At 41.4% G+C, this 121,896-nt stretch overlaps 3 protein-coding genes across 3 annotated transcripts; 1 reads left to right on the top strand and 2 right to left on the bottom strand.

Annotated features, from left to right (window-relative positions):
• Positions 1–694: 694 nt before the first annotated feature.
• Positions 695–11,497, top strand: TLR2 (toll like receptor 2). The gene is given in 3 exon segments (XM_030312885.1): positions 695–976; positions 8,968–9,661; positions 9,664–11,497. Coding segments are annotated over 2 exon segments (2,352 nt in total). The 5' UTR covers positions 695–976; positions 8,968–8,988; the 3' UTR covers positions 11,343–11,497.
• A 4,093-nt stretch (positions 11,498–15,590) lies between these two features.
• RNF175 (ring finger protein 175) lies at positions 15,591–63,876 on the bottom strand. Its single transcript, XM_030312884.1, is given in 16 exon segments — positions 15,591–16,374; positions 18,513–18,546; positions 18,549–18,572; positions 18,575–18,611; positions 19,377–19,383; positions 21,819–21,849; positions 21,852–21,881; positions 21,884–21,935; positions 21,937–21,951; positions 27,335–27,455; positions 30,328–30,435; positions 32,429–32,434; positions 35,232–35,389; positions 50,871–51,012; positions 54,295–54,332; positions 63,735–63,876. Coding segments are annotated over 16 exon segments (999 nt in total). The 5' UTR covers positions 63,810–63,876; the 3' UTR covers positions 15,591–16,253.
• Positions 63,877–85,509: 21,633 nt separating this feature from the next.
• Positions 85,510–94,097, bottom strand: SFRP2 (secreted frizzled related protein 2). The gene is made up of 3 exons (XM_030312883.1): positions 93,219–94,097; positions 90,721–90,801; positions 85,510–86,666 (listed from the first exon to the last, which is right to left on the bottom strand). Exons 1-3 carry the CDS (start codon positions 93,715–93,717, stop codon positions 86,362–86,364), a joined length of 885 nt encoding a protein of 294 aa, XP_030168743.1. The 5' UTR covers positions 93,718–94,097; the 3' UTR covers positions 85,510–86,361.
• Between the last annotated feature and the right edge of the window lie 27,799 nt (positions 94,098–121,896).

Below are 121,896 nucleotides of genomic sequence, written 5' to 3'. Positions count from 1 at the left end.
TCTGCCCCTCCCCCGTTCATGCTCTGTCTCTCTCTGTCCCAAAAATAAATAAACGTTGAAAAAAAAATTAAAAAAAAATAAAATGTGCTCTATGAATATTATTAAGGCAGCTTAATTTTTAAAAGGTAATTTGTTTCCCTTATGAACATTCTTCACTAGTTTCTGCGGCAAGGAAAAAAACCTAAGTCTTTGTTTTTCAATTACTTTGAGAGGTGGTGATGGAACTGAGCATGGTTAGAATTTGGATTCAAAATCCTTTGGAGCCCCACATCTTTCATGAGAAGAGTAGGGACGGGAAATAGGTGCTACAGTCAGTGCACCACCAGGGGCTGCCCCAGGATTTAAAACAAAAAATGTCCTTATCTGCTCCTCAGGCAAAATTTCCTATGTTGATCTAGATAGTGACTGGTGAGAGCTATTTTACTATAAGAGAGTATAGACTTGCTGGTGGAAGTGGACCCTGGAGATACAAATTGTTGAGGGGGGGGGGATAGGCACGAATTGGGGCTCCCAAGGATGGACAGGAACGGAGAAGTGGAATTTAAAGACGGTGTGCTTCTGGGTAACGCGAGGCTCTGAATGCCAAAGCTTCTGGATGATACTACTTGGGTAACTGGCTACTGGGATTGCGAAATCTTCCTCTGTGCTTCGGGAATTCCCACGCGGGGGCCGCTACCAATCTCGGTTCTGTTTTCCCTCCCAGCGCCCTCATCGGACTCGGGCCGCCTCGGGTGGGCCGCAACCTCAGTCGAGGTCACCTGAAGCAGCCTGGGGACAAAGGCGGCCGCGACGGCGCGCGGACCCACGGCTTCTCCTCCGCTGCGCGGCGGTGTGCTCAGCGACAGAAGGTTCCCGCACCCGGCGAGAACGCGCGCTCGCCGCGCGCACGTTTCCTTTCGCTCCCGGCCTCGGCCCAGGCGCGTCGCATCCGGAGGCCGCCAGGAGACGCGGCCCGGGGGTCTCCGCCATCTCCCGGGTACGTCGGGCCTTTCTTGCCGCGCCCGAGAGCGCGCTCTGCTGGCGTCCTCGCTCCTCAGCCCTCCGCCGGGGTGCGCCGGGGATCCCTGCTTCCCTTTCGGTTGCACACGGGGCTCTAGGACGCCGACGCTCCCGCGGCCCCAGCCTGCGCGCCACCCTCCACTCCGAGCCCTGACGACGAGGGTCAGGTAAGGGCTTTCAGACGGCACGCGTGCTTCCCGCTGGTGGTTTGTCTGCGCTCCTGGGTTACTGCAGGGACCTAACTTCCAAAATTGGATTTCCATCACTGTGGCTGAGAAGTGGGAAAAGTTCAGGACTCAGGATTTGCCTGGGACTCTCGCTCACTAACCCCGAGCCCGGCTTCACGCGCCCTCCGTGTTCTAACATCCTTAAAAGATCTGAGTTATGTCTCTGATGAGAAAATAATTTAGAGCATTTAAGCTTAGACGAGTTCTTTAAAGAATGCCCTGAAGTTCTCCTTCTAAGCTCTCCAAATTCTGGAAATGAGAACTTGTGTTTAGAACTTAGCCGCAAGACAGGATAGTGTTTTTACTGTTTTTGTTTGTTTTTTAGGGAGGGAGGGGGAGAGAGAGAGAGAGAGAGAGAGAGGGAGAGAAATTGATTGATTGTTCAAGTATAAACAAACAGCTCAGCTGGCTGAGATGATACTAATCTTGCAGAAGAAGGTCCTGTTTGCAGTGTTACTAAGAACTTTACCAGAAAGCAAGTGATAGATAGGATGGCCTGACTTGAAAGTAAAGAGAAAAAAAAAAAAAAAAGGAAATGGCAATCATCCTATTTTGACTTGTTCACCATTATTTTAAGTTTCTTCCTCTTCTAAGCGGAGAACATTTGCATCTTTAAACTTTTTATGATGCTCTTATTTTACGAAAATTGTCACAAGTTTGCAGCATGTTTTATAAGTTTCTAAGCTATCGGTTAATTTTTTGTATCGTTTCCCTTAAGAATTTGGCTTGGTTGGTTAAATAGTAATTGAGCATGATTTTATGGTATAGGGCATTGTGGGTGTGACCTCCTTACAAAGATCTAGTAATAAATGTAAGTTGTATTTACTTCTTATAAATAAGAGGCTTGCTTGTTAAAATTGTTTTCCTCCACAATAGCATTTAAAATTTACATTCCTTTTTCCTCATACCAAAAGCCATGCTTGAGTTTTTGAATGCTATCTTCTTTCTTATCAATTATTAAATTTAAAAAAATGCAACCATAGTTTCTTGCTGCCTACTCTTAACGGGTTTATTTTCCATATTGCTGAAGAACATGTTTTTGGGTCCTTCTTTCAATGATGGAGTATAGATAAAGATTCTTTTTTGGTTTTTAGGTTTTGAATGTCTGAAAATGTGTATCTCACCTTTACTCTTAAATGATAATTTAAATGGGTACTGACAGGTAGATTGGCAGGTATGTCTTCTCTGCCCTTTGAGGATATTATTCCATTGTTTTCAGGCTGGGTGAGGAATTTATACTCTTTAAGAAAATGCTTAGGCTTTATTATTACTTAATATCATTATTTATTAATTCAATACACAACTTACTGATTTATTATTTTATTGTTATTCTTTATTATTTTTAATTATTCTTTATTATTTTAAATTTTTATTCTTTTTTTATTCTTTATTTTTTTTATTGGGGAATCAATATGCATTTCTAATTTGGGAACTTATTTTTTTTATTCAATTCCCCCAAATTTTTATTCTGTCTTTTAATATTTTGATCCACACCAGTGTATGTGGCAGGCCTGGAGTTCTGATTTTTTAGAGGAGGTTTCTAGAAGGCTGGCTTCATCCAGGGCCAGAGGGCAGAGATTTCTGAGATCCTTATTCACATAAGGTATAGCCTTTTCCCTGCCAGGGGCTTAATGGAGAGTGTGCTTTCAATTCTCAACTGAGCCTGGGGCCCTGGGGCCCTTCTCCACTCCTGCTTTACTCAGCCATTATAGCCCTCACCCTGAAGTGGGTATCTGGTTGTGGTTTCTCTGGGGACAACAGGGCTTCAACTTCCTCTCAATTCTGCTTCTGCAGATGTGAACAGCAGAAGTTGCCTGTAATGCCAGGCTTACTTGTCAGACTGCCATCTTTTCCTGGGTCTTGGGCCAGTGATTCCTCACCACTCTGTCCATTTTCTGAATTCTTTGTTTTTTTTTAAGCTTTTTTATTTATTTACTTATTTATTTAGAGAGTGGGGGAGAGGCAGAAAGAGAGAGGGAGAAGAATCCCAAGCAGGGATTCGCACTGCCAGCACAGAGCCTGATGTGGGGCTTGAACTCACGAACCCTGAGATTGTGACCTGAGCTGAAACTAAGAGACAGATGCTTAACTGACTGAGCCACCCAGGCGCCCCAATTTTCTGAATTCTTTAAGCAGATGATTTTATGCTTTATCCAGACCCACAACTCTCATTAGATATGACTCCACTCGGTCTAACTTTAGCCATTGCTTTTCCCTTTCTCCATGTCTTACTCTGAGGAGCTCTCTGCCCCATGCTGTAATGTATAGAGGAAATGAGAGGAATAGAAGTGACTGTGATCTTCAGTGTCAAGTTGTTAATGGTAGTTTTAGCATCATCAGTAATTATTATTTGTTGAGAACCCACCATACAATAGGTGCCATATAATACTTGTATGAAATAGCCCAAGATCTCAGCTCGTATGAATTTTACATTTTAGAGACAAAAGGCTAGGACAAATTTAGAATAGATGTATTTGACCTTTAAATCTTAGCCGAAAACTAGTATAGATTTCTTAAGATTTGTGCTATTTATTACAAAATGGAAAAAAATCAAGTAAATTTTCGTTGCCCAGTACAGTTATACTAAGATGATTTTTTTTTCAATAACTAATTAAGCAGAAAGACAATGGAATAAATACAGTACCAAACAGTAATCTCATCTCATCTTAACCACCATCAGTTTTAGAGGTGGGTACGATACTAGATCTTTATAGGTTAGTTTAGTCTTTATAGGCTAGCTTCCATTGCCGCTGTTTTTGCTCCTCTCATATTCATTATCTTGCTTCCTTTAGTACCTGCTTGTTTTTTATTGTGTACTGGACATTCAACTTGAAACACTGTTTGTAGAAAGAAACTTGAGGCCTAGGATAACGTTACTGTCTTCTGGAGAAAATTCTCCTTTGCTTGTGCAGGTACCTGTGAGCACTAGCTATTCCAGAAATCATCTTAATCCATTTTCAGAGACTAAGAATGTCTGAGCCATCCAGATAAATCAGAGCTGTGCTACAAGCTACGTGAGGGCTTGGTTTCCTCTACTTCAGCCTTACCTTTCCATCCATGATTGGCCTAGACCTTCACCTTTAACTCCCTGCCCTTCAAGCCTGTTAGAAGTGCTATGCAGCCTATCATATGCTTACCGTGTTCAAGGTGATGAAAGACAAGATTCAAAATTTTGGCAGAGAGCTGGAAACTACAAAAAATGACATAGCAGATGGGGAAAAGAATCTAACAGAAATTAAATAAATGAAAATAGCAATAACCAAACATTTAAAAGCAGTGGATGGATTTAACGGTAGATTAAACACAGCTGAAGAAAGAAGAATAAGCTAGAAAATAGACTAGAAGAAAATTTCAAGACTGAAACTTGAAGAGGCAAAATATGGAAAGAACAGCAGAGGAAAAACCATGGAAAATATAGCTAACATAGTGCTTAGATGAAAATTTATGGTCTTAAATGAATATATTAGAATGAAGAATGACTGAAAATTAATGAGTAAGCATCTACCTTAAGAAATTAGAGGGGCGCTGTAGCTCTGTCGGTTAAGCGTCCGACTTAGGCTCAGGTCATGAACTCACAGTTCGTGGGTTCCAGCCCCGCGTCAGGCTCTGTGCTGACAGCTCAGAGCCTGGAGCCTGCTTCGGATTCTGGTGTTTCCCTCTCTCTCTCTGCCCCTCCCTGGCTCGCACTCTGTCTCTCTCTGTCTCTCAAAAATGAATAAACATTAAAAAAAAAAAAAGAAATTAGAATAAGAAGAATAAAATAAAATCTAGAGAAAGCAGAAGGAAGGAAATAGTATTAGAAGAATAGAAATTAGTGAAATAGAAAAGAAATAGAGGATCTATAAACTGAGAAGCTGGTTTTTGAAAACGTTTGTAAAGAATGATAAACCCCAGACAGGACAATAAAAAAAGCTGGCACCAATTACTCATCTAAGGAATGAAATAGGGAACCTCACTATAGGTCTTACAAACATTAAAATAGTAAGAGGATGATATAAGTAGCTGTGTCCATATATTTGCATAATTAAACGAAAACAACAAATTCCTTGAAAAACACAACTTATCAAAGCTGAAAGATGAATAAAAAGAAAATCTGGATAGTTCTGTAGCTGTTAAGCATATTTAATATATTTCACAAAAACAAGAAAAATGTACAAATAATAACAAAAACTGCAGTCTTAGAAGCTGGCATTGGTGAAAGGAGAGGAAAGGAAATGTGTAGGGTGATTTTACTTCTGAATATACTTTCAAAAATTCTAAGGAAATATTAGTAAATAAATATATCCAGTAGAATATAAAAAGGGTAATATATCCAGACTAACTTGGATTTCTTCTAAAACTGCAACATTGTCTTAACACTAAATCAATTAATGTAATCACCAGTATTAACACAGTAAAGGAGGTAATTCATGTTATTATCTCAGTAGATACAGGAAGAGAAAAAAGAATTTGATAAGATTCAACATTCAGTAATCAAGAAAACAAGGTAAAGGTATACTGATTGGAAAAAAGAAAAAACATTATTATATCTGAGTGATGTGATTGTGTACATAGAAGATAAAAATCTACAAACTGGAATTACTAAATCAATTTAGCAGGGTTAATTAGTGCATGGTAAATACATAAAATTTAATTGAAATAAATATATACCACACATAAGTATGTATTATTGTTTTTAAAGCTTAGAAGATCTCAAATGCCTGGGAATAAATATCACAAAATATGCTCAAGACCTCTGTGCAGAAAACCGTAAGATATTATTATGATAAATTAAAGAAAAACCTAAATAAATGGAAAGATGTATCCTGCTCATGGATTGAAAGATTCATCATTGTAACAATGTCAGTAATTCCCAAATTGACCTACAGATTCATAGTATTGCCATTTAAAATAAACAAGTTTTGTTTTTGAAACGGATAAGATGATTCTGTAATTTATAAGAATATGCAAAATGCCAAGATTAACCAAGCCTCATTTGAAGAAAAACAATAAGCAGGAAGGGCTTGCGCCCCACCCCACCTCCCTCCAGGATATTAAGTTATGTTATACACTGAATGTAGTGATACCAGTACAAGGATAAGACAAACAGACATTGGATCAGAATAGAGAACACTGAAACACACTCACCCCTATGAGGACATGCGATTGTTGACAAAAGTAATATTGTTGACTGTCTCCCCAAAGTGATCTTTTTAAAAATGGTGCTGGGTCAATTGAATATCCATTTTGGAAATGAAATGGATCCTGTCTGCTACCTCAAATATTAATCCCATGTGGTTTATAGGCCTATGAAAGGCAAAGCAATAAAGATTTAGAAAATAATAAAGAGAATATCTTCATGATAATGTAAAAAATATTTTTTAAACAGGACACAAAAATTACTACAAAGAAACAGAACAGAAAATTTAAGAACATCTGTTTATCAGAAGATTCCACCACGCAAGAAGGAAAGCGGCAGAGTGGAAGAAGATACAGGCATACTTTGTTTTATTGCACTTGGCTTTGTTGCACTTTGCAGATAGTGTGTTTTTTACAAATGTGTCTTGTAACCCTGCATTGAGCAAGTCTGTCACTGCCATTTTTCCAACAGCATTTGCTCACTTTGTGTCTCTGTGGTACATTTTGGTAATTCTGGCAATATTATATTCAATATTGTTATTATATTCATTATGTTGATCTGTGCTCAGTGATTATGACTCACTGAAATCTCAGATGATGGTTAGCATTCTTCAGCAATGAGCATTTAAAAATTTGTTACTATTTTTTTATGCTTATTTATTTTTGAGAGAGAGAGAAACACAAACACAGTGCAAGTGGGGGAGGGCAGAGAGAGAGAGAGGGAGACACAGAATCCGTAGCAGGCTCCAGGCTCTGAACTGTCAGCATAGAGCCCTACGCAGGGTTCGAACACATGAACTGTGAGATCATGACCTGAGCCAAAGTCGAACACTTAATTGACTGAGCCACCCTGGTGCCCCTAGCAATAAGCATTTTTAAATGAGGTATGTACTTTTTTTTTTTTTTTTTAGACCTTGCATACTTAACAGACTACTGTGTAGTATGAACATAGCTTTTATATGCACTGGGAAACTAGAGAATTCACTTCAATGGCTGCATTGTGATAGTCACTTTATTATGGCAGAACTTCACCTGCAGTATCTCTGAGGAATGCTTGTATTTGTAACATATGTATCTTCCTTCCATTTCCAGAGTATATATCTTTATTTATATATAATTTAATATTTATAATAATTATTATAATAGTGACAATCCAATAGAAAACAGTAGGCCAAAAACTGAAACAGGCACATTACAAATGAGGATTCCAAATGATCATATGCAAAGGTGTTCAGGTTCATTATTAGTCCAGGAAATGAAATTTAGACTCGGATGAGATTACACCGCTTACCAGAATAGCTGAAGTTAAAAAGACTGGCAGTGCAAAGTGGTGGCAAGAGAGAGGGCAGTTGGAACTGTCATATGGTGCTGATGGGCATGCAAATTATGGGTTATCCATATTATGAAATGCTGTGATCCATTGGGAAAAAATCAGAAACGTCTGTATATATGGATGGAAAAAGATGTCAAGCCATATTGTAAGGTGAGAAGTGAAAATCCAGAATAAGTATGCACAGTATGGCCCCATTTATCTAAAAGAGACAGGAGGGGATGCCGAGCAGTTGCACTGGTGTGGCCGTAAAAAATCTGGCAGCAACAGCTATTAAATTTCCCAGCCAAGTGTGTATTAACATTATTTATATTTTAATTCTCTGTACCTATAAGTTATATAGGCCTAGGGCCTTCGTAATCTCTCAGATTCTGTGCATGTGGGAAATTAGTTTTACCCACAAAAAGTTTTCTTCTTGGGGTTAGATTTTTAAAATTGTTTTGTAGAGCTAATGTAGTGAGCAGAGGAGTACAGACAGCAGGAACGAGAGAGCCGAATAGAGCCAAAGAGGGATATAGGACCCAGGAGGTGGGCAGAAAGACAGTGCTGGATTCACGGTTGTAAACTAGCAGTGGGAGAGAGTGTGCAGACAGCTTTACTCCCCCCACATCCAGGCTGGAGCACTACTTTCTGCACTTACTTTTCTGCAAGGAAGAGAAGGTTCCGATGGTCTGATTGTCCCTCAGCCCAGCAAACCGCCTCGCTCTGCCTGGGGTCCCCAGCATCCCTCCTGTCTGCTAGGAGTAGGTGAAGCATGGGAGCACAGGACCTTTTTCTTTCGGTGAAAGACCATGCTACCCGCTGGAGCTGCAGTCAGTGAACCCTGTTCCAGTGAGAGCTGCAGGCGGGCTCTGTGAGATCCCTAACTCCCAGCGGGCATTGAGGCAGGGAAGAGGCATGCTTAAATACAAGAAGGCTTGAAGTGCGTGAGTAGGTGATTGTAAATCCATAGGGTTAATTAAGCTTCGCTCGTATTAAACCTGCTTGCTTGTTCATTCCTCCATTCATTCATTGACTCATTCTTTCAGCTCATGCATAGTGAGTCTTGCTCTGTACTCCCAGATGGTATTGGATCTTGAGGTCATGGCACAGTGGCAGAATGTCTGTGTTGGTGTTGCTGGATGTAGCAGCAACATATCCCCATTCATACATTCCATTTGCCGCTCTGTTATTTCCAGGTAGCTCTGTGTGTGCGTGCGCATGTGCCTTATACCTTACAAAACATTTCTCAAGAACTGGAATCATGATATACTGTCAAACACAGTCACTCATTTGAACCTCTTTTATTTGTAGGTTGAATTACTGGACTGGACAATGTCACGTGTTTTGTGGACAGTATGGGTCTTGGGGGCTGTAACCAGCCTCTCCAAGGAAGTGGCCCCTCATCAGACTTCTCTGTCCTGTGACTCCACGGGCGTCTGCGAGGGCCACTCCAGATCTTTAAACTCCATCCCTTCAGGACTCACGGCGGCTGTGAGAAGCCTTGACCTCTCCAACAATGAGATCACCTACATTGGCAACAGTGACCTGCAGGGCTGTGTGAACCTCAGGGCTCTGAGGCTGGAGTCTAATGAAATTAACACGATAGAGGAAGATTCTTTTTTTTCCCTGGGGAGTCTCGAACATTTGGACTTATCCTATAATCACATATCTAATTTATCATCCTTGTGGTTCAGGCCCCTTTCTTCCTTGAAGTTCTTAAACTTGCTGGGAAATCCTTACAAATCACTTGGGCAAACACCTCTTTTTTCTCAGCTCACAACTTTGCGAATTCTGAAAGTGGGAAATATTTACAGTTTCACTGCGATTCAGGAAAAGGATTTTGCTGGGCTGACTTTTCTTGAGGAACTTGAGATTGATGCTTCAAATCTCCAGAAGTATGAGCCAGAGAGTTTGAAGTCCATTCAGAACATCAGCCATCTGGCCCTTCGTATGAAACAGCCTGATTTGCTGCTGGAGATTTTTGTAGATCTTTTAAGTTCTGTGGAACATTGGAACTGAGAGATACTCATTTGAACACTTTACATTTTTCAAAAGCATCCATCAATGAAACAAATACGTCGATTAAAAAGTGGACGTTTAGAAACGTGAAAATCACTGATGGAAGTTTTAGCGAACTTGTAAAACTGTTGAATTATGTTTCTGGAGTGTTAGAAGTAGAGTTTGAGGACTGTACTCTCCATGGGCTTGGTGACTTTGACGTATCTGACATGGGCAAAATTGGAAGTGTAGATGGGATAGAGACATTAACAGTACGGAGGTTGGTCATTCCATACTTCTACTCGTTTCGTGATCTGAGTAGTGTGTATTCACTTACAGAAAGAGTTAAAAGAGTCACAGTAGAAAGCAGTAAGGTGTTTCTGGTTCCTTGTTTACTTTCACAACATTTAAAATCATTAGAATATTTGGATCTCAGTGACAATTTAATGGTTGAAGAATACTTGAGAAATGCAGCCTGTGAGCATGCCTGGCCCCTCCTACAAACCTTAATTTTAAGGCAAAATCGTTTGAAATCATTAGAAAAAACCGGAGAAACTTTGCTTACTCTGAAAAACTTGATTAACCTTGATATTAGTAAGAACAGTTATCTTTCTATGCCTGAAACTTGTCAGTGGCCAGAAAAGTTGAAATATTTGAACTTATCCAACACCAGAATATACAGCTTAACCCGATGCATCCCCTGGACACTGGAAATTTTAGATATTAGCAATAACAATCTCGATTCATTTTCTCTGACTTTGCCACAACTCAAAGAACTTTATATTTCCAGAAATAAGTTGAAGACTCTACCAGATGGCTCCTTCTTACCCACGTTACAGGTCATGAGAATCAGCAGAAATGCAATAAACACTTTCTCTAAGGAGCAACTTGATTCTTTTCAAAGACTGACGACTTTGGAAGCTGGCGGCAACAATTTCATTTGCTCCTGTGAATTCCTGTCTTTCACGCGGGAGCAGCAAGCACTGGCCCAGATCCTGACCGACTGGCCACACAATTACCTGTGTGACTCTCCATTCTATGTGCGGGGCCAGCGGGTTCAGGACACCCATCTCCCAGCTTCTGAATGCCACAGGGCAGCTCTGGTGTCTGCCGTGTGCTGTGTCCTTTTCTTGTTGATCCTGCTCACGGGGGTTCTGTGCCACCGTTTCCACGGGCTGTGGTACCTGAAAATGATGTGGGCTTGGCTCCAGGCCAAAAGGAAGCCCAGGAAAGCTCCCCAACGGGACCTCTGTTATGACGCCTTTGTGTCTTACAGCGAGCGGGATTCCCACTGGGTGGAGAACCTTATGGTCCAGGAGCTGGAGCACTTCGACCCTCCCTTCAAGTTGTGTCTTCACAAGCGGGACTTCATTCCCGGCAAATGGATTATCGACAACATCATCGACTCCATCGAGAAGAGCCACAAAACCATCTTTGTGCTTTCTGAAAACTTTGTGAAGAGTGAGTGGTGCAAGTACGAGCTGGACTTCTCCCACTTCCGTCTGTTTGATGAGAACAACGATGCTGTCATTCTCATTCTTCTGGAGCCCATTGAGAAAAAGGCCATCCCCCAGCGTTTCTGTAAGCTGCGGAAGATAATGAACACCAAGACCTACCTGGAGTGGCCCACAGACGAAGCTCAGCAGGAAGGGTTTTGGTTAAACTTGAGAACTGCAATAAAGTCCTAGGTTCCTTCATTAAAGGCCAGTCTTGGTCTGGTGGTGGTCTTTATATCACTAGTTGTAGCTCAGTCCATTCTGACAGTTATAGGTGGACCACATAAATGCACTGTCATTTGAAGGCTTGCTTACTAAAACCACTAAAACTGTTCATATTTTGTCTAGAGTGCTGGTTGTTTTAAATGTTTTATTATTATTTTGGGGGGGGTGGGGAGGGCTGGGAGAGAGGGAGAGAGGATCCCAAGCAGGCTCTGTGCTGTCAGCACAGAGCCCAATGTGGGGCTCAAACTCACAAACTGTGAGATCATGACCTGAGCTGAAATCAAGACTCGGACGCTTAACTGACTGAGCTGCCCAGGTGCCTCTAGAGTGCTGTTTTATAAAAACTACCAGATTAAAAATTAAATGTTCTTGGCTTTTTATTAATCCTATGAGATGATCATGATCTGAGTCCATTATCGACATCTGAATTATCTGTAGCAATTGGTTTAGTTCATTAGGAAATAGCACGAAGGAACAGATTTCCCATGAATGTGTTGGTCAGTTTTCTGCAAGGATACTCATGCATGTCTGCAGATGGCATTCTCTACCCCACCTAGCTGTTTCCTCACTGTGTGACTGCTCTCAAGAACAAGAAGGCAAAAGGTTGGTGCACTCAGCCAAACTTGTTGCTGTTCCTAGAAAGAAGTGCCTTGAGTCCGCATTAAACTTTACAGTATGCAAAGTACCTAGATGGTGTATTTTCACATGAACTGGGTCTGTCTTTCTGGGTGTTTGATAGGTTTCTCCAGTCATAGTTACTTGAGAAAGTGTATATAACACAATATACAGTAAATTGTGGCTTCCCATGAAAATGAAACTAATGAAGTACAGTTGACCTAGAACAAGGCAGGGCTTAGGGGCAGTGATGTACCCCCTCCCTCTGCACACTCAAACATCTGTGTGTGTAACTTTTGACTTCCCAAACCTTAACTACTAGTCGTCTACTGTTGACTGGAAGCCTTACTGATAACATAAGCAGCCAATTAACACACAGATTGTATGTTATATATATTATTGTATGTGGTATTCTTACACTAAAGTCAGCCAGAGAAAAGAACATCTTATTAAGAAAACCATACATCTGAGCATAAGTAGACCCATGCAGTTTTAACCTGTGTTGTTCAAGGGTCAAGTGTGAATGAAATACTTAGTTTAGAAGACCACGAAGGAAGCCTCCCACATCCCTGACTCTAATCTTCCTTCAGCCTTTACCTCTGGGTGAAGTTCTGAGTAGTGTCTAGTTACTCTGGCTCTCGGTCCCTGTCTTCTCATCCATTTCTCCTGCAGCATCTTGCTTTTTTCTTCTGAAAAAGTCTTGTTTCTGATTCTAAAAAAGGCTCTCTTTTCCTCTGAACATTTACAAAAGCACATGTGAAGTAAGTAGATCTTTAAACAAGTATATGCCTAGCAATTCCTCAGCGTGACTCAAAAAATATTTGATACACAATAATTTAAAAGATAGATACTACTTCCATATGTTAATTTTATAAGCTAGAGTTAATACTACATTGCATTTAATGCAATGAAATAAATTAAGCTAAGAACTATTTGCTGATTCGACACACATTTCTTAAGTTGAAACCACATGTGAAAGGAAGCTAACCTCCTCTGACCTGCTCAGTTCTTTTTTTTTTTTTTTTTTTTAATGTTTATTTATTTTGAGAGAAGGTGAGCACGGGAGGGGCAGAGAGAGAGGGCGAGAAAGAGAATCCCAAGCAGGCTCTGCACTGTCCGCACAGAGCCCCATGTGGGGCTCTGACTCACAAACTGTGAGATCATGACCCGAATAGAAATGACCGAGTAGAAATGACCTGACCTGCTTAGTTCTCAGCCAGGACTGGGTTCGTGTGCTTCATTGAGCTCTGGAGTCAGAAAACCTGGTCAGTAGATGCATATCTTTGGGCAAGTCACTTAACCTGTCTCCAAATATTCTCCTGCCCTTAGAATAGGACCAGTAATATCTACATCAAAGGGTATGATGTAGGTCTGAATGTACAGCAAGGTAAGTAAACCAATGAGTGCATGCCCCTTGGTTCCCACTCCCTCTGGAGGGGTGAGGGGGGCAAGAGGACCAAACCTCTGAGAACGGGAACCATGGATGTTTGCATGGGGTAATAGGGATGCTGGTAGTGGATGTTAGCTATTATTTTTTTCCCCAAGAAGTGACTCATCTTACAGATTATAGTTTATAAATGTGTATTTTTCTCTTATGGGTACTAGCAGTGATACAAGGGACCCTGTTTGTTTTTGTTTTGTTTTGTTTTGTTTTTGTAGAAAAATATCCCAGAGAAATAAATTCATGAAGTGCATAGCAGATTTTAGGCCTGGGGAAACTCACAGTGTTTCTTCTCTCTCATAACAACTCCTGGGAAGTATAAAGGAGGAAACAGTAGCTAGTCTAAGAAAAAAATGGACAAATTCAGGAGAAGGAAACTTGAGATGCTACAGAAACCAAAGGCAATTATGGACTATTTGCTTTACTTCTCTATGTCCTCCATTAAGTACAATGTTAATTATCATGAGAACCAGATAAATTTAACATGGACTTGGTCTGTAGATTTAATTTCAGTAATTTAAACAGCAATAGAAATAGCTCCATGGTTAATTGCTAGATTTGAAGTAATATAAAAATAATCTTTATTTTCCTCATCGCAAATGTTAAACATGTTCACTGTAGAAATTTTGGACACGAGGTAAAAGCATAGAAAGAATGAATCCACTCTTCCCCCTTCACCTTGGGATGACCACTGGTAACTGTGTAGTGTATAGCTCTCCATAATTTTTTCAACGTATATATACATATTCAAAAAATTGGGATTAGGTTTTCAATGCCTAAACTATGAAGGGAATGGCATCTTTATTGTTTTGTGTCAGATTGTTTAGTGATTATCCAACATTTCTGAACTCTGAGGGTCATTTAGAATTCTATGCAGACACATACGGTTTACTCTCCCTGAGTTGCAAAGGGTTCTAAAGGCTATCCTCCTGCAGCTGTTCATAAAAGATAAATGGGAAATGCATCAGAGGTCAATTTAAGGGCTCCTTTTATAGAAGAAAACACTTTAAGGTAGTGCTTTATCCAACAGTGACGTGTTTTTATTTGTCAATAGACTATAAGCTCAGGAATCTTGTTTTCTCTCCTTAATTGTTGCCCATGCCTGGTATGGAATAAGCATTGAATTAATGAAATATTTGCTGAATTGGGAAATAAATCAGAGTTCAATCTAATAATCTGGATGGTGAGTCAATCATAATACTGAAGCATTGGGAAGTTTCAAGAAGGAAAATTACCAACAGGTAGAAAAAATCTGAGTGTGAGTTTTTTCATTATGGTTGTGATAGAACTTTGAATAGCATTAAGAACATGGCCTATGTTTTTGACAGTAGGTGTGTTTCCTTCTACTTCATACAAGTATAATGTCTTCAAGTGTGCAGAGTAGATGTCTGATATGTGTGTGGTGGTCGCTGTTCAACAACTCACCAGCAATTTAAAACAAAATAATTTGGGGAGTCTATCGTTCTTGAGTTAATTCTTTTGGACAGTTCTTTCCTATTCCATTAATTTTACCCCCTCCTGCTGGATTAATTCATTCTTTCAGCAAATAATTACTGAGTGCCTATTATATCCAGCCAGTGCTCCAAGTGCTGGAGATACAACAGGGAACTAAATAGATAAAATTCTCTGCCTTCCTGGAAGGGGAGACAAACAATAACAAACAAATGTATGGTATGATTTCAGGTGTTGATAAGTGCTATGAAGAAAATAAAAGCAGAGTACAGCAACAGTGATGGTGTGTGCGCGTGTGTGTGTGCATGCGTGCATGTGAACAGAGTGGCACAAAAGAAGAGAGTGGTTTTCCTCCACTTTAATGCAACCCTTGGATGGGTCAAGTGCACTTGGCAGGCCCAGGAAACGCAGTGCAGCTCAGGCCCTTTGAATGGGCTGGGCTGTGGCACCTAGTGCTAGACATTTTGGGAATAATGCCCTCTACACAGAGGCCTTTATGGTGCCAAAGCTGCAGTAATCTCCTTGAACTGTAGATTACTTAACAACTCTGCCTACGTCCTTGAAGATGTTGAACTGGTTAGAAGATACCAGTTGTAACTAAATGTTGTATGTAAGAAGTACATTATCAGCCAAATTAGAGGTAGGATGTCCATGGCGGGTGCTAACAAATGGGCTGCATGCATCAATTAGAAAATGATCACAAGGGGAAAGATGCAAAGTGTGCTCTATTTGTTTATTCTGTTGTTCATGTTAAAACCAAACACAAACAGAGGCCAGACTTGAAAACTCCTTCAGTGGACAAAACCAGGTTAGTCATACAAGCAAAGCTTAATTTAGCTTACTTTGCAGGACAAGCAAAGCTAACTTGACCGAGATCACTTCTTGCTTACACCTCTGAAAATCATAAGCAAAACTTAAATTGTTCTCCCCAAATTGAGATGAGGTGATCACTAACCAATTCCCTTTCATTTAAGAAAATTCCCGTATTGTAACCAGTCACCATGAAGAATAAACAGTCACTGCCTCCACACTATATGAGCTGCTTTATAACATATAGCTCTGAGCCTCATTCTTTGTTTTGGTCTGAGTGCTCCTGGTTTGCAAACTATCTTTTAGATGTGTGCACAATAAATTTTACTAATTGCTACTTCACAGATTCATTGGTTTCACCTTTGGTTTTTTTCTGAACTTTTGACATTCAGCTTCTCTCTAAATTCTTTCCACATAGACTGCTTAGGTAAGGCTCAGTTCTCTAAACTCTTGGGATCACCTCTGAAATTAAAAAAAAGAACATCGATATTAAGTGTAGGATCAAGGATTTAAAAATATTTCAACATGCAACACATTGCTTCTGGAGTGAGTCTGCTGTACTATTCCAGCCCTAGTGAATAATTAATGCCTTGAACTATTCCAATCACCACAGGTTGCCAGGCCACCAAATAACGAAGCCAATCCAGGATTTGTCCATATAAAAAGTGTGTGCGCTCCCAGCTAAATCTCAGTTAAGGAGGTTGCTCTATATACAGTCAAGTAGCACAAATATTCATGAATATCATTTGCAAATGTAATCAACAATGCAATGAGTATTTCCTTTCCTCTTAATTCTGTATGCTCATTTAAAAGCCCCTTATGTGATTTTTATAGCATTTGATTATCATTGTTATTTACATTACACCAAATTTCCAACAATAAAACAGATTACAATAAAATCTCAAACTATAAAACAACAAAAGGCAAGGGTCATATACTAACAGAGAAAGGAAGAGGAAGATGACGACACTGGAAACCAAGGATCATGGAAACTTCCTTAAGTGAGCCAAAACAGCCTTCGGCACTGTATTGAAAAGAAAACCATCACAGATAAGATATGCTTTTTTCCGGTTTCTTTGATAATTGTGCTAAGGGGATGTAATTAACACATAATATCTCTAATAGCAATGTTACATACATAAAGGCAATATTCCCCAAGAAGCTTTTCCTTTTACTGACTCTCAATAAAAGGAGTACATGTAATATTCAAAAGCTTATTCTCTCAAGACTGTATGGAGTAACCGATGGTCCTTTGTTATTTAAATGAGCATTTAAGGTGACATTTATGATCATATTATCACCAACATTATAACAAAGCTGCATATATTTTAGTTTTATAAGTTGTTAACCAAAAGCAGTTTGGGACTTGGTTTCCTCCTATCAGAAGGGAACTTCAGAGACAGCGGATGCACTGGAAGGAGGGGGGAGCATCACACACCAGAGGGAGCTGGTGGCCACAGAGGTGCTCTCTTGCTGTGGCATGGCCCTGAGACAAAAAGATGCTCCCTCCTCTGCTGCCCTAATTGCAAATCTTTTCCTTGATTTGCAGTCATCAGAGAGGTGTGGGCATTGCCCCTGGCAGCATTGTTAAAACTCTACATTCAGGGTTGGTAAAGAGTAGGGGGAGAGGGGCAACAAGGGAGGTGTCTCCTTCAGCACTGTAAAATTTAGGTGACTGGTACACAGAAAGTCTGGAAAGGCTGTCTCGTATGAGGAGAGACAGTACTTGGCAGGTTGATGCCAACTCTCAATGTTTGCTGCTGAAGGTGGGGCTATGTTTCAATCCCACTTACCCCCTGGAAGAGATATACAGTAAAACCTTGGACTGTGAGTAGCTTGTTCTGTGAGTGTTCCGCAAGATGAGCAAACATTTCTAATAAGTTTTAGCTTGATAAACGAGCATGTCTTGCAATACAAGTAGTACGTGACACTGAACGTGACATGATCACAACTGAGCCAATGGTTCTTGAAATTCACTTTGATATACAAGTGGTTTGGATTAAAGCATGTTCCAGAATGAATTATGCTTGCAAACTAAGGTTTTACCGTATTATGGTCTGAGCCAGTGGGGTTGAGGACTAAGTCTTTGTGGTCAGCTCTGGATGGGGCCACTGAGGCTTCTGTGGCCTCAGTTGGAGAACCTTGGTGTCTATAAAATCCTAGCTGCTGCCATAAGCTGTCTGTAGTTCCTCATTTTCTTTCAATATTATTATCACTAGGGTTTACGCCTAAGACAAGATGAGGCATGGCAAGGAATTTAAAAGACCAAATCCAGGGGAAATAACCTTACTCATTCTGGAAATAATAAACTATAGTATATCTTAAAATACTTTTCTATATACTAGTTCACATTTGGGGATTTTAAAATTTCCTTTCCAGTCTATATATTTATATACCCACCCACTCATCCCATCCACCCATTACCTGTCATCCAACTATCTGCCTACCTATCCATCCATCCACCACCACCCACCCATCCATCCATCATCTATTTATATAGCTATCATCTATCTATCTAATCCTTCCATATATTTACCCATCTCTTTGCAATATCCCATCACATTCCCACTAAAGCCCTTATAGTAGAATACATGGACTATAAAGAGATAATGTATCTTTTTTGGCATTTAATTCCTAGCCAGAGTAGTAACATAGGCACAGGGGAGAAAAGAGACTAGTAAGTCATTTTGAAATAGACATGGGAAAACAAAGCTTTCAGCTAAAACTGTAATGAAGATAATGAATGTTTAGATTTAAGAATACATTACCAGAACATTTACATAATATCTCACACTTTTTTTTTTTTTTTTAAAGGATACGGGTTACTGATCATCCTCTTCAAATCAACCTTCTTTTGCAGTAAGGGCAAGTCTGCTTTTACCAACTATACACCAACCTCGGATGCAGAATCGTGAAAGCTTAAGCATCTCGTTAGGGAAGTTTCTAAATAGTAAGAGGCAAGGTCTGCTTCATGATGGCATAATGGAAATGATCCCATCTGCAGGATGAAGTAGAGGGTGAGAATGGAGGTGAGTCATGACTGACTGTGCACATCACTCTCAGGAAGATTCTGTAGGCCAATGGAACCCCAGGACTGTGAGCTTGCAGTCAGAGCTGTAACAGCTTTAGGAACTTGCGAGGTTTACATAGCTTCTTGGCCTTACCTGTTCTTCTTGCTGCACTAGATTCTCCCAAGAATTAAATTAGATAAAGAATATGAAAGTGCTTTTTTTACAGCAATATTTAACATCACACTGTATTAATACATCTCCTTGCCTCGCTAATTGTGTGTTTCTCATAGATTACCATAGTGTTTCCTTGTTCTATGTTTGTGCCTACTCATTACTACTACGTAATCACACTTGTCTTAGGCACCTAGACAAGCTTAAGTTACTTGTAGTCCTAAACCATAAGTTTATGGAGATTTCTATTGGCTTTATGAGTCTTAAGTTTTTTTTTTGTTACTGATAAGAAGGCATTATTTTTAATAGAATATAACCTAATAAAATCTGAAACACTAGGCATTTACAATTCATTTGTATATATTTCCCTGTCTGGAGAGTTTGGCCCTTTGCCCCAAAGTTGAGAGCAACCCTGTCTTTTTCCCACAATTGCTCCCATTAGATGCTCCTATCACACTGTAGCACGACATCTATGTATATCCATGTCTTCTCCTGGACCACATGAAACCTGTGGACAGGTCTCATTCTTCCCTGTCCTTAGCACCTGATGCAGTGCCTAAGTGCCTATTTATTAAATAAATATTGAGTGAATCACGCAAAACCAACTACTTTTGCAGATATATTTTCTCAGGTTCCACAACATTGCAGATTTGGGCAAAATGAGTAACAGTAATGAGATCCATTCCTATTATTTATTTATTTTTACAATTGTTGATCCCAAGTGTAGCTTTCTGAATCAAAATCAAACGATTTTCTGACTAGCCTGCCTACATGTCCATGTGAACAGCAATGATGTAGCAGTCTCCTCCCTAATAAATGGGAGTGTAGAGCAGTCAAGACCATGTGTATAATTCCTCAATATTAGATGTGTATGTAACTAAGAGTTTCCACTATTGTACGTTTTTGGAATTGGGTCATTTTTGCAAAGGCTTGGATTAACATTAAAGTGGTGTATTATAGCAAGATTTTAATAAAATTTTTTTTAATGTTTACTTTTGAGAGAGAGAGACAGCATGAGAAAGAAAGAGAGAGAGAGAGAGAGAGAGAGGGAGAGAGAGAGTGAATGAGTGGGAGAGGGGCAGAGAGAGGGAAGACACAGAATCCATAGCAGGCTCCAGGCTTCAAGCTGTCAGCACAGAGCCTGATGCAGGGACTTGAACCTATGAACCACAAGACCGTGACCTGAGCCAAAGTCGGAAGCTTAAACTGACTGAGCCACACCAGGTGCAACATTATAACAAGATTTTAAACCCAAACCCTTGCAGCCCTTTATTCAAAAGGGCTGGAGTATGGCTCATCTTCCAGATAGGTATAGAGTTCAGGAGTCATAGAGCCAATATTGAAATGTCCACGTCCTCTTAATATCCTGTCTCATCTTTAAATCTCGATCCTGAAAAGTCTCCAAGCTGGCAGAGTTGCTGGAGAGCAATACTCAGATTCCTTCCCCTGCCCCACCTTGTTAATATGACTCACGTTCACCCACTCCTTGCTAATATGATTCATGCTAAAATGGGCCATTAACAGTACTCCCTGCAAAGCAAATTTAAAAGTGACTACATTTTAGATACATATGCCCACATGCACAACAATCCTAAGGGGTTTTAAAGGTGGAGAGAGAAAATATTTCCACTTGCAAATGGCATAAGGGGCTCTGTTCCAACACTTGAAAAGTAAATCGTATTTAAAACTAGGACCAGACTTGGAAGGATAGTTTTTTGGGAAAGGTATCACACTGGAAAACCACCATAGAACTCCATATGGATATTTTGTGTTTCTTACCTTAAAATGGTAAGGCTTAAACGTCAGGAGTAAGGTCTCCTATTGCATTTCAGATGCATTTACTCCATTTTTTAACTCTCAGGATTGAATAAATGGAATCTGTCCAGATTAAACAGAACGAGTTCATAGGCACTGCACATCTAGAGTATTACTGAGTTAGGTGGGCCTTCAGAGGCAAAAGACAGATGGTTTAACCAGCTCATAATGCCAGAGGGTTGAACTGAGTACAGTTGGTATTGTACTATAAAATAAAGATAAATGATACCTTCTTTTCCCCTATATTTAGGAGAGAATTAAATACTGATTGTCGGCCAATTCAAACACAACTTTGGTATCCAGAGTTACATATTCCGGACTCTTGATCTAGATCTTTCCATATGTTGAGGTCTTCCTCAACGGTTATTGGAATTCCCAGAGAATGCTGGTTTCCAGGCCCAGGCTTGTCTGCATCCTAACACCTAAAGATCTATCAGCATTCAGGGCAGACCTCGCAGACAGGAGGAAGCCACATGGTTCAAAAACTAGATGCTCAAGTTTTTGGTCCCTCCTTTGTAGTCCGCGGTGTCCTGCTGCCTGTGGCGTTATCTTCTTTCCAAGACCAGAGCTGATAGCTGGTTGACCTGCTATCACTGTTGACACAAGTTCCTAGGATTATTTCTAGGCAAAGCATACTTTGTTGTTTTCAGTCCCTGTGAGATTCAGAGGCTCCACCTGGACAGTTCTGAGTTCCTCTGGAACCTGAAACTCCACTTTTTCTCACCCCCACACCTTTTTCTCCCATGTTCTTCTGGCTATCTGTTCACGTACGGCTTTGCCAACTTTCCCAGCCAGTATCTTGGGCAGATGCTACATACAGCCTTTCTCTCTGGGTAGCATGAAGATTCATTTTTACAAAGGAAATCACTGGCCAAAGAGGTTCACCCTCAGTTAGCGGTTCATTAGTTAGCAGAGATTATCAGAATGTCTCAGCAAGAGAGGAAGGTGGAGGACAAGGACCTGGGGTTTGGGGATGGGAGCTAAGCAAGGCAGAGGAGATGGGGCTAGGAGGAGGGGAGGAAGGTATGAGACAGTGCTCCCTGACTTGCCATGACCAACACAGATTATTTGAAAATTGCCTCCATCATTGGCTTGATGAAGCCCATATGGTTTCCCGTGAAAGGATACATATGATTGCATGAGAGCTGGTAGGTGTTTCAATGAGCCCTTCTTCATTGAGCTCCACAATGATTTCTGCCCACAGACGGCGCAGACATTGTCTGACAAGCTCCTTGTGGGCATCCCAACTGACGCTGTAGAACTGTTTTGGTGGGAAATGCACAGAGCACTGTTAGGAGAACGCATACCATTCATTCTCTGAGCACAGGACACCACTTCCAGGCTTTGGACATAGAGTTTTCACTGCTTCTTCATTGGTTAGAACTGAAACACCTTTTCCTCCTAGGAATGCTTCAGTGTAGTTAGGGTCTCCAGGCAAAACCCACTGAACTCCACCTGGACCAGAGTACACTGCTAATATAACCTCCAATTTAACCTCCCCATTGAGGAATCCTTCAAGAGGAAAGGTTTTTATCCAGGGCTTTAGTTCGAGCACCCGGAAGCTTTTTAAGCTTACCTATAGCCTAAACACCTTCTCTTATTCTGGGACTCTGATTCACAGATCCGGGAGTAAGCTCAGGCTCCTCTATCATTTTTACTTCCCATGTGATGAGAGGGAGCATAGACTAATCCATTGGAAAGCAATGTTTTTAGAATTCTAACCTGGGATACCTGCATCTTCTCCAAGATGAAGGTGGATGAAGAGGTGTTCCAATATTTGGCAGCACATAGAATCCCTAAGAAGCTGTTTTTTACAAAATAAATATTTATTTAAATATTGTTTTATACGTAAAGGAAAGCTATGAAGATAGTACCAGTTCCCATATACCATATACCCTATTTCCCTATTATTACCATCTTACCATTAGTAGGTATCTTTTTCACATCAATGAACCAACACTGACACTTATTATGAAATAAAGTACCTACTTTATCCAGATTAGATTTTTAAAAGTTTCTTATGTTTTATTGTATATTTGATGAGAGAGAGAGAGTGAGAGTGAGAGAGCGCACAAGAGGGGGAGGGGCAGAGAGAGATGGAGACACAGAATCCGAAGCAGACTCCAGGCTCTGGGCTGCAGCACAGAGCCTGACGTGGGGCTCGAACTCATGAGCAGTGAGATCATGACCTGAGCCAAGTTGGACGCTTAACCCACTGAGCCACCCAGGTGCCCCTATTCGGATTAGATTAAAAAAAAAAAAAAACGAATGTCTCATTCTGTTCCAGAATCCGATTCAGGATACCACTTCGTTGTTATGTTTCCTTGAGCGCCTGTTGGCTGTGGTGGTTTCTCAGACTTCACTTTTTTCTATGAGCTTTGACAACCTGGGGGAGGTATTTGCGGAATATCCCTCAATGGGAATTTAGCTGATGTTTTTCTCTTGATTACAGTGAGGTTATGAGTTTTAGGAATGAAGATAACTTCTTATCACAACCATAGCAAGGGTACGTGCTATCAGTCTATCACTGTGATTTTCACCTTGATCACCTGTGTGATGCAGTGTCTGTCAGGTTTCTCTACTATAAAGCTACTCTTTTTTTTTTTTTTATTCCTTTCTATTTTGTACTCTTTGGAAGGAAATCACGAAGAACAGCCCATTCATAAGGAGGGGGAAGAGTTAAGCTCTAGCCTCAATATCAGTGAGTCTTCTCCAGAGAAAAGGAACCTGATAGGGTGTGTATGTGTGTGTATCTAGATGGGTGTTTGATCAAAAACAATCGAGCACCACAGCCCTACCCAAGCTGACCCCAAAACTGTAACCAATAACCTTCTAAGGTGGGAGTATCTACATAAATTACGTGGACTTCTGCATGAGAGATTTGTCTATTCTCCTTCATTCATTCATTCATTCATTCATTTATATCAACATAGACTCATGATATTTATTTAACACTTTATCATTTTTGCGACAGAGATAGAGCATGAACAGGGGAGGGTCAGAGAGAGAGGGAAACACAGAATCGGAAGCAGGCTCCAGGCTCCAAGCTGTCAGCACACAGAGCCTGACGCGGGGCTTGAACTCACGGACCATGAGATCATGACCTGAGCCGAAGTTGGATGCTTAACCAACTGAGCCACCCAGGTGCCCCTAAAGCATCAACTTAAATTTTTTTTCAAGTTTATTTATTTTTGAGACAGGAGAGAGACAGCGCATGAGCAGGGGAGGGCAGAGAGAGGGAGACACAGAATCTGAAACAGGCTCCAGACTCTGAGCTATCAGCACAGAGACCAACACGGGGCTCGAACTCACGAACCGTGAGATCATGACCTGAGCCAAAGTCGGACGCTCAACCGAGCACCCAGGCGCCCCTCATGATATTATTTTATACTTTGGGTTATAACCCCAACTCTGCTGCTGCTACTATTGCTGCTACTCCTACTACTACCATTACTACTACTACTACTATATTACTACTACCACTACTACTATTACTACTACTGTTACTACTACTGTCACTACTACTACTACGATGACTACTACTATTGCTACTACTATACTACAGCACCATTACTACTACTACTGTTACTACTACTATGACTACAACTACGAACTACTACTATTATTACTACTATTTGGTTGCACAGATTATTCTAGCGTTTACCATTGGCAGCTTTTTCAGTTGGCTTCTGTGTCTCTGACTTATCCTCATAATTCTGGTGGGGCTTTTTGTTTGCTTGTTTTGAGCACTTCCTTAACTTCTGGCAGTACAAGGTACTCCGGGCTCATTTGTATATTCCCTGCCAAGACCTAGAATCAACCATTTCTCCAAGGAACCTTGGTTCCTTTTATTGTAGAATGGCATTAGAAAAGATATGGGCACTAGGTGTGCTCACTGCTACTAAGGTGTCATTGCTTCTGGGCTTCTTAGCTGATAGAGGAAGGAAATAGAGCTGTATATACTAACCCATGTGTATATCATAGCGATAGATGTTCCTATATGTATCCATCTATATTAAGACACATGTAATCTATATTATGCTAAACATGATCTCAGACTGATGTCTTAACTCTTATCCTTTACTATATGGATCATTCTAGCCTTCTCTCCTTGAGTGTTAATAACCTTCTGAGGGTGAGAAACATAGCTCCTACTATGGATCATCCATTTACTGAGTTATTCAGTTGCGGGATACATGGATAGCAGTATCAGAATTGTGAACCCATAGCCCCGAGGGAAAACACTTTACAAACTAGAGTACAGTACTTATGTTCAGTTCCTTGCTTTTAATCTTAGGTCTCTACTCATTCAAAGTTTACTTAGGTCAGACCTTTCTTCTCCTCCTTCAGTGTGGTTATTTCATGTATTTGTAATCCAGTTAGATTCTTCTGTCACAGTCTACATTCTGTCCTGGCATTCTCTCACATCCTAAATGATTGTTTTCGGATTTGTATACATTGTTTCACTCCTTCTGCCTACAAAGTACTATGACTTTTGACAAAGGCATAGTGTCATGTATTTATGATTACAGTGTCATACAGAATAATTTCACTGCCCTAAAAAATTCCCTGTACTTCATCTATTCATCCCTGCTCACTCCCCTAACCCCTGGCAACCCACTGATCTGTTTACCAATCTCCATAGTTGTTGCCCTTTCCAAAATGTCATATAAATGGAATCATATAACATGTACCCTTTTCTGACTGCCTTCTTTCAGTTAGCAACATGTATTTTACAGTTCATCCATGTTTTTGCATGGCTTAATCAGCTCATTCCTTTTCCTGAGGAGCTTTTAAAACAAAGCAGATGCACTGGCTCCACTCCCAGAGATTCTGACTTAATTAGTCTGGTGTGGGGCTTAGGCAGTGGTGTGAGAATGGAAATTGCTCCTCCTTTGCTTCCTCCTTACCTCTGTCTCACACACACACACACACACACACACCACACACACTCCCATCAGTTCAAGTCACTCGTGGCTGTGCCAATGGCTTGAAGCAGTGGGTTTTATATATTTGGTAGATGAAGTTAAGTTGACCGAGGATGACAAGAAGTGAAGCCTGGTGGGGTTGGGATCAGGTGAGAAGTCTCCAGAAAGTTGGCACTTAAAAACTTGTCTTGTGAGGTGAATCTCTTCTTCCTGGTCCACTGGAGAACAGAGGACACACCAACTCTTCTCTCTCTCTCCTGTCCATAAATAAGTACAAGAGGCTTTGGGAAATTTTTAAGAAGTATGACTTCTGGCTTTTGCTGGAGGAAACTAGGAGTGGAAATGCTCTCTCCTTTGCTCACCTTAAACATTATAAAAAGGCAGTTGTCCCATAGATGACACATGGCAGGGGACTTCCAACAGGTTAGCTTGTTCCGGCATTTCACCACAGAAGTCGGATTCCAGGCTATAGGAAAAGAGTAAGATAGAGCCTACGGAGATGGAGAAGGGCAGACTGGACAGGGATGAAGTCAAGGTCATGTCTACTTAGTCCTGCCCCATAAATGGACGAGAGAGAAGAACAGTCTGGAATTGCACTCCTCCCTTGCCATCCACAGTAGCTTTTCCATTTCGTATCTGCTGTGTACCAAGAGGCCAGCAGAGGACAGAGACATAGAATTCCTGAAACCACTAGGTCATCCCAAAGCCCTGGTTTGTGAGTTTTTACGAGATGCGATTGTGTCAGACATAGATGAGTGCTCCTAATACCTGAATATGAAATCCATCTAACCAGCAAGTATGTCCATTTGGAGTTTCAATCTTAAGAGAGTTAAGAAAAAAGCTATTAGGGGATACTTTCTAAGTCCCAGAGACAATATACCATTCAGAATATATTTAGCACAGTTTTGTATCTCCGACTTCTTCTAATGCTATCTAATGATAACTGATCATATGCGGAGTAAAGATTGATTCTCAAGTGCTTTATGTGCATGAAATATGACTTTCTGTATTAGGCACGACAGAATATAAAATTTAGTATCAAATATAAAATATAAAATTTTTGTTGTTATTTAATTTTTAGTAATCTTCAATGTGGGCAATTGGAGTATGCTAGAGATGGTTATCCCTTCCAAATAATAATATTTTTTTTTAATGTCCTATTTTATTCTATTTATTTATTTAGAGAGAGCATGCGTGCAAATGAGCGGGCAGAGGGGCAGAGAGAGGAGGAGAATTCCAAGCAAATTCCACGCTCAGTGCAGAGCTGGATGTGGGGCTTGATCTCATGATCTAGAGATCACGACTTGAGCCCATATCAAGAGTCAGTTGCTTAACCGACCGAGCCACACAGGTGCCCCCCAAATAATTATTTTATTTAAAAAGATGCCTCTGGGGGCACCTGGCTGGTTGTCAGTAGAGCATGCGACTCTTGATCTCAGGGTTGTGAGTTTGAGCCCCCACATTGGGCTAGAGATTACTTGAAAGTAAGTAAGTAAATAAATAAAGCCTTATTTCCCAACAAATTTCTATAAATAGGAAGTATATTTTCTAACCAACTAGTAAAGATAATTTTTGATGCAAGGAGAATTAGGGAGCAGTTGGTCTGGGAGAACCAAAAAAAGACTTCTCTGTTTCCGAAAACGGATGCAAATGTGTAAGATGAGACCATTTCTCCATGCACCATAAGTAGTTTCAGAGAATGAAAGCAACACTTACCCCTATAGTAGAAGCCATGTAATCCGAACAGATCTCTGCAAAATCTCTCCCCATTACGCCATAGTAGAGGCCATAGAACAAGGATACAATGCCAAAATCCATGGAATCTCTAGCCTTGATTCTATTGAAAATGACAGGGTAAGGAAATAAGAACGTGGTCTATGAGGGGCTCGAGAGGGTTGCAGCTTAGAAGAAATTCCTGCCGCAGTCTCTAACAGAAAGTTGGGAGTACTTTTTTTAACTGATTTTTTTAGACTTTAATTGATTTTTTAAAGCCTCTTAAAGTCTCTAAATTCTCTTCAAATTTACCACTCCATGGTAAGTGGGCGAAGTAATTCTTGAGAGGGTCTTTTAATGGTGGTTTTGAAGTGCGCTGTTCAAGAAAGAAAGGCCTGCGCAGCTTTGTAAACTCCTCATCTCCCCTCTGCACCCCAGGCCAATACATCAGACTCTCGGGGTGGGGCCTGTGCAGCAATATTTTGGAAGCTCTCCAGACTCCAGGTGATTCCAGTGGGCAGCCAGCATTAAGAACTTCTTTAATGAGTAGTGTTTCTCAGCCTTAAATATAGATTAGAATCACCTGGGGAGATTTAAGACTCTGCTGCTCTGGAGCTGTGATGTACGTGGCCTGGGGTGGGTCTGCCCAGCAGTGCTTTTTAGAAACTTCTCAGGTTGAGAATCCCTGCTATCAAGCTTAGATTTTACAGAATACTTTCAATACTTCACTTGCCTAACAAATATTTGAGGTAGATATGATTAGCTACCTCATTTGCATTTGAAAAAAATGGAGATTTAGAAAAAATGATTTGCTTAACATGACGATTGGTACAAACAAAACAGGGATCACACTTCAATTTGAGGCCCTTTGCTACTATGCCATAGTGACTACGTGTTAATCAGAAAACAATATTTTGCAAGTTGCATCATATTTCAAATATAATAGGATTCTCTGATACCCCCGCATCCCATTTTTAAGAGTAACACTTCTTTAAAAAGTAATTAGCCCCTAATTTAATTTCTGAATCTTAAGCATTGCACATATGGTTTGTTATATCTCTCAACAGCTTCAAATATTAGCCCTGGGCCTGGGTAGATCTGAGTGAGTCAGAAAGGGAGGGAGGAGTGGAGGGGAGCTGGTCGGTTGGTCCTGGAAACTTTTTCTAGTTGTTTTGTGCTCTGTGAATTTGAGGAGGAAATGGTAAAGGCAGAGAGTTTGTAGACTTAGAGGGTACAGCTCTTTTTGTGATGGGAACTGGGAATTCCAACACAAGTGGTGGCTTTATCCTTTCAAGATTTGCCTGGGTATATTTGAGAATTGAGATAGTGGGGAGGAATGAAGATGATCTTCTCCCCATGTTCAGGGGAGGACTAGTTCCTTCCCAGCCTAAAGGGTTAAGTTCTTGCTATGCCTCCTTGTAGGAGAGGTCATGGTTAAGGAACTTATATCTTATGGAAAGTAGTCTTGGGACAACTGTAGGCTCAGTGATTTCATAAAATTCCTTATGAATATTTTTACATTCACTAAAATAAAGTTATATGGACAATATGCTGAAAAACAAAAGAAATCAGTGTCTTTCTATACACAGAATAATATATTAATCATAGATCTGTACAGTTACTTTCTATCCCTTTCCTGCTAGAAAATGGTAAGAGCACCTGCTGTGAAAGTTTCATGAAATGCTTATAAAATCAGATTGCTACGTTGCGTAGGAAGAGTCCTTCCTTTCAGAGCTGACACTCCATCCAATTGCCTGACCTATTTTATGAGTTGCCAATGTTTGCCTTTTGATTCTGGTAAGGTCCCAGAGGAACTTCAATGTGAGAGATATTCTGGGGACTTTTATTTGAGCTGCTTTCCACAGCCTTGTGGTATGTCTTAAATTTCCTTTCCAGGCCACAGGTTGATACACAGCCTTGGCTCTGCCCATGAGAACCTCGTCCACAAGCACATCTCAGCAACCATTTTTTTCAAGGAGCTCAGTTCTGAGTTATAATTATCCTGATTTCCTTGATTTCTCACAAGACTTTCTTGTTCTGTTATTTCCTTACCTCTCATTCAAGTTCTAAGCACTTAATTTTGTCCTTTTCTGACTGTCCCCAGCAAAAGGGACTTCATAGGTACCAGAAACAAACTCTAGAGCAGTTGCTGTCCCCGGCAATATAGAAATACAGATTGAAAATTTCCTAGTAGTCACATTAAAAAAAACCATGAAATAATTTCACCAATACATCCCAAACACTGTATTTCAACATGTGGTCAATTATAAAAATTATTTTCTCTTTTTATTTTTTTAACAGTATTTTTCAAACTTTGAAATCCAGTTTGTATCTTATAGTTCTAGAACTTTTATTTCATAGTTTAGATGCTCATAGTGACATGACCTATTGTATACTGCACTGGACAGCATAGTTCCAGAGGTTTTGAAGGAAGAAGATATATACAAGGAAATGACACTTCAGAATTTTACGGAGGGGAAATTTGTAGTTCTGTAAGAATACTCTACCGCAAATGTAGGCCTGCTTTTAATGGTGATGTTCAAAATTTGCCTATCAAGTACAGATTTTTTTTTAAAGTTTTTGATGTTTTTATTTATTATTTTTTGAGACACAGAGAAAGCATGAGCTGGGGAGGGGCAGGACAGAGGGAGACAGGAACCAAGCTGGCTTGCACTGACAACAGAGACCCTGACGTGGGGCTCAAACCCACGAGCCTCGAGATCATGACCTGAATCAAAGTCAGACGCTTAGCCAACTGAGCCACCCAGGCGCCCCTCAAGTACAGATTTTCTTTAAAGCTTATAATTTTTTGAAACTTTTTATCTGTAGGGTTTCCTCTTATACTTTTCTAGTGGTTTCCACCAATGACATCTACTATAAACAATGTGTGTATGGAACATTGTAGGGCCAAATGATCCCTGATACAGAGAACTTGACCAGGTGAATATTGCAAGCAAGTGCTTGGAGATATTAATGTCTTAATTGGAGATACTTACTTGAAAAATAAATTGAATCCACACATTGTAAACATGATGGCCAAATAACCCACAACACCAAATGCATAGCTGAGTTTGTAGATTAGAAGAAACCATTTGTAGACCAATCTGTGGATTGTAAAATGGGGAGAAATACAGAACATGATATTTTATCTTTTTCAAACATTGTTATAAGTCGATTTTTAATTTCTAGAATTCTATTTATTATGTAATATAAAGAAATAAGTAGATTATATCAGCTCTAACTCAATAATAATCTATAGTTTTAATATAATACCAACAAAGTATATAAATAGTATGCACGTGCATATATATATATATTCATTGCAGTTTGTCTATGTTCCTCATGTTAGAGTGGCGTTCAGAGATGGTTTCTCCACCTGGAACCCTGCCCTCCCCTACCCCTCCTCCCCTGCCCTAGGGTTTAGCTTTAGAGTGGTTTTGGCAGGAGTAGCTTGGAGTAAGCAAAAGATGAGCAGAGAAGTCAAGGCTGTGGGCAGGGGGGAACCTCCTCCCCCAGGAGTGTTGCCTGCTACCGCTGCCCCTCCACCCCCCAGCCCAAGGACAGAGGTCCTCGTTATCAGGCTCAGACTCACCCCAACTCCTCTCCACTCACAGAGCCCCTCCCCTAGCCCTGGGATGGAATCACAAGTGTGCCACGGGCTGGTTTTCTCCTGCTATGTGGATGGGTTCTTTGTGTATCCCAGCACATACAGTGACCACTCTTAGCACCTTTCCTTCTTCCCACAGGGTCAGAGTAGAGAAATGGGAGATGGGGATTGAGGGCACAGGTGTAGATGATTTAGAAGGGACCTCCTTACCCTGCTTGTTTCCCTTATCCCTGGCAGTAAAAGCCCTTTGAAAACCTACAGAAAGGGCCACTGCTTCATGTCTGGGAGGATGTGGGAAGATGCATTCGTGGTGCCACAGGACAAGGTTCTGGCCGGTGGAACGAGAAGTGATGGGAGGAGAAGGAGCAGCTGGGGGACTGTCCTTGTGCCCAGAGAAAAGAAGGCGGTGGCTGGACTGTTGCTTCCAAGGGAGCTGGAGGGCAAGAGGCAGGCCGGCCTCTCAGCTCTCCCTCCACACTTTTCGGGAGCCAGGTTCCCGCCTTTATTGCACCAAATGCTTATTTTCTGTTTTTACTGATTTAATGTTTCAATGTTATTTTAAAAGATGCCCTGTTTCATTGAATTCCAGTCAGAAGGGTCCTGCTGAGGGGTGCCTGGGTGGGGCTCAGTCGGTTAAACATCGACTGGACTCTTGATCTCAGCTCAGGTCTTAATCCCAGGGTCTTGAATTCAAGCTGGCTTGAGCTCCGTGCTGGGCATGAAGAAAAAGAAAAGAGAGGAAAAAAAAAAAAAAAAAAAAGGAGGGAACCTTCTGAAAATGATGCTGTGAATGGGGTTTGTGGGCTGGCTTGAGAAATGAGTTGTCATACATCATTTTATGGTGGAAAGCTTCACCACTTCAGGGCACTTGGTACCAGGGTTTTGTGGGCCACGCCTCCTCCTGCAGGTGTAGTCCGCCCATGGGGGAGGGATCAGCAGTGGGGAGTTCGGAGGGTCCAGAAACTCCGCACGGACTGCACGAGGGGGTCAGGTCGCTCTGAGCCTAAGTCACCTCTAAAGGAGGGCAGGCGGGGCTTTGGGGATCTCTCTGCCACAGTGACTCGCGAGCCTGCCGGTTCTTCTCGGTTGCCAGTGCCCGGCAGGCAGTTAGGATCACTGCTCAGTGCAGCCAGATGGAGGCGGAAGTTTACGTTGCTCCAAGAGGTGAGCATGGGCGGGGGGCCCAAGAGGGCCTCCCCTTCTCCCCCACAGCCCCCGCCAGCACCAGAGTCGGGTTCAGGAACTCCACATGTCCTGGACTTCCCGTACCTGCTCTGCCCCTACAGGGTCCCCTCGCAAGGTTGTGCCAGCATCACAGGTGTTTCGATTTTTTAATTGCAGGCCTTCTGTGTGTCATTAAGGCAAAACCTGCTGTTGGGAGCCAGGCGGGGGAGGGGGGGGGTGCGGGGGGTGGTTCACACTCTGTGTGGTATTGGTATGATTCTGGGCTCCCCCTTCCCGTTACTGCCTGTGGGACTCTGGCACCCTACCTAGGACTTCCTCCTATGATTGCCTCATCATAGAGGGGGGGATAGCACTAGCTCCTAAGGTAGTTCTGAAGATTATGTGAGATCATGTATTAATGTTCAAAAGATCTGAACATAATGCTCAATATGCATATATATTATAGGTATGTTAGATTTTCCAAATCCCCCACCCCCAAATCCTCCTGCTACGGGGAGTACAAGTTTCTAGAGCACTGGAGTCCAGAACTGCCTGGTTACTTAGATTACACTGGAAGGCAGAGAAACCAGGTTAGGAATTGTGTTTGTGCTTCAGAGCAGCCTCCAAAGGAAAGCTTGGCCTGGAATTGATGTGACCAAGCCAGCTCTTTGTGGCGGTTTTTGAGCCTGAACCCTACTGCCATAGAGAGTTCTCTGTTACTCTGCCCCCTTCTGTTACTCCCCCCTTCTCTGTTACTCTGCCCCACAGCAAGGCTTGGTATACTCTGCGGGAGGAACAGCTGGTTTTTAAACTGCATTGGTAGAGGTGCCTGGGTGGCTTAGTTCAAGGTTGAGTGTCCAAATTCAGCTCAGGTCATGATCTCCCGGTCTGTGAGTTCAAGCCCTGAGGCAGGCTCTGTGCTGACAGCTCAGAGCCTGGAGCCTGTTTCAGATTCTGTGTCTCCCTCTCTCTCTGACCCTCCCCCATTCATGCTCTGTCTCTGTCTGTCTCAAAAAATAAATAAACGTTAAAAAAACAAAAAACAAAAAACTGCATTGGTGTGAGAGACCACTCCTCTTGGGTTTGCTTTTGCACCATGACCGTTAGATCTGACCAGCTTTCCTAGCCAGTAATGAAATCCTGTTTCCTAATGGAAAATAGCTAAGAAGTGACTTACCTATGATATGATCAAAGATCCATAAGGATCGTTAGGGCCTACTACCACTCATCAACAGGAGCTTCTTTATCCAGACTGCTTTTCTAGAAGAAATGGGGTCCTAATTAGCCTCTCCCATTGTTGTCTCTTCAAATGGTGGCTGTAGGTCTTTTTTTAAATGTTAGTGGAACGTGTTGTCTGTCAGGCTATGCTGGGGTCAGGGCTGTGCAGGCAGGAGAAGCTGAACTGTATGCCCTGCGGGCATGAGGAACAGAGGACAGGGGCCCCGCCATCTGAGACACATGAGCCATGGAGAGTAATGAGGGAGCATTGGCTATTTCTTGTCATGAAGTTCCTCTGCATTGAATGCGCTCATGTGCACAGAAATACTGCGGTTTAACTGGGGTAATTCATTCTACAGTGGAGAAGTGAACTGTTCTCTCTGAAATACAATATAGATATATCCAGGGAATGAAAGCAAGTGCATTTTGGCTCATCCAAAATTTGGATCACTTTCACAAGTTTTAAATAACTTCCAATATTTTTTAAGAAGGAGAAAAGGTACCATATATCCATGTACAGATGGGTAAACCAGGCCATACAAAGGTCTAAAGCCCCAAATTGGCCAGTTCAGGAGGTCTCCTACCACCACCTCAGAGCTCTTCCCAAATGGGATTAAATTAAAATATTAACCAGAATTCATGTATTTGAATATAAATTTTTAAATTTTATTTATTTATTTATTTATTTATTTATTTATTTATTTATTTATTTATAGTAAACTCTACACCCAATATGGGGCTTGAACTCATGGCCCTGAGATCACTAATTGCATGCTCTTCCAACTGAGCCAGCCAGGCTCCCCTTGAATATCAGTCTTTATCATTACATTGATTTATCTGACTTTTCTCATTGAATATTTTTTCTTCTCCAGAGTAGGAAAAGTTGATATCCGTCTCTCCCACTTTTTTTGAGGATTAAAAACAAACATCTGAATAGCTAAATAATCCTAAAAACATTTCACAGGAGCTTATGATTTGTTCTCCAACCAAGATCAAAATGTGACATTGTCTTATTGCCATGTAATGCCTTACACATTTTCTCTCTATCCCATTTCAGTTTTATCTAGATTTAGATTCAGATCTTATCTGCAGAACAAGGAGAGTGAAAGCAAATTTGTGGGCACATTATGAGATTATAAGCACTTTGGAATGATTTGTGGACAACATAATGGAATTATAGAAATGTCAAGAGGTTGGCAATGGTAGTTAAGATAAGCATTGGAATATTAAAGCCTCATTTGTTATGAGAGGAGTAAGTGGCCATTACTTATGATTTACCGAAATAAAATACATATATAGTTGTTAGAAATACAAACATCTAACTCTTGCTCTGTTATAAAATGTGTGTGACACAACTTATGATGGAATCATACAAAATGCTGAGCTAAAATAAATATGCAAATAGTGTTCTAGAAAGTTAAATTTTTTTTTTTAATGTATTTAGTTTCGAGGAAGAGAAAGAGAGACAGAGTGTGAGAGGGGAAGGGGCAGAGAGAGGGGGAGACACAGAATCCGAAGCAGGCTCCAGGCTCTGAACTATCAGCACCAGAGCCCCACATGGGTTTGAACTCACAGACTGACAGATCATGACCTGCGCCGAAGTTGGGACGCTTAAGTTGGATGCTTAACGGATGGAGTCACCCAGGAACCCCTTTGTTCTAGAAAGTTTAAACATAGTTTGACTTCTCTTTCTTCTGGCTGTCATTAGTATCTGAAGTAATAGATTTACAGGTATGTCCAAATCACCATTAAACAATGAGCATAAACAGTGGTATAGCTAATCTCCAAATAGTTTTGCTACTGAAGGGCAAAAAAAGTGTGATGCCCCTCCCCCATCCGGGAAAATGGAATTAAAGTATACTTCTTAATGTTTATAATAAAGAGGGTGTCAGGGAAGGAACGAGGGGATACGTACCTTGGTGTTCTCCTGAGAGGGGTTTTCGGGTAGCTCTGAAGAGGACGTAACTGGTAATAACTGAGAACATTCCCCACATAGACAGAAACCGCCACCAGTAAAGTTTTATCGTGAAATACAGAGGGACAACCCACATCTGCAACAGTGTCACCAGCTGTCAGAAAAAATGAACAGAAAGTCTCTTTCAATGATTGAGGGCCCAGAATGTCATGTCCACTATTAAATGATTCAGAAGCTACTCTGGGGGAAACCAGTGTCACCATCTCGTCTATAACATGCAACTGGGTCACCTTCCAGCTAGCTATAAGCTCTTCTATACATGCTAAGTTTTGGAAGGAATTAGTGTGGTGGTCTGAAAATTCAAATGGGAAATCATCCAAAACATTCATTTTTCTTTTACCTCTTTTCTCCGGGATAGTTCAGATGAAGGCAACTTTGGGCTTCAAAAGCTGTGTGGTTTTGGACAAGCGAGCCTCACTTTTGTTGTAAAATTAGGGATAACAATGCCTGCCCTTCTTGCCTGTGCTGAGGTGGGGATCAGACGAGACCACGGATGGGAAAGTGCTCTGGAAACAGTACTGTAATATATGGAGCCAAGGGGCTGTTGTTCCTATCATGTACATGTGTGCAAATAGATGGTGACATCAAAGGGAGGAAGTGGCATCACAGCAGCTTCTGGGACCTCTTCTGCCTGCTTCCCAGTGCACTCTGCAGGGTGAACCTTGGAGTCCCAACTGTGGGGCCCCCTCACCCTTGACTATTGGATTTGCAGCCCACCTTTTGCTTCTTGTCTTTCCTTTGCTTTTGTTTTGCCTTTTCCAGGCAAGCCAAGGTGGGGATCAAACTCTTCCCTATTCATCTGTGTGTAACTCCTTCGTGGCCTGTACCACTGACCTGAGTCCAAGTCACCTTCAGAGGGTTCTTTAAGTTGGCTGGCCCTACTCTCATGTGGCAGGAAGCAGGGTAGACTGAGCTGATGGGTTGTGAGTCAACAACTTGATATGGTTACCATAGTGATGCTCCCATTCTTTAGACCAGGCTTAATGCCAGCTATTACCTCTCTTGTGAAAAAACAGCCAGCAGTAACCTCTGGTCTTATGTTTTAGCACATGCAGACTAACCCCCTATTACTTGCTCAGCACCAAAGTAAGAGAGGGATGGCAAAGAGGTTTTGTCTCAGGTGTGGACTTGCATTGGCAGTGGCCCCTGGCAATGCTCTGTTGAGGAGGATTCTGAGCCTGGGTCCTGGGGTAGTGGAAAGAGCATCATGATTGCTTAGTTATGTCTGCCAGTGGTGTGGAAGCAGTTATTAGGGCATGTATTTCATGTATTTTTCATCTGAGTGTAACAAAGACTGATATTATTGATTTATCTTTTTCTTTCTTTCTTTCTTTCTTTCTTTCTTTCTTTCTTTCTTTCTTTCTTTCTTCTTTCTTTTTTTTTTTTCTTTCTTTCTCTTCCTTCCTTCCTTCCTTATCTTTCTTTCTTTCTCTTTTCTTTCTCTTCTTTCTTTCTTTTTCTTTCTATTCTTCTTTTCTCTTTCTTTCTTGTTTTCTTTCCTTCCTTCTCTTTCCTTCCTTCTCCTTCCTTTCCTTCCTTCCTTCCTTCCTTCCTTCCTTCCTTCCTTCCTTCCTTCTTTCTACTTCATCTTTGTGATAAAAGGAGGCAGCTGAGGAACAAAAGCCTATGGATATAATTTTGGGTCCTTTAATAAGGTCTTGGTCATAATAGCCTTAAGGTCATAACCAAAATTATTTGATAAGACTTCAAGATGTGCATGAAAAAGACAAGGCCATAGCCGTTCCTCTTTCCACATCAAATAAGAAGACATTTCCAAGGTTTTTCATTTTTTTTATTGCTTCATCCTCATAAATGAACTGATATGAAGTCTTCTGACAGTTGCTCTAAATCTTTGGGAGAACACTAGAGTTGTTATAAAACATGCATTTGAACAAAAATACACATGGAGCCAATCTAAGGTGATTATCTGGAGAGTGTGGGAGGAAAAATACCCTATAACCTCCCTTTTTTTGTTTTCAAATTACTGGCAGTACTTTCAGGGAATAGTATTTTTTTTTTAAGTTTATTTAATTTTGAGAAAGAGAGTGTGTGGGTGTGCAGTGGGGGAGGGGCAGAGAGATAGGGAGAGAGAATCCCAGGCAAGCTCCATGCTGTCAGCACAGAGTCAGGGAAGAGTATTCTTTACTCTTGCCTAAATTAGTCAGATACAAATGTGCCTTGATTCATTGAGCTTCGCAGATCCCATGTTTTTACAAATTGGACGTCTGTGGCAATCCTGTGTCCAGCGCATCCGTCACGCCATTTTTCCAACAGTATTTGCTCACTTTGTGTCTTTGCGTCATATTTTGGTAATCCTGGCAATATTTCAAGCCTTTTCATTATTATTGTATTTGCTACAGTGATCTGTGATCCGTGATTGCAATTCACTGAAAGCTCAGGTGATGGTTAGTATTTTTTTTTTAGCAATATTTTCTAATTAAGGTAAGTACATTGTTTTTTAGACATGAGGTGATTACACACTTAATAGACTACTGTATACTGTGAATGTAACTGTGATTTGCACTGGAACACCAAAAAGTTCATTCGACTCTCTTTACTGTGATACTTGCTTTATTGTGGTGGTCTGGAACTGAACCCACGTTATCTCAAGGGTATGCTTTTAATTGCTTTAATTTTCCATCCTACCTTGTGAGTGTGGTTATAGCTAATATGTGAGTTAGCACCTTTATTTATGAAATCAAGATAAATATATATCCAAACAGGGCAAACAGCTTTACTTAAGGAAGTAGAATACTGTTCCTGAGGACCAGAGACCACATAGTAGGTAGTTAAGACTCCATTTGTGTCTACTTTAGCACTCAGCATTAGCAACTCTGACCCTCTGCTATTGCTAATAAAGGTATACAGCCCCTTAAAAGAAAATCACACCAGAATTTTGGTCATTTATTTCCCATAGCTGATTTTGGAGATAGCAATCTATGATAAGTGATATGTTTTCTGACTTTTTTAGTTCATTATCTCTGATATTAAAAAAGGAAACAAAAAGGGCACCTGGGTGGCTCAGTCGGTTGAGCGCCTGACTCTTGAAATGGGCTCAGGTCATGATCTCACAGTTTGTGGGATCAAGCCCCACGTCAGGCTCTGTGTTGACATCATTGGGCCTGCTTCAGATCCTCTCTTTCCCTCTCTCTCTCTGCCCCTTCCCTGCTTGTGCACACACATGCTTTCTCTCAAAGTAAATAAATAAACATGAAAAAAAAAAAGGAAACAGACATGAACTTCATCTTGCAAAACCTGATCATCGATCTTTTGCATTTTTCATCTTTCTGTTTGAACAATTTGATTCATCTTTACATTTCCCCATAAAAATACTGAAATTTTTTGTAATAGTAAGAGTCAGTTCATTTTAATTGAGCAAAACTGCCATGCTCCTATTTTTATACTTTAGATCATAAGCTAAAATTGACAAGACTAATCCATTTCCTCAAATCCATGGAGTTATTACAATCTATAATATTTTGGAGCAATGATTGGATTATATTTTTATAATACTAGGTCTCATTGTGGATCTATAAAAGTACAACCCATTTCTAGATGATCCCAAATTTCTCTTACTTGATGCCTGGGTTTAATTAGCAGTGCATAGCAATGTCAAATGTACAGACATCCCACTTCTTAAAAATAGGCCTTAGAGGTCAGAAACAAAGGGAAAGCAAAAGAACATTATAACATGGGGCGCCTGGGTGGCGCAGTCGGTTAAGCGTCCGACTTCAGCCAGGTCACGATCTCGCGGTCCGTGAGTTCGAGCCCCGCATCAGGCTCTGGGCTGATGGCTCGGAGCCTGGAGCCTGTTTCCGATTCTGTGTCTCCCTCTCTCTCTGCCCCTCCCCCGTTCACGCTCTGTCTCTCTCTGTCCCAAAAATAAATAAACGTTGAAAAAAAAAATTAAAAAAAAAAAATTAAAAAAAAAAAAAAAAAAAGAACATTATAACATATCAGGTATGAAAATATTTGATTTCTTAACTAAGTGTATACCCAATGCCATATTTTCTCAACATGTAAGGGGAAAGGTCAGAAATTTGCATTATGAATTCAATTAATTCTATGAGGAGTCATTTTGAAATGAGGGCCACATTTCATATCAATTTAAAAGGTTATCAATTTCCAGAGCAGTTAAAACTTCTCATTTTTAATAGCAACTGCCACATATGAAATGTAGGAATTTGGTGCCTCATAAATAAACACATGAAATATGTGAAATCGAGGTGTATGCATGCGAGAGGAGGCCTGGCAGCTGGGACACATTAATAATGCCAGAGGGGTCACCATCTGGGCATGTGCATATAAAACACATCTGCATTGCTGGCGAAGGGCAGCCTGTGCATCTGTATCACATCACCAAACGTTCTCCCCACCCACACATCGTGGCAGAAGGAATTTCCTGACGAATCACATGCTGCCCAAAGGTACCATGTTTTTTTCTTGTATCTATGCACATAAGGAACCTGAAAAGAACAGCAAATCAAGTCAAAACAAAGGTATCTTTTTATTTGCCTAATTATACAGAATGATGAATGGATCACACAACATGAGAGAGGGAGAGAGAGAGGGAGCGAGAGAGGGAGAAGGAGGTGGGAGGGAGGGAGGAAGTTATGTGATGCTCATTTCCTTTGCACTGCAAATCCCAAAGTGTTTGCAGCCATTTGTACATGTGTCTGTGTGTGTTTGTATAGGTGGAGGTGGAGCAGGAGCAGGGAGATGCCAGAGGTCAGCAGGAAATTCCCATGTAAATAAAGGACTCCAGGAAGTACTGTTGCTATGATTAGCACACAGGCAGTGAAGGGAAGTATGGATATAAACAAGTAAACGTTGGGAACTTTGGCATGTGGAGGGCTATTAGAAATTCACTTGGTCCTTATTTCTAGTTCCAAATCAATTCAGACTGTTGATTTTGCTCTTTGAATTCTTAAAGGAGATTGTGCCATGCAGTGTTAGGTATGTATGTGACTATGCATGTATTTGTGTGTTGCCTCACTTAAAAAAGATTTGAGCGGGCCTAAGGCTTTACTGGTACAGTAATATGTTCTAGTGTTTCACGGCTATTAATAGGCAGGAAGTTGATTTAAATAGAGCAATGTTTCAATCTGTAGCAAATTATTTGCCTGTGTGTTGAGGCAAGTTAACAGTGTGCCTGAAACCCAAATTCTTTGTATGTAGTCATCAGGCCTTCTCTTGATTTGAAGGGAGGTAAAAGGAATCTTTTTTGGAACCTTCCCCCTATTTCCTTCAGATATGAGAAATAGGAATATATCAAAGAAGGTGGAGAGGCCGGTGTTGAATGAAATTTTATTTTTTTAATTAAATTCTGTTTAAAAATGCTGTTAAAAGCGTTTGGAAATAATTTCGTTTTGAAGCTCTGCCATGTCTACAACATATCAACAGCATCAGTTGAAAAGAGAAAAATTCAAATATCCAGATGCTCTGTCTATATTTTACTAACCATATGACTATTTGGGAACACCCAGGTATTTAGTAGTAGTCCGAACAAAATAAGAATTTTCCACTTTCTGTCTATTTTCTCTCTTCACTTTTTGATATCACCTTGGAGCAGGTGATGTTATATTTTCAGACTTTGTTTTCTAAATAACATGGCTCCTTTGCTTTAGGTATTTATAATAAGCCGCTCTGATGTCCACAGCTCCTACAGACCACGGAACAGAATCTAAGATTAAATGATCACTTCAGAATATAGACATATTAAAAGCTGTACTCTGAAAATACCTTGAGCTTTTGGATTAATTCCCTCACCTCTGAAGCACATGATCCAAATTATGCATGCAATAATGTGAAAATAGGGGCGCCTGGGTGGCTCAGCTGGTTAAGCATCCGACTTCGGCTCAGGCCATGATCTCAAGGTTCATGGAGGGTTGAGCCCCACATCAGGTTCTGCACTGACAGTATGGACCCTGCTTGTGATGCTCTCTGTCTCCCTTTCTCTCTGCCCCTCCCCTGTGCTCTCTCTCTTTCACCCTCTCAAAAATAAATAAAAACTTAAAAAAATGAAATAATGTGAAAATAATGCCATTTTACATATAATATATAATACCCTCAGGGTGTAAATATATAAGTAAACTGGCTCCCACCTTCTGCCATCTATGTACTTAATTGTTCCATCCCAGTAACATACAGAGCAATATCAGAATTGTTAACCTGCACTCCCATAGGACAGTTTTACCAACTAGGTACAGTGCTCATTTACAGTGTCTATTGCCTTAATCTTACAGATTCCTCTGATTTCCAAAGGTACGTAGCATCTGATTCTTCAGATGCTGATTTCATCAGTGAAACCATCTGGGCTTGGAGCTTTCTTTGGTAGAAAGATATTAATTATTGGCTGAATTAAAAAATAGATATAGGCCAGAGGCAGAATATATGGGGTGACTTAAATGGGTAAAGCTAGTCAAAGGGTACAAACTTCCAAACTTCTAGTTATAAGATAAAGAAGTCTTGGGGATGTAATATACATTATGGTGACTATAGTTAACAATAATGTGTTGTATATTTGAAAGTTGCGAAGACAGAAAATCTTGAAAGTTCTCATCACACACGCAAAATTATAACCATGTGTGGTGATGATGGATGTTAACTAAACTCACTGTGGTAATAATTTCACATCATATGCATAAATCAAATCATTATATTGTACACCTAAAATTAATGCAGTGTTATATATCAATTATATCTGAATAAAAAATAGAAATAGGCCTATTCAGGTTATTTATTTCTCCTTTTTTGAGTTTTGATATAGTTTGTGTCTTTCAAAGAATTAGTCTATTTCATTATGGTTATCCAGATTTGTGGACATAATATTCCATTATTTTCTTTTTATGTCCATAGGATCAATAATGATGTCCCCTCTTTCTTTTCTGATATAGTAATTTGTGTCCTCTTATTTTTTTGGTTAGCTGGCTAGAGCTTTATAAACTTTACTGATCTTTTTCAAAAAAGTTTCTCAGTTTTTGGTTTCACTGAGTTTCTCTATTGATGTACTGTTTTTTAATTTAATTGCTTTCTGCCCTAATTTTTAAAATTACTTTTCCTCTGATTGCTGTAAGTTTAAATTACTCCTTTCCCTAGTTTCCTAAAGTAGGTGCTTAATTTACTGATTTTAGATCTTTCTTCTTTTCTAATATATGCATTCAATGCTATAAATTTCCCTCTAAGCATTGCCTTTCCTGCATCCCACAAATTTTGATATGTTGTATTTTCATTTTCACTTAGTTCAACTAATTTTTTAGTTTCTCTTAAGTACTTCTCTTTGACTCATGTGCTATTTAATCTCTAAATATTTTGGGATTTTGTTCAACTATCTTTCTGTTATGGATTTCTAATTTAATTTTTGTGGTCTGAGAGCATACTTTGTATAATTTCAATTTTTTAAAAAAATTTTTGGTGTGTTTTAGGCCCTGAATGTGGTCTATCTTGGTGAATGTTCTATGTGAGCCTAAGAAGAATGTGCACTCTTCTGTTGTTAGATGTATTCTATAAACATCAATTAGTGCAGGTTGATGAATGGTGCTGTTCAGGTCAACTCTATCCTTACTAATATTCTGCTTTCTTGATCTATCAACTACTGAAGGAGGGTATTGAAATCTCTAACTAAACAATGGATTTGCCCATTTCTCCTTGTAGTTCAATCAATTTTTGCCTTGTATATGTTGATGCTTCTTGTTAGGCATATACATGTTAAGAATCGTTATGTCCTTTTAGGGGGGTCTCGGTGGCTCAGTCAGTTAGTATCAGAGTCCCAATTTTAGCTCAGGGCATGATCTCATGGTCATGAACTCATGCTTGTGAGATTGAGACCCACAATGAGCCCCAAGTCAGGCTCCACTATGGGTATGAAGCCTCCTTAAGATTCTCTTCTGCCCCTCCCCTACTTATACTCTCTCTCTCTTAAAAAAAAAAAAAAAAAAAAAAAAAAAAAAAAAAAAAAAAAAAAAAAAAGTTGTTATGTCCTTTTAAATAACTGAATCTTGGGGCACATGGGTGGCTCAGTTGGTTGAGCCTCCGACTTCGGCTCAGGTCATGATGTCCTTGTTTGTGAGTTCGAGCTCCATGTTGGGCTCTGTGCTCACAGCTCAGCGCCTAGAGCCTGCTTAAGATTCTGTCCCCCTCTCTCTGCCCCTCCTCCACTTGCACTCTCTACCTCTCTCTCAAAAATAAACATCAAAAAATTTTTAAATAACTGAATCTTTTATCATTATGTAATGCCTCTTTTTCTCCCTGATGATTACATCTTTATTCTTATAAGTGAGTTTTTTGTCAACAACATATAATTGTGTCTTGTTTTTTGTTTTGTTTTGTTTTTTATTCATGGTGACAATCTCTGTCTTTTAATTGGTGCATTTAGACCATTCACATTTGATTACTGATATAGTTGGATTAATATCTACCATATTTGTAACTTCTCTGTTGCATAGTGTTTGTTTCTTTCTTTTCCTCTCTGCCTTCTTCCTTTTTTAGACTCTTTGGCTTTAAGTGAGAATTTTATGATTCTATTTTTTCTACTCTATTAGTATATCAATTATATATTTTTTCATTTTTTTATGTTTTTGGTAAGGCTTCTGGTCAATAGTAGGCTATTAGTAGTTATGGTCTTGGAAAGTCAAAAGTTATATGCAGGTTTTCAACTGTGTGTGTGGGGGGGTGGGGGGGCAGCATCCCTAACCCTCCTGTTGTTCAAGGGTCAACTGTAGATTGTTACTATTACTGCTTTGAATGAAGAGTTATCTATTAGATTAAGAATAAGAAAGAAAAGAATTTATTTTATCTTCATTTACTCCTTCTCTGACACTCTTCCATTCTCTATGTAGACTTGAGTTTCTGACCTATACAATTTTCCTTCTTTCTGAAGAACTTCTTTTAACATTTCTTGTAGGTCAAGTCTCCTGGTGATGAATTCCCTAATCTTTTTGTTTGTCTGAGAGAGAAAGTATTTCACTTTCACTTTTGAAGGATAATTTGTCTGGATTTAGAATTCTAGATTGGTGGATTTTTCTTTGAATGCTTTAAATATTTCACTCTATCCTTTCTTGCATATATGGTTTAAGAAGAAGAATCTGATGAAATTCTTGTTCCTCAGTAGGTAGGGTGTTTTTCTCCCTCTGGCTGTTTTTGAATTTTCCCTTTGTCTTTCTGCAGTATGAATTTGATATGTCCAGGTATAGATTTCTTGGTATTTGTTCTGCTTCTTCTCTGAGTGTCTTAGGTCTGTGGTTTGGTGTCTGTCATTAATTAAACAAAAATTCTTGACCGTTAGCCCTTCAAATATTTCTTCAGCAGCTTTATTTCTTCATTTTGGTATTCCAATATGTGTATATTATGTTTTTTGAAATTGTTCTACGGTTCTTGAATATTCTTGTTTTTTAAAATTCTTTTTTTCTCTTTGCATTTCAATAATATTATTGAATTTTATTGAATATTGAATTATTGAATATTATTATTATATTCAATAATATTATCTTCAAGCTCACTGATTCTTTTCTCAACCACATGTACTTTATTGATAAGCCTACTGAAGGCATTTTTCATTTGTTTCAGTTTTCTTTTTACTTTAAGAATTTATTTTTTTCATGGACTTTCCACCTCTTTGCTTGCATCACTTATCTGTTCTTGCATGTTATCTACTTTTTCCATTAGAGCTCTTAGCATCTTTTTTTTTTTTTTAATTTTTTTTTTTTCAACGTTTATTTATTTTTGGGACAGAGAGAGACAGAGCATGAACGGGGGAGGGGCAGAGAGAGAGGGAGACACAGAATCGGAAGCAGGCTCCAGGCTCTGAGCCATCAGCCCAGAGCCCGACGCGGGGCTCGAACTCACAGACCGCGAGATCGTGACCTGGCTGAAGTCGGACGCTTAACCGACTGCGCCACCCAGGCGCCCCAGAGCTCTTAGCATCTTAACCATAGTTACTTTAAATTCCTAGTGTGATGATTCCCAAATCACTGCAATGTCTGGGTCCGGTTCTGATGCTTGCTTTGTCTCTTCAGACTGTTTCATTCTCCTTTTAGCATGACTTTTAAATTTTGGTTGAAAGGCAAACATAATGTGTGGGGTAAAAGAACTGAGATAAATAAATCTTTTGTGTTAATTTGCCTGGGGGTTGGGCTGTGATTAATGTTTGCTGTAGGTATCAGAGGCTTCGATTTCCACTAGTATACTTGTTTCTCTCTCTCTCTCTGTCTTTGAGCTTCCATCAAAACTCCTTCTTGTATAGCCTCTGAGGCTTGCAGCTCTTTCAGCTATAATCCACTGTTATACTGGGCACCTGCGATGTGGTGGTAAGGCAGGCGGACAGTGCAGGTATTCTATTCTGTGATTAAGTCTCAGTCCTTTTGTGGGCCTCTGTCTCTGTGCCATGATCTTTACAAGTGTCTTTAAACTTTTAGCTTTCCCTTTGGATGAGACAGGAAGGCTAGAGGGGGCTGGAGTGGGTAATTTCTCTTCCCCCGCGTTGGAGAAGGCTCTGATTTCCATTGCTGTGTCTCTGTGATGGAGAACACTCTGGGTCTAGTTCAGAATGATTACTTTTCCCCTCCCTCTGCCAGAAGCACAAAGGTTTTTGTTTGTTTGTTTGTTTGTTTGTTTGTTTGTTTGTTTTCCCCTTGGCTCTACACCATGGGAATCTGGTGGCGTTCCTGGAGCTGGAAACCTAAAATAATATGAGGAAGTCCCTAAGACTGTGGCCGCCAACAGTTTCCCTCTCACACTAGTCTAAACTCCACTTCCAGCAATTCTTTGAAGTTACTCCTTACATGTTTCTAACCATTGTGCGGCTCTTGGAGCTTCTGCTCCCAGTCAGGAGATCTCCGCTGTGATTCCCTGCATTCCCGTCTTTCCAGATTTTGGCTGGTGGTTTTCCCACTAACCTTAATTCTCTGATAGATCCGAGAAAACTTATTGACGTTCAGTCTGTCTAGGTTTTTCTTGTGGTAAGATGGGGGTGATGACTTTCAAGCTTTTTACCTGTCAGAGCTACAACCAAAACTCATTCCTATTTTTAAAAATTCCATCACTTGAAATATCAGGAAATGGAGGCTCACTGTGGTTAAATGCGTGGCTGAATTCTTGTAACTAACTCCTAAGCAGGTACTCTTCCCTTTACCATCCTGCCTCTGGTTGCTATTAACACACTCACAAAATCAGCCTGGGGAACAGTGTGTGGGCAAAGCATATGGCAGAGCAGAGGGTGTGGCAGGAGAAGCAGGTGCACTGCTTTGAAAAAAAACAATACATTGAGATCTTGTAACAGAGAGTGCACATTAACAGCTGAGTATTGGCTTTAGGTTTACAAAAGGGTTCAGAAAAGGATTCTTTTATTAATAAACTGCTTTCACTGTGTGTGATTGAAAATTTTAAACTATTATATATTATATCAATATCTTTTGAATGCATTCAGAGTTCAACTCATGGTACTAAACACTCACTACGTATCAGTCACCGTGCTAGAAGTTCTCACAGGGAAATGTTTTTGAATTCTAGTAACTTTGGAGATAGGTTCCCATCTTCAGTGTTTCCATTTTGCAGGTTAGGAAAGCATGGTGCAGAGATATTTAAGGAGCTTATCCTTGACATGAAAAAAAAACCCAAAAAACTAGTGAGGTTGGATTCTAGTCTCCACTCTGCAACTAGTTAGTTATATAACCCTGACTGAGTTTTTTAATCCCTCTGAACTGTAGTTCACAAAGGGGATAAAAAATAATTATCTTCTGGAGTAATTTAGATAATGTATAAAAAAACACTTATCACAACTTAATAATAACTAATTTATTTATTTATTTATTTTTTAATTTTTTTTTCAACGTTTTTATTTATTTTTGGGACAGACAGAGACAGAGCATGAACGGGGGAGGGGCAGAGAGAGAGGGAGACACAGAATCGGAAACAGGCTCCAGGCTCCGAGCCATCAGCCCAGAGCCTGACGCGGGGCTCGAACTCACAGACCGTGAGATCGTGACCTGGCTGAAGTTGGACGCTTAACCGACTGCGCCACCCAGGCGCCCCAATAATAACTAATTTATATGTAAATATTTATATATGGTAATTTATATACAAATCTGTTACTATAGGAATTATAATTAAAATGTTATAAATAATGTTACTAATAAATTGATAGAGATTATAAAATTGAGTAATAGAAATAAACTGTATTATATGGCCCCTTGTAGAAAAGAGCCAAGAACTTCATGAATCTTATAAATATGTTCAAAACTCTCTGTAGTTCTGCTAGATGTCACATGATCTTAGACGCCAAGAGAAACAATGTAAAAGTTAGGTTTTCCCTGGATGATAAGGCTGTTCAATTCAACATTGTGGAAACATGTCCTTATCAAATTCCATCCCAAAGATGGGGTGCCTGGATGACTCAGTCGGTTGAGTGTCCAACTCTTCTTGATTTCAGCTCACGTCATGATCTCATAGTTTCGTGAGTTGGAGCCCCACATCTGGCTCTGCACTGGCAGCTCAGAGGCCTGCCTGGGACTCTCCCTCTCTCTCTGCCCCTCCCCATTCTCTCTGTCTCTGTCAAAATAAATAAAAATAAACTTTCAAAACAAAAGATGTTAAATTGAAGAGTATGTCAGGTGCAGGGTTTTTTTGATACAGTTTATGCAGAGTACAATAAGAAAGCTGGAAACTAGTGCTGGAATCAGCTATTATTGCTCTGGAAACCATTTCCAAATTCAATGGTTACAGATTTCACCATGAGTTCCTGAAATGGCTGTGTTCTGATGACTGGCTCTGGCAGTGAACTCTTTAGAAGAAATGCAAAGTATGGGGCAAATCTGAGGCAGCAGTATGGGAAAGATTAGCCTCACATGCTGGCTCTCAACTTCAGTCAAAGATTGTCAACAGAGACATGCAGGGAAAAGGGGCTACTCCACCCATTCCTTTGGGACAATGCATAATATAGATTGACCAGTGGGCAAAGAAGTAGGAAATATTCTAGAGGGTAACCGTGATTATGAGCTAATCTAGCAGAGTCCCAATAGAGCTACCATGAGACCAAAATCTGTCCTTGACCACTGTGGGCTATCTTCATTTGGGTTCCCGGCTTTGTTAAAGTGCCAGGCAGGATCACTCTAACAGAAGCCACTGGGGTGCCTGAGTGGCTTAGTCGGTTAGGCATCTGACTTGGGCTCATGTCATGATCTCACAGTTCATGAATTTGATCGCTGTGTTGGGCTCTGTGCTGACAGCTCAGAGCCTGGAGCCTGCTTCGGATTCTGTGTCTCCCTCTCTCTCTGCCCCTCCCCCACTCACACTCTGTCTCTCTCTGTCTCTCAAAAAATGAATGTTAAAAAAAAATTAAAAAAAGAGAGGCCACTATCACAGTCATCTGGTCACCTCCAAGGGGATCCTTAGGACCACAGAACCCCTCTTGGTAGCCATAAAATAGAGGACCTGTGTGATAGAAGAACACAGAAACAGCAACTTTGGGGAGAAGTGGGGTGACTAAGGGAGTCCAGTTGTTGGTGAAGGATGGGGTGCAAGTGAAAGTAACAAGCCTGGAAGTTATTCCAGGCAGCACAGCTTATGTAGTGAGCAATAAGAAACAATTTGGGAAGAACCCTCCAGCTAACCAACAGTTGTTGAGCTCAAGGATGTCTGCCTGGGACCAGTGTAGCCTGATTCATTAAGGGCTAGAACCTCCAATGGCAACAAGTCCTTCAAATGGCCTCTGATCCATGGGCAGGTCTATCTGTGGCTAGGTAGAGCCATTGTGTGAGCTCCACATTGACTGATGTGGTGATACACATCTTCAGAGAGTTGACAAAGGGGCAATTTCTTCAAATACTAGACAAGGACATAGTCTTGGGATAAGCCGCCTCGAAAGTCATCAAATAAAAATGGTGTTGGAGTAGTGGGGTATAATGCAGGTCAGGTGGCTCATAAGGCATTTCCTTTCAAGGGCAGGGGTTTTCCATGCAAAATCTGTACTTATGTTGCCATGGAAACTGGACATGTTTTAAAATATCTAATCCAGATATAATTATCAGTTATAAAGGAATTATGGAACAGGGCTATGAATGGTTTCCTTAAGAATTCAGGTTTCTTCTTACTTAAGGACTCCAGAGATTCTGTATATTAGGTTATTTCCATTTTGCAGATAAGAAAACCATGGTTAACATATATTATGGAGGTTTTCTTTTGTATAAGTGAATAACTAATGAAATTTTATTCTAGTCTTTTTCTTTTAAAAACAATTTGTTCAAGTGCAATATAGAGGATGTTTATTAAAAATTTTTTTAAATGTTTATTTTTGAGCGAGAGAGGGGAGAGAAAGAGAGAGAATGAATGAGTGGGGAGGGACAGAGAGAGCGGGGACAGAGGATCTGAAGCAGGCTCTGCGCTGACAGCAGAGAGCCTGAGGAGGGGCTTGAACTCCTGAACCTCTAGATCATGACCTGAGCCAAAGTCGGACATTTAACTGACTGAAACACCCAGGCGCCCCAGGGGATGTTTATTTTAATTGACAAGACAGCACTGGCATGGCAGCAAATGTGTTTGCTTAAAAAAAAAAAAAAAAAAAAAAAAAGGATGTCCCTTTCTAAATAAAATGTTCAAATTGTCTGAACTTAAACAGTATGCAGAATTCAAAAGGGAATAATTTTTGTGATGGTTAAAAATGAAATACAATAAAATACTGGTCTAAGCCAGCATTTCATACGTCACAGATAAGTCTTCTTATACAATGACAAGTCCAAGACCCAGAACCATGTAGTGTTAATTGAGGACTTTCTTCCTGTGCAACATACTCAAATCTAAATGACTGGTTCTCAAATGTGGTCTCAGATCAGTAGCATCAGCACCACCGGAGAACTTGTTATTCATGCAAATTCTTGGGCCCCTATTCAATCCAGGACTTTGGGGGTGGGACCAGGAAATCTGATTAACAAACTGATTCACCTCTCCAGGTGATTCTGATGCACCTTAAAATTTGAGAACCACTGCTCTTAAACATTGCAGTAGGAAGGTCTCAGGTCCAACATGGCCTGAGCTACGATTCTGAGCCCATGAGATGGCAAAGTTCCAGGGGACTGCTCGAGTGGGATTGGTGTATGAAAATGGGATCAAACTCTACTGATGAGGTCAGTGCGATGTTGGCATCAACACATTTCCATAAATATGCAAATTATCAATGCCAAGAGAGTTTATTGCTCAAAGTTAGCCTCAATCTTCTGTTTCTGCTATTCCTAATCCTCCTTTTCCTAGGGCATTGGCAGAAGTTGCTATTGCTAAAGGAAAATTGGTTTACTTAAACCAGGGATTCTTGGTCTTGTTACTATTGACATTTTATCGCGAAGAGCTGTCCTGTGCACGTTTAGTGGCCTCCGTGGCCTCTACCCACTACAAGCCAGAAGTAATTCCCATCCTCCTCTCCCTTCCCACTAAGGCGTGACAATCAAAAATGTTTCCAGATGTTGCCAAGTATTGCCTGGAGGCAAAACTACACCTCGTTGAGAACCATTGACTGAAACCAAAGCATTTCCTTCAAGGGAGGGATGTGGCAGGAAGAACAGGATTCCAGAAGTCCCCCTGGGGCAACTCACATTGTAGGACCGGCCATGCCTCTGTCTCCACTGTACCAGCACTATCTGGGCGATGACCAGTGCGCAGAGGAAGATCAAGATCATCTCCACGTGCATGGACTCATGGCCCCGGTGCATCTTGTACATCCTTTCCTGCTGCAGGCTGGAACCAGCAAATGAGGTCATCTGAAAAAGGCCTCAACCCTTGCACAGTATATTTAGGAAAAAAAAAAAAAAGTTTGGGCTCATAGAAAGCAATTGGAGGTTTCAAATGTAGGGGGTTTTAAGCTTTGATTATAGTTTTCCTGGTTGTTTTTTTTAATTAAAAACAATTTTTTTTTTTAATTTTTCCTTTTCTCCCAGGCTTGAGGAGGGGGCAATGGAGAGGAGGAACCTGAGTTCATCAGGGATACCGATTCCTCTCAGCCCTTAGCTTGCCTTTGTGGTTTTGGCCTCAGCCTTGTCCTTTCAAGTTAAGGGATGGGGCTGAAAAAAATCACTGATGGGCTCTGGACAGACCTGCATACCAGTCCCATCGCCACACAGACTTGTGAAAGTGACTCATCCTCTCTGCAGCTCAGTTGCCTCCTTGCAAACTTAAAATAATGGCCCCTCGGTACTTCACAAGATTGTTCTCGAACTGCAAACCCCATGTTATTTTATTTGTTCTTAAATAAGGAATAATAATTATTATTAGATTATAATAAACTATGTAATATATTATATAACATATAATATATAGATTATTATATTAGATTAAATAATATGAAATTTCCATTTCCGAAAGTCAAAATAGTAAAATATGGTAATTTCAAGTAATTTTTAATATTTTGAAGTAAAAGGATATCCTGCAGATGGTGCTAATGGAGAGAATGTTATCCAAAGGCCTCCAGAAAACTCCTGAGTGAGCCGTATAAATTTTTTTTTTTTCATTATAAGGAGAAAGAGGAAGCCTAAGTATTATCTTAGGCAGGCATATTTAGATGATGGCTGAATGTTTCAGTTTTTAGTTGGACTCTTGGTTTTGCATAACGGTAGAGAAAACATTATAACAGTATGTCATCTGGTTTAACTTCCTATAGCAGAAGTGGCTTCAAAGAAAGCTTAGAGCAGTGGATCTTGATGTTGCTGTAAATTGGAAATCACTGGGAGTTTTAAAAGTCTCAATGTCCAAGCTGTGGCCAGATCAATTAAATGACCATTTCTGTGTGCTATGGGCTGAACTGTGGGCTTCCCCACATTCATATGTTAAAGTCCTACCCCCCCTTCCCCACCAGTTACCTTAGAAGGCGACTGTATTTGGAGATAGGAACTTTAAGGAATAAGGTTAAATGCTGTCACTGGGTGGGCCCTAATCCAATCTGACTGGTGTCCTTAGAAGGAGATCCGGTTATAAACTCACACAGAGGGAAAACCATATGAAGATGCAGTGAGAAGGCGGCCATCTGCAAGCCAAGGAGAAGTGTCAGGAGAACCCAAATGTGCTGACACCTTGATCTGGGACTTCTTGCCCCCAGAACTGTGAGGAAGTAAATTTCTGTTTAAACCACCTGGTCTGTGGTACTTGTTGTGGTAGTTCAAGTTCCCAATGTGATTTTAAGATGCAGCCAAGATTGAGAATCACTGGGCTAGAGGAAGAGAGAGCAGTCCAGGGTCAAGATTAGGGCAACAGGGAAAATTATGAATGTTGCCAATCAAGTACTTTATAAATAGTGGTTAGCATTATCTTTCATCCCCAGTGGGGCACCATGAGTCACAAAATCTCTTGAAGTTTCTTTCCACTTATGACTAGATATGGTGTGAATTTAGTGTGCACATCAGAAAACACTGCAGAGCTGTGTCTGGGTGGCTCCGTTAAGCATCTCTTGATTTCGGCTCAGGTCGTGATCTCACAGTTTTGTGAGTTTGAACCCCGAGTCAGGCTCTGTGCTGACAGTGTGGAGCCTGCTTGGGATTCTTTCTCTTTCTCTTCCCCCCCTCCCCCCCACCACACTCATGCTCTCTCAAAATAAATAAATAAACTTAAAGAAAACCCCACAAACACTGCAGGGTAATACTCTGTGCCATAAGATTGTAGCCTTTTAAAGGCACCCCTTGGGTATGTGGGTTGGGTTCTTCCCCCTTTACTAATAATTTATTTTTTTTAATTTTTAAATATTTATTTATATTGAGAGAGAGAGAGCAGGGGAGGGGCAGAGAGAGAAAGAATCCCAAGCAGGCTATACTGCCAGCAGAGAGCCTGATGCAGGGCTTGAACTCACACGAAACATGAGATCATGACCTGAGCCCAAATCAAGAGTTGGACGCTTAACCTTATGGGAATGAGCCATCCAGGAGCCCCTTTACCGTAACTTCTACAGCTACTCTAACGAGTAGAGAAGTACTAGGTGCCTCAGAAAAGGGCACTGAGGGTGCCCCCTGCTGGAGAACGTGTAGAAATGATCCTGTAGAGCCTAGTAAATCTTGCCTGAGGTCAGCTTCTTTGAGATGGAATCTTAGAACGTTAATGTTGGAAGGCACATTAGACGTACTGAAACCCCTACACTCAACAAATGAAGAAGATGAAGTCCCTATCAGGTAAACAACCTGAATAAAATTACATTGTTAATAGTCTTTGTGTTGGAAGCGAACTTAAGAAACACAAATGATTTCCAGAAGCTCATTAAAAAATACACTTGCTCCTCTGAAGAAATGGGAAGTGAAGAAAAATAAAGGGGTACGAGAACTTATAGTTTTTACAGGCACAACAGCAAAATAACTATTTAATATTCTATTTAATGAAAAGACTTTGAACTTAGGCCATGTAGATAGCAGAGTGAATTTATCATCAGCCTAAAATAAGACTTGCATGGATATAAAACAAAATATGCTTTGTGACATTCATCTATTATATATATAATTATATATAAGGAAAACACTCATTATAGATAATGAAAACATCTCAAAATAACCTATGTGGATGTACTTTGAAGGTATCAAGTAGTATGCAAATGTAATAAGTATTTCCTATTTTGATTAGGAATACATTCATAATTGATTACCATAATGCAAAAAAGGAGGAACTTTTCATTTTTCATTTTTTTTGGTGCCCACAGGGCCCTACTGGCCCCAATGTAAGTACCAGAACACAGGGGAAATAGCATATAAAGAAAACCAGATGTATCTTGTGCCTAAAATAAATACTAACTTGACACTGTCCTATTTTGAAGGACATATAAACCCAGCTTTGTGGGACTGCATGAATCACACTGTAGGAAACAGATGAAATCCTTGTAGTTTGGTTTATCCTATCTTTGTGCATGCATGCTAAACTAACCCACCTTCTGTGCCCCGAGAAATTTACAAATAAATGATGGCTTTGTTTGATTTCTCAAACTGTTAAGGTGGAAATGTAATTTTAGTTAAAATGTAAGTTTAAACAATTAAAAAAATTCTAATCACTTACTTCCATTCATCATCCGCAGAAAGCTTTGTGTGAGAGATCTGAAAAAAAACCAAAAAGAGCCCTTCTCAAAACTTCTTCATTTGTTCAGCTTGTATTTTACAGCATTACATGGGAAACTCAAGCCATGAAAAACAGTGATGTTTCCTAGTACTACAATAACTTAGGATGAAAACCCTAATAGAATATTTGCTTATGGAACTAAGACACACACACACACACACACACACACACACACACACACACCCCAAAAGAGTAATTAAGTTACTGTTAATAAATATTTGATTCTGCTCCTGTCAGAGAATCAGATGAGGCTCCATTCCTGTAGTTTATTTGGCAATTCATTCGAGGTTGTAGAGAGTGGCCTCCCAATAAGCAGTGTCCCCTTGGCTTTTGGGATATGATATGTAAATCCTAAAAAGAAAACATCTGTTGCTGGTGTCTTAAATGATGCCAATGAGTAAGTATCACCAAGTTCAAGGTTTTAGAGACCGAGCTGACCAGAGGCTCGACTTGTTTGGGGCATCTTTTGTGTCCTCCTGTTAATTTAATTTAAAGCCTGGCCCCAGGGAAGAGGGTAATCTGGCCTTGCCCTTGCAGACTGAGTTTGAGAACACAGAGACTAGGAAGTGTTTTCGAATGACCTACAGATTGTAGGCACATGCTGCCTTCCCTTGATCACTACTAATCTATTACATTTGGTCATCTGAAACCTTTAAGGCAATCCTTGGAAAGACATAATCTTATAACTTTCATGGAGAACACAGCTTAATCCCTAGTCCTATATGTTAAAAGCTAAAATCCCCAATGACAGCAAAGAAGGGAATGCAAAGAAGACATTTGTTACACACATCTGATATTAAGTACGTGTTTTTTCTATATGTTTTATTCAAATGGCACCAGCAAATCTGACACATGGAATAAAAAAATAATGCCATCCATTCAATCTAGGATTTCTCTGACTTGGGATAAACAGGTTTCATTATAAAATCTGTGCTTCTGCCACCTCTTGAGGGGTTCCCTTAGAAGAGAGAATAACACAGCTAAGTAGAGGCTTAGGCAGTATTTGCACAATGCCAGGACTTGCCAGATAATGCCAGGAAGGAGGATAATGCCAGGAAAGAGGAAATGGGTGAAGTAGCAGGTGATGCTGGCAGCTTCTCTATGGTTCCCTGATCCCATCAGGTGGTCCCTGATATTCAAATGGTGGTCAAAACAACTGGAGAGCCTCAGGAGGTCCACTGAGAGGGCTAGTTGAATCTTTAGACCCCAGGGTTTCCCCAGCCCCATCTTCTCTTAGGGACAGTGAGGTATCTGGCTTGGGGCTGGGCTGGGGCAGGCAGAGACAGTAGGGGGAAAAGGCACAGTGCTTGTGCATTCACTCCAGCCCTGGATGTGTCCATTTACTGTGCCTCTCCCACAACCCTTCACCCCACATCTGGGGCCAACAGGGAGTCAATGGGGCACAATCACTTTATTACTGTGGGCAGAGGACCCTGGGTGCCTATGGGCTGGGGGTTGGGGGTTGGGACACATGGGGTGGGTTGGGAGGTGGCCCTTGCACTCTCCTGCTTCTGGCTATCCCCCCATTGCAGGGCTGAGGGCAAGAAGCAGCATCCCTGGGGTTGGGGAGAATAAGGCCCTCTGAGCACTGGGATCTTCCAGGAGCATGAGGACATTACTGCTCATTGCTGAGCTCCTGCCTACCACCTGCCAGGAGAGTCCACCATTGGTTTCTGAGAACAGCTGAAAGTTGTTGCCTCTGGGGAGTGAAAATCAAGAATGGGGAAGGTGGAGTGGTGATGGGGTCCCACTTAAGTCTTGTAGAACTCTTTGACTCTTTAAATTGTGGATATACAGAATTTTAATAAAAATTAACATTAAAAAGAAAACATTTCCATAAGATAGTTTTCACTTAAAAGTATGACAAGGAACTCCGATGATACAAATGTTATTCCTCTTAATTAAGTTGCTGAGTTCCCTACATCTTGTATCCTGATCTTTTGCCTTTCTCTCTTCTTTTCAGCTTCCTTATTTTCCATAATTTTATCTTTTATATCACTGATTTGCTGCTCTGCTTCATTCATCCTCACCATCATGTCATCCATTTGAGATTGCATCTTGGTTATAGCATTTTTAATTTCAGCCTGACTAGGTTTTAGTTCTTTTATCTCTGCAGAAAAGGATTCTCTGGTGTCTTCTATGCTTTTTTCAACCCTAGTTAGAATTCTTACAATCGTGGTTTTAAATTCTAGTTGAGACATCTTAATTATATCTGTGTTGATTAAATCCCTTGCCATCATTTCTTCCTGTTCTTTCTTTTGGGGTGAATTCCTCTGTCTTGTAATTTTGGAGGAAGAAAAAAGTAATGAAATAAAATAAAAATAAAAAAGAAAACAAACATTAAATAAAGGAAGCTAGATCCTCACTATGTTTTGGTTTGATAGTTAAGAGAAGCTTGATGGAAAAGAGAAAAAAGAGAAAAGAAAAAAAATTAAAAGAAGAAATTAAAAATTAAAAAAATTAAATAATTAAATAGAATAAAATAAAAGAATAAAATTAAAAATTTGCTCTTTCTGTATTTAAGAAAAAAAAGAAAATAAAGAAAAAAACCAACATAAACAAAAACAGCAGCAAAGAAAATGAATAAACAAATGAACAAACAAAAAGAAACCCAAATGAAGCTCAATCCAGTTTCCCACAGAACTGAAACTCTGCAGCACAAAATGATCCATATACTAAGTGGGTGGAAGAGATCTGTGCTTGTCTTCTTGGGGAGAGACCTGCTGCTCTGCTTCTCAGGCTGATTTTTCCTAGTGGAGATGATATGATACTCTATGTGGAAAACCCAAAAGACCACCAAAAAATTGCTAGAATTGATCCATGAATTCAGCAAAGTCACAGTATATAAAATCAATGTCTAGAAATCTGTTGCATTTCTATATACCAATAATGAAGCAGCAGAAAGAGAAAACAAGGAATTGATCCATTTATAACTGTACCAAAAACCATATGATACCTAGAAATAGACCTAACCAAAGAGGTAAACGATCTGTATGCTAAAAACTATAGAAAGCTTATGAAAGAAATTGAAGAAGACACAAAAAAATGGAAAAACATTTCATGCTCATGGATGGAAGAAACTTTTTTTTTTTTTTAATATTTACTTATTTATGGGGGGGAGGGGCACAGAGAGAGAGAGGGAGTGAATCTTAAGCAGGCTCCATGCTCAGCGCAGACGCAGAGCCAGACACAGGGCTCAATCCCACGACTGTGAGATCATGACCTGAGCCGAAATCAAGAGTCGGACGCCTAACTGACTGAGCCATACAGGTAGGTGTCCCAAGAACAAACACTGTTAAAATGTCCATACCACCCAAAGCAATCTACACATTCAACGCAATCCCTATCAAAATAACACCATCATTCTTTATAGAGGTAGAAAAAACTACTCTAAAATTTGTATGGAACCAGAAAAGACTTTGAATAGCCAAAGTAATGTTGAAAAAGAAAACCAAAGCTAGAAGCAATCACAATCCCGGACTTCAAGCTGTATTACAAAGCTGTAATCATCAAGATGGTATGGTACTGGCACAAGAACAAACACAGAGATCAATGGAACAGAAAAGAGAACTCAGAAATGGACCCACAACTATATGGCCAACTAATCTTTGACAAAGCAGGAAAGAACATCCAATGGAAAAAAGATAGTCTTTTCAGCAAATGGTTCTGGGAAAACTGGACAGCAACATGCAAAAGATTCATTTTTTCTTACACTATACAATTAATTCAAAATGGATGAAAGACCTTAATGTAAGACAGGAAACCATCAAAATCCTAGAGGAGAACACAGGCAGCAACTTCTTTGACCTTGGCTGCGGCAACTTCTTACTAGACATGTCTTTGGAGGCAAGGGAGACAAAAGTAAAAATGAACTACTGGGACCTTATCAAGATAAAAAGCTTCTGCACAGTGAAGGAAACAATCAACAAAACTAAAAGGCAACCAACAGAATGGGAGAAGGTATTTGCAAATGACATATCTCATAAAAGGTTAGTATCCAAAATCTATAGAGAACTTACCAAACTCAACACCCAAAAAACAAATAATCCAGTGAAAAAATGGGAAGACATGAATAGACACTTTTTCAAAGAAAAAATCTAGCTGGCTAATAGACACATGAAAAGATGCTCAACATCACTCATCATCACGGAAATACAAAAAAAACCCCACAATGAAATACCACCTCACACATGTCAGAATGGCTAAAATTAATAACTCAGGCAACAACAGATGTTGGCGAAGATGCAGAGAAAGGGGAACCCTTTGGCACTGTTGGTGGAAATGCAAACTGGTGCAACCACTCTGGAAAACAGTATGGAGGTTCCTCTAAAAGTTAAAAATAGAGCTACCCTATGACCCAACAATTGTACTACTGTTTATCCAAAGGATACAAAAATGCTGAATTTGAAGGGGCATATGCACCCCAATGTTTATAGCAGCGCTATTAACAATTGCCAAATTATGGAAAGAGCCCAAATGTCCATTGACTGATGAATGGAAAAAGATGTGGTATATGTATACAATGGAATATCCCTTGGTGATGAAAAAGAATGAAATCTTGCCATTTGCAACCACGTGGATGAACTAGAGTGTATGATGCTAAGTGACATAAGTTAGTCAGAGAAAGACAAATATCATATGATTTCACTCAAATGTGGGACTTAAGAAACAAAACAGATGAACATAGGGGAAGGGAAGGAAAAATAAAATAAGATAAAAACAGACAGAGAGGCAAACCATAAGAGACTCTTAATATAGAGAACCAACAGGGTTGCTGGAGGGGAGGTGAGTGGGGGGATGGGCTTAAATGGGTGATGGGCATTAAGGAGGGCACTTGTTGGGATGACCATTGGGTGTTATATGTAAGTGATGAATAACTAAATTCTACCACTACTGCACTATATGTTAACTAGTGCTGATGAGGAAAACTGGCCTTCTCATGCCCTTCAGGTGTGTTGTGTACGTTAAAACAGTTTCTCCAGAAAGAAATTTGGCAAGGCATGTCAAAATCTAAAGTGTTTGTTTATTCTATGTAGAATAGCGTAAGAATAATCTCTCACAAAATGAAAAGACAAATACACAGGGAAAGATGACACAGGTGTTTACATAGTTTTATTTATAATATTGAGAAATTGGCAACAATCTATGTGTCAACCCATGGGGGATTGGTTAATGAGTTATGATATATCTATAACAAAGGAAATCAATTGGCTCTTTAAAATGATCATGCAGATCCATATTTATTGACATAGAAATATTTCCATGACATATTTTAAGAGAAAAAGCATGCTTTGAAAACAGTTGTATAAAATATAAGCCTATTAATGTAAATATACAGTTACGTAGAATAAAGAAACATCCAGAAGAAAGAGATATCCAGAGCAGTCACCAAAATGCTAACAGGAATGATCCATGGGTGCTGGTGTATATTGGAATATTTACTCCTTTTTTATATTTGTCCATATTGAATATATTCTGCATGAACATATGTCATTTAAAAAAATTTTTTTTTGATGTTTATTTTTGAGAGAGAGAGCACAAGCAGGGGAGTGGCAAAGACAGGGAGGGAGACACAGAACCCAAAGCAGGCTCCAGGCTCCAAGCTGTCAGCATAGAGCCCAACACAGGTCTTGAACCCATGACTCCAGAGATAATGACCTGAGCCGAAGTCGGATGCTTAACCGACTGAGCCACCCATGTGTCCCTGAATATATGTCACGTAAAAGAATTTAAGACGTCATTTTGATTCCGCTTCTCCTTTCCCCTGCCTCCTTGTCTATCAATTGCCAAGTCTTTTTTCCCTGCAGGACATTCCTGTTTACCTCTCTTCCCCTTTAACTCCCTTCTGAGCTTCAGATTCTTGTATCCACATGCCTTCTACATATCTCCACTTGGATGTCCTTCAGACACACAAGCTCAAGCTGCCCCAAACTGAGCATAGTAATTTCCCTCCAACCTGGTTCCATCCCAGTGCCCCCCTCTCACTCAGTAGCTCTACATCCCACCTAACCAGTTGTTCAAAACAGAAATATGGGATGCCATTCTTGACCTTAATCCTCCACTTCCAACCCAGTACCCTCCTGCAGACCTTACCCAAATACTTGGCAAACCACTTCTTTCCACCTCAATGGCCTCTATGCCTACCATTATTCCTTCATTCAACAAACATCTATTGATTACATCCTGGATACCAGGCACTGGGGTAAGAGCTGCCATACCATAAAGGTGAATAAGACATACAAGTTTCCTGTCCTCATGAATTGGGCCTTGTGCTCTAGAGAAAGTGTGGACAATAAACAAGTAAAGAAAACAATGACCTAATGTGGTAAATTCTATGAAGAAGCTAAACAGAACGTGTGATAAAGAATAACCAGCATGGGGAGAGGCTGTTACTCGTTAGACTGGTTGGCAAGGCCTCCCTGGGCCTGAGGACGGATCCAACCTGGTGCGCAGAGGGTTCTCTTCTTCCAGGGGGGCTCCTACCTCCACTCCTTTTCTCCCTTCAAACAGTGAGGGTGATCCAATGAAAAGCAAACTGATCACATTTGTTCCGCCGCTCAAAACACAAGTGGCTGCCCTTGTCACTAACACAGCTCCTGTGGCCCTTTCCAGCTTCTTTTCTTTCCACTGCCCCTGCACAGCCTCTGCTCCAGCCAAGCAGAACTTTCCTGTCCCCTGAATGCTTTTCCTCCACCTTTCTTTTTTTTTTTTTTTTTTTTTTTTTTTTGCTTTTCAAACCCCCTTTGGGGATGCCCTGGACTCTGCTTCCTCCAAGAGCCTTTTGGGTTAGGCCTCCCCAGTGGGTCCATTGTCCACCGAACATTGTTACCCCATGGCATGGTCATTGGTGATTTATTACTTGTCTTACTCCACCACTGAATACTCCCTGTCTGGTAACATCACACACTCAATCAATACACAGTTGACTTTTGAACAATGCAGGGGTTAGGAGCACCAATCCCCCCACAGTCAAAAATCTGTGTAAAACTTTTGACTCCCTGGGACTTTACTACTAATAGCCTACTGTTGACTAGAAGCCTTAGCAATAACATAAATAGCCGATCAACACATATTCTGGATGTTATATGTATTGTATACTGTATTCTCACAAGAAAGTAAGGTAGAGAAAAACATGTTATTAAGAAAATCGTAAGGAAAAATGCATTTGGAGTACTGCACTGTAAATAATCTGTGTGTAAGTGGATCTGTGCAGTTCAATCCTGTGCTGTTAAAGGGCTAACTGTATTTGAAAACTGCCTCCCTCTTAGTGCCAGCCCTCATCATTTCTTACCTCAGCTGCTGCCTCCAAATTAGTTTCCCCACTTTCAACTCTTCACAAAAATCCATCCGTTAGAGAAATATCGCTAAAATGAGTGGCAAAACCAGAACAGTAAACTCAAACTACTGCTATCCCTGGGACGTATGTGAGCAGGAGCTAAGGATGTTAGGCTTGGAGAGCTGTGTTCAGTGATATGGAATCCATATCACTGGGCAAGGACAAAGCTTCCACGGATGGAGCGGTAGGGAGGGGCTGCGTCTGGCCTACTCCAAGGTAGAGAACAGTGTTGAGGCAGAGATGGGTCCTCTGGGGAAATCAAAGCCTGCAAAGCAGGCCCCAGACAAGCAGAAAAGAGAACTGCTGAGTCCATGCTGTCTACTCTCTTGCACCCTAACTTTGAGGAGTCTCAGGAGCACATAGGGTGTAGCTGGCTTCCTAGGCCACAGGGAGAAGGAGGATGGGGAATAGGGAGGGGGTGTTTGGCACAAAGAGGTACACAGGGAGCTGGGCAGACTAGAGTCCCAGATCATGAGGTTATATGTTTATTATTTATTCACTTATTTGTCCAATAAACATTTCCCAAGGCCCTGCCATTTGCCAGACTCTGTGCTTTGTTCTGGAAATAGAGTAGCCAGCAAAGCAGAACAAGGTGGGATTAAGGGACAAGCTCTGAGTTGCTCCCAGGACAGAGTTAACAGGGGACCACACCTCCTGAGGGCAGTGGGCAAGGCAGCTATGGCACCCTTAAGGGAGAGCAAACATCAGCTGCAGAAGTGACTCTGCCAGTCTTCTGCCCTTCCCAGCACGCAGACTTCTTCATCCATAACACTCTGTGAACGATCTGATCTGGGTTTGAAACCAGTAAGTAAGTCATGGAGTTCCCTTATAGCTTCCCCATGTTAGAGAATCAATCTCCAATGCATAGCATGATACAAAACTTGCCATAACCCACCTTTCTCTTCCTACAAGCCTTCATGAACCCTGGATTTCTGCCAGGGTCATAGTGAATATCCACTCTCACCCCCACCTTTCTCCATGGTCATTTCCCACCCCCCCACCCCCAAATTTTTTTCACCTCCAAGTAATTTGGTATTCCCATTTCCTGCATGGAGAATTCTCATTTCCTCTCATGGCCACATGGAATCTCACCCATCCCCCTGAGGCCCAGCTCAAAAGCCCAGCCACCCCCATCCACCCAGTCAGCCTTGCCCACCCTCCCTACCAGAAGCAATTCCTCGCTTCCTAGAAATCCTACAAAACTTCACTTGAACAGTAATTTCTTTGGGGACAGTAATTTCTTCCTACCCTCTATGAGTTATTTTGTCCTTGTTACACTGGGATGTGAGTTCCCAGAGGAAAGGTCTACCTCTAACTGCATCCCCCGTATCCCAGGAGGAGCACAGTTCCTGCTATGTGATCATGGCCTAAGAATCATCTATAAATGAAAAATAGTAATGATGGGGTTTGAAATCACCATGGGAAACCTAGCGGGGATAGCTAGCCTACAGATTCTCAAAGCTTGAGCATCAGCACCTCCTGGGAAATAGTCTGACTTTCAAAATGATGAGGCATTATCCCAGAGGTCCAGAATTAAAAACCCTGGGGGGCAGAGTCCAACCATCTGTTTTTTACCTAGCTTTCAGAGTGATTCTGATGCTCGCTGCAGTTTGAGAACCATACAGTCAAGCCTGATGTACACCCAGCACCCTTCAGCTGTCCTCTTCCTTCACCTGGGCCCTGGGGCTTCTGTCGGGGAGCTGGAAGGAGAGAGGGGCAACCAGTACTGAAAGCAAGGAATGGACAGGGATGAGTCGGATAAAGCTCATTCTGGAGGAGACGGAGTGGGGGAGGCGGGGTAAGGGAGGGGAAAATGAGGAGTAGGGGATGAGAAGGGAGAGGAGCGGGAGAGGGAGAGAGAAATGGAGAGGAGTTCGGCTCCCGTGGGGTGGGGTAGGGAGAGGCGACGCCACGAGCACCTTCCAGAAAGGTCATCCGTGCCGCGGCGGGGGACTCGGAGACCAGTCCGTGCGGCCACCCAGCCCCCGCGTGAGCCTAGGCACCCTGGCCCCGTGTCCCACCGCCTGCGCCCGGCGCCCGGTACCTGCTCGTGCTGGGGAGGGGCCTCCAGCCCCGGCGCCGCCTCGCGCACCGCGGCCCCCGCGGCCCCCGCGGCCATGCCTCCGCCGCGGCGGCTCCAGCGCCCCGCGGGCCGGGGAGGGTCTCCGGGAGGCCGCTGGGGGACGCCCTTTCCGGCGCGAGCGCCGGGTGCCATCTGAGCCTGCGGCGGCCCCGCCCCGGGCCGTGCGCCTCCCCTCCGCCCTGCGCCCGCGTCCCACCCGCCTCCTCGCTGAGGAGACCCTTTGGGGATCTTCCCCTCTGCAGACAAGCAGTGGTCGGCCATCGCGGCTCGTACAACATCCTGCGCCCGGCCCTGTGGGCTGGATAGGGGCCGGCGGTTTTATCACCAGGACGCAGGGCTGGAGGCCGGCTCGGAAGTAGGTAGGAAGAGATGTGGGGCGTACGGAGAGTGAGAAATGGAGGTGAGAGAGGGAGCGAGGGGTCGTTTTCTCCTCCGCCCTTTTCCTCAGAAGCCTTCACCCGAAGGCGGGAGTTCAGGTGGCTGTCCAAATCCTGGGAGACCAGGAGCCAGCTACACCCTATGTGTTCCCGAGACTCCTCAACCTCTGTTGCATCTCTAGTGGCGTTCCTGTCCCAGGGCCCATAGCCCCTTTTTTCCTCTTATCTGCAGTTTTAATAATTTGGACAGGTCCCTGGTGAAGTCACACCTAGCACCTCCAAAGATGATGGCGGGGGGGGGGGGGGGGGGCGGGAAGAGAGAAGATGGAGCCTCTAGGCCGGGGTGCACTTCCCCCTGGGAAATCATTCCCAGCTTGCCTTTGTCCCCCCCACCTTCAGGGGTGTTCTCCTTGACCTCAGCAGTAGGCCTGAGCCTGCACTTACGGCCCAGAAAAGGCTGGAACATTTGGGGAAGCTTTTAGGAATGCCCTGGTGTTAATGGGGGGCAATAGACAAAAAGGGAACAGGTAAGTAGGCAGTCTGACTTACAAAATATGGCTTACTCCATTCCAGTTTGTGATGGCTCATAGTTTTCAACACCTACAAGGAGGTACCCGTGGAGGCTGCTGGACACATCTCTGCCATGGTGGCCCTGCCACCTAGCAGAGTGTAGACAAAAACATGCAGGACAATTAGTTGTGTTTCCTGTTCCAAGTACTGTGCTCTGTGGTAACGCATTCGGTTTTCACAACAAGGTCACAAGGTGGGTGGTGTTATTAGCTCCATTTTACATGAGAACATTGAAGCACGAGAGGTGCAGAAGTTGGCCCCAGTTCCAAAACTAGTAGGTTAGGTACAGTGGGAATTTGCCTTTTGGATTCAAGGGTGGACAGGAGGGCTCAACTATGATTCAGGACCCGGGGACCAGTCAGAAAGCTATTGCTATAGTTCCAGTGAAAGACAGCAATGGCCTTGGTGGTGTGTGTGAGTGTGTGTTGGGGTGGGATGGAAAGGAGATGGAGAGATCTGGATGGAGCCAGGAGATTTAGTTAACAGAATCTATAAGACTTACTGATCCTCTAGGATCCTGCCTGGCATTTGGGCAGAGGGTGCTGAGAATGGGAATACTCAAAGAGCAGGAGATTTCTGGGTATAAAGATAATGAGTTCATTTAGACATGTTGCCTTCCTGCCTAGCTCTTGGCCTGTCTTCATGTGGCAAAGGCCATTTTTCTCTCCAGTCCAGGATGTCCTCGAATTCATCTGGATTCCTCTAAGTCAGCCATCTGCCCTCCCCAAGCCCCTGTAAAAGGTCCAGATGGAAATAGAATTTCCCTATCCTATAAACTCTGGCCCATTATCATTACCTAAGTTTTGGCTCCCTGATATGAGATTCTCTTCCTTGGTTGATTGACACCAGAAATGTCTACATATTTCGCTGGAGACACAGGTAAGCACAAAGGGAATTCTCTTCCTTCTGATTTCAGCTCAACAGCCATCAGAGACTAAAAGTCAAAAAGTTCATTTCTTCTCCACTGGTGGTGATGGACTTACTCTTCTCCACTATATCATGCCTGGTTCCTTTAGTGACCCATTTCCAGATATAGGACCAATATCTTGTTTCCCAGAAAGGTAACCACTGCTTTCTGGAGTGGTGCACCTAACCAAAGTTAATTACTTTGCAACTCTGTTTTCCAAAGCAAATGCTTGGCAACTGACTCTCATAAATCCTGGAATAGACGAACAGCATTCCTGTCGCTTAGTGCTAATCTCTTCAGCATATGAGCCGTAGTTCGCGCATCCTTGTGTCATCTCTTGACCTAGAGCCCTGAGGTGATTGTAATGATGTACTGAAGAAAATAAGCTGATGTCATAAAGGTGTTTCAAAAACCAGGTGGATTCAAGAAGAGGTGGATTCAAGAAGAGTTAGAAAATACTAAAATTAGAGTTAGTATGGTGTCTGGTGCAGGAATAGAGAAGTAGACCCATGGAACAGAATAGAGAGCCCCCAAATAGACACATGCGTTTACAGGAAGCTGCTTTTATGACAGGAGTTGACAAATCAGCAGGGAAAGGATGGACAATTAGTAATTAGCTTGCTATGCCAAGACAGAACAGGTGGTTTAAAAAGCAAAAGTTAAGGAGACAATTAAAAAAAAATATCTTTGTCACCCCAAGGTGGTAAAAATATATTAAACAAAACTCAGAAACAACAAATCATAAAGGAAAAGGTTAGTCAATTAGTCTATGTTAAAAATTTTTAATTTCTGTACAATAAAAAGTTGACATTAAAAAGCAGCAAGCCATGGACCGAGGGAATGTATTTGCATATATCTACCTGTCAAAGAATTAGTGCTCAGGAAAAGATAGAACTGTTAGAAATTAATTTTTAAAAAGTGTAAATCAATAGAATGTGGGCAAGGAGTATAAACCAATTTTAAGAAATAAAATTATGAGATGTTTTTGTAACTTTAAGGGAATTAATTTTTACATTTATGTATATGCGAGTTAATCTAAAATGCATACTTCACAGGAACGCCTTGTATATTTTAAATTACTTATTGCAAAGTGCCTGCCTTCAGCCTTCCTACCCACTTTCTGACCAGCACTCGTTGATTTTTCCCCTTTCTGCTGTCCTTCCCAGGACAACTGAACTGCCCTAGGCTGATGGTGCCACCTAATGGTTAGATCTTACAGAAGTCTGCTCTATTGTCTTACAAAGGGGTCCTTTTCAAGGAACTTTCTTTTTCAATTTTCTCCTTTCCTCTTTTCTCATGTCTTTTTTCATATTTACAGATAAAAATATATAGTTGATCCTTAGCCTCCCAGCTAGAATGAGTGATTTCAAATGTCTGTAACCAGGTGTGGTACTGGTCACATGGGGTAGGGTGGTAGAGGGAGACAGTCCAAACAACTGTGGGGCCTCCCTGCCATGAAGGAGGTGGCAGTCTTACAGTCAGTCTAACCGGGGGTAGGATGTCAAATTCAAACCATCCAGGCGATGGGAGTGTCTGAGAGAGTTTGATCTCAGAAATCAGTGTGAAAGAGGCACCAAAAGCTCTCCACTTCTGTGATCCCTGGGGTCGGGGCAGACTGGGTCATAAATGGGGGTAATGGTTTCTAAAAGGAGAGGGACACTGAAGCTAGGTCCTACCTTGGTTGCTGAAATGGCTGCATAGAGACACTCCGGCTAACTCTTTTTCAGTCACTCCCACCAGCTAACCCCTCTTGGGTGCTAGGGTGGCCTTCAGGTGCAGACACTAACCTCTTAGAATTGGTAGAAATCTTGCAAGCTAGTCTGATTCCCAGTTGCTAGGGTTCCTGACTACAGCCCCAGTTGCCCTGGCCTCTCGGCCTTCCTGGATAGACCTTTTCATCCTTTAATTAAATCTTCCTTTGCTTAAACACTACCCCTCAAGATGAATGAAAGAGCCTCAACATTATTGCTTATCTCATTCTTTAATTATTAGTATTCTAATATTATTGACCACTATTCTTTTTTTTGGCTGAAATGTACAGAGTCTAGCTATATTATGATAATGTGGAGTTTTGTGAGCTGGCTTGGGCCCGCATCACCATTTATAACATCGCTTCTTTGGGAAAGTGCATTCTGCCTTTCAAACTACGGCCTTCCAAATGCACATTTGGAACACAATCCTTGTGTGAGCTGGGAGCCCTGTTCCCAATGTCTGTTGGCCCAGGGCAGCCCCACGACCAAATGACATGTGGTTTAAGGTTCCTGTCACAGCCGGTTCATTTAAGTAATGTTAGCTGGAGCTTAATTCAGATTCTCAGGTTTCTGGTTCATTCGGAATAGGGGGGGCAGCAGAGTCACAGTGTTCAGACAACAGCTTGTGTGGGGCTACCCGCTCTCTATAGAGGCATGGCACATTCCTGCTTTTCCGTGGTTTACCCTGTAGGTTTTAGGACTGCGCCTCTTCTGAAGGCAAGCTTTTTAGTTCTGTTGAACAATTGATCTTAAAAAGAAGAACTCCTTTTAAAAACCAACTAGGCTTTCAAGCTCAGAAGTTCAGCTAGGGTCATTCTCATTTATTGAGTTCAGGGGCCCTCTCAGTAGGAGGGAAAACCACATTTAAATCCTTGATGGGGCTCCTTGCCTTCCCCTCTCCTTGTTTTCCTTTCCCGGTGCCTGCTTGCAGAAGTCTCATCTTTAGTAAGTTAGAAGCCAGACAGTCGGGCCAGGCAAACCAGTCTCCACTGTCCTAACTGTAAAAGGAGTTAACATTTATCAAACACCCACAGTGTGCCAGACACGGGGCTGAGCATGTTATGTATCTGATATCATTTAATCCTCAGAATGAGCCCCAGTGACAGGTGTTACTGCCCACATTTTACAGGTGAAGACATTTAAGTTAAAGAAATGAATTGCTTTATCTAAGAATGTACAGCAGCAACCACTGCTCCGTTGGCTCCCTGACCCCTGGGTTGTGTGGGAGGCCACTGCTTGGGGGGTAGGGGAGCGGGGCAGAAAACTTGGTCCTGGAGTGGAAGCTGTGTTTGTCATCTCCAGATGAGACCAGGGCCTTGCCCTCCCAATTCCTACACCTCAGGTTAATTGCCAAGATCACATTGCACCTCTGTTCTGCAAAAGTCACATTCTCACAGCAGAAAAATACTAATGTGCCTCTTTTCTCTTGACTTTAGATATTTGTCCTACTTGGGAGCTTGAAACAGATCAGTTATAGAAGCAATAACAAGTAGACACAGATTTGTTTTGCTGGAGCATAAAGCCTTCCAGTGAGTATAAACCCTCCTGGCCTTACACTCCCATTTCCAGTGATTGTGCTTGTGCCCCAGGCCTCTTCCTGGCTTATGGAGGGAGAGTGAGGACAGGAGTTAGCCCATTACCTGCAGACATCCATTAGTCCAGGAAGAAGGGGCTGCTGTCACTGTGGCCACAGACTTTTGCCATCTACCCATAACAGGACCATTGAGATCTCTGTACGTTGATTTGGATACAAACTTAAAATGCAAAAAGAGGCTTAAATTGTGCCCTTAACATAATTCCATGCAGTGCATATACTACTATATTTTCTTTTGTTTTGTTTTAATATTTATTTATTTATTTATTTATTTATTTATTTATTTATTTAGAGAGCAGAGGAGGGGCAGAGAGAGACAGAGAATCCCAGGCAGGCTCTGCAGCTGTCAGCACAGAGCCCAACACAGGGCTTGAACCCATGAACTATGGGATGATGACCTGAGCTGAAATCAAGAGTTGGACACTTAACTGACTGATCCACCCAGGCACCCCAACTACTATTTATTTTATAATGTGTCATTGTTAATCAGAAGGGGGACACACTTTTACCAACTCTTAGAGATGCTGAGTTGTGGTTAGGAGAAGGAAAGCAGTGTATAGGGTAAGGCCTGAGTCTGTTCCATTCTACCTGTTATTGCTTCTTGTAATGAATGAGCATAAATTTTGGTGTTTAGCCACGTAACTCTAAAAATATGTGGCATCCATGAGTGTTGGAGATGAGTTGCTTTTCTAATGTATTCTATAAATGCAGTAATCCTGGCACACTATATAAATAGTTGAAATAGTGCACGCATGGAAATAAAACACGTATCTATTTATTTTTTTACTTTATTTTAGAATATCAGAAAAATGGAATATCAGTGTTTTTGATGTTTGTTGTTGATGTCAATTTTTCTTTGGGAAGGATTTCAATTATTCTAAGTTACCAAATGGTTATAAACAGAAATTTCATGCTGGGCATGTTGTCTAATGCCTTTTGAAAATTTAATATTTTGGCATAAGATTGTATATGTTTAATTTTTACACTAGACACATTTTGTTCTGGTCTCAAAAGAAGGAAAATTTTAGAAGTCATCCTGGATACAATAGTTAGAGGGTAATTTAGGGAAGTTAGACTTTACTAGTTTAAGATTTTCTGAATCTTACAAATATCCATAAAGGTGGTCATAGTTTGGGGGACAACTTTAGGTGAACGACTCAAAGGAAGTTTTACCCTATTAGAAACGTGGAGAAGGACATTGTGTGGTCTCAATGCACTGTAATACTTGAATTGGGTCCTGCCTATACTACTGGCTCTCTAGAGTTTTTTGGAGAGAGGGTCTTTATTTTTTCACCTTAGTTACTATTGTAAAAAAATTAAAAAAAATTTTTTTTAATGTTTTTATTTATTTTTGAGACAGAGAAAGACAGAGCATGAGCAGGGTAGGGGCAGAGAGAGAGAGGGAGACACAGAATCCGAAGCAGGCTCTGGGCTCTGAGCTGTCAGCACAGAGCCCAATGCGGGGCTCGAGCTCACAGACTGTGAGATCATGACCTGAGCTGAAGTCAGATGCTTAACTGACTGAGCCACCCAGCCTCCCCTAAAAAAATTTTTCTTTAATGTTTATTTATTTTTGAGAGAGAGACAGAGAGAGACAGAGACAGAGCATGAGCAGGGAAGAGGCAGAGAGAGAGGGAGACACAGAATCTAAAGCAGGCTCCAGGCTCTGAGCTGTTAGCACAGAGCCTGACACGGGGCTCAAACCCAGAGCTGTGAGATCATGACCTGAGCTGAAGTTGGACGCTTAACCAACTGAGCCAACCAGGCGCCCCTCCCCTTAGTTGCTATTATGTTCATATTCAAAGTATACATTTACGGCTTTATTAATAGTGAAATGAGAGTGAAAAATCTTTTGCTAATATGTCATCTGAGTGAAGAATCATCAAAGAGAATAGTTGGAGCTGGTAACAGAAGCATGAAAATCCTGATCATTTACTGGGCTTGGGGTAGGTTGATCATCTTTGATTTTTAAATGGCTTGAGGACTGGAGGGGACACCAGCCCATGAAAAATACCGCCAGTAAGAGATATTCATGAATGGGGGAAAAGTTTGTGGAAGGTGAAGTTAAATTTGGTTTAATATGGTTGCTTTTTTTTTTTTTTTTTCTCTTTTGTAATCATTTTATTTTTTTTTTTATTTTTTTTTATTTTTTTTTTTTTATGAAATTTATTGACAAATTGGTTTCCATACAACACCCAGTGCTCATCCCAAAAGGTGCCCTCCTCAATACCCATCACCCACCCTCCCCTCCCTCCCACCCCCCATCAACCCTCAGTTTGTTCTCAGTTTTTAACAGTCTCTTATGCTTTGGCTCTCTCCCACTCTAACCTCTTTTTTTTTTTTTTTCCTTCCCCTCCCCCATGGGTTCCTGTTAAGTTTCTCAGGATCCACATAAGAGTGAAACCATATGGTATCTGTCTTTCTCTGTATGGCTTATTTCACTTAGCATAACACTCTCCAGTTCCATCCACGTTGCTACAAAGGGCCATATTTCATTTTTTCTCATTGCCACATAGTACTCCATTGTGTATATATACCACAATTTCTTTATCCATTCATCAGTTGATGGACATTTAGGCTCTTTCCATAATTTGGCTATTGTTGAGAGTGCTGCTATGAACATTGGGGTACAAGTGCCCCTATGCATCAGTACTCCTGTATCCCTTGGATAAATTCCTAGCAGTGCTATTGCTGGGTCATAGGGTAGGTCTATTTTTAATTTTCTGAGGAACCTCCACACTGCTTTCCAGAGCGGCTGCACCAATTTGCATTCCCACCAACAGTGCAAGAGGGTTCCCGTTTCTCCACATCCTCTCCAGCATCTATAGTCTCCTGATTTGTTCATTTTGGCCACTCTGACTGGCGTGAGGTGATACCTGAGTGTGGTTTTGATTTGTATTTCCCTGATAAGGAGCGACGCTGAACATCTTTTCATGTGCCTGTTGGCCATCTGGATGTCTTCTTTAGAGAAGTGTCTATTCATGTTTTCTGCCCATTTCTTCACTGGGTTATTTGTTTTTCGGGTGTGGACTTTGGTGAGCTCTTTATAGATTTTAGATACTAGCCCTTTGTCCGATATGTCATTTGCAAATATCTTTTCCCATTCCGTTGGTTGCCTTTTAGTTTTGTTGGTTGTTTCCTTTGCTGTGCAGAAGCTTTTTATCTTCATAAGGTCCCAGTAATTCACTTTTGCTTTTAATTCCCTTGCCTTTGGGGATGTGTCGAGTAAGAGATTGCTACGGCTGAGGTCAGAGAGATCTTTTCCTGCTTTCTCCTCTAAGGTTTTGATGGTTTCCTGTCTCACATTTAGGTCCTTTATCCATTTTGAGTTTATTTTTGTAAATGGTGTGAGAAAGTGGTCTAGTTTCAACCTTCTGCATGTTGCTGTCCAGTTCTCCCAGCACCATTTGTTAAAGAGGCTGTCTTTTTTCCATTGGATGTTCTTTCCTGCTTTGTCAAAGATGAGTTGGCCATACGTTTGTGGGTCTAGTTCTGGGGTTTCTATTCTATTCCATTGGTCTGTGTGTCTGTTTTTGTGCCAATACCATGCTGTCTTGATGATTACAGCTTTGTAGTAGAGGCTAAAGTCTAACATGGTTGCTTTTGAAGCATCTCTAGGCCATGCAGGCAGAGTTGTCCACAGAGACAAACTCACTCGAGAAGAAAATTAGGGATAGAGAGAGAGATTTGGTGCTTGACAGTGGTGAACTCTATAGGAGTGAGTAAGGGTGTCCAGAAAGCCTGTATCGTGAGAAAGGAAGGAGGTCCAGGAGTATAGTTGACATGACAACAGGATTTATAATCAAACAAATTTGGTTTCAAGACTCAACTATCACACATTCGTGTATGACCTTTAAGCCTTGAGGCATCTGACTTTTTAAATTTTTTTTAACGGTTACTCATTTTTGAGAGACAGAGTACAAGCAGGGGAGGGGCAGAGAGAGAGGGGGAGACACAGGATTCAAAGCAGGCTCTAGGCTCCGAGCTGTCAGCACAGAGCCCGACTCGGGACTCGAGCCCATGAACTGTGAGATCACGACCTGAGCCAAAGTCAGACACTTGACCAACTGAGCCACCCAGGTGCCCTGGGACATCTGACATTTTTCGCTAACAGGCTTGGGATATAATTCACATACCATACAATTTGCCATGAATCAAAGTGTATGAATCAGTGGTTTTCAGTATATTCACAAAACAAGCAATTGCCACTGCTATCTAATTCCAGAACATTTCATCACCCCAAAAGAAACTCATTCATTAGCAGACACTCTCCATTTCCCACTTCCTCCATCCCCTAGCAACCACTGATCTGTCTGTGTAGATTTTACTGTTGTGGGTGCTTCATATAAATGAAATCATACAATATGTGGCCTTTGTGTGTCTGGCTTCTTTCAGTTAGCATGACATTTTTGAGGTTGATCTATGTTGTAGTATGTATCAGTACTTCATTCCTTATTATGGCTGAATAATACTCCTTTAGATGGTTATACTACGTTTTGTCTATATACTGTCTATATATTGTCTGTATATTATTATTAATATAATATATAATATATATATTATTTATTATATATTTATAAATTATATATAAATTTATGTATATAAATATATAAATTATATATATTTGTATATAATATATATTATATATATATAATATAAAAGTAGTTTTGTGGATATATGTTCTCAGTTCTCTTTGAGTATATGTTTAGGAGTGCTGATGCTGGGTCATATAGTAACCCTATGTTTAAGATTTTGAGGAACTGTCAAGCTGTTTTCCAAGTCAGCTGTACTATTTACAACCCACCAGCAATGTATGAGGGTTCTGAGTTTTCCACATCTTCACCAACAGTTGTCATTATCTGACTAATAGATTGTAGCCATTCTAGTTGGTATGGAGTGTATCTCACTGTGACTTTGATTTATATTCCCTAATGACTGATAACGTTGAACATCTTTTTCATGTGATTATTGGCCATTTGTATATCTTCTTTGAAGAAATGTCTAGATCCTTTGCCCATTTTAAGATTGGGTCACAAGTCTTCTTATTGTTGAGTTTTAAGAGTTATTTGTGTATTCTGGGTACCAGTTAACTTACCAGCTGTATGATTTGCAAAGATTTCCTCCCATTCTGTCTACTTTCTTTTTATTAATTTTTTCAATGACATGCTTGGAAGCACAAAAGTTCTAAAAGTATCTATTTTTTCTTTTATATGTCTGCTTTTGGTATCATGTCTGAAACAAATCATCACCTAATCTTAGGCAGTAGAGATTTATTCCCATGTTTTTTTTTTTTTTTCTAAGAGTTTTATAGTTTTTGTTCTTACTGGGAGATCTTTGATCTACTTTGAGTTAATTTTTGTATGTGGTATGAGATAGAGGTCCAACTTCATTCTTTTGCATGCTAATACCCAGTTGTCCTTTCTTCATTTGCTGAAAAGACTACTCTTTCCCCTTTGAATTATTACCTTGGTCACACTTGTCATAAATCATTTGCATAAATATAATGGTTTATTTCTAGACTCTCAATTCTGTTCCTTTGATCTATGTGTCTGTCTGTCCTTGTACTAGTACTACACTGTCTTGATTACTGTAGCTTTGTATTAAGTTTTGAAAGTCTTCCAATTTTATTTTTGTTGTCTAAGGCTGTCTTAGCTATTTTTGATGCCTTACATTTTCATAAGAGTTTTAGAGTCAGCTTGTCAACTTTTGCAAAAAAAAAAAAAGCATCTGGAATATTGATAAGGATTGTATTGAATCTATAAACCAATTTGGGGGTAATATTGCTGTATTAGCAATATTAAGTCTTCCAATTCATGAACATGGGATCTTTTTATTTAGTTCTTTAATTTATTTCAATGATGTTTTGTAATTTTCAGTGTACAAATCTTGCGTTTTGTTACATTTATTCCAAAATGCTTTATTGTTTTTAATTCTATGGTAAATGGAATTGTTTTCTTTCATTTTTTTATTAATTTTTTTAATGTTTATTATATTTGAGAGAGAGAGAGAGTGAAACAGAGTGCAAGTGGAAGAAGGGTGGAGAGAGAGGGAGACACAGAATCCGAAGCAGGCTTCAGGCTCTGAGCTGTCAGCACAGAGCCCAATGTGGGGCTTGAACTCACGAGCTGTAAGATCGTGACCTGAGCCAAAGTCGGAGACTCAACGCTCCAGGCACCCCTGGAATCATTTTCTTAATTTTATTTTTGAATTGTTCAATACTAGGGTATAGACATATAGTTTATTTTGTATGTTGAACTTGGATCCTGTAGTCTTGCTGAACTCATTTATTAGTTCTAATAGTTTTTTAGTGGATTCCTTAGGACTTTCTACATACAAGATCATGTCATCTATGAATAGAGGTAGTTGCTTTACTTCTTCCTTTCCAATCTGGATTCTTGTGTTCTCTCTCCCTTTCTTTCTCTCCCCTCCACTCCTGTCTCCTCCCCTCTTTCTTCTTCTCTCCTTTCCTGATCTCTTCCCTCCCTTTTCCTCTCCTCCCTATTCTCTCTTCTCTCCTTCCCTTCCCTCCTTTCTTCACTCTCCATGCCCCCCCCCCCCACCATTTCTTTCCTTAGGCATTCTCAAGTGCTTACCTGTTATCTTTTGATACGATCATGATCATGTGGTTTTTGTGCTTTGTTCTATTAATATAGTGTATTACATAGATTGATTTTCTCATGTTAAACCAAGTCAGCATTCCTGGGATGAATCCCACTTGGTCATGGTATAATTCTTTCAATATGCTGCTGGATTGTTGAGGTTTTTTGCATCTATATTCATAAAATGTATTGGCCAGTAGTCTTCTTTGCTTGTAATTTCTTGTGATTGTCTGGTTATAGTAATCACGGTACTGCTGGCCTCACAGAATGAACTGGGAAGTGTTTCCTTCTCTTCTATGTTTTGGATGAGTTTGTGAATGACTGATGTTAATTTTTTTTTTTTTTAATTTTTTTTTTTTTCAACGTTTATTTATTTTTGGGACAGAGAGAGACAGAGCATGAACGGGGGAGGGGCAGAGAGAGAGGGAGACACAGAATCGGAAACAGGCTCCAGGCTCCGAGCCATCAGCCCAGAGCCTGACGCGGGGCTCGAACTCACGGACCGCGAGATCGTGACCTGGCTGAAGTCGGACGCTTAACCGACTGCGCCACCCAGGCGCCCCTGATGTTAATTTTTAAAATATTTGTTAGTGGGGTGCCTGGGTGGCTCAGGAGCTTGAGCATCCAAATTCATCTCAGGTCATGATCTCACGGTTCGTGAGTTTGAGCCCTGCATCAGGCTCTGTGCTGACAGATCAGAGCCTGGAGCCTGCTTCCAGTTCTGGGTCTCCCTCTCTCTCTGCCCCTCCCCTGTTCGTGCTCTGTCTCTCTCTTTCTTTCAAAAATAAACATTTAAAAAAGTAAAATACTTTTTAGAATTCATAAGTGAAACCCTCTGGGCTGGAGCTTTTCTTTGTGGGATTTTTTTTTTTTTTAACTAATACTTCAGTGTCTTTACTTGTTACAGGTCTGTTTAGATTTTCTATTTGCTCTTGAGTCCACTTTCGTATTTTGTATATTTCTAGGAATTTGTCAGTTTTGCTTAGGTTGTCTAATTTGTTGGCCTTCATAGGCCATACTCTTCATAGTATTCCCTTACAATTCTTAACCTTCTGTGAGTTGGTAGTAATATTCCTTTTTCACTCCTGGTTTTAGTGATTTAGATCTTTTCCCTTTTTATTTAGGTCAGTCTAGCTAAATTTTTGTCAGTTTTGGTGATTTCCTTAAACAATCAGCTTTTATTTTCTCTATTGTTTTTCTGTGCTCAATTTTATCTGCTCTAATCTGTATAATTTCCCATCTGCTTTTTTTGGGCCTTGTTTGCTCTTATTTTTTTAAAGATAGAAGGTTAAATTATTGAATTGAGCTCTTTCTCCTTTAAACATTTTTTTTTTCATATTTATTTATTTTGAGAGAGAGAGAGAGAACAAACGGGAAGGGCAGACAAGGAGCAAGAGAATTGCAAGCAGGTTCCATGCTGTCAGCGCTGAGTGCAATGCGGGGCTCTAACCTATGAACCATGAGATCATGATCTGAGCCAAAATCAAGAGTCAGATGCTTAACTGACTGAGCCACCCAGTCGCCCCAGATCTTTCTCATTTTTTAATGTAGCCTTTACAGCTGTTTCCCTCTGAGCATTGCTTTAGCTGCATCCATTTGTTTTTAGTACATCGAGATTTAGTTTTCATTCACCTAAATTTCAAACACATTTAGGAATGTGTTGTTTAATTTTCACATATTTGTGAATTTCCCAAGTTTCCTTCTGTGATTTATTTCTAGTTTTGTTTCATCATTGTTAGAGAACATACTTAGCATGATTTGCGTCCTTTTGAATGTATTGAGGCTTGCTATACGGCTTAACACATGGTCTGTCCTGGAGAATGTTTTCTGTGCACTTGGGTGGTGAGCTCAAGGATTTCAGGGCTGATCAAGGAAAGACAGGAACATGAGATGGCAGTATTGCACAATAATATTGGGCCCTATTTTGCTGGGGTTATAAGAGAGGGGAAGTCTCTCCCAGCAGGCGGCTAAAAGGGGAAGAGGGAAAGGGAACTCTCAGGGAAGAGGGGAATGGAGGGGGGCTTATGTGTTTAGAGGATGTCATTCAGCAGGAAGTGGGGAGTATCTGAGTCAGAGAGCACCAAAGGGCATCAGCGGTTTGAGGTATTTTACGGCCACGAGGTTTGTGGCTAGCAGATATTTGGTGTAGTTTTGCAGGGTATGCAAAACAAGCGGGTTATAAATGGCTAAAAATATGATTATTTTGGTTATATTGAAAGCAATTGGATATGTAAGAATTTGAGTTTGGCTTTGAGCTGATGGTGCCAACTTGCTGTGAAAAAGAATAAACAACATAAGGGCCAACATACAGGGGCCATCTTGGCTCATGTATGTAACAACTGGAGAAAATGTGTATTCTACTGTTGTTTGGTGGATTGTTCTATAGATGTCTGTTAGGTATAGTTGGCTTTAGTGTTGTCCAAATCTTCTGTTTCCTTCTTGAACTTCTGAGTATTTGTCCAATCTACTAATTGAAAGTGAGGCTTTCGAGTCACTAGTATTGTTGGATTGTCAATTTCTCCTCTTTGTCCCCTCTCTGCACATTTCTCTCACTTTCTCCTTTGCCGAGGTAACTCTCTCATACCATCATAAGTTGCTCAGGATTTATGGAGGTGGTCTGGCTCTGTTGGGCAGGAGGTAACTTTATTGGTTTGGGGGTGGTTTTCAGTTTATTTTTCCTTTTCTGGGCTTGCATCACAGGCCAGTGTTCTTACTCTAGTCCTCTATTGGACACGAGTTTAATGGAGTTAGGCCAGGAAATGCTACACTCAGAACCTCTCCCCTTTCATTTTCAGTAGCTAGTGAGTGTTAAGACTGTTAAAAGTATGAAAAACTAAAAAAGGGTATTATGACCTCTTCATACCACCTCCTAATTTTCCTTCTTATTTTTTTTTTTTTAATTTTTTTTTTCAACGTTTTTTTTTTTTTATTTATTTTTGGGACAGAGAGAGACAGAGCATGAATTGGGGAGGGGCAGAGAGAGAGGGAGACACAGAATCGGAAACAGGCTCCAGGCTCTGAGCCATCAGCCCAGAGCCCGACGCGGGGCTCGAACTCACGGACCGCGAGATCGTGACCTGGCTGAAGTCGGACGCTTAACCGACTGCGCCACCCAGGCGCCCCCCTTCTTATTTTTTTTAAGTTTACTTATTTATTTTGAGAGAGACTGACACAGTGTGAGTCGGGGGGAGGGGAGCACAGAGAGGGAGAGAGAGAGAATCCCAAGCAGGCTCTGTGTTCCCAGACTGACATGGGGCTTGAACCCACAAAACAGTGAGATCATGACCTGAGTCAAAACCAAGAGTCAGATACTTAACCGACTGAGCCACCCAGGTGCCTCTCCTTCTTATTTTAAAAAGTGTCAGTAAGTATACTTGCTATGTTAACTGTTTTGATGCTTAAAAAAAATTTAAATATCAAAAATCAAATGCTTTTCTCATTTTGTCTTGTTTTGGAACCCCTGCTTTATTGGCACTCTAAACACAATATTTTGCCCATCAAAGAATTAAATACTACAAGAAGTCTCCCTTGCTGCCTAGGACCTGGGACCAATATCCGGGGCATGACTACTACCCCCCTCCTCCCATGCCCATGCAGACATCATCAAAGCCATATGTATATCCTCTTCCACCAAATGTCTGTTCATGTCTTTTCACTCATTTTCTAAGTGCATTGTGATTTTTTACTGTTGAGTTTTGATAGTTCTTTATATATTCTGGATACAAATCCTTGGTTAAATATGTGGTTTGCGAGTATTTTCTCTAATCTTTAATTTATCATTTCATTCTATTGACAGGTTCTTTTCCCCCCTTAGTTTTATTGAAGCAGAATTGACAAATTGTAAGACATGGAAAGTGTACAATGTCATGACTTGAGGTACTTTTAACAGTAGTTTTTGGACAGTAAAAGTTTTAAATTTTAAAGAGATTTAATTTATCAATTTTTCCTTTTATGGATTATGCTTTTGGTACTAAAAGCTCTTTGCCAAGTACTAGGTCTTCAAAAAATAAATTTGTCTTCTGTTTTTTCCTAAAACTTTTATAGTTTTATGTTCTACATTTAAGTACATGATCCATTTTGAGTTAATTTTTGTATACAATGTGAGGTTAGATTATTATTTTTTTTGCCAATGGCATATGCAATTTTTCCAGCACCATTTGTTGAAAACATTATTCCTACTCCATTGTATTACATTTACAACTTTATCAAAAATTAATTGAGCAGATTTGTATGGGTTCATTTCTGGGTTCTTTATTCTGTTTCATTGATCATATGTCTGTTTCTCCACCAGGACCACACAGTCTTGATTAGTGTAGCTATAACAGTAAGCCTTAACATTGGGAAGAATGATTTCTCCTACTTAAGTCTTGTTCAAAATTTTTCTGGCTGTTCTAGAGCCTTTACCATTCAATATAAATTTTAGAATAATGCTGTCAGTGTTTACAAAGAAGCTTGCTGAGATTTTGAAATAAGAATTACATTAAACCTATAGATCAATTTGAGGAGATTTGACATCTTTACGATATTGAGTTTTCCAATGTGGGAACATCATGTATCTTTCCAACCTTGTATACCTTGAGGAAATCTAACATGGTTGTAGTGTATCATTCTTTTAATACATTGTTGGATTTGATTTGCTAATATTTTGTTGAGAATTTTTTTATCTAAGTTCATGAGAAATATTGGTCTCTAGTTTTCTTTTTTCCTGCTGTTTTTTGTCTAGTTTTGGCGCAGGGCAATACTAGCTTCGTAAAATGAATTGGGACACATCCCCTCTTCTACTTTCTGGAAAAAGTTGTATAAAACCTGTGTCAGGGGCGCCTGGGTGGCGCAGTCGGTTAAGCGTCCGACTTCAGCCAGGTCACGATCTCGCGGTCCGTGAGTTCGAGCCCCGCGTCGGGCTCTGGGCTGATGGCTCAGAGCCTGGAGCCTGCTTCCGATTCTGTGTCTCCCTCTCTCTCTGCCCCTCCCCCGTTCGTGCTCTGTCTCTCTCTGTCCCAAAAATAAATAAACGTTGAAAAAAAAAAAAAAAAACAAACAAACCTGTGTCAATTCGTCTTTAAATGTTTGGTAGAATTCTCCAGTGAAAGTTTCTAGGTTTGGACATTTTTATTTTACTATTATTGTTTTTTAATTTTTTTTTTTCAACGTTTATTTATTTTTGGGACAGAGAGAGACAGCATGAACGGGGGAGGGGCAGAGAGAGAGGGAGACACAGAATCTGAAACAGGCTCCAGGCTCCGAGCCATCAGCCCAGAGCCTGATGCGGGGCTCGAACTCACGGACCGCGAGATCGTGACCTGGCTGAAGTCGGACGCTTAACCGACTGCGCCACCCAGGCGCCCCTATTATTGTTTTTTAAAGTTTAATTATTTATCTTGAGAGAGACAGAGAGCACAAGCAGGGGAGGGGCAGAGAGAGAGGGAGAGAGAGAGTATCCCAAGCAGAATCTGCACTGCCAGTGTGGAGCCCAACAAGGGGCTCAAACCCACAAACTGTGAGGTCATGACCTGAGTCGAAATCAAGAGTCAGATAGCTTAACTGACTGAGCCACCCAGGCATCCCTTGATTTTACTGTTATTTTAATGTGAACTTATTTGTGCCCTGAAGAACAAATGGGACTCAGAAAGACTGTGTCCAGGAAGGTCTGGAGAAATTTGGGTCTCAGTATTGTCTGTCACATGTATGTGTCACATTAGACTGTGAGCTTCTTCAGAGTGCCCATTGTGTGTTGGTCATCATTGGAACCTCAGCACCTAAGAGAGCGCCTGGCACAGAGTAGGTTGCTCAGTGTGAGATTGTTGAATAATTGAATGAATTCTCCGCTCTAGGGTTGCTGCAGACTCGAAGCTTGGTGTTGTTGGAGAAGCCCAGTGAGGAGAGGGTTTGAGTCTTTCTTTGGAGGTGGAAAAATCTTTTGGAAGAAAGGAGGGGCTGATGGTATTTATGGCTCCATTTCTTCCTCCCATCTGCCTGAGCTGCTACCACTCAGGCTCTGACCGCCCATACCAACTAGAGCAACCCATTGTGCCCAAGAACCTGAAAAGCATGGTGAGCTGGTGGAACAGAGGAGCATGTAGGGGTTAGGACTAGGACTGGCTGCAGACTGGTGCTCCTTCCTGCTGTGGATATGTCCTTATACAGAAACAAGGTCTGAGAATTATACCTCAAAACTGAGGATGGACAGATGAAAATGTATTGAGCTTAGGCATAGTTTATAGAGTAGTCGCTCTTTATTATTTTAGAGTTGAATGGTCTCAGGTTTGCAGAAAATAATTATATTGCCTAGGTCTCTCTGAATTTCAAAAGCTACCCCAAGGTGTTTTCCACTTGTACTGTAGTTTCTAGTTGGCCAAGTGGTTTGTTTCGATATCCATTAAATTATACAGTTTTAGAAGATTTTCTGACAGAGCTACATTTGTGTGTAGGTGCACATGAGAGCACATGCAGGCGGGAGTGAATGAATAGGTTTTTAGGTGTACTTCTACTGGGGACCAAGTTATTAAGTTCTAGTACTTTGCTCATTTCATAGCATAGCAGAATGCCTGGATTGTTAAATAAATGATTGTTATTACTCTGTACTGGGACATCTTGTGGCATTTAAGTCCTTTGATTTGTTCTTCTAGCACTGTGTGTATGGGCTGCTACCTTTAGTAATTGAAATTTTTTTTGTAGCACTCACCTATCTGCCTCACATTCTGGACAATCATGGACTGCTTCAAAAAATTTTTATTATGTTGAATTGCTATTCGTTTCTGGGCTAAATGTTGATCCATTGTTTTGTAATTTGAGAATTTTGGCATTTTATGGATTATAAAAGCAATGGACCTTATGCTAGGTTACTGGTAGTGTCGAGAACAGTACCTTCAGCATGATAATTGCACAATAGTGTAGTTGATTGGCCAGTGTGTAAAACTGATTATAAATACTGAATTTTAAGGCTCTCTCCTAATAGAAGATATTCTGGTGCAACTCACTGAAAGTTCTTTCCTTGAAAGCATCTTTACCCTGATCCTAAGCTCAACCTGAACCAAACATTCTGTTTTGTACCTGAGTTAACCACTCTGTCCTCTGTGCCATCCCTGGGCATGTGCACATCTCCCTCTTAACACAGAGTATTGGAGTTATTTGTTTACATGCTTCTTCCCCTTATTGGATTGTTAGCTCCCTTTGGGTAGGACCCATCTCTATCTCTGGTGCCTAATCCAATTCCTAATTCAAAATATAAGCTGAAGGAGGGCTGAATCACTGTATTCACCACATGGAACACTGCCTGGATGCAGGAAAGCATTCACTATATTGCTGAATGAATACATTAATGGTGACAGTTCGTGTTCAGTGAATCTTTGATGAGTTAATGAATTAGTTTGTTGTTATGCACTGTGTTTCATGGGCAAAAATCATAATCATAATCCAGTTGTAGTAACTGCATGAGGGATACATATGCCTGGATTTGGTTTTCAAGGTGACCCTCTTCCCTCATCAAGAACATTGAAAACCTGATGGTAAATAAGAGTTGGAAGGTAAAAAATCCAGTCAAATTATCATTTGATGACAGAATTTGCAATGAGGAATGGAGGGTGCTCTTAGATAGCATGGATTCTTTCTAACCCTATGAATTTCAGTACATCAATTTGTGCATGTGGATAGAAACTTTGTCCTTCATGCACTTAGGAAATGCTCCTCAAAATACTTCTATAGATTTGCTCAACTCATTTCTCAAGTTATTTAGAAAAGGGAAGAGGAATTGCATGCATAGTAGATACATAGTTTTCCTATTTTTTAACTTTTTGTTTCAGCTGATCTCCTACTTGTGACATTTTAGCAGTTTACTGATAGATCATGGATCATCTTAGGAAGCACAGAAATTCAGTGTCTTCTGATTACTTGCTTTCTTTTTCCAATAGTGGATGGACATTCATGTTTTCATATGCCAACGAAAGAAATCTGATACTTGGAAAATTAAGAATACAATCATGATTATTTCAAGAATAATAATGATAAACATGTATTTCATATATATTTGAACCATCATGCAAAACAAAATGAAAAATCAAACCAAAACCTACGTGCTCTGCCTAAGCATGTCTCATTGGCTCATAGCTTCATGGAAGATGGGAACAGGCGTTGGAAAGGCCATAGAGAGGCACGTATGGCAGAATGCAGACATTGGAGTGATGCCTGAGCTGCTGATGCCTCAAAATATGACTGAAAGAAGCCATGTCTGGCATTCACTTGCTCTTCAGAGCTGAGGCTTTTGATTCCTGTTATATAGGAAGGGGCTTTTGACTTAACTGGAGAGGGAGCATTCAGGTAGATCAGTTTTTTCCAAATTATTTCTTTCCATTAGTTTTTGATGCATTGTACATATTTCCCCCTTCTAATCCCTAATTCCTTGGTTTACTGTTTCCATTCTTTTGTCTTTTATCTTCTCTTTCTCTTTTTTTGCTTTTTACAGGGTCCGTGGTCTTCTGTTCCAAATGCTTAAAATGAGTGTTAGCCTTGATCCGTGAGCATCTCCCTTCAGGTCCAGTCCAGAGGTGCCTTGTAGGAAGAGAGGGTTGTATCTCGAGTTTGTGGAATCAGATGAGAAGCAGTCACGTGGCAACTTGGAGGAAATGGAAGGGATTGTAGGAATCCTGTAGCCGAGGTAGTGGGCTGTATTGACTTTTGGTGCCAAAAGAGCTTTAAGTACTGTAGAGAGGTCATGGATGTATGTTCAGGACACTTTTAAAGTAAATCAGTAAAATGTTATCAGTGAAGGCTTCACATGAATGCCGGTAAAAAATTCAGATTTGATGGGGATACTGTTACTCTTACATATTAACTGTAATTATACTGCATATAACTGGTGAGTTATAAATATATAATCATAACTGTGGTTATTTCTTTTGTGTCCGTCCCTTATACAAGCTCCATAAGAACCAAGATTAATGCATGTACCCCAGCACTTAGAATAGGGCAAGTCACGTGGCAGATTCCCAATAATTATTTGCTAAATACATGAGTGCCACCATGTTTCTATATTTCAGTCCTAGCTGGAGTAGACATAATTTGTCATCCGAAGGCCCTGAGTTTCAGCCCTGGCTCTGTCTCTTATGAGCTGTGCCATCTAACTCCTCTGAGCCATAGTGTCTTCATTTAATAGAATTTCTGTGGAGGTTTCCAAATAAAATAATGAAGCATTTGCATGGACATTTTGTGGATGGATGTCTATCTGTCCTCTCACTAGCCCCTGCCTTTCAGTGGATATTCCTCAAATCATGGCTCTTTATCTAAAGGGTTAAAGTTTAAGTGGAGAAGCTAACATTTTTTGAAATGTTTTTCTTTTTTTTGATGTTTATTTCTTGAGAAAGAGAACGAAAGGGGGAGAGAGAGAGAGAGAGAGAGAGAAAGGAGGGAGACCCAGCAGGGGAGGAGCAGAGAGAGAGGGAGACACAGAATCTGAAGCAGGCTTCAGGCTCTGAACTGTCGGCACAGAGCCCGACGTGGGGCTCGAACTTGTGAACTGCGACGTCATGACCTGAGCCGAAGTCGGATGCTCAACAGACTGAGCCACCCAGGCATCCCGCAATGGTTATTTTCATTATGAAAATCTCGGGAAAGGGAAAGCACAACTTCAAGCTCATGAACCTTAGTTTTAAAGTAGGATTACCATATAGCTACAGCTGAACTGCTGAGAAGGGACAAAAAGAGGAAAGTCCTTTGTAAAGCCTGCAAATCTCTGCCTCCCCACTGGGCCTGCAGTGGTAAAAATCTGTGTGAGATGTGGGGCACAAGGCCCAGGTGGTGTAGGGGAGAGACACTTTCCTGAGTCACCTGAGAAACAAGACATTTTAAACTGTGGGAGGGCTGGGCCTCAGGAGAGGGGAAGTGACCACTCTGTATGTCACCCTTTCCATTTCCTTCCATTTAGAAGAAAAGACAGAAAACAAGCAGTAGGTAAAACAGGATGTAAAGTTTATATACAAGAATATAATGTTTATCTGAAATATTTACAGTGTTGGTTAAAGCAATATTTTTACAACTTTTTAAGGTCAACTACTATGTATATTACAGGTAAGCTACAATGGTTGAATTTGCAAAATTAAGTAAAAAATGTTTTAAACAAAGCTTAAAGTACTCAGGTCAATTATGAAATCTGTCTGTTTGCCCTTTATTTGAAGAACTCGTGCTGTGATGGTTAATGTGCTCTTTATAAATGGAAGTACTCTACCTGGAAATGTAATAACATGCTACTGCTGTAAGTTCCCAATGAGGTTGTGAAATGACAAGTGAATTTTAAGACTTAGGCTCTGAGTCTCAGGCTGGAGCCGAGACATGTTGAGATAACAGCCAGCTTTATCTCAACGAGGTTTGTGACCCACAACAGTTTGGGCCACATTGAAAAATGAAGCTATTTGCACGTTATGGCAACCTTAGCAGAAAGTGAAAAACAGCTGACCCAAACCAAACAGAAAACCAAAAATATCAGACCCAAGTCACGGTTGTAGCTATTCAACACTAAAGCGAGCTATTTAAAAACTTCATAAAAATATTCATGATTTTATTAGTTTAAACATTTCTACATGATCTGGGTGGGGTTTTCCTTTATGTGAAAACAGCTACCCCTTCCCGAGGCCTCCTAAGGCCTTATAACTCAGGAGATGCTGGGGGTGCAAACGTGCAAAAGGCGAGGGAAGCCGCTCCAGGCGGGGGCTGGAGCTGCAAGAGCCTGTGCTTGGGGAATGAGAGCTGAGGACCCAGAGCGGAGATGGTCAGCCTAGCCCTGGAGCTGGCCTGGGGGCAAACTAGCACTGCAGCTTGCGGATGCTGCGGGAGATGCGCTTGAACTCTCTCTGCCCCTTCTGCCACCGCTTCACTGAGGTGATCACCAGCTCCCCACCCAGCTTCTGTCCCATGACCAGATAGGGCGCGTTGATGTCATTCATCTCCTCGCAGGTGCACTGCAAGCTGTCTTTGAGCCACAGCACCGACTTCTTCAGGTCCCTTTCAGACACACCATTCAGCTTGTAAATGGTCTTGCTCTTGGTCTCCAGGATGATTTTGGTATCTCTGTTGATGTAGGTTATCTCCTTCACTTTTATTTTCAGTGCTACGAAGACGGGAGGAGACAGAATCACACTGGTTGTAATAAGGGAATAAAGTATAGAGTGGGGGCTTTCCTCACCCCGTTCCACTGCATATTTGTTGACTTGGCCTGGGGGAGGGAAGAAGAGCTTCCTGCAACTAATGAGACTGTCAGGGGCTGAGGTGTGGGGGGCTGGGAGCTGGGGGCAGCAGGTGGCTTCATTTCTAAAGCCTCAAAGGGTTTGCCAGGCACTCTATTTCAAATCAGCCATCCTTTCAAAATTCTCTTAGCGGGACTCAATTAATTAACTTCTCTTCCTCACCCTTGTGTTCTTGTGTTTGTATGTAGGTTGCATGTGGTTCGTGCTTTCCTCAACAAATGACTTCCCCTATTGGAAACTTCAGCATGAAAAGAAATGCCTGAGTCTTAGGTGAAACGTGATCCTTCTGTGGCCATAAACTTTAAACTCAATTTATTACGTTGGAGAGGTTTTTGGACAAACCTGTAAGGAAATTATATCACACAATCATTGTTTTCTAAAGAACAGACTACAGGGAAGGAGAATTGATCTTACAGCTGCATTTGATTTGGTAAAGCAACTAAGAGAAAAAATATCCAAGACTCTAAGACCACAACATGTTTAGCTGTAAAAGTGCTTTTCTGAAGATCTCACTCTCATCTGCTATCTTTTGCTTGTCCAAGGCCGAGGCATTTGCAGATCATATATGTACCGTTTCCAAAGTGGATATGTGGACTCACTAGAATGCTAAGACCAAAAGTAAATGGTTTACTATAAAAGACACGTTTTACAGTCATGAACAATCTGGTTTGGGAAAGAAAACCCTACAAACATACATGCTGGAATTAAATTTCAAGACTCCATGAAGGCAGGGAAAGGGTAAAATTTTAAGGTTGGAAAGGATCATCCAGTTAAAATCTCTTATTGACACACAAAGAACCTGAAATCCAGAGAAGTTAGTGATTTACACAAGGTGACCCACTTAGGTTGTGTCCTGGCTGAGTCCAGTTCTCGGAACCATGGTCCCCAAACCCCCTTCTTTAATACCACTGTGATTTCTTAAGGCAGCATCAAATTTCTGGTCCAGGTTACAGCATTAACATCCCCAACTATAATGTGTCCTAAGACTGTTAATGACACTGATTAAGTGTTCCATATAGATGATGTGCCAGTGACACTTCCTGATTTTGATGGAGTTCAGTATATTATTAGTAACAGAGGAAGAGGTGTGTGTGTGTGTGTGTGTGTGTGTGTGTGTCTATAACTACTTTGGGGATCTCTCTCTCCCTCCCTCTCTCTCTGTTTCAGAAAGGGAATTTGAGTAACCATGGCTTTTCCAGCCCACCAGGAAATGACTGAAACTTAACCAGATAAATCAAAGATGCTGTGATTTGGCCAATCATTATTTTGTCTGATGTACATCTGAACCATAGTACTGAGTTCTCAGGGTTTATAAGACTTACGTCATGGAACAAGTCACATGAAAAGATCACACGTTCCTGTGGCCTCTGCATAAGGGGTTGGGGGTGGGAAAGATGCATGGTGGGAGAAGTGATTATATGTTGCCTGGAAGTTTGTCTATAGCACAGATAGAGCATGTGTGATAGAGCACCTGGTCAAAGTAAACATTCTTGATCTCTAAATATCAGAAAACCATTACTTTTAACCAGGAGGAAGATTTATTACTCATCTTTTTCTAGCTATAAAATAATCAACATCGCAGAAGCTTACCATGGGACCAGGCATTTCCTCCCTGAATTTTCAGCTGGGACCAAATATAGGGAATCAAAGCCCCAAAATAACTTTTTCTGCCCTGGAAGATGCGAATGGGGATGCAGGAAGTGGTAGGAGGCAGAGGTAATGATATTGTCTGATCCAACAATAGGTTGTATGCATGGGCAGGCAGTTCTGGGCTAGGAGGCATTCTGTATTTTCCCTGTACTTCAGGAGTGCAGTGGGGAAAGAGTGCAATGCTTTTGTGGATGATTTAAGTTAAATAAATCAGATTTCTACCCTTGTTCCTTCTACCCTTCCATCACTTTCCAAAGTACAGAGGCAATATGGAATACTGCTTATAACACTTCCTATAATTCACGGTTCATTATCTCTTTAGAGACCAAATTAATGTGGGAAAATAGAAAACAAAGCTGTGAGGTAATATGTGTGTGTGATACCTTACATGCAGGGATATCCATGTTGTTTTGAAAGGTTTTCTCCTCTAAGGAGAGAGAAAACTAGGACATACCTTCCCCCCCCACCCCCCAACACACACTCTCACACACACTTTTTCTGGGGGAGGGGCTAGGTCTTGATACAGCATCCTTAGGAAGGGGGTCTTCTGTGAGGGAAGCCATAAAGCAAGCATTAATATGTGTGTGTGTGTATGTGCACATGCCTACCTTTCAATCATTTTAGAGCCCCGTGATATAACTAGCTTTTTCATGGAAAGTCAGGAGAGAGATCTGTATTAAATCTAATGCAAAGGACATAAGTTGCCAGAAGAAAATGACATTTTATAAACATTTTAATGTAAATTTTGTTAAAATTATGTTTCTTTTTTGCCTTTAATCAAATCTTTTTATCATGGAAGCTCAGCAATGTGTTTAGTAAGGCTCTAGAGATCTGAGACCACTGCTACCCGCATGCCTGCCTGCCCTCTACTACTTAGAGTTGTATATATTTAAATATAGACATACGAAACCCTATCATCGCTTTTGTGGTTCTTGCTGAGGGGACAGACTGGTTGGGACTCAGGGTCGCCTCCTTTCTTTTTTTCTTCCTTGGCAGTGTGAAGTTTTTCCTAAAGCTGTGGCTGATCTGGGATCAGCTAAGGTTAAACCCAGGACACTTCTGGAAGAGACTGGAATGGTAAGGAACAGGGACTGGACTGTTTCCAGAGTTTCAGGGACCTGGACAGGTCTGAGATTGCTGGGATGGCAAGTTGTAAGGAGAGAGTGGGAAGGTAGCTCCCAAAAGTGGGTGGTGAAGTAATTTCTCTCAGTTTCAAGGACTTTGTTGAGTATATAGAAATGTTAATACAGATCAGTTAGAATCCATTACTGTTTGATAGAGCAGGGATTATATCTGCTCGCCGGTGAGTTCGGCGCCTTCTGCCTGAACAAATACTTTTCAGGGATACCAGCCTCTCAAACACATCAAAAGGTGTCTCCTCTTGGAATAGGATGAAAACATGAATGTCCCAGGGAATGTCTGGGTGACGTTCATGGCCATTTCTGACTCCAAAGTTAGCACTGATTTCTGGGTCTAGCTGGGCTTGGCCCTTACCTCAGAGCCCTGAGGACAGTGGATAGGTGGTGATGAAGCTCTGTGTGGACAGTGTTCATCCCTCTTTTCTCATACAATACTCTCCTAAGGGTGGTGACCCACCCTCTGTGAATCTGGGTAACATATCACACACATTATTATCTCCAAGCACTATGTCATCATGGCACCTTTCATATATTTTGCCAAAGTAAATTCCTAATCTTTGTTTTTTCTTCTTTTTAAATTTAAGGAACTCCTCCCCCCAAATTATTAGCCTATACCATGGACATAGTCACTAGTGATAGAATGCAGAGGAGCAAAGAATTATGGGCTATGAATAAGGTAAAAATATTTCTATTTGATGCTGGAACAAACTTTTATATCTAGCTAACTTAATGCCTTCAGTCTGTTTTTGCTGGGGCTAATATTTACATGCTTTAATTCCTGGCACACATACCTAGTGAGTGAAAGAACATGGCCCAAGATCATGCTTCTTGGCAAGAAAAAGCCAAAGTGAAATGAAAAATGTGCCATTCAAAAGTCCTAATTTGAATAATTCTCAGTATTTGACTGAGACAGAACAATGAGTCTCACCTAAAAAGATACAACTCAGGCAAGATAGTTACAGAGGGAGAAAACCGGGATAGAGCAAGTTAGATGACTTTGGGAAAGATCAGCTATGATAGTATTTTACCCAAGTCTTATCCAATAACATCTTAATGATTTGTACCTGTAAGTTGTACTGGCAAATAAAGCTTTTGTATGCGAAATCTTTGTTGTTGGTATATTACTTACCAAAATCATTTTTACAAAGAGTTTCCATTATGTCGTTGTCATCCTCATTTTTATTTTTGCAGGCTTCACATACCTTTGGAGCTAGAAATGTGAAAAGTTAGTAAGTTTGCTTAAAAGGGAACAGCAGGTGGCGTTTGTAAACAACTCAAAGGGGCTTATCCAGGCCACAGTAGCAATTGTTCTGTAAGACCCCAGCTTCTGCCTCTTTGAAAAAGGATCACTCATACCCAGGAAAGTCTTCTGTGACTCCTGCTTTCTCATGGGCAAAACAAGAACGCCTATAGTTGTGTTTGAGAAATGACAGGTCAACCCCCCTCCCTGCAAAAAGGGTGTTGCGGGCACAGTGGACAGTTAACTGGGATGGGTTTTGGCTTTTTAGCTCTTCCTCCTCACTCCTGAGACAGATTCTGTCTCTGAAATTCAAAGTTGTTCCCAAAGCTTCTCTGAGGACAAAGCACCAGAAGAAACCTGGAGGGGTTTTGGAAAATTGGTTACCACAAAACATAGCCAAAAGATTGTCTTTTTCGGCTGCAGGACACCAGTGTGGCTCAGCCTCTGCTGGGCTCTTCAGCAGAGTTGCGTCTCAGGAAGGCCACTTCAGGATACTTTCAAGTCTGGACAGGGAGAGGTGGCTAGTGTTGCAGGGGTTACATACCGGTTCTTCCCACCTTGAAACACGCCTCGGTAATTACAATAGCCTGCTCTAACCGCTTCTGTATCACCCTTGTGCTTTTTGTCAAGTCTGTGGTTGAATTAAGCTGCTTTTATTTCATGGTTATCTTCCTTCCTGTGCGGGTTCTTCTTGCCCCTCTTTCTCCATTTCAAACTGTCAGAAACAAACAACCCCCCACCCCCTTAAAAACCCCAAACCAAAACACAACCAACCAAGCAAAAAACCTAAAGCTTTTCCTGAAGTGAATCATAATTGAAGCTAACTGTCTCTGGGGGTCTGACCAAATGTAGGAATATGCACTAGCACGATGATCAGAGAGCCTGCTGGTGGGGGTGGGGGTGGGGGTGGGGGGGAGAGAAAACATACTGTTCCCTTTCTTGCATTTGTAATTGTGCTAGTGCTGTGTTCAAAATTTAGGAGAAGTTTGATTTGCATTCATATGAAATTGAATTTTCACAGAAAAAAACTTTATGTGACTCAAGATATCAGAGATATGTATCAAATTAGAAAAATTGCAGAGCATGTTTTGAAGACCATAAACTTTTATTCTGAAGGGGGGAAGGCGATTTGGAGAAATGTACTTTATAATGTTGGTGCTGGTGGTGGAAAGAAATAAAAACAAAAGTCACACACATAAAACTGTCCTTAATTCCCCTCACTCAAACAAAATGAAACATTTCCAATTAGGAGCTCTAGGAATGTATATAAAATGTTACTAACCTGTATTGGTTGGTCTGTGGTATATGTTGGACAAATGTTTGAAATATGCCAAACATTTGCAATAAATTAGAAATCTAACCAATAAGATGATTGCAAACTGGAGGTGCCTGCCAGAAAAGATTGCTGAACAACTGTGCATTTTCTTTAACCAGTGATGGCTATAGGAAAACAATTAGAGATTGAAAAGTAGAGCCTGCTGGAGCCCTGCAAGGGATGAAGGAGCTCCCTTTCCATCCCCAGGGGACCTGAATCAGCTCAGACACATTGTGTATGTTTTTCTCTCAGGAAGAGTATCAAGAACCCATGAGGTTTTCACTGCTTTGATGGTTTTTGCACAGGAACTTCCCCCTCTGTTTTCTAGAAACCTGGGAAACTCTCTTTTGCATGATTTTCTCCAGTTAATTAAAACCACTCCTAAGATATAAGATGATTAGTGATAGAAAAATGCCTGGAGATGCCCTTTATGCCCTCTTCCTTAGATCACTGAGCAGTAAGTACAACCAGCGCTCAATTTCAACATGCTCCGCGAGCCAGTCCGGCTTTTATTTCCAAAACCTAAGTCGACAGAGAACAAAAAATACCTTAAATGACTATGCGTTTTGGCTATCGTGCCTGCACGAGAATGCTTCCCTGCCTAGAATCCTGCCCGGTGGTGAGAACGTGTTGCAGGAGGCTGAGCAAGGAGCCTCTGGCCAGGGTGCTCACTACTAACTCCTCAGCACAGCACCACTTCTAATGATCTCAAAAGTGCGACCTCCTTTAAAATTAACTGTGCATCTCTAAGGGGGAAAAATGCCTTTCAGTCCTTCGCTTTTTCTTTTTTCTTTCTTTCTTTTCTTTTGCTTTTTTTTTTTTTTTTAAACTGTCTCTAAGAGCAACTGGTGTAACTCAGAAGGGAATGAGAGACTTGGGTGTGTGTGTGTGTGTGGTGTCTCAAATTTGTCACGAGGACAAACTACAGCAAGAAGAACGTTTGCCTCACCTGGGACTGGTACCCCTCGCGGGGACACATCGGGATGTGGGTTGTGGGCCTCGAGATCCCCACGGAAAGCCTTAGTGGAGCTGGGTGGGGGCAAGAAGCGGGGAATATGGGGGAAAGGCTTACCTTCCTCGGTGGCCGGCAGGAGGTGGTCGCTGCTCGCGAGGGGGATGCAGAGGTCGTTGTCCTGGGGGAAACGGTCGCACTCGAGCATGTCTGGCCAGGGGAAGCCGAAGGCGGACATGACTGGAGCGCAGCGGTCCTTCACCTGCACGCAGAGAGAGTGGCACGGTTGGATGGTTTCGTCCAGGTCATCGAGGCAGACCGGGGCGAAGAGCGAGCACAGGAACTTCTTGGTGTCTGGGTGGCACTGCTTCATGACCAGCGGGATCCAGGCGCCCGCCTGCTCCAGCACCTCCTTCATGGTCTCGTGGCCCAGCAGGTTGGGCAGCCGCATGTTCTGGTACTCTATGCCGTGGCACAGCTGCAGGTTGGCCGGGATGGGCTTGCAGTTGCTGCGCTTGTAGGAGAAGTCGGGCTGGCCGAAGAAGAGCCCGCGCGCGGAGCCCAAGCAGCAGTGCGAGGCGAGGACGAGCAGCAGCAGCGAGCCAGGGCCCTGCGGCATCGTGGGCGCGCGACCCCCGGGGGGCGGAGAGCGGAGCCGGGGAAGCGGGAGGCAGCCGGGGCGGAGTTCGTCCCGGCTCGCTCGCTCTGCTCTGGGCGGTTCGGGGGGCCTGGAAAGCGGGCGGCCGAGACGCCGGGCGCCGGGAGGACTGTGCGGGCGAGAAGCTCTCCACTCAGCTTCGCGCTGCAAGCCCGAGCTCAGCTCCGGGGGGCTCCGACCCGGGGGAGCAGAGTGAGCCACTGCTGGGGCCCAGCCAGAGTTTTCTTGGCCTTTTTTATGCAAATCTGGAGGTGGGGAGGGGGGAAGAAAGGGAGGAGCCAGTGCAGAGTAATCCGAGGAGGGTTGGTCACTACTCTCTAGGTCTTGTTTTCCGTTGAGAATGCCCCTCACGCGCTCCCTGGAAGGAAATTCTGCCCCCCTCCCCGGCTCCCCGCCCAGTTTAGATGCTGCTGATCGCGTGCTCAAGGGTTGCTTTAAACAACAAACAAATAGACAAGCCTGGCAGCTGCGCCCCCCCTCCGCCCCCCCCCCCCCGCCCCGAGAGTGCGGAGCACGGTTTGCGGGAGATGGGGGAACGCTGGGGACGCGATGGGCGGCCTCGCCACCGGGTCCCGGGGGAAACGCGCTCCGCCCCCTGCGAGGCCCCGGTCGGGGGTTGTTTGACCCCAGCCTGAAATTTCTGCTGGGACCCCGGAGCTGTGCGGCAGAACTGCATCCCTCTGAGCCGAGAGCTCAGGCTCTTTGTGCTTTCTTCGGCTCGCGCCCGGGACCTGTCGGCCCCAGGCCGCCTAGGCGAGCTTGGTTTCCTCTCCAGTCTGCAGCCACAGTTCGCAGCGTGGCCCATAACTATACCGTGTGCTGCCCCCTGCCCTTTTAAAAATCAGAATTACGAATAAAGTCGAGTGAGCAAAACTTTTACATGGAAAAGGGACTAAAACGTTGGGGTGGTTGTGTTGTTGGAATACGTCTAGATTTTGCCGTTGGGGAAATGCCTTTGCAGAATCTCGTCAGGCCCACACAAGACTGCCCACCATTTCCCGGTTTTGGATAAAAGACCTGCCCTCCCCCCGCTCCTTAAATGAAAGGGATGACTCAACGCTCGAAGGTAGCGCGGGCCTTAACACACACCGGCTCTCGCGGCGCGGCGCTCAGGAGCGCGGAACGGAGTTTAGGCCCCGTTCCTAAAGGCTAGTGCCAGGCCCATAGGACTGGCAGAGAATGTGCCAGGTGGACAATCTGGGAAGGACTGGGGAACAGAGGAAGGAGCCCTGCCTGGAGATCCACGAGCGCTAGTCGTGGCCTTGGCAGCGTTGGTTCATTCATCCTGCACACGCCAGCGGGCACTGAGTGTGCAGAGGTGAAACAGGTTGGCCTTTGCTCTCGTGGAGCTAGGGCTCTACTACCCTTGAGGACTGCAAACAGTAAGTTTACAGCTGGAAACCGGAACTTGGGTGCCAGGAGGGGGAAAGTGAGTGTGTGTGTGTGCGTGGGGGGGGGGGCTCCTTTCCCGGAATCACCCAAGTCTCCCCTAGGGGTAGGTCGTCTCCGCCCCCTCAGCCTCCCTAGCTGGTTGGAGGTGCTGATCCAAACAGATAATCTGCTGAGAGCGACCCCGCCAAGGTTCTTTCATATGTAAGGTAGCTCATTGTTATTACTTCCCGGCCTCTAGGAGCTATCCACAGGCTCCGTCCGAAGCTTTCCTATTTCCCTCCTTCCGGAAAGATGCAATAGATCCGGCAGCCTCCCAGGTCCAAGTCATCTGGCCTGCTTTGGGGTCCCAGTGCTTAGGGGAGGGGTGGCGAAAGCCCACTCAGCGTCTTCGTCTATCCCTTCCTGGCCGTAAACACACCAGGAAAATCTCCGCCTGGACGGAGAGCATTATCTGGACTCCAAGAATCTATGCCCCCCAAAGTCCAGCTTCCATCTTTGATCCGGGTGCTCAGTTGGGCAAGGGCCGGGGGTGGGGGAGTGGGTGTGGGGGGGGGGGCAGCAGCAGAAGGCCGCTCTTCATCGTAACCAGCCCTGGGCCTTTTTCGTTTCTAACTAAAGCACCAAGAAGCCTAAAACTCGCATTCCCCAACACAAACAATTTTGAAAATAAACCCCACATTAAATGCACACACATCCAATCGAGCAATTAATCAGAGCCTGCACTTGAGAGATGCTAGGACTTCGGTCCGGGGGCGGGAAGGGGCTCTCCCGCCTCCACCGCCCCCCAGCCCCAAAGCCCTCCCCTGGAGTCGTCTCGGCCACTCAGACCCCTAGCGCGGGACAAAGGAGCCCAGGCCGGTCTGGCTCGTGTAAAACGGGACACGGCCGCACACTCGGGAGCGGCCGGGAGCCGAGGAGCCCCGCCGACCCGCGCGGCCTGAGGCATTGTTTCCGGAGCCCGCGCGGCCCCGCTCGCCGCCAGGGGGCGCCGGGAGCCGCACTGGAGTCTCCAAGGCCGCCACGCGCGGCGCCAAGCTTTGGCCTTTCAGGTTCGGAGGCCCGCGGATCCCCTATCGCACCCGCGCCACCCTGCTTCGATCTCATCCAGCTCAGGCTGCGTCTTTCTTCCCCACCTCACGTCGCGCCCCACTCCCTCTCCCTTCAATTTTTTCACGCCTGGTCAAGCGCGTGCCCGCGTGACAGGCGCACCCACGAGACCAGAGGATTGAGGAGGAAAAGGAAAATAACCTCCCACAGAGGTCAGGACGCGAGCAAGGCCCTCCGTCTGTGTGAAAACCGCACGGACGCCCATGCCTGGTGACAGTCCCGGCGAGCCTCCCCAGCCGGGGTCGCTGTGTCACCGCGGAGAGATGCGCGCACGTGGTGCTGCCGCGCGGCGTCGCCTTCGCTCCCTGGACTCTTCTGCGCTCGGGCCTCCTCAGAGCCTTGCCGTCTATCAAAAGCCAACAAAGGCTTTTGCTTTTACAAACCTAGAGCCAGCACTTACCGCCCATCCCCCGGAAGCTCCCACCCCCACCCCCACCGCCGACCGTCTGCCCCGTCCATTTAGTAGTAGCCCCTTTTAGGAACGGAAACTGTAGTCACCCAAACCCAGGGTAAGCGGTGGTGGGCGCTCCCTCCTCTGAAAGGGGGATGCCCATGGGTCTCTCGTGATGGGATTGGCCATCTTCCCCCTACCCCGCGCCTGCCCCCACAATGAACGACATCCCATCCAAACGCTGCAGGCCTGGAGAAGACCATCCGTTTTCTGGATTTGGCCCTGCTTCCCTGCCTGAGTGTTGCCTGTCGTCCAAGGCACTCAAGGATCTCCAGGCACAACCTTCCTGCCGGTCTTGCCCGAACAACTGGGCTGTGCTAGCTACAAGTTTCTGGGCAGGCAGGCCCCTCACAGTCGTGCCCAGAGGTTCTGTCCTGTGGCTGGGGGTCTCCAAGTCTGGGGCCGGTGGCCCCTGCATCGGCGGGGTATCGGTGGAGAGCCGGGGAAACGGCGCCTCCCACCCCCACTCGCGAGCACGGACTCAGACTGAGTGGGAGGGTGAGCGAGAGCGGGAAGAAGCACGTGTGCAATATGCCGGTTTCTTAATTCTCAAAACGGGCTACAGAAGGGCAGTCTTGAATTGGCAACAAGCTTCTGAGCCGCGAGATGACGGTGCCACTGACCGGCCTTCCTTTCGATTGGAAGCCTGCGTTTCGACGCCCCTTACTAAAACGCTCGGCCTCCGGGGAGGCTTTAAGCCTCGAGGGCAACGCCTGAGCCAGGATGACGCAGCTGCGAGGGGCAGGCCGGGAACGGGCTCGGGAAGCGCCGGCAAGGACGACCTGCGGCTCGCTGGGAGGCTGCACTAACGCACCGAGGCCCCCACCCTCCCTCCGTCTCCAGAAATCCTCACTGCCACCCGGCAGGTGGGTGTGGGTGTTATCACTCTGCAAGTGAGCAGTCACGAGGACACTGAGGCACGGAGGGGTTAAGCCACTGGAACCGGGTCACACAGCGAAGTACAGCTGCTGGTGTTACGCGTGCCGTAGCTGGGTGCAGTTCCGGCCTCGGCGGCCTTTGGGGACGCGTCCAGACCAGTTGGATGTTTCCAGCAGCGTCGTCTCTTGGCTGTCATCGCGCGCAGGCCTGCCGGGAGGTGTGGGGGGGTGACGTCACCGCTCGTCCCGGGGCTAGGGACCCGGGCCTTCCTGGCTCCTAGCGAGACCCAAAAGCGCGCTAGCCTGGGCTTCTTTCCGTGGGATTCGCGGCAGCCATCTGGGGGCGCCATTTCCCAAAACGGAGGGTCCCTCAAGGGTTGCCTTTCGGTTTCTGCATGCTGTTGAGGCTCTGAGGTCTTTTGCGTTTTTAAAAGTTGGCCCTGAGGCTGGCTTTTTTTTTTTTTTTTTGCGGGGGGGGGGGTGGTGTCAGGGGAGAAGTTAGCTTTCTTTTCGCCTTTGGCCTTCCCTCGGCTCACGCTCAGCAGTGAGGGCGCCGCCTGAGGCCGGACGGGAAGACTGTCGCCGCACGCGCAGGCGGGGCAGGTGCCAACCGCCTTCCCGTCGCGCACCCCAAGGGTTCAGACGGGATTTCCGATACCGAGGTCCAGGACTGCGACGGGAGGGCCCCTACCTCTCATTTGAAGAAAACAAGAGTCCAGTCGGAAGACCAATAGTTTCCCGCCTGCTAACCCAAATTCTTGCGCCTCTCTCCTTTCAGGTTTCAAGGGGCCGGCGGGTCCCAGATTGGAGCTGAAAAAACAAACGAAGGGTCTAGGGAGGCTCTGACTCGGCGCCCCCTTTTCGCCAGGAGGGGCAAACTGGCCGAGGGAGGGCGCAGGAGGGGCGGCGGGGACCGCGGCTTAGGTGGGCGCTGTGCCGAAGCCCGGGCGGAAGGCTCAGAGCGAAGGTTCCCCGGGGGGTGAGGCTGGGGCGGGCCCTGGTCCCTCTCCGCGGGCCACCTGGCGGAGAGAGAGCGAGCTATAATCGCGCGTGTCACTGTCAGCTCTCTGGTTGGTTGGTGCAAAGCCAGCGTGAACCCCCCCAAGATCCAGGGGCCTCTTTGAACCGAGTGCCGCACGCTTGCTCTTTGAGAAAGGCCTTTGTAAAGCCAGTGGGGTGGGATACTTGTGGAGTTCGATAGAATGATTAAAAACAGTCGCTCCGAAATGATAAAAACAAAACCAAACCCAACCAACTAACCAAAAACCGATTTCACTTCCAATGATAATCTACTGCAACAGGTCGTTTTCTTGTTCTTCTCCAGCCACATGAGTGTATTTTGGTCATACACTGGTTTGGGACGGACTGAGAAAGATACAGTATATTTTTCTCAGGCACATCATAGAGGCTGCCGGTGGTTGGTGCCTTGGGAAAGACCAAGTTCTGTTTCTTTTATTGTTAACCTCGATGAGAAAATGGCTGTAGATATTTGGGGAGAAAGGATGGGGCTAGGGCCTGGCTTGTCCTGCTTGCATCCCTGGACTGCTTCTGCTTCAGAAACAAAACAAAAACACAAAACCCAACCAAAGAAGACACCTGATGCTGTTCAATGACACAGATCTCTGGGAAGGAAATTCCATTTGTTTAGTGTACACGTCCTCCCCAGCCGCCTTTCGTTTACAGCATAAGGTCTCAAATTTGCTGGACCAATAGTAATTCCTTGGTCTTGGGGCTCAGAACTTTAAAATTCGTGTCAACTGTGTACGCTTAGTTCCTTTGGCACTCTTACATATTTATTGAGCACCCCGTATATGTAAAGAGCTCTGTTGGATACTTTGCCTTTCTTCTTCCCTGTCCCTTACTTTCCAATTTTCCTGTCTCTTTCTGGGGTCCCAGCAGTTTATTGCTCACTGATGTGTTGCAACTGCTGATGAGACTCTTGAAATGAAGCATCTCCTAATTGCTCACGTTAGGAAATCCTGAATGGAAACAGCAAAATCCCAAGGCCATTCATAGAGGGCGGTCCAGAAGCCACAGTGTTTCTCTGGGAAGAAAGACCTGCTCCATTGTCTGATTTGAACAGCAGGGGTCACTGGCTAAGCTGGTGTTTCACTCTGGTGGGAATTTATTGCCATCAGATAAGAGCACAGAGTCAATACAATAAAGCCTGTTGGCTCTAAAGCAACAGATGGAATCTGAGTTCCTGCACACATGTACGATCTTTCCAGAGACAAATCCCAGAATAAAAAGCCTTTTGTCATTCTTACTGAACTGACTTTAGGGACACCTTTCCATACTCTGTATTTGTTTGGGTCTTCCTAATGGTAGATTTTTATGCTGCCCAAACTAAGAAATTTGTCAGATTTATGAAAATGATTCATCCTTGTTTTTTGACATGCTCAGTTTGAGTAAACCACAGGCGTTCGCACCAACAAAGAAATCTGTAACTTAGATTTTTGGTTGATTTGGTATAACCTGTAATTTCAAACTATAGTATCCCGCATACACAGACTCCGTCCACTGAGTTCATTGGCACTAGATGTTAACAAAGTTTCATTAGTAAGCCTAACATTTCTTAATAGTTTGTAAATCTCCATTGGTACAATGGGGAGTGAAATATTCTAGAGAAATACTTCCAAATGTTAAATTGGGTTTCTGGTAGATGGCCAGTCTGCAAAGTGTCTAGTGACCATCTTGGCCATGCTGTCCAGAGCTTTGCTGTCTTCCCTTAGTTTCCTTGAAATCTTAATTAATTAAAGAAATTCACAACAAGTTCTGCCCTGGAAGGAAATAAGTAAGAAAAGAGTGCTTTTATGAGTACATTTAACTTATTATTATTTGTACTAGTTCAGAAACCTTTTTCCATGTCCAAGTTTGTCTGGATTAGAGCTTCAAAACGAACAAGATTTCTAAGGTTTTCTGTGATCAGTTCTTCCCTGGAATAAATACTGAAAGCATGTCTTTAACTCCCTCTTGTTTGGTATTATTAAGTTGGAAACTTTGACTTGTTATGCTAGTTATGGTTCCATTCAGAGGAGCTGTGTGTAGTGAGGGTGGAGGGGAGGATTAGGGAGAGGGGAAGTCAATGTTGCTTGTGCCCAGCCCCAAAATGAGATTTCTCTCATTTGGAAATCAATTTTTTCCCCCTGAAAAGGCATATTATTCCCTAGGATATTCTCATGGTATCTGAAAGACGTGGACAGGTAGTCACTGGAATGATTTCTGGGGAATGTTATCATGTCACCACAGGAAGGACAGTTATTCTGCCCTGCTCTTCTCTTCCCCGTAGATGATATAATTAGCAGCCTAATGCCTTAAGGGAGGAATTTCTCAAGTTCTTTGGGGTTTAAGTCCATCCACCCAATCAAAAGATTATTGGGTCTCTACCATACACTGCGAGGTTATCAAAAAGTCCTTGGATGTAAGGGGTTTATGGTTTAGTATTTGTAGATAGAAATAAGATTTCCACTTCTCTGCATTTAGCTTAAAGATGATGATGGCACATATTTCTGTGGGTAAAGACTTTTCCCTACATTAGGATAAAGGGCTATGAAGATTACAAAGATTCTCATAGAGCAAAATATGTGTTACTGGGAAAAGGAATAACAAGGCCTAGGCATTTGCAGGTCATGTCTGAGAAACTTAGTTGCTTTTTGAATTGTGATAGAATATAGTCTTTTGTAGTCCTAAGCCTTATTAGAAAGCAATCAAAAAATCCTTCTATAAAAATCTTGAGAGATCAGTCCCTTGCCTCATATAAGACCAGCTTAAACTAACAAAGGGATTAAATTCTGTCTAGTTTATAAATTTACTTTCAGAGAACAATATTCAATGTCTTTAAAAGTCCTAAACTGTAATAGATAGATACATGGGAAATTCTCATTAACAACCAGATTAATGATGTTATTTTCCAGAGTTGGATTTTACAAATCAACAATGGACAACTGAATAGGAGACTGAAGGGAATGGATTGAAAATTAGATCAAGTTAAAGTGAAACTTTCATTTTTCACTCATGAATTGATTTCCTCCCCCAAATGTTTCTTTGTTGTTTATAAAAGTAATACATGTAAAATGCTCAGGCAACACAAAATTATAAAGGGGAAAGTGGAAATCTCTCTAATTTCACTGCCTGTATCAGGGCGCCTGGGTGGCTCAGTCGGTTAAGTGTCTGACTTTGGCTCAGGTCATGATCTCATAGTTTGTGAGTTCGAGCCCCCCATCAGGCTCTGTGCTGAAGGCTCAGAGCCCGGAGCCTGTTTCAGATTCTGTGTCTCCCTCTCTCTCTGACCCTCCCCTGTTCAAGCTCTGTCTCTCTCTGTCTCAAAAATAAATAAACAAAAAAAATCAAAAAAAATTCACTGCCTGTATCTACAGAAAAAAGTGGAAAATAGTTATATTCTTTTAACTTAAGAGAAAATGAATGTACAAAGCTTTATAAAAATGCAATCAAATGACACATACTATTTGTAACAAATTTCCATATGTCAAGAAATGAAGATCTATGTCTTAAAAATTACCTTTGCATATAGTATTTGAACCATATTTAATTTTTTGAGTAGATTCCCTTGTACTGATGTTTCCTCTCCAGTTTCTTACCAGCTCATAAGTGACACTGCTTTCGTAGTGGTGAATTATGCATATCATGATTAAGATGGGTTTGGGTAAGCACCTCATTGTCCAGATTTCTCCCAACATAGACGTTTGATAATATCTTTGGGCATTTGGAAGGGTTGGCTACAACTCAGAGACTATTTCTTGTATTTCTCAATGTGATATTTCCCATATCAACTTGGTTGAAAAGAGGAATTTTAGATTTGCAGTGAAAAAAAAATTCAATTGAGCTTTTCTCCTTTCCTCTTAACCTCAAAAATGGCGTGGTTAGAATTTGAGACGGGTTAGCTCTTATTTTTCTGAGCCATTTTTTCCCATTCATGTATTTCAAGTATCCCCTTGTGCAGAGAAGAATGTACTTTGGGAAGCAGAATTTTCTGGTTCTTGGAGAACATACTTGGAAGGCTAATTTCTGCCTACAGTGAGGGTGATTGACAGGGAAGGTGGGGAAAGGTTGAGTCATAGTTGAGGGTTATGGCTCCATGATTTTATGTTGTCAGGGGGAAGAATATATTCACTCTCAGATGTGTGTAGTTTGGGGAGGGGAGTGTCAAAATAGACCTGATACACTCACATAATATCAGTCCTTTTGTTCACATACTATATGCCCACCAGATCTCATATTGGCATGAAATAGCTGGAAACTCTTTTGTATATTGTATCTATCTATATTCTACTTCCATGATTAACATAGCTAAAATAGGTTTTTGATTTACAAGATATAATGGGCTTTTTTGTGTGTGTGTGCAAGGATGTTCTGATTATTGATCATTAAGATGTATGCCATCCCTTGCTTTTATAGAAGTAGAGAGGATGTACACTGATTTTTGCAAATTATTTTTCCCAGTTCTCCTTGTAACCACACGTTAATAATCATTTTTAAGATGGTGAAGTTAAAATGATATTTGGCCATTGACAGAGCAAGTTGACTAGTTTACTCAGAATTACACATATGGCCCTGGGCTTCAATATGATGCAAATCATGGATAACATATAATACTGTTCAGTCAGGATGGGCTAGGTTATATTGCTGTAACAGTCATCACCAAACAACAGAAGTTTATCTCATATTAATGCAAAATTTGCTGTGGGTTGGGGGGCCTTCCAGGGCAGCCGTTTTCCCAGCTTAGCATTCCCAGCTGCTTTATTTTATGGCACTTTCATATCAAGATATGCTCCCATAATCGCTTCACAGACAGAGAGCGGGCTGGTGAATCCATTACCAGAAGTTAAGTACTTCCATTGGGAAGTGATATATGTCACTTTCACTCACGTTCTATTGGCCAACAACAGTAAGAAGGCCACCCCTAACTTCAGAGGAGTCGAATGTACAGTTGTGCCCTGTGGCTGGAAAAGAAGAAGAATTAGATATTAGGGAGTAGTAGTAATGCCTACCACACATATATACATGTGCCATGTCTAATTTCATGCTTTGTATAGTGCTTAAGCTATTGCTCATCAATAACTGTCAAGTAATGGGAAATACTGGTAAGGTTTATAGATTGATATGCTATAAGTTGGGCTTAGTGAAAAAATTGATAACTGGGAAATATGACATGAGCCTTTTGTATGGTTATATTTTGATCTGTATCAGGGCAGAATCTATATGACATAAAACTAGGTTATGATCTGATTCTATTGCATTTGTAACTGACTTTGTCAATTAACATTAAGAAATAAAAATAGTCCACTGTTAGGAAAGCTAGAGAAATAGAAAGCTGCTCCCTGGAACTGAGAGGCCTCAGCTGATGGGCCCTGTACAAGTTCTTCTACATTTCTAATTGGCAATTTTAATGAACTCCTATACGTATTTCCCTTAGGAACCCCTATAGGAAATAAGTGCAATACCTGAAGGCCATACTGAAGGAAAAAATGCTTAAGAATGTGTTTACCTTATATAGCTCAGAAAGCAAGCACTTACAAGGATGTAACCTGGGAAAGTAGAACTTTTTTTTTTTTTTAAGAAAGTGACTTTCTGAATTGATTTCTTTAAATAAAATGAAGTCTTTGAGCAAACTGAAATGTGTTGGGGCTATAGCCAGAAATCCACTTTGATGGTATATTTTGTATAACACTCATTACTGTTCTTCATGGGTTAGATTTAAAAAAAAATTTTTTTGAGGTGATCCAGCTATGAAAATATGTTCAGTGAAATGTAAATTGCCAGGGAATTAGCTAAAGAAGGTAGATTGAGAGAAGAAAGATAAAGGAACCCTTTAAGCTATCTTGATGCTCTTGTTTGCCATGGAACAAGGAATGCCAAAAAGAGGAAGAACAGGCTTCAAGACTCCCCAGGGGAGGAGAGCCAGAGTCTTTTTTGTCACATAGGGGCAAATGAAGATTGCAGATGTTTTCTTAGTTTTTCTTCTTCAACACAGTTGCAACCCAAGAAAGCAAATCCTGAGATTTAATTTGAAATAGATATTTGCTACTAGATGATACCAGCTTCTTCCAGGCTATTGGTAAAAAGTCACACCACACAGGGTTTGAATCTGACCTGGTGGCTTTCTAAGCTGTGATCCTGGACACGTGACCTAAACTCTCTGTGCCTCAGTTTCTTCACCAGTCAGATGTGATTACTAATGCGCCAAGTAAGGGTTAAGGGAGTAAAGTACTTCAAAATACAGAGTAAGTACTTTATGTAAGGGCTATCTCTTATTTTTATTCTACCAGGTAGTCATTAGTTCATCGTGTCAGCCAGTTCCACCCACAGAGGCTTCCTCTGGGAACTTATCATGTAGATGTAATGAAGTGTTAAGAGACTTGCCCAGGTCACAAATAAAAGCCCAAATCACCAAGAGAGTTGGAATGCCACTCAGCTGTGAAGGACTGGGCTAGAAATGAACTCCCGACCATCATTCCAGAAAGGGGAAAACAAATCTGACTTACACTTTACGCACATTAAAAAGAAAATTGGTCTCACTAAATTGGAAAGAGATCCAATTATTTAACAAATTTGTTACTGTCATTGGAATTTGAATTTTAAGTCAAAATTGTATTATAACATAGATGACAAGTAGTTGAAATATTAACTGAGGGAAACAGTTTTGGCACTCCAAGAAAAACCCTTGTAATTAATCTTCACTGGTAATCTCCTCAGGGTAACCATTACTAATTAGAAACATATTTTGTCAACCCATGCAGATTCTAAGCCTGATGATGGCAGGAGTATAGTTTTTTTGTACCGCCACAGCCCCCAGACTAAGTGGTATGATTTGCATACAGCAAGCATATAATCAATGTAGTTTGTTACCACTCTGAGTGAAAGTTAAATATCAAATCATACATTTAAAGCAAACACAGAGCAGAAGGATTTCCTGGAAGGGAGCCATTCTCTTTTCCAATCACATGCAGTTGTTGAGAGACAATCCAAGTGAAAGAGTAAATGTGGTTCTGACAGGGTGAGGTACAACATCTGGAGTCTGGCCCTCTACCCGGAGCCTTGACCTTCTCTTTCAAAAATAGTAGACAGATAGGGCTCATAGAAAGATGATTCATATAGCATAAGAGTGTAACCTTGTAAAAACCAACCAGGACAATGTGACCAGTGTTTTGCCGATAAATTCACAGTGAGAGTTATTCTCAGCATAAAGGCATTTAAATCTCTTTGGGTACAGATGATGCAATTATCAGTTTTTCCATTCCTATGTCCACTGCATGGTGCTGATCAACATGGTTCTATTAATCAGTTAACTCATCTTTTACAAGGCTGACATACTTAGAGGTGTTATTTTATTATGTGATTAAAACTTGGCATTACTTTTTGAAAATTGTGGTAAAATAGAGCATAAAATTTCCCATTTTAGCCAGTTTTAAGTGTACAGTTCAGTGGCATTAAGTACATTTGTTAAATTTTTAATGAAAGCACTATTCACATTTTAGGGAGTGTACTGCCTATTACTACATTAACACTTTTACCAAAGAGGGGCACAGAAAAACAGAGATACCATGATCAGTTAATGGGTTCTCTTAGCAGCAGCTTTGTAAAATGATTTGATGGCATAGGAAATAAAGTTTGTCTACCAAAATGAAAACGTTGTATTAACAATAGCCATTATTCTTGCTATTCTTTTCTCTGAACATAATTGGTTAGGCTAGCTAATAACTGCATGCAGATCACAGTTCCCTAAGCTGAGTTGACTCTTCACAACCAGCAAGAGTAGACACAGATCTGCTGACTCTTGAGCCTGTCAAGAGATTTTAGAATACTGCTTTCTTATGGTTATTGCACCTGTTCAAAGATCATCTCACATCTCTGTGACTCTGACATAAAGACAGGGGAGCATCACCCTCCTTCTCATCTGGAAAGACAACTCCCAGTCCATTTCCTCCCATTTGGTAAGATCCTATCAGTCCTACAAGTTCCATTTCAAATACTCTTCTTCGAAAACTAGGGAAAAGATGATGGCAGTGGTAAAAGACCATCAAAGAGAAACGAAGGAGCCAAATAAAGGAGGGACCAGAAGGAGTCAAGTGAAAGAATTTAAAAGTGCTTTTGTTTCAGTTTTAATTTCTAGATAAGAGACCCCAAAGTATACTTGATCATGGGAGTGATAGTTCTTTTTCATGGAGAAACTGAAGTGTGTAGACAAAAATGATAAAACTGAAGTGCTGGAAAATACATTTGAGATCAGCTAGTCCCTTCTCCCACCCAGTGTGATGTCCCTATCAGGGCTTCATCCAGTTTCCCCCTGAACACACAGAGTGATGAAACTCCCTCATGAGCTCTTTTTCAAGATCATCGAACTCCCTTTACTGTCTCTTGCATTCATCAAGCAACCATGCTATAGGGGAGGATGCTGTGTTGACTTGTTAGGGCTGCCATAGCAAAATACTACAGACTGGGTGATTCAAACAATAGGAATCTATCTTCTCACAGTTCTGGAGGCTGGAAGTCCAAGATCAAGGTGGCAGCAAAGGTGGCTTCTCAAGGCTTCTCTCTTTGGTTTTTAGATGGGTGCCCTTTCTCTGCCTCTTCACATGGCTGTCCCTGTGCTTGCACACCCATGATTTCTCTTCCTCATCTTTTAACAACAGTCATATTGGATTAGAGCCCCACCCTAACAGCCTCCTTTTATTTAATTACCTCTTTAAAGACCATATTTGACAAGGAGCTCTTGAAGGACAGAAATCCTGCCTTCTCCATCTTGGGCTGCCAGAGTCTAGCACAGTACCTAGCATTCAGTACTCAAATGAATCACAACCAAATGAGTTGAAATGCATCTCTTTATTCATTGGGCTGCCCTGCTGGTTGCCAAGCAGGATTGGATCAAAAAGTCTGGAGAAATGTGAGAGAACATCTTCATGATGGCACTTAGGCACACCAGTACTTTTGCTGCTTTGAAACCAAGGTGATTTTCCATGTGGTTGAGCACCTGATCCCATCAGGTAGGTTTTAAATGTATAACTGTCTTTTGAGATTTTATACCTATCACTAATGTGATGAGTTTTCATTGCAGTTGAAGGGCATTCATATTGGAAACAGGTGCCGACTAGACTGTGATGGTTTCTCATTTCCAAACAGCTAGGGGCAGATAATTGCAGATATTTGAAAAAGCCAACAGGTTCACTCTAAATGGTTCAATGAACTACTCTTTCTATTCTGCGTAGACAAATGTTACCATTGTTTATTTATGGTCTTTGGGCAGGTTGTTATATTCTAGATTACTTAGATTCAATGAGGCATATTCTTTCATTATTGTTATTATTTCTTTGCCCTTCTCATTTAATGATATTTACAAGTTCTTAGGTGTAATAGGTTCTTATTTAGCTGCAGAATATTTGTCCTGCTTTGACTAACGACACATCACTCAGTTTCACCCATCATTGACTGCTTAGTTGGTGGAGTCTGCATCTGGCTTCCCTGTTTCTCATTATGTACACTTCTTTCTAATGTCACAGATGCCCTTATGTGGGGACACTTTCATTTTCTCTATTTGCTTCTGCTTCTGTTCTGATGTTCCTTGCTACATTTTTGTTGCTATTAATTTTGAAAGGTCAATTGTTAAGAATATGTCTACCTCCATAAAATAAATATTTCAAAGCATATATTATTTTCATGTCCATTACCGGTAATTTTTTTTTTCATTTTGACATAATTAGGTGAATATGGAGGATAAATGTCCTTCTTGAGCAAAATATAATGGTGATTATTCTCCTTGGCCTTTGAAGATCACACATCTAGGGATAAGGAAGTTTTCTATGATTGAGTACAAGGCCTGGATACATTCACATACTGCATTATTGCTTTCAGCCATAGGAAATTATGTTAGTGATCAAGAGAATGGCTGGCAGTCATGGGAACACTTCACTTGTTATTTATGTAGTAGTTATATGATCATTTTAATATTATATCCTATGTGGCTTGTGGTTCGGGGATCAGACTGCCTAATCCCTGAGCCACAAGGGACATCTGTGAATCCACTGTCCAGTTCCTAAACCAAAGGCACACAGGCAAACAGACTATTTATTATGGGCAGATCCTTCCACAAATTGGCAGATGAAACTCATTCTGATGTAGGGAAAGATTGATGTTGCGGGTATTCAAAAATGACATCCATTTCCATAAATAACTTATAAGATTAAAAAATGAGACAAACCTCACATTGGATGTGAAAATAAAGAATTAGGAAAAATGAAAATAGTGACAAGCTAGTAAACCTACAACAGTAAGGTCCTTTTGCCAAAGAAATAGGAAATCCTCAACACAAATGTTAGAAAACCATGTAAGTAATCTTACTTGAGGGAATAAACAAGTAATGATGACCAATGTTTTATTCAACAGAACTACATAGAATTAAAATAATAATTTAAAGTAGTTTCTCCATATGGAACTCGCTTGACTGTCAGACTTCCAGAAAATACTCAGAATAATACTTTGCTAATGTTCTTGTACAGATTTGTACATTTCCAACTTTTTATACCTGTACCTACTCCAAGTGTACAGAATGTGTATATTTTTCTTAGTGAGAACTGACAACATGGTAGTTTTTATGAACTTTCATGTTATCAAAATTTCATATTATCTAAGTTTTGCAAGATTGGGGTCCTGCTGCACTGAACTGTTAGGAGAATGCTGGTCAGGGTATGTGGTAGGTGGTGGGGAGGGTGTCATCAAGAGAAAGAATAGGTACTTTCTTCCTATAATCTCCTTGTTAAATCTTGTTTTTGTGGTATAGCTGAATACTGACATTCAACCCTTGTATTCTTGAGACCCTGGCTGTTGATTACCAGGCTCTTGTGAGGAGTTTTCTGGGTGTTCTTTGCTGTGATAGTTAAGTGACAGCAGCAACAATGGGGACTCCTGCAACAACACTGCAGCCACGTGAAGCTTGTAAAAAACCTTGTGGCACCTCCCAGTGGACTGATGAATAGGTTCTCCCCCTCTGTCCCATAAGGGGATGATATGGGGACATTTTCAAAGGGTATAGGCCACCAAGATCAGGCCTCCCAGTGAGTTACTTTACTCTTGAGAAATTACAGCAAGTTATTAAGCAATTTTATTTATTCTTTTACAAGGAAAATTCCAATTTTCTATTCCTGGCTTGTTTTACACATCTTACTTGGGGACATCATTTTTCAGGCTCATGAGTGCTGTCACTGCACTTATGACAGGCTGAACTGAGCAACAGCATGGAATGATAATGTACAAATTGATCTAACCAAATTTGGCTTCAAGGTCTACAAAACATCACTGACATTAGTTTTCCAAGGGAAGCAAGTATTCCTGTTAATTTAATATCTGAAAAAGACTTGTGTATCATCTTCTAATGTCCTTTTGATTGGCATTGGAGATTAGGAAGGTGACCCAGGTGGCCATACTGCTAGAACATTTATGTTCTTCTTTGGCGACCATCTTCCCTCTGGGCTCCTGGGAGCTGTTTCCAGTGGAATGGAGAGCAGAGAGAATCATAATTATGTCTCAACCTGGGTTCATCACCCAGTAGGGACCTGTATTTCTACATGTGCCCTTATAAATCTTTTAGCTAAATCAGGGCTCAAATGTAAAACCCAGGTCCCTAAGGAACTTTTTAATATAAACCAAAGTCTGGTGTAAGCTGATTTTTTTTTTTAACTTTGTGAAATGTATTTACTCATGACAGTTGCAGATTTAGTACAAAGTCTTATTTATTTTGCATTACACTAAAAACAAAAACAAAAAAGCCAAACAAACAAAAAGCAGAAACATCCCTTGCTAAATTTCATGTAAATTTGTATCTATGAAAATATAATTTAGAAGCTGGCAGAATATTTAGAGGTAGAATATTTAGAGGAATATTTCTGCATGTTGCTACCATCATTATTTTGTTTTTGCTTTTTAACAGAATAGTATATACTCATAAGGGGATAAAGTAATGAAAATATGACAAACTTGTCCTTTCTGGTTGTTGTTCTGTCCTGTGACAACCATATAACCTGATCCTGATTCAGTTGGGTTTAGTGAGGTTAAATCCCAAGTAAGTAGTGTTCTGGAGTTAATCTCCTAAGGAGTTCGACCCTAAAAGGAAGAGATTCTGTCTGGCTGGCACTCCGGGAGCCAAGCACTCCTTTCAAATCTGGATTGGCTGATGCTACATGTTCAAGTCCAGACAGTGATAAATTGCTCATAAATGAAAAGACAAGAAAATATTGCAGTGATGGTCACTGGCTCTGATCTTGGTAATTCCAGTTCTATTGCTGTTTTTTTGCTACAGATCTTTTTTATATTGAGCATTTGGTTCCCAATTTGAACGTCTGAATTTGAATGGCAGACTGTTACTGGAAACTGTTACCAAAAACTATGCTGTCTGGAAATGATTCCTGGGATCTCTAGAATTCTACAAAGAAATAATAGAAAACCCAGGGACCACTAAATGCCGTGTGAACTGCTGGGAAAAAATAGCTTGCATTTTCTGGAGGAAAGGTGACTCTGTATTTATGTAATCATTTCAGTTATGATTCTGCTTATTAGCTGTAAAACCCAGAAGTCATAAGGTTAATAGGAACCTTTCCAAAGATACATACGTTAAATTTAAGGAATAAGGTCATACATTCACAGAATTCAAAGTTTATTGGGAGGGGGATCTGTCTCAAGTTAGGTCCTTGTAGGGAACACTGGCTCCTGGCACATACTTTCTTGGTGTATGTGTTCTTTCTGTCTCTGTCAAAAACTGCTTGTTCCTCAAACCAGCAGAAGCTATTTAAACTTTAAGCAACGGATACCCCCTATACTCAGCATCATGTAAGAAATAAAGGTATGCATTCCATTCACCTAATTAAGAAAGAGCCTCAGTGTGCAAGTTTGCAGTATTAGTGATATGCTTTGTATTGTAGTACACTTCTTATGTTGCACTTATTTTTTTTGTCTGAGTTTTTTTGTTGTTGATTCACATTGAATTTCTAGCTTTTAATTCATTATAGTTCAAAATTGATTTTCTGTTTTCAACATGTGCTAGGAACTGTGTTCAAAAGGCTGTGAAGTTTGCTATAAATGAATAAGACAGAAGTAATACAAGCAAAGTATTAGGATATGATAAAATTTCAACCTCAGGAGTAACAATAAATGCACATTAAAATGAGATTTTCCCCCCCTGTGAAATTATCCAAGATTTAAAAAAGGGGGTATTGGTAAGGCTGTGATGCGAAGGCTCTTTCTTGTATTGCTGTGTGGGTGTCATAATAGAGATGCAAACCAAAAGCCAACCAAAAGGGAAGGATCAAGATTAGAAACTGCAGAGAAATTTCCTGGGAAGGCTAGCACTTGAGTGAGGACATGGAGGAAGGATGGAATTTAAATAGAGGGTGGAAATGGAAGGCAGGCCACACTTCATGATTAAAGGTGGTACCTTTTTTGGTGGTGGTACCATGTTTCGAATGGGATTAAGGGTGGTACCCTGTTTTGGAGATTTATCCATCTTGGCACATCAGCTCTATCTCAGTAATTGTAATTTTTTTTTACAGTATTCCATCAGATAAATGGAATTCATTCTCCTTCTGATAGACAATTAGACTGTCTTCTCTCCAAATTTTTGTTGTCACAGAGAAAGCTACCGTGAACATCTTTGCATACTTTTCGCTGTGCACACTTGAGAGACTTTTTCCATGATGTGTACTGGGGAACAGGATTGCTGAATCATGGGATATGCACTTGATAGTCCAAATTGCTCTCAAGGTGTCTGTGCCAATTGAGGCTCCCACAGACAATATTATAGGAGGGCTCTTATTTTCCCACATCCTTACACTTAGTATTCACATATATGTATTTTATCACTTTGATGGTGTGAATGTGTATCATATTAATTTTTTCTGTTCCCTTATCGTAAGTGAAGTTCAAAATTTTTTTGTGTGTGTATTAATAGGCCATTCAGATTTCTTCTTGAGCAAATTGCCTGTTTGCCCCCATTTCCTATTTTTTAAATCTTTATTGACTTATAGATCTTTATGTATTCTAGATATCATGTTTCTAAAAAAAATCAATGAAATGAATTGCGAATATTTCACTTCCTCTGGGTCTTGTTTTTAAAACTGTTATTATGGTCTTATTTCATTCCAAAGTAATTTTAATTCAGACAAAATTATCAGTCTTTTTGTTTACGGTTTATGCTTTCTATGACTTGTTTAACCCTTTCTTGACATATTTCATAAAAAGAGGATCCTAATATTCTTTCTAGAGATTTTGCTTTTCATATATATGTCCTTAATTAACCTGGGACTGACTTTTGTGTACGGTATGAGATAGGGTTGTAATACTTTTTTCCATAAGGATGTTCAACTTTCCAAGCCCATAAATAATTCTTTTTCTATTTTATGTATTTATCATATGCCAGGCAAGTTTATAAAGAATTCAGTGAGCAAAAGGTTTGGAAATCCTTTCAGTGGTGAAGTGTGTGCATATACTTCTGTAGTCAGAGGTATTCCAGAAGCAGCAAAAGAATGGTGAATACAGATCTGATTGAGTTTGAATTCCAACTCTGGCACTTATAAACAAAGTAGGGAAAAAAGAATGCTAACAAAACTAATCAATTTCAAAAATTTGGTAATGAAATGAATATAATTGGACAGAAATTTGGGATAGAAATATGAGCTGTCCACATCAATTTCAAATGGTTGGAAAGGCTAGAATACAAGGCTCTCCACTGGACTCTGGAAATATTAGAATGAAATGAATGGGACTCTTGACAATACCAACCCAAAGAGCTTTGACTAAATAAATTGAAGAAAACAGTATCAGTGAGGAGCAAGGTATGTGTAAACTTCATTCTTGGTGAAAGAACTGTCTACAGAGAGAGCGCCAGGACTTGGCTCACTCAACCTCATTCCCAGCAGCCTTGTCCCTTGCCTTTTCCTTTGAAATAGGTTGAAAATACTAAATAACTTTTCTTAGACACTTTCTACCTGGGATGGCCAGTGATGCAGGGGTACAGCATTCCTTCCCATGCAAAAAGACCAAGCTGGGGCCCCTGGATGGCTCAGTTGGTTGAGCGACTGACTCTTGATTTTGGGTTAGGTCATGATCCTAGGTTTGTGGGATTGAGCCCCACGTGGAGCTCCATGCTGAGTGTGGAGCCTGCTTGGGATTCTCTCTCCTCTCTCTCTCTCTGCCCTTATGCCCTGCTTCTCAAATTAAAAAAAAAAAAAAGACAAAACTGTTGGGGATAAGTTTTTTAGTCTTCTCACCTTGTTGCTTCCTGGAAATTAGATGTAGGATCTGGAAGTATAGCAGCCATCTTGTGATCTCAAGGGCAGACATGTGGCATTCTGAGCTACCCTTGTCAGCCTGCTGTTTCTACCCTTAGAGTTCTTGTTGCCAGAGACAAAATAAAATCATGTCTGTGTAAATTATTGCAGTGAAGGCTTTTATTTTTAAAATTCATTTGTAGCCAAACACATGCCTACCTGATAGAACTTTGATCATTCATTCATTCATTTAATATCGGTTATCACTGAAAACATTTACAGTAGTAGGTGCATGTTAGTGAAATGAGGGAAGATTGAAAAGAGGAAGGGAAAGGAGAAGATGGCACATGTTCCTTGTATATTTGGAGTTTAATTTCTAATAGGAGAAATCATACATTACCACAGATAAGAATCAGTTTATGATAAGTGCCCTATGTACCAACATCTGGCCCCAAGTATTCAGATGATCTTCTACAAGACCTAGGATTCATTGTGGCAGTTTGGGCACCACATGGGCATATTTATGCATCAAACACTTGATCCTAACATGTCATGTGTTCCCTAAAGTCACATTAAGACTATTTTGTAGTATGAGATATTCAGTGGTATTTTGTACTACAAAACAATACATAGAAAATTACTTTGGGAGCTATAAGACATTTCGTTATAGAAACACAAGCATTCCAATCTACCTGTTATAGCCACAAGATGGTCTCTATTCTTTTGGTGTGGTGTGGAAAGAAATAAGCAACCTGCTGCCATTTTGTATCAGCATTCTGTATATACAGCGCACAAAAGACAAGAAGGCAGAGAAAACACACTTACAGCCAAGAGTGGGAGTTAGGATGTAAACTCCTGGGATCTTTTTAGCTTCATTCTGGTATTCCTCACCATGACTAATTTCTTGTTTGCACATTTCCAGGACAATGTGTTAGTTTTATTTCCTGATCATAATTTCATGTAGAGATATAATCTCACTTCTTACATTACTGATCAGTTCTAGATTTAAATTTGGAAGTGAATACTCTATGCAGTTTCTAGTTCCCTGATCCAGATGAATCCTTCCACAGCACAGATAGGTCCTGCCACCTATCTTCTTTCCATAGAATGTCCTTGCGTTCTGGTCAAGGGCTGAAGACATGGTGACAGTGGGAATGGGGGAATAAGACTAAGGCATGGCCAGGGAAGAGCCCAGCTCTAGCTCATCCTTGGTCTAAAGAACCTCTAGGAAGATGAATTGGGGGGCATTTAGGATCACCAGTTTTCTTTGAATTTATTAGTGTTCTTGTAAGGCTCTTACCAAGGGTTTCACAGTAATCCTGGTCGTAGACTTGACTGTATGGTGTGTGAGTCAGGCTGCCCCATGGCCTATCCCTGGCCCTTTCAATCTGATTAGACCTCGGCTGGGGCTGTAGAAGAAGCAATTGGAAGTAAAAGTGTCAGGGTGCAAGGTTGAGGTTAGAGGAAGTTTGCCAACTCATTGCTATGGTACTGAAATGTCTTCTCTTGGAAAACCTTCTAACTAAGACTTCCATGCTATACTTGCTAAATTTCTTAGACCAGGATGGTTTAGCTATGGGAGTAGAATGTGTTGGGTCCTTAGGCTTTGATCTTTAGTTTATGGAAACATACTATGGGATGATATGGTTTTAGCCTATTTGTCTTTTCCTTCTTTTTTTGAACATTCTCCTTCTTGATTAAAAAATGCCTTGCTTATAAGATCAAAAGTTTGTGATAAAGATTTTATTCCATATAAAGTCATTTAAACTGTTTTTGTTTGTTTCAGAGATTGCTTAGTCCATCTGTGATTATCTCAGTGCAATTTTCCTTGATATAAACAGAAAGGTTTTAAAAAATTCAATGAATCCCAGTGTTGGTTAACATTAGATTGGCTCATGTTGAAGTTCATATTGACCTCAGAGCACAAGTTTATCTTTTGAGGTTGTTTTGACTTTGGGAGGATAGATATTGGAACTTTCCATAGAGAATACTGCTTGGCTGACTTGTTTTTCTTCTTCATGATGTTAGAAAGAAAATCTCCCTGACCAGAAGCCTCACTCCTCAGCCAAAGCAGTGGTCCATCTGCAGTATCACTGTCTATACTAAGAAACAATCCCAATATCAGTTGATCGAGTACCCAGCAGGAGGCTAGAAAGATGGTGCTTCTGTTTTATAGATGATGTTTCCATGGTCCCAGGAGGGTCAAGAAACTTGGTGAAATCACTAAGAAATGATGCTATTGTGGTGTGCAGATGTGATAGATGTAGGGTAGGGGAATGTGAGTGGGTCCTAGGATTCCTGATTCCCAGTTCAAGTTCACACAAATCTATATTGCACAGCTGGCCTGTGTAAGCTTGTTGAGTGCTCCCGATGCTGATCTTTAGGAACCTGAGACTGAAGACCAGGTCGGATGGTAAGGGAGTCAAAACTGGTCTTGCTACTCTCTCCTCTGTTTGGTAGTTGGTCACTACCCCTTGTCTTTCAAAATCTCCTTAAAACTTAATTAAAATATCAAAGGAAGATGTCCCTGTTTTTTTCCTCCAAGAGTTGAGTCAGTTTTCTGCCATGACTTCCTAGTTGACTTTGTTCTTTAGTCATCTCTGCTTTTTGCTGTATTTCTCATTCCTGCTGAGTCTTTCCTGTAGTTTACAAACATATTCAAGTCCCTTCTGTATTAAGAAAAAAAATCTCTATTCTGCTTCCCTTACTCTCCTTTTATTCTTTCACAACCCAGCTTCTTGAAGGAGCTGTCTACACTATTTCTTTTGCATTTATAAAAATTGAAATATATTTGACATATAACATTGTGTAAGTTTAAGGTGTTTATTTGATACATTTGTATATTTCAAAGGATTGCAATGGTAGCATTAGCTTCTATACTCAATTTATCCACTTTCTTACTACTAATTTATGTTGAGCCCACTGTAATCCTTTCGTTGACCATTTCACCATTCTGTCAAAGGTCACTGTGATGCCCTAATTGTCAAGTTGAGTAGATTCAGTATTGTTCCTTCCCATTTGACTTCTCTGTGGCATTTATCAGTTTATCACTCAATTTTTTGGAAGATAAATTATCTATTATAATTACCTTTATATTGAATTTTACCTAAAATATTAAAATTTACCATTAAGGTAAAATTTAGCTTCTTTTTCTACATTAACCTTCATTAGCACATATATTACTCAAATATTTAATATTAAGAACAGTTGATAGACTTTATTTTTTAGAGCAGGATTGGGCTTACAGAAAAATTAAGTGGAAGGTACAGACAGTTCCCGTATACCTCCTCTTTCCCCTATCACAGTTTTTACATCTTGAATTAGTGTGGTATATTTGTTACAAATGATGAGCCAGTACTGGTATGTCAGTGTTGACTGAAGTCCTAGTTTACGTTAGGGTTCACTCTTTGGGTTGTACAGTTATATGGATTTTGATAAGTGCGTAATGTCATGTATCCACTGTTACAGTATAATACAGAATAGCTTCATTGCCCTAAAAATCTCCTATGCTCTATCTGTTGGTCTCTCTTTCTTTTTTCTGGAGCTCCTAGCAACCACTCATCTTTTTATTATCTCCATAGTTTTGTATATACTTGGTATCTTACAGTATGTAACCTTTTCAAATTGGCTTCTTTCACTCAGTAATTTGCATTTAAGTTTCCTTCAAGTTGGTTTGTGGCTTGCTAGCTCATTTCTTTTTGTCACTGAGTAATATGCCATTGTATGGATGTACCATAGTTATCCATTCACGGTTTGAAGGACCTTACGGTTGCTTCCAAGTATGGGCAATTGTGAATAAGACTGTAAACATCTGTGTTCAGGTTTTGTATAGACATACATTTTCAACTCATTTGAATAATTATCCCTTAATTTTGAAATCCTATTCTTCTGTGACTTTCATGGTGTCCTTCTCCTTTGGTTTCCCTTCTAGTCTTTGATTATCCATTCATGTTTCCCTTTGCTGATGCTTCTTTTGTCAGCCTCTTAAATGGAGTCCACCCCCCCCCCCACCCAGTGTTCTCTGTGAAGCTTTTTAATATTTTCAGTATTTCACATATTCTTCTTGAATGGCCTCATCCACTCACAGGACTTAAGTGATCATCTCAATGTTGTGCCCTAAACCTGTATTTCCAGTGCAGACATTTCCCTCAAACCCCAGGCCCCTGTGTATGCTTCATTTCTTGGATGTCTCTTAAATGGAGATGTGAGCAACACCTCAGAGAGGAAGGACATCCAATTCTGGGGACTGTTTTTCACATGAAAGTAGAAGTGTTCCTATTTCGCTGACATACATATGTGAATGATGAAGTTTTTCTGCTGTATTTCCTCTAACACAGGGCTTCTCAACCTCAACATTATTGACATTTTGGCCAGAAAACTTTCTGTTGTAGGGGGCTGTCTGTACTTTGTAGGATGTTTAGCAGTATCTCTGGTCTCTACCTACTAGATGCCAGCAGTACCTCCCCCTGCCTCCCAGGTTGTCAAAACCAAAAAAACGTCTCCTGATACTGCCAAATATCCCCCGGTAGTGGAGGAGAAGGGGAATCACCCCCTTGAGAACTACTGCTCTCATGTAATACACTTTCCAGTACTCTGTCTTTGCTCACACTGCTTCTTTTTGAAATGCCTTTTCTCAGGGTGAAGCCAAGAAGCTTCTACTTATTCCTTAAGACTTGGTTCACCTCCCTTACAAAATCTTTTCTCATATCCATTCCCTTTTCTTTTTCTATAGAATTACCTCTTCCTTTGTGCCTCACTGTCCTCCTGTGATGTTGCTGTGCTTGCTTATTTACACGTATGCCTCTCTGTATGGTGAACTGATTGAGGGTTGGCATCATGTGTTAGTCTTTGAATCCCCAGCACCTCACAGTATGTGGTAATTAATGTGCCCAATTAATACTGTTAAATAAGTGAACCATAATGACCCCTGCTGGTCAAATCCTCTATGATAAATTCTCACAACACTATGTACAGCTCCTTCAAAGCACTTATTTCAGTTATAATTTTCCATTTTTTTAGTGTGATTATTAAATTAATGTCTTTCCCCCTCACTAGGCAGACCATAATAAGCTCCATGAAGGCAGTAGCTATAGTTGTTTTTGGTCATCATTGAACCATGTAGTGCTTGGCACTTAATAGGTGCTCAGAACATATTTGTAGAATGAATAAATGATCTTGGGAAAGAGTGGACTTTGGAGGTTCAACCTGGGCTTATTAATAACAATCACAACAACTGATGTTAGTTTAAAAAAGTGTTTTTGGAGGTAATTATTCTCACTTAAGACTAATAAGAAACCCTGGTAAAAAGGTATTGTTTCTGTCTTACAGATTAGAGGGCACGTGAGAAGACATGTGGTGTAGAATTCTAGTAAGAAGAGTCTTGATGGGATTGATAGAGACAACTCCTTAATGATGTTTGACCCACCTTGAGACAAATGGAAAGACTGGAGATAAATGTGAGTAAAGAGAAATAATAATAATAATAATAATAATAATAATAATAATACGAATGCATGGAGTATCACTCATTGATTTACTGGTCATTGATTTCTTGGTGAGATCTTTATGGAAGGATGGCCTTGTTGCTGAAGATGAAAGTATTGGAAAAATATATAGCTACTGATGAGACCATGTGAAGATTTGCTTTGTGTGAATGTGTGTGTATGTTGCATGGAGATATTGTCATGCTATTTAGCAAGGCAACTGTTTCTTGTTCTCAAGTCAAGACTATAATGGAAACCCAAGAGAATTTCTCTTTGGCCAGAGAGCCTTTTATGTTGTCCTTCATGGCCTTTGTTTTCATACTTTTGATCACCCACAGATGAATCCAGGAGAACCAGAGACAACTTCATACACTGGAAAACCAGAATGAATTTGTGTACATTTCAACTTAAAGATACTGTTTAGGGGAATTAACATCATGATGTTGGAAGGTGTTATTTTATTCACAAATAATTTGCAAGATCTATTATGTGTGAGATTAATCACATGTAAATATTTGGTAGAAGTAAGGAAAATTATTCCCTGTGAAATGGACCCAGTGGTGGGAACTGGCCCAATGAGAAGAGGCTGTGTTTCACTTTTCTAAGCATCCCCAACAGAACTGCTTATTCTCTGAATCTGGAAGAGATCCAGTGGGATTTAGTTTTATGAGGTTTAATGTAAAGGTGTTGTATTTCATGAGATGAAATCATAACACAGTGGGTTGCAAGAATTTTGAGAGATTATTTTTTCAGAGTGTTTGGCAAGCCCCACTCTCTAGAGAATTTTGTGTCTAAAAGAGAAATATAGATCTTCTTACATAGGATTGAAATGATAACTAATCTTTAATCCTTTTTAGATGGCCAGGGTTTGACTGGTTAGGCTGATTGGGAATGCACATAGCAGGTCTGACCTCTACAGTTGGCTTTTTTTGGATCCAGGACTTCCAGTGCATCCTAAAACTTCACGGTACATGGGCAATGCATTTTTTAGGCCCCCACTGCTAACCCATGATTAGGGATCTTTTTATTTACTTATAGACCATACTACACCTTTAGGCTTTATGCAGTTTGATTCTTCATCATTTTTGACAGTCCAAATGAACATTTGGCCAAGACGAGAGAATGCTATCAAGCTGTATCTCAGGTTTCTTTCCTCTCCTGCTCCTATTTTGTTTTCAGCTGAGAAACGTTCTCTGTCTCTGTTTTAGAGAAAGCTGAGCCATTCCTTTGACTTAGGTTTGACCTTTTTTTACTTTGTTCTGGAACACATATAGCTGTCCTTAGGCTAAATATCTTTCTACTTTTGTGACCATTTCATCTCCAATTTCCCTGCAATCACCAGGTTTCTCATGAATGGCAGGAGAGAAATAAGACCCTGTGTGTGGGAGGGGTGGTGGGTGGTGGGTGGGGGGTGGCAATCTGGTGCCTCTTCTTATTTCCTGATTTCGATGTGTGTGGAAGGTAGTTTTCATTCTCTGTAGCTTAGAGTCTTCTTGAAATGTGGTTGAGGCAAGAATGTTTTGGAAGTGCAATTAATTCGGCATGTTGTCCAGCAAAATGTAAGCCTCCCTCTTTTCCCAGGGAGATTCCACCCCCCGCCCTGTTTCAGAAATAAATAGATGCAATCTTAAGACTTTAAAAACATTATGCAGCAGCCGACATATCATCTGTAATGATAAAAAGATGTGCACATCAGCACAGATGTGTTTGTATCAATTCGTGTGCATGATATATATCATGTGGAGCCTCTAGTGAATTCTTATGGTGATACTGATGAAATTGGTGTTGTGGAGGAAGGGAGCATGGAGGTTTGAGTTATTATCATCAAGGAACAAATGTTACATTCCTTATCTTTCTCAAATGCTTTTCTGCAAATACATGTCAGAGCAGGCTGTCATCTGGAGCGACTCCAGCTTTAGGATGCTTTGAGGAGTCAGGCAGAGGGAGGTTAAACAGCTGGGACATAATCAACAAGAGGAACAAGCTCGTTTGCAGCTGTGGACTATCACCTATCACCTTGTTTCCCAGATTTGCCTGCTCACCTGGGGAGTGTGTTAACACTGGAGAGTTTTGAAGACTTATCAAATCAAATCAGTCTCTGGTGGAGGGCTCAAGGAAATGGAATTTCTAACTAGCAGACCAGTTGATTGCTATGATCAGGCAAGTCTGGGAATCACTTACCTCGTATAATCAGGATGGGCCTTTAAAAAGAGGTGGGTTTTATGAGTGGGTGTGTTGGGGGGTAGGGAGGTATGCAGTCAAAGACAAATCCTCCGTCTGTGTTTGCTGAGAAGTTACTGAGAACATTGCCCTCATATTTCACAGCGATCCCTCTGTGGGGCTCCGCCCCATGTACTTCTCTCCAGGTTTGTTCAAGAAAGACTTTTGTCTTTCCTAAGAAATTGGTCTGTTTTCTTCTATCAAATGAGAAGTTTTCCACTTATACAACTCTCTTTGCCTCAGTTGCCTGGAAACATGGTGTCAGTTTAATGTTCACTCAGCGATGCTTCATCTATTGTGGTTGGTCTGTTAGATTTCCTCTTTCTACTATTGTGTTACCT

The sequence above is a fragment of the Lynx canadensis genome, chromosome B1 (genome assembly GCF_007474595.2).
Source record: "Lynx canadensis isolate LIC74 chromosome B1, mLynCan4.pri.v2, whole genome shotgun sequence".
In the NCBI taxonomy this organism is placed as follows: domain Eukaryota; kingdom Metazoa; phylum Chordata; class Mammalia; order Carnivora; family Felidae; genus Lynx; species Lynx canadensis.
Note: the sequence above shows the minus strand (reverse complement) of the source record. Positions and strands in the feature narration are given on the sequence as shown.

Bases quoted from the DNA above. Each gene is read 5' to 3' on its own strand.
- SFRP2 (XM_030312883.1), bottom strand. From the start codon at position 93,717: ATGCCGCAGGGCCCTGGCTCGCTGCTGCTGCTCGTCCTCGCCTCGCAC. The intron at 90,802-93,218 runs GTAAGCCTTTCC...TCACATTTCTAG, and splicing joins CCTGCCGGCCACCGAGGAAG to CTCCAAAGGTATGTGAAGCC. The intron at 86,667-90,720 runs GTAAGTAATATA...CCGTCTTCGTAG, and splicing joins TCTTTGTAAAAATGATTTTG to CACTGAAAATAAAAGTGAAG.